Raw genomic sequence first — 130178 nt, forward strand, 5'->3', positions numbered from 1 at the left:
GGCCGGGCCGCGCCTCGGGCTTTCCTGCCCCGCCCCGAGCCCCGCCCGCGCCGCCGGCCGGCCCCGCCTCCCACGGCCCGGCGCCGAGCGGACGCACGCCTTTATAGAGCCCGGCGCCGGAGCCCGCCTCCCCGGGAGGGGGTGCGCGCCCCCGGGCCAATCGGAGGCCCAGCCCCGCCGCCCTCATTTGCCTATCCCCATGGCAACCCGGAGCCCAGCTGTCAATCTCCTGCGGGAAACAGCTGTGGGAAGAGGTGCGGAAGGGCCGCTGGCGAGCAAAGTTGTCGGGGCCCCCTGGTGGCAGCCGCGGGGGACTGCACCGAGCCCCGCCGCCGCCAGGCCGGCCTCCGGGCGCGGGGTCCGGAGCAGAGCCCGCCCGGTGGCCGCGCGCCTCCGTCTCCGGAGTCCCGAGCCCGCGGCGGGGCCAGGGCGGGACGCGGGCCTCGGGGCGCGTTATTTTTAGCCGGCGGCGGGGCGGGGCGGGGATTCCGTCCACGAAGTTGCCGGCACCTCGGGCCAGCGCGGGGCCAGCGCGGGGCCAGCGCGGCGCCCTCCGAGCCCGCCTCCGCCGGGGCCGGCCTGACCCGTGCGCCGGGCCGGGGAGGGGAGCACGGGCTGACGCTGCGTGACTGCGATGGGTTTAACTTTGGGCCTGGGCGAGGTCGGCTCCAGCTGTGATCCCCGCTACCTGGGAGACGGAGGTGGGGCAGGGAGGGCGGGCTGGAGCCAGCCGGGGAAGGAAGGTTCCAGAGACGTCTCAGAGGCTGGGCAGTGTAGCAGCCACCTGCCGCCCCGCCGTCCGTGGCACCGAGAGGCACGAGGCGGAGGCCGGCAGCCCAGCCTCCCTCCCGCAAAATAACCAAACCAAGCGCTGGCGGCGCGCCTGTAATTCCAGCTACTCTGGAGGCTGAGATCTGAGGACCTCCATTTGAAGCCAGCCCAGGCAGACAAATCCAAGAGAGTCTCATCTCCAACTAAACAACAACAAAAACAGAAGTGGAGATTTGGCTCAAATGGTACAGTGCCAGCCTTGAGTGAAAAAGCTAAGGGACAGTGCCCAGGCCTTGACTTCCAGCCTCAGTACTTGTGACACACACACACACACACACACACACACACACACACACACAAGATAAAGTGAGCCGGAGCCAGGCACCAGTGGCTCACACCTATCATCCTAGCTCCTCAGGAGGCTGAGGTCTGAGGATCACAGTTCAAAGCCAGCCCAGGTAGGAAAGTCTGTGAGATTCTTATCTCCAATAAACCACTAGAAAACCAGAAGTGGCAGAGTTGCTCAAGTGGTAGAGCGCTCATCTTGAGCTGAAGAGTGCAGGGACAGCACCCAGGCCCAGAGTTCAAGCCCCACAACCGACAAAAAATGAGCTGGAGTTGTGGCTCAAGTGGCAGAGCACCTGCCTGCAAGCCCAAGCATTCAGGTATCTGCCATTAGTCAGGCAGCCACCTCCCGAGTGTCTTACCCCTTTACCCTCCCACAACTCTGGGCTTCCTGAGGCTCTGGAAGGCCAGACTTTCTGGGCTTGGAATTTATCTGGCATCGGGCTTTGAGGCCCTGCCTTCACTGTGGAACACATGGCTCAGGACTCTGGGTACAAGGATGTGGCTGGTAGGGGCTGGGAAGTGGCTCAGTGGTAGAGCGCTTGCCTAACATGCATGAAGCCCTGGGTTCCATTCCTCAGCGCCACATACACAGAAAAGGCCAGAGTGGCACTGTGGCTCATGTGGTAGAGCGCTAGCCTTGAGCAAAAGCAGCTCAGGGACAGGCCCGGAGGACCCCGCATGACCCCCAGTCCTGTTCCCATGGGGCCTGGGCACACTGGGAAGGACACCAGGTGTGGTGTGACCTATCTTCTAGGCCGCTGCTGGGGGCGGCTGGAAGAGCTTCCGGCTGCTCTCAACCAGTGAGTACATTCCTGGGGGGCCAAGCTTCTGGCCCCAGGCCAAGGGACAGTCCCAGATTATGCCCAGGCTTGGTGGCTCTCGGGGGCTCAGTGCCTCTTCTTGGCAGGAGATGTCCCAGCATGTGCTGTGAGGCTGGGCAGCCTCTAGTGGCCCCCCAGCCCACCAGGACCCGCTTCCAGGCTTCCAAGGGCTGTAAAATGGGATGTTTGAGCACACTGGGCCCAGCCCCGTCAGACGCCGCCACCCTTCACGCATCCGCGGCAGTACATGGGTGTGGGTGTGCATGTGCGCACACACGCGTGCGTGCTGGCACAAGAGCCCCCAGGCAGAGGGAGCAGCTGGTGCAGGCCTGCCTGGCACATGGAGAGAGTCAGGGAAGGAGGGGAGAGCACCGCGGCCATGCGGACAGTGAGGACCGACCGGGGTGTCCAGCGCAGGGGGGAGCAGGGGAGCAGGGGGAGGAGCACTGGGGCTCTGGCTCCTCGCCACAGCAGTGTGGGATGAGCCTGGGACCGGGGGCCCCCGGTGAAGCAGCTCAGTGTTTGGATCTGTTTCCCCTTGGCTCTGAACTTGGCTTCGAAAAGCCAATGGATTCGGCTGGCTTTCTAGAAATTCTGTGAGCGAACAGGCTCAGCGTCAGCTCTCGCTTCAGACCTCTCTAGGGCTCTTGGCCTGAGCAGGTCACTCTCCTCCCGTGCAGTCCTCACCAGCCCGCGGGAAGGAGGGGTGCTCTGCTGGGGGGGGGCTGGGCTGTGGGGAGGACGGTGCTCTCCCTCCTCCTCACTGCCCTGGGCCGCTGCTCGCTGGGGCCTGAGCTCAGCATCTCCAGCCACTGGATGGCACTCAGGGACGCCGCCCCAGCACAGGGCCCAGGCCACAGGCGGACTGACCTGCCACAGTTCTGTCGTGTGTGCAAGGGTCCTGGACCTTGAACTCAGTATTGGTGTGCATTTAGGTAGCCGATGAAGGGAACACCACGCGGTATTCTGGCAGGAAAAGTTTATTTCCGAACTGCTGCCTGCACAGTGGAGACCCACGTGGGAGGCAGAGCCGCTCAGCCCCAACTTACCTAGTCTCAGACTTTCCTGTCGGAGGCTGGCTTCGAACCCCTATCCTCAGATCTCAGCCTCCTGGGTAGCTAGGATGAGAGGCGTATTACAAGTTATGGTCTGCTTGAAGTCTGGCAGAAGAAACATCACCCTGCACACTGCATCAGGCAGAGCTCCGCGCCGGGACCCCGGGGGTCACTTCTGCCGCTTGATTTCAGAGACACGCTGGCTGTGGCTGTCCAGTCACACTAACCCAGGGCTTAGCAAGGGGAAGGGATTGGGGGAGCCTGCCTTGAGGGGGGCTGCCCAGCCCCAGCGCCCCGCCCCTCGTAGGCAGACCCACCCTGGGCTTGTTTACACAAAAAAGGCAGCGGTGGCTGGGTGCCAGTGGCCTGTCAGACTAGCTCATCAGGAGACTCTTATCTGAGGATCACAGTAAAGCCAGAAAAGTCCCTGTGAGACTCTTGTCTCCAATGAACTGCTTGAACACCAAAGTGGCGCTGTGGCTCAAAGTGGCAGAGCGCTAGCCTTGAGCAAAAGAGCTCAGGGACGGCGTCCAGTCCCCTAGTGCAAGCCCCACAAGCAACAACAATAAAAAAGTGGTGGCCCCCTGGGCTCGGGCGTCCACAGCCATCCCCTCCCGCCCAGCACTTAGGAGCCATCTGGATGCCAGGCTCCCCAAAGGTCCCACGAGGCCAGTCTGGTGACCCAGTGAGGCTCCGGCCCCTGAGCCACCTCCGCCGGGGTCTGCATGACTGCACAGGGCGGCCAGAGACCGGCAGGCAGGGCCCTCCAGGATGCTGCCCCTCCCAGGCGAGCGCAGGTCCCAAGATCCAGCCCCCGCCCCAATCCTATTTCCTGGGCCCTCCCTGTCCTGCCCCAGCCCCAGGTAGCCATCTCTCTGGGAGGCAGTAGTCCCCGCTTCCAGCGAGCGCCGAGCCCCTGCTTGCTTCTGCCTGGGGTCTCAGGACCCCCGTGGGCAATCAGCTGGGGGAGCATGCCCGGTCGGTCGGTCGGTCGGTCGGTCCGTCCTGGGCAGGGAGCCTGGCCACCTGCTGGCCCCTCCTGGGAGGCGCAGCCCTCGGCCCACCCATCGTGGCTCTGGTGATCTGCGGCAGCCCACGTCTGTCCTGGAGGTGAGAGGCAGTCCCCACCTCAGGTCTCCACGGGCCCAGGTTGCCTGTCACGTCCTCAGGATCCCTGCAGGGCTAGAGATGGACGACTCCCGGGGCCCGGAGCAGTGCCCGCTGCCCCCTGCCACGCGAACCCCGAGTGGGTGCCGGGAGAACCCAGCGCCGGGCAGAGCCGGGCTGCATCAGGCACCCGGCAAGTTCCGGGCAATGGTGAACCAGGAGTCCTCTGCAGCTTCTTAGACGGCAGTGCAGTCCTTCCTGGGCCTGCCTGCTAGCTGCTTTGGCCAGGGGTCCCCAGCCTGTGCGTGTCCCCGCCCCTCGTGGTGCGCGGTGCGCGGTGCGGTGCGCGGAGGCTGCCGGGGGCTGTGGGCTGCTTGGTGAAGAGGCTGCACCGGGAGCAGGCAGTCGGCTGCGCCCTCTGCAGCCGCCACCGCCCGAGCACCCACGCCAAGCACCCACGCCAAGCGTGATGGGCCCACGTGGGAAGCCTGAACCAAGGCCAACTGTGGAGGGGCAGCTACAGCTATCAGGAGCCGGGCAGGGGCAGGGGCCGCCAGGGCCTAGCATGTGGCCACCGGACCTGCGGCTAAGCTCTCTGCTTAGGGCACGGGAGTGGGGGGGGGCACAGAGGTCAGGGTCTGCTGTGGGGGAGGGGGCTCCTGACGGCCCCAGCCCTGAGGGTCCCATGCTCAGGAGCAAGTCAGGGTGTGGCTGAGCCCCCAGCTCCGCCAGCGGCAGCTCCCGTCGAGCGGCAGCAGGGCGCCCTCTCCCTGTGAGCACCTGGACGACGGTGGCCAAGGGGTGGCCGCGATTCTGTCTCCTTCCTGAGGACTCAGGCCGTGGCGGGCACAGAGAGCCCAAGGGCCATAGCGCGAGCGAGGCAAGGACTCGGCGGGGCTGGCACGGGAACAAGCCCACCTCCCCCCTCCGTGTGCCCCCAGGAAGCGGCGCACAGCCCTGGCCGCCCCTGCGGGCCAGTCCTGCTGCCACCCTGCCATGCCGGTGACAGGACCCCTCCCTGCCCGCCGCTCCCCTGCCCGGGCGGAGGGCCGGTGGTGACGGGGCAGCCGTGAGGGCGGCTCGGGTGGCGGTGAGCACCACTGCGGCCCTGTGCATCACGCGCTGTGGGGGACGCTGGCGGCTCCTGGCCTGCTCCACCGCGGGCCTCGGGCCAGTTACCCTCAGGAGGAGAGGGGCTGGGCGGACACGGCCCTCCAGCCCCGCCTCCTGGAGCCCCCTGTGGTGGTCATGATGGCGTCCAGCTCCCCCTCACGGCGAACGCCTCCACTGCTTCTGCCCTGGCCTGCCCCAATTCCTCCGCGAGCAGCCCCGACGGCCCCGACGGCGTGGGGATGGCGGGGGGAGCAGGCCCCTGCGCTGCCGAAGGCCGAAGGCCGTGTCTTCTGGCTGGCTGTGCTCCCACATAGGTCCAGGGCCCTGAGGCGTGGCGAGGGTCAGGAAGGGCCAATCAGACACGGGATAACATTTATTGCTCAATGTAAAATGCCCACCACAGGGGCCTGGCTGGCGGCCTCCTCTCCTGGCAGGAGTCCTGGGTGGGGAAGGCTGGGGATACCTGTCTTACAGCTGATGCCACAGTCATGGCAGAGAACAGGCTGGGGTGAGGCCTGCCTGGCACCCCAAGGGACAGGATAGGGAGCAAGTCCTGGATGTGAAGCCGCAGGCCCAGAGGGAGGGGAGGCTGGGAGGCTGGGAGCCTGGCTCAGGGCAGGGCAAGAGCCCTAGGTGCACACAGGTTAAAGAAGGTCGACAGCCAGGTGGGCAGTGCTGTGGCCTGGTGTGGGCACCCAGCCGGGGGTGGGCAGCCCCCGTGGGGGCAGAGCCTCCGTCCTGTCCAGCGTGAAGGTCTGAGGTAGGTGCAAGCTGGTCCCGAGGCCTCACAGCCGTGGTTTGATGTGCAGTGGTCTCCCTGTACGGAGAGGGCAGAGGTCAGATACAGGGACGCCAGGCTGGGCGGGGCCTTCCGTGGCCATTCCTGGCTGTGGGCCCGAGAGCGGCCTGTCTGTAGCGCCACCTCACCCAGGCCCTGGAAAAGGACAGGCGGCCTGGGGCCTGCCTGGGCGCAGCCCTGCATGGAGCACACGGGCACGCGGGGTGCTCACACCGGGAGCAAGGCTGGCATGGGGGAGGGGAGCAGCGTGGAGCACACGGGCACGCGGATGCTCACACCTGGAGCAAGGCTGCCAGACGCACGGGAGGGGGCACCGTGCCCTCCATCTGGGAGGCAGGTGGTGTGTGCAGGGGGCCGGCAGGGCGCGGCTGCACAGAGGCAGGCAGGGTGGCGGGGAGGATCCTGGAGCAGGACCCTGGCGAGCAGGGCCCCAGGGGGACACCCCCTCCTCCCCCCGACCCCTTCCCGCCACCGCCACCCTCCCAGGAGCCACAGCATCCTGCTGGCACGGCTACGTCAGAGGGGCTGCCACAGCACGGTGCCACTCCGTCTCCCCCGTAAGACCCTCCTCCAAGGGGGAAGGGGCTGCTCTGCCCGGACAGGCCAGGCCCAGGCTGGCCGGTTCCTGCCCACGCCTTCCTCTGTGCCAGGAACTACCTACAAAGACACAGCCCGGCTTCCTGCCCTCGTCTCCTCTGGCCAGGCCGGCGCCGGTTCTAGTGGCCTCACCAGCTGCCGGGCACCCACACGGGACGGCACGCTCTGTGCACCTCTGCCCCGGGCCTAGCTGCTGGGTTTCTCATCTTCCACACACAGCAGCGCTTCAGGCCCTCAGCTGCTGTGATCCGCCTGGATGGGAGGAGCTGGCGCTCCGGCCAGTCCAGCCCGTCCAGTGCGGCCTGGCTGCAGCTCCGCACCCCGGAGGAGGCTGCCAGCAGGAGGCGGCCCCTCGGAACCGGCGCCTGATCGAGAGCGGCCGCTAGAGAACCCTGCAGCATCTTCCATTAACGTTACGACCGTGAAATATGACAATAAAATGATAGCCGTATGGTCGCAAATTTGCAGCCCGCCGAGCTGCGTGGGGTTTATCGTCACTCAAACACGCGGAGAGCTGTAAAATGTTTACAGAAAGGGTCGTTTACAGCCATAAAATCCTCTTTTCTCTCCTAAACAAGGCTGAGTGGAGCCATTTACCAAGCCCCAAACGCTCATCGGGGAGAGGGAACATCTGTTCTCTCCAGGAGTGCGCGGTGCTCTTCCAGAACAAATTAACAGAAATGGGTGCTTTCTAATTAAATCAGCCCTCACTGGGGTGGTCTGCACGGCAGCCACTGCTCCACGTGCCCCTCGCTGGCCCGCCCCCCCTCACAGGTGTGCACACGTGTGCCCTGAGTCACCAGGCCACCTGCAGGCCCTACTTGGAAGGTCTGAGGTGGGCATTTAAAGACTCCTGCGTCTGGGCTCAGTGGCCAGGCCTATAATCCTAGTTGCCTGTAAGGGGAAATCAGGGGATCATGGCTTGAGGCCAGCCTGGGCATAAAAGTATGCAAGACTTTATTTCAGCAATGGCTGGGATCAGAGTCCAGGCCAGCCCAGGTATGAAGTGAGACCTTGTTTTGAGATAGCCGCTGCAAGCCGGCGCTGGTGGCGCACGCTCGTCATCCTAGCGACGCGGGAGGCTAGGTCTGAGGGGCACAGCCCAGCGCCAGGCTGGGCAGCAGAGTCAGTGAGACTTATCTCTAACTAATCACCAGAAGAGCTAAAGTGGAGCTGTGGTCAAGTGGTAGAGCTCTAGGCTTGAGCAAAAGAGTTCAGGGACAGTGCCCAGGCCCTGAGTTCAATCCCCAGGACTGGCACCAAATTAAAAAAAAAAAAAAGAAAAGAAGCAATGCAGAAAGTGACTAGTTGAGGACTCAAACAGCAGAGCCTGCTTAGCAAATCCAAGGTTCCAAGTTCAGACTCTGCTACTGCTCAAAGAGAAAACATGAAGTAAAGCCGTGTGTGGTGCTGGTGGGCCTCGCCGGAGACCAGCTCTCACCTGAGTCCTTGGCGGCGGGGCTCCTGGGGGTCTGAGGCCTGGTGTGAGCGCCTGGGCTGGGGGAGGACTGCAGGGAGATGAAGGAAGGCAGTCTGCAGAGGCTGCCCACGGCAGAGGCCTCCTCCTGGAGGAGGCTCGGCTCCTCCGGCCCCAACGACAGGGAGGGGGAGCCGGAGGAGGGAGAGGAGGAGGCGGCGGCCTTTGATGACAGGGAGGCGGAGGCGAGGGCCCTAGAAGCCGGGGTCAGTGCCCGGGGGGCCGGGGAGCTGGGCGTCTGCCTGGCAGGGCGCTGAGTAGCGGAGGACTTCCTGCAGGAAAGCAGAGAGGACAGAAGTGAGGGCGCTGACCTTCGGGAAGGCTGTGGGACAAGGAGCTGGGGACATCTGTCCCACACGGCGTCCCTGGCCCCCACCTGCCCCCAGGCACCGCTGCCCAAGGCCAAGCCCAGCTCTGGGCCCGAGCTTCGGCTGAGGGGCTGAACTGGGGCGGCCAGGACCGGGAGCCTCTTTAAGTCCTCCCAGGCTTCCTTCTCTGTTGGGAAGGGACCGTGGAAAGCTCCCGCCTCCCTCCATGGGTTGCTGATGCCTTGGCTCTGCTAGTCTTGGACTGTGGGTGCTCCTCACCTGGCTCCAGGCATGCAAGTGGGCAGGGATGGGCATCTCCCCCTCTGACTTTCTTTTTATTTTTGCCAGTCCTGGAGCTTGAACTCAGAACCTGGACATTGTCCCTGAGCTTTTGTGCTCAAGGCAAGCACTCTACTATTTTGAGCCACAGCACCACTTCCCATTTTCTGGTGGTTTATTGGAGAAAAGACTTTCACGGACTTTCCTGCCCTGCCCAGCTGGCTTTGAACCGCGATCCTCAGATCTCAGCCTCCTGAGTATGACAGTGTGAGCCACTGGTGCCAGGCTTGTACAATTAACCCTTCCTTTCAGTTTTTTTTTTTTTTTGGTGCTGAGGACCAAACTCAGGGCCTCGTCTATGCTAGGCCAGTGCTCCTCCGCGAGCTAAATCCTTCACCTCTGTGGATCCTTTTAGCCGTGAAGCCCGGCGTGCTGGGGGATGGCCAGCCCGAGCTCACCCATGCACACCCACTGCCCCACCACCTGGATCCGTGGCCGGACGAGGCCCTGCTCCTTGGGACGCCGTCGCTGTGGGCAGGGGTAGGGGGTGCGGTGGCCCGGCGGCCAGGGCGCTTCTGGTTCCGGTGGAGCAACTGGCACTGGGCGCCGTGGGGACACACGCCGCTGCGAGCGAAGTCTGGGCACAGCAGTGTGTGCTTCTTCTTGCACTGGAGGAGGAAGAGACACAGTTGGGGACAGGGCGGGCGCTGGGGCTGCTGTGGGCACGCACGAGGCAGGGGTGGGCCGGCCTGGGGGCTCCTGGGACCTGTGGCCAGAGAAGCGCTGATGGCCCATCCATCCTGGTAAGTGTTTCAGGAGTTTGGAGGAAGTTAATTAGGGCCTGAGGCCTCAGGGGACCTTGTAGATTGGGGTTCGGGCCCAGAGGCGGGACTGGTGGGTGCAGCGGGTCAGCTGAGGCCGGGCCAGGCACTCGATCCATGGCACCTGTCATGAGGCTAATTATACCCACTGAGGGGGAGGAGGCGCGGCCCGTGTCCGACGGCAGGTGTCCCAGGCAGCGCTTGGCCCCACCTCTGCCTGCCAGGCCACGGGATTCCAGAAGCCTCTTCCTGGTGCCGTCAGAGTGCCCCGTCCTGTACGGCCGTCCCACAGGAGGCCTTCCAGGGGAGCTGCGCCTCCTGCCCGCAGCTGGGCTCGGCCCCCAGCTGCTGTCCCATCAGGCTGGGTGACAGGAGCCCCAGCTCCCCAAACTCCAAGCCAGCCAGTGCCAAAGCCGCTCTTGTGCCCATCGTGGGGAAGACTCGCTCAAACTAGGGATCATTCACCATCTCCACGCCACCTCCTCGCAGGCCATAGGCCCACCCGGCTGGAACCCCTGCCCGTTCCCAGCCCCAGGGGCCTCGTGTTCAGGGCCATTACCCCTCTGTTCCTGGGACGTGGCTGACCCCAAGTGCCCCTGGGAGGCAGACTCAGGCCAGAGGACCCCCTGTCCCCACGTAGTTTGAGCCCAGCTGGTGACAGAGGACCTGAAGTCCCAGTTGGCACCAGTGGTCCCTGCCTCAGGCACAGTGGCGCCACCTAGTGCCAGGACAGGGGTGTGGGTGTGAACAGATGAATGGAAGGTGCTGCCAGGTGCTGCGGGAACATGGCGGTGGTGGCCGCTGAGTGCCTGAGATCAGCAGCACTGCGAGCTCTCCACTGATGGTGTGTGGACATGCTGATGTGCTAAGCTGCTTAAGTAAAATACATTTCTGCTGGTTCCTCGGTGCTGGGGTGGAGGCCAGCGAGGAACTCTCCTGCATGCCAGACAAGCAGTCTGCCACTGAGCTCCATCCTGGACTTTTGTTTTAGGTTTTTACAATGGCTTCTAGAACCACTGGCGTCGAACCCATAGCTCACCATGCTCCTACCACAAAGTGCTGCTCTGACCATTTTGAAAACAATCAAGAATCTAGGATGGAATGGGAAGTCTTTTCTTTAATCATCCACGAGATATGAAGAAAAAGCAACACTAAAGAAAACGGAAACACAGAGACAGGAATTCTATTCCAACTAGGACCCTGCTCCTACTCTGCATCAGGCCCAGGGTTCGATTCCTCAGCACCTCATAAACAGAAAAAGCCAGAAGTGGCACTGTGACTCAAGTGGCAGAGCGCTAGCCTTAAGCAAAAGAAGTTCAGGGACAGTGCCCAGTCCCTGAGTTCAAGCCTCAGGACTGGCAAAAAAAAAAAAAAAAAGTCAAGGGATCAAGGCTCTAAATTCAAGTCCCAGTCCTGGCATTCATACGCGCACGTGCATGTGCGTGCACAGACACACAGACACACACAGAGACACACATACACTACTAAATTTGTCCAGTTAAAACGAGTAGGAAGTGAAGAGAGAATAAACAGGCAAGCAGCATGGGGCGAGGAGCGTGGCTCCATGGCGGGTGGAGGAGCCGCTCCAGGGGACGCTGCCTGGTGTGTGTGGGGGGCCTGGGGGTGAGTCCCTACGCTGCCTGGTATGTATGGGGAGCCTGGGGGTGAGTCCCTACGCTGCCTGGTGTGTGTGGGGGGCCTGGGGGTGAGTCCCTACGCTGCCTGGTGTGTGTGGGGGGCCTGGGGGTGAGTCCCTACGCTGCCTGGTGTGTGTGGGGGGCCTGGGGGTGAGTCCCTACGCTGCCTGGTGTGTGTGGGGGGCCTGGGGGTGAGTCCCTGCAGCACAAGAAAGGAGACAACAGCCTCGGTGAACATGAAACGGGCGCGAGATGCACAAAGGCGGAGAAAATGGGGAAAACCTACATTTTCTTTTTCTTTTTTTTTGTTGGTGGTGGGGCTTGAACTCTGGGCCTGGGCGCTGTCCCTCAGCTCTTCAGCTCAAGGTTAATGCTCTACCGCTTGAGCCACAGCACCACTTCTTGTTTTCTGGTGGTTAACAGTAGATAAAAGTCTCATTGGGCTGGGAAGGTGGCTCAGTAGTAGAGTGCTTGCCTAGCATGCATGAAGCCCTGGGTTTGATTCCTCAGTACCACATACACAGAAAAAGCCACACGTGGCGCTGTGACTCAAGTGGTAGCGTGTTAGCCTTGAGCAAAAGAAGCTCGGGGACAGTGCCCAGGCCCTGAGTTCAAGCCCCAGGACTGGCAAAAAAAAAAAAAAAAAGTCTCATGAGCTTTCCTGCCTGGGCTGTCTTGGAACCGCGATCCTCAGGTCTCAGCCTCCTGAGTGGCTAGGATGACAGTTGTGAGCCACTGGCGCCCGGCTGATCCCAATCTTTTACCAACTAGCCCAGCCTGGGAGTGAAAGACAGCAGGCAGGCAGGGTTCAGAGTTCCTGGGACAGGTGGCTGTGGAGTGGAGGCAGGCGCTTCTTGGGGAAGCCTGGCAGGAGGAAACGGTGAGGGAAACGACAGAGGGTGGTGAGGCGAGAAATCCCCAACAATAGTGTCGGCCATGGCAAAAACTGGCTCCTGACAAGGCCGAGAAGACTGGCGGTGAGGCCATGGGAAGGAGCCAGACTAAACAGAGGGGGGCAGAGCCCAGGGCAGAGCCACCCACACTCAGCACTGAAAACCTACCAGGCATGGGCCAGTCTCTCTGGAAAAGGAAGCCAAGACTGGCATAAAAATAAACAGAAGGGACTTCCCGTGCCATGAAGAAGGAGCAGATGCACTGTCCCTGTCCCCTGCAGGGCCCACTGCAGCAAATGCCAGCAGACACCAGAGACCCTGGAGCACTTGTGAGGGCTCCCTGGGCTCCGCTGCTCCTGCGTCCCAGGCTTGGAAACATGCCACCGCATCGAGCTTCCCAGTGTGCAAACACTAGCAGACAGAATCCCTCGGCCTGTGTGTGACCACTCCGCTCTGGCCACACACCTAGAAAACCACCCAGGCAGCAGAGGATGAGAGGGCAGCCTGGACTTGACCCTGGGCCAGGGGTCAGGCCGGGCCATACCTCCCCCAGAAGGCTGAGAGGCCAGGACGTTCACCCTGATGCCAATGGCCTGGACTCCTGCTTGGTGGAGTGGGAGGTGCCGGGGAGGCCTAGTGGGAGATGAGGACTCCACGCCCACAGGAATCTCCAGGAAGCCCTCTACCGTGCCAGCGAGGGCAAGTGGGGGTGGCAGGTCCCCCTTGAGAACACCCCATACGTCTGGCTTAATACAAAAAAAGCTAGAAGTGGAGATATGGCTCAAGTGGTAGAGGTCTAGCTAAAAAAAAAAAGCTCAGGGACAGCAACCAAGCTCTGAATTAAAATCCCAGGACTGGCACAATACATACAAAATGATTCATCATCTCAAACACAATGAAGAGACAATCAACACATACCAACACCAAGATTGCAGGTGCTGGTGTCACCTGACATGGCTTTAAAGCAGGATCATAAATGTGTTTTGGTTTTTTGTCGGTCATGGGGCTTGAACTGGGGGCCTGGGCGCTGTCCCTCAGCTCTTCAGCTCAAGGCGAGTGCTCTACCACTTGAGCCACAGTGCCACTTCTGGCTTTCTGGTTAATTGGAGCTAAGAGTCTCACAGACTTTTCCTGCCAGGCTGGCTTCAAACCATGAGCCTCAAATTTTAGTTTCCTGAGTAGCTACGATTACAGGAGTGGGCCATTGGTGCCCAGCTTTATTTTCATTTTTATTATGTGTGTGCGTATATGTGTGTGTGCTCATGCATGTACACTAGAACAAGAGCTTGAACTCAAGGCCTTGCACTCTTGCTCAGCTTTTTTGTTCATCATTGGCACTCTATCACTTGAGTCAAGCCTTTAGTCGAGCATTATTTTTTGTTGGGCATGGAGCTTGAACTCCAGGCCTGGACGCTGTCCCTCAGCTCTTCTGCTCAAGGCAAGTGCTCTACCACCTGAGCCACAGTGCCACTTCTGGTTTTCTGGTGGTTTACTGGAGATACAAGTCTCATGGACTTTTCCTGCCTGTTCTGGCTTTGAACTGCAATCCTCAGATCTCAGCCTCCTGAGTAGCTGGGATGACAGGTGTGAGCCATCTGCAAAGGACTATTTTTATTTCTTTGTTAGCACACATTAGTAGTGGACAAAGTGCTTCACTTGAATGTTTCTACCCAATGTTCCCAGTAAGCCTCCCCTGTCACTACTCCCCCTTCTAAAAACCACTCCACAGGTTTCACTGGTCTGTTTTCAGACATGCAAATAAACTACTTTGTCTCTTCTTGTTTCCTAAAATTATGTTTGATGGTTTAAGTGAACATAAAGGAAGGCAAATGCCTATACTTCAATCAAATTGGTAAAATGCTAATATCAATTTTAAAAAGTATGAATACATAATGTAGTATCCAGGGCAACCATTAAGAAAGCTATAGAGCAGGTGCTGGTGGTCCATGTCTGTAATTCCAGCTACTCAGAAGGCTGAGATCCGAGGAGTGCAGTTCATAGCTAGCACAGGCAGGAAAGTCTGTGGGACTCTTTACCTTTAATAAACTACCAAAAAGCTTTAGGCTCACTTAAGCTGTGGCTCAAGGGGCAGAGCACTAAACTTGAGCAGGGAAAGAAAAAAAAAAAGCTCAGAGACAGCACCCAGGCCCTGAGATTAAAGCTCCAGGACCAGCTGAAAAAGAAAAAGAAAAAGAAAAAGAAAAACCAATGCAAAAGAACTGTTTTGAAAACATCAGTAAAACTGACAAATTAATGAAACAGACAGGAGCTGGGCACCGGTGGCTCATGCCTGTCATCCTAGCTACTCAGGAGGCTGAGATCTGAGGTTCAAAGCCAGCCTGGGCAGGAAAGTCCGTGAGACTCTTATCTCCAATAAACCACCAGAAAACCGGAAGCAGCACTGTGGCTCAAGTGGTAGAGCACTTGCCTTGAGCTGAAGAGCTGAAGGATAGCGTCCAGGCCCAGAGTTCAAGCCCCACAACCGACAAAAACAAAACAAAACAAAAAAAAAAACTTTAACACATGAACATCACATATGAAAACCTCAAAGCTAAGATGCTCAATGACAAAAACAAGAGCTTCTTCTGCCACCTCTACTCAGCACAGCACTAGCTACTCAAAAGGCTGGGATCTGAACATTGTGGTAAAGCCAGCCTAGGCAGAAAAGTCTGTGAGATTCTTAGCTCCAGTTAACCAGTAAACCGCTATGGCTTTCTGAGCTGTGGCTCAAGTGGTAGAGCGCTAGCAAGCACCCAGGCCCTGAGTTTTAGCTACAAGACCAGCACACAATCGACTATAATGGCATATTTTGTTATGTTTATCCATATATGTATGTGCAGGTGTGTGTATATATATCTCACACACACACACATATATATATATATATACAGCTATATATGTATATACTTTATATGTATAGATAAAGAGCTAAAGGACTACTTAAAAGGAAAAAGAGAAGGGGAAAGGGAAGATGGAGGTAAATAATTTTGAGACCACTTAAAACAGCATCAGGAACTTCAATAAAGGCAACTGGTCAGCAGAGGAAGGTGAGGAAGGCTGTGCTGGGCAGCGCTGGCAAAGGGAGCTAGGCCCACAGGTGAAAGAGAATGAGTATGGTTGGAAGAACGGTAAAGCCTGTTGAAATGATGCCAAGAGGGGCTGGGAAGGTGGCTTCGTGGTAGAGCGCTCGCCTTGCATGCATGAGGCCCTGGGTTCCATTCCTCAGCACCACATACACAGAAAAGGCCAGAAGTGGTGCTGTGGCTCAAGTGGTAGAGCGCTAGCCTTGAGCATAGGGAGGCTCAGGGACAGCGCCCAGGCCCTGAATTCCAGCCCTAGGACGGGCAAAAAAAAAAAAAAAAAAAAAAAAAAAAGGAAGGGAGAGGGGTGAGGGAGAGCGATGGGGGTTGAAGGTCAAGGGACATGTGGGAATGTCATGAAATCAAAGGAATATATGCTAATAAAAATGATTAAAATGCAGTTTTTGTTAAGTAAGTAACAAAAGTGTTCTACCACTATGTCCTCAGCCTGACCCACAGTAAAAATAAAAATAGTAACTTAGGATAAAATGCTTTCTAATGTGTGAAGACCGAGGCCCAGTCTCTAGCACTGAGGCCAAAACCCACCGAAGCCCCGAGACAGGAGGGCGATGTTACAGGTCGGGGCAAAGCCCTGAGTCGGGCGGGTGACGGCACAGGCCACAGGTCGGAGCACTTCTGGGGAATGGGCTGACTACAGGAAGAAGTGCGAATCCCCGGGCCCTGCGCTCAGCGTTGGCCTGGGGAGGACGGGCAGTCTGGCTCTGCCTCCGTCTCAAGCCGAGACCAGTGCTGGCACGGCCTGTGCAGGTGGCCGGCACCTCGGCACCCCGGCCACAGCCGGTGAAGCCAGTAGCAGCCGACACGGTGCTCTCTGTGGACAGGAAGCCCCGCAACAGACCACAGTACTCCAACCACGGGAGCAATGGAAGGACTGTGCACCCCACAAAAACGAGGACATCGGCTGAAGGAAGGGCCCTGGCAGAGGCCGTGCGTGCGAGGAGGGTGCAGGAAGGGGCGGAGCCGCACAGGAGCTGGGCGGAGGCCCCAGCTCTTGGGAAAGGGTAGGGAGGGGCCTGAGCAACAGGAAGGGGAAGAGGAGGGGCTGAGCATCAGGTTTCAACACAGCAGAACACACTCGGGCACCAATGGAGTGGTGTCGCCAGGGAGGGGGAAGAGTGGAAGGGCGTGGCCGGCACCATTCAACCCACAGGGCGCAGGGATCCATGGAAGGCCAATATCGGTGCACACTCAGTGCCACCCGAGACCCCTAGGGAGAGCACTATCCCCAGGAAACACCTGGCCAGCCTGGCATCGGCCTCAGGCCCAGTCAGGCCCAGGAGGGGTAGGGTGGCCGCCCGGCCCGGCCTGCCCCGCGCTGACCTCTGAGTTGCCACCGTGGGGAAGAGGTAAGACCGGGGAGGAGTGGAGATTTACTCCCAACCTAAATTATTCAACAGAAAAGGGAATGCGCCTCTTTAACAAGCCATGGCTTTATGAAGCAAGGTTAACAATTTCACTTGATTCAGTGGAATATTATAAACTCTCTGGGGCCCATTTGAGGACTTCCACTTCAGGCGCAAGCTGACGACTCAGCACTTTTTATATTATTTAGAGAATAAAATTAACCCTCGCAGGCCCAGGCTGCTGCCTCCCTCGTGCTGATCTGGCCTGCTCAGCGCTTTCCCATATATAATTACAAGCCGCCATCCATCATGCGCCAGCGACGCCGCTGACACCGCGCGCGCGCCGAAAGGGACGCAGTAAGCACTTCCTCTCTAATAGAAGCACGACTTAAACATCGCCTTGATATTTTCATTGAAGTTGGAACATTTTACACTAATCGTTGGTCAGCTCAGTGGGGTCCTGCTCCGCACCTGACTGCCCCCGCCAGGCTTCACCAACCCGTTGGTGCCTGCCTGCCAGGCTCCAGTGCCCCTCCAAGTGCCCGGCCGGCCGGTCGGACCTCACTGCCAGCCTCCGCGCAGCCGCGCTGCTGGGCCAGCCCCATTCCCGGGTGGCAGAGCTGGAAGGGGAGGCCAGGACACCCCGCAGGCTCAACCCACTGCCGAGGGCTGCGCCGCGGGGGGGGGGGTGTCCGGGAGGGACGGTGGGGCGGGCAGGACACAGCAGCAGCAGCTGTCCCCCAGCGGAGCCAGAGGGCTGTGTGGGGAGCGCTGGCTGTGCTCACCTCCCCGGTGTCTGCAGTCTGTCACCTCGGAGGCAAAGCCACTGTGGGCTGGACGCAGGCTGAGTGGCCACAGCTTTCTCAGGGTGCCGAGGGGCCCAGCTCAGGCTCGGCCCCACTCTACCGGGCCACAGAACCCCCTGGTGGGCCCCACAGTGGGAGGGTCAGGGTGCAGGGGGGTGAGGGGGAGGGACCTTGCTAAGTCAGGGCAGTTTCACCCCCGCCCGGCAGGGGGCCTTCCTTAGCTGCCAGTCGGGCACCTCACCTGCCTGGAGCAGGGCACAGGGTGGGTACCCAGCAATAACCATCTCAGACCCCCCCTCCCCCGTACTGGGCCCGCGGTTGGCAGCTGGACCCGAGTCTCCAGTGAGGTGGACGCCATCCCGCAAAGGGCCACAGGAGCAGACACCAGAGGGGCTAAGGGCACCTGAGGGGAGTCACAGGCCACCTGAGGCGCTCACCTTGGTGCCCAGCGGGCAGTAGCCTTTGAGGAAGTCCTTGCAGACCTCGGCCTTGCGGGACACGTACACGTGGCTGTAGGGGCAGTTGCTGTTGTTGCAGATTCCCTTCAGGAAGTAGGAGCACACAGGCATCTGTGGGGAGCAGGGCGGGGGTGGGGTGAGCCGGGCCGGCACCAGCAGCAGCTGCTCTACAGGTGGAAGCGCCGGCTGGCCAGGCTGGGTGCAGGCCTGTGGTCTCAGCGGCTGGAGGCTGAGACTCTGCTGCCCGGTTCTAGGCATAGGGCAGAATCCAGGCACAGCACCTGGGGCCCCCAGAAGAGGGTGTGTCTCTACACTTCCAGGGAGCCTCTCCCCTACTCCTCCCGGGAGCCAGCCACCAGCTGTGCCACCGCTGCCCGCGGGGACCCTGCGGGCCTCCTCTAGCGGCCCTTCCCACTGGCCCCGAGTCAGGACTCCAGGTGGTCACGTCTTTCTTTCTCCCTGCAATCCCTGAGCGCCGCTCACACTCAAAAACACACCAGGGCCCAAGGGCCCCCGGGTCCAGCCCCCATCCCAGAGAGGTATGGAGAAGTCCGGGTTCTGGGGTTGGGTGGGGAGGGCAAGGCCGAACCTAGCTGAGGCAAGAAGAGCAGGGCAGTAGCCCTGGCGTGGAGTGGGAAGGAGGGAGAAATCAAAGAAACAAAGGGTGATTTACTGAGCAAGAGTTTATGTTTAATTGTCTTTTAACTGCAGCCGCAGAGGGAAGGAGGGCTGGGGCCCGATTGGGGCTGGCGGTGGTACGGCTGTAGACAATTCCCTTAATGTGGTTTTTGATATAGAGCCCAAATTAGCTCTAATAAAAAGGGATAATAAAGCCAACTCTTGCACCAAACGGCACTCCTCCTGGCTGTCAGCGCGGGGCCGTTACCAAGAGGAAACTGCGTTCTCATTTCAATTAACCTTGTTTGCACCCCACCACGTCCACACAAATAACAATAACATTAACTCAGGGCGCTGGTGCGGCCCACATTAGACAGCTTGGAGCGCGTGCCCGCTTTGGAGCTGGAGCTTAATGAACCCGAAACTCGACGTGAATTTCCAAATTGCTCACGACAGAGTTTCGAAGCTCGATTAGGGAGAAAAATGCTGATTCTCTCCAAGCTCCTCAAGGGGAAAAGCTGTCAGAACAGCAGCAGGCCTCCCCCGTGCCCCCTCACGCCGACCCTGCCCTTCCCAGCACCCCAGGAGGCTCCTCGGGGCCATGGGTGGGCCTGGGCCACGGGGCCGGGCTACCCGCTCTCTGGTGCAGGCTCCAGGTGGCCTTGGCCTATGGGGTGCTCTCTCAGCCCGTGGGGACAGTGCCACCTCACCACAGCTCTCCTCTCTGACCCCCTCTGCCCACGGAGGCCTCTGGCCTTCTTCAGGACTCTCAGGATGCCCGTGCCTAGAGAGGCAGGGGAGGCTTACCCCTACCCCACTGGCACCACGGGGCCACCTCTGGTGTGTGTAGTGGACGTGGAGAGGGTCTGGCCTGTCTGCAGGGCCTGGGGAAGGGAGCTGTCTCACGTGTGCCCCAGCTAGGGGCTGTCTCGGAGCCAGGGAAGACACAGCTAGGGCACAGCCCCCACATGGGGGAGGAGTGGGCACAGGGTCACAGCTCCCCGTAGGACCTGGGGTGGGGCCCAGGGAGGGCCACCTCACCTTCTCCTTGGACACGTGGTGGGAGAAAGGGCAGGTCCCATCCGTCTTCTTGCACGTGCCACGGAGAAACCTGCAGCACAGGGCACAGGGTTTGAGGCGGGCAGGGAAGGGAGAGGGCCTACAAAGCCCCCCAAGTTGCTGGGGGATGAAGCCGGGGCGGTACCTGGTGCACACAGCCACCTTCTCCGGGTCGTGGATGTAGGGGCAGTGCTCTCCGCGGTTGCACCTGCCGAAGCGGTTGTAATACATGCAGTACTCTCTCTTCTTCTTCTTCTGCTTCGCCTGGCGGATGATGGCCAGGCTGCGCTGGACAGCCCGGCTGCACACGGGGAGAGGTTCGTGGGCCTGAGGGCAAGCCAGGAGCCTCTACCCGCCCACCTCCGGGGACTCACCTGGCAAGGGAACGGCTGCAGCTGCTAGCAGTGTCCACGCGGCCTGTGGCAAGAGACAGGCATCAGGCCACAGCCCCTCTCCAAGGCCCTGGAGATCCCCAGCACTCAGCTCAGGCCTCCCCCAGGGCCCTCCCTCAAGAGCCACGCCCTCTGGATGGCCAGACTCAGGGTGTCTTCAGAGCCAGCACACCAGGGGATGGACTGCTTGGACCAAGGGCTGAAGTGGCCTGCTGGTCCCCAAGACCACACTTGGTGCTGACTGATCCTGTCCACCCTGGCAGCCAGGTGGCTCAGGGAACAGGCCCTCAGCCTGGGGACACAGCTCCAGGCTCTGTTCTCTGCCTGGCCATCCAGGAAGTCACCAGGCGACTGGTGGCCCTCTCCCTGTCAGAGCGCAAGGGAGGCCCAACAGGGAGAGCGTGGCCACATGTGGTCTGGCGGTGTGGGAGGAATGGTTTCACGGTTTTGAACGGTTGTGCATCAGCTGAGTATAGCAGCTCTGCCTAATCCCAGCTACTCAAGAGGGCAGAGGTGCGAGTTCAAAAAAGAAAAAAAGACCAAGACAACAACATCTTACCAACGACAGCCCAGATGAGATGTGGGAGCGAGCGCGGCGCTGGCCATGACTGTGGCCCTGGGTGCAGGAGCGCAGCCCGGGACACAGGCCAGGGCTCCCTGGGATTCAGACCTGAGGGGGAGGGCAGGCGGGATGGGCTCCCAGCAGGCTTGCCTTTTTGTTTTCCTCCTCGTCCTTTGGTTTGAGCTCAGGGCCTCACGCTCTTGATGGGCTTCCTTGCTCACAGCTGGCATGCTACCACTTGGGCTATGCTTCCAGTCCAGCTTTTTGCAGGTTAACTGGAGATGGAGCCTCCAGGACTTTTCTGAGTAGGCTGGTGGCTTCACATTTTGATTCTCTACATTTCAGCCTCTTGAACTGCTAGGCTAGGATTGTAAGTGTGAGCTACCTGCTTCCGGTTCACTGTGTGTGTGTGCGTGCGCGTGTGTGCATGTGTGTGGGTGTGCGCATGCTGGGTCTTGAACTCGGGGGCTGGGCACTGTCCCTGAGGTTTTTTTTTTTGCCCAAGGCTAGCACTCTACCACTTGAGACACAGCTTTACTTCAGGCTTTTTGCTGGTTAGTTGGAGATAAGAGGCTCACAGGCTTTCCTGCCTCAGCTGGCTTAGAGCTACAATCCTCAGGCCTTGGTCTCCTGAGCAGCTAGGATTACAGGTGCGCCTTTTAAAGGCAGGCTAGCCCCAGGGCCACAGGCGCCTTCTCAGGACGGCTTTCCTGGGCTCCTCAAATACACATATGACCCTTCCCACACCAGATCCAGTTTCCTGCGGAGCAGCTGCTGAAATAGATAGGGCACTAGGAGGCAGGGATGACATCACTCAGAAATTCCAAGGAGCCGAGGTCATGATGAAGCCATCCAGCTTTAGAAAAGGGATGTTCTAAAGTGCAGCCAGCCCGGCTCCTGTGCCTGCGCTCTGATGTAGGCTGGAGGATTACTACAGCAACACTCCAAGCTCACACTAAGGCCTCCACGGCTCGTCCCCCTTCAGCCTGTGTGGCCTTTCCTCTGCAGGCCACGCCTGTCCAAACGCAGACCTCTGAGCCCACAGGCCGGGGCCAGGCCCTCCCGCTCCCACCCTCTCCCCATGCCCTCTGGGCAGGGGAAGGGGCCAGGGGTGCACTATACTTATACTCTTAGCACCTTATAAACATGGGGCCCGGCACAGGGTCAGGCCCATCAGGAAGAGCCGGCCTGCTGTGTGGACTCCGTGGGTTCTCCAACCTGAGCAGGGTGGGTGGCTGGCACTGCCCTTCTGCAGCCCCTGGCTGAAACCCCGTGTCAAGTTTGAAAGGAGCTCCAGCGCTGAGTGGCCGGACACCTAGCAGGAAGGGGGGCCTCTGTGGCAAGGCCCTGGGAGCACGAGGGGGCTGGGAACGGGGCCTCTCGGTGGGGAGGACAGAGGGAAGTGTGAGGCAGGGAGGGGCACAGGGCCTGCGGGGGGCATCTAGGAAGGAGGTCCGAGTGGTCTCTGCTCCCAGCTGAGAACACCTGTCCGGAGGGCTGCGCGAGGCCCTGTCCAGGTGGCAGGTGCCCCTGCACCTGCCAGCCTTGCAGTGCGGACACGCAACGCGATAGCCTGTCAATGAGCCCTGGCTCCCCGGCTGTCGCCCGGCTGCGGGTGACACTGGCACCATCTGCTCCCGGCTGGGGCACGCGGGCATCACGTGCTGCCTGTCAGCCCTGGTAGGCGGGGGCAGTCTTCTCTTTCCACTTTCTGCTTTAAAAAAAAAAAAAACCTGACAGCACGGGGCACGCGGCGGGAGTTCTGACAGGAGGGGAGGGCGCCTTTCCCAATGCTCTGCAGTGTTAAAAATGCACATAAAGTAGCTGGCTTGGAAAGAGGAACTGGAGGTGCAAAGAGTTCAACTCAACAGCCCCCCCTCCCCCCACCACAGAGCACTTCCACACCCCAGAGTAGACGCTGGCTCCCCAGCCCGGCCCAGGGGCGTCCCGGCTCCCAGAGCCAGACACCCCACACCCCCCCAAGCCAGAGCCAGTGGGTGGCAGTGCCTGGCTTGGTCTGGGGTGCAGCCCTGCCCTGCCGAGCTGACCTGGGTGGCCCATTCCCAGGTCAGAGGAGCTGTTCCAAGCCCTGGACTGCTCAGCACAGGAGTGGCAGAGAGCTCAGGGAGGGGCAGCAGGGACGAAGCGCTGCTGGAGCAGCGGACAAGGACCCCCCACGCCTCCCACAGGGCAGGACATGGGCTGGCACCTCTGCTGATGTTCTCCCCAGTGAAGGGGGGAGGGGGGAGAGATGTAACTGTCCTTGTGGGCTCAGAGGCATTGGGGAGAGGTGGAGACCCATGCGAGGGGGGGGGGGAGAGGGGGGAGGGGGGGAGGGGAGGGCTTTCTTGCTGACACCAGGGGTGGAAGTTTTTTTGTTTTTTGGTCGGTCATGGGGCTTGAACTCTGGGCCTGGGCGCTGTCCCTCAGCTCTTCAGCTCAAGGCAAGCGCTCTACCACTTGAGCTACAGCGCCACTTCTGGTTTTCTGGTGGTTTATTGGAAATAGGAGTCTCTCGGTCCCTCCTGCCCGGGCTGGCTTTGAACCGCGATCCTCAGATCTCAGCCTCCTGAGTAGCTAGGATTACAGGCGTGAGCCACCAGCGCCCAGCTAGGGGTGGACGTTTTTTAATTATGATTCCTCTAAGTGGGCCCTTGCAGCAGTCCACAACTGGGATGTAGCCGCTCCCGCCCAGTGGGTGGGCCGTGGGGGCGGGGGGAGCACCACCAGTCGGGGTGTCCAGGGAGCAGAGCTCCCAGCTACCTACTGCTTCTCCTGCCCTTGGTAGGCAAGCTGTGGCCGTGCCAGCTCCACCCCTGCTCAGGTGTCCCACACCTCCACCTACAGAAGGGATGGCCAAGACCCAGGACGGACCCACAGTCACCAAAGCTGGTCAGCAGGACACAGGCAGGTGTCGCTCTATTTGGTGGCAGAGAAGGCTGTAGCAAGGGCCTTGGGATTCCCGCCCTGCTCTCCTGGATGTGAGGGAGGGAGGGGCAGGCACGGGGTCACCAGGCCCAGGCCAGTGCCTGTGGGCATCAGGACCCAGGCACAGAAGGACGGAACAGGAGCCCTGGTGACCAATCACGTCCGCCCAGTGTTGGCTGAAGTTGCACCAGCCTGAGCCACACAGTCACATGATGGTGGCGGTCACTTCCTGTGGGTGTGGCTCTGGTCGGAAGTGACCAGAGAGAGCCTGCGTCCCAACCCAAGGCACTGGCCACTGAGCCCTGGGAGTGTGGGGCACACGGAGACCACGGTGGAGTGGACAGGGAATCGGGTCCAGGGCCTTGGGTTCTCAAGTGGTGCACCAGACTCTGCCAGCGGCGACTCAGAAACCAGTGTCGGTGCATCCTACCTAGAAAACACTAGCTGGGAACTCCTAGTCCTGAGCAGCCCCGGGAGCACAGCCAGGCAGGGGTGTGGAGGGGCCGGCTCCCAGGGAGGGGTGTCCTCCAGACCCTGCCCCGACCTGGGCACCCCCCCCGTGACCCCTATGATCCCACAATAACCAGCAATCTCACGTGTCGCTGTGTTGTTTGATGGACAATGAAAAGGATAAAATGGAACTGAAACCAAAATCCTTTTCTAGTTAATTTGTACAATAGGCACATCTGACGCGTTTCCTTCCCCTCGCCTGACTCCGCTCAGGAGGCGGCGGCCACCTCGGAGGTGGTCGGTGAGGCGTTGCCAACGCGATTAGGAGCAGCGCGGTCCCAGGTGTCTGCTTGCCCGGGCATGTTTACCATACCTGGCTCATCCTTTGTCCAGGAGCAGAACACAGACACGCACGCACAGCCCCCCCACCCCCCACCCCGGAAAATCAGGGTCTGCTCAGCCATGTGAGCGGCCGCGCTGCCGTTCCTCCCCAGGGGACTGCGGGCCGCAGGCCCAGCACCCTCGCTGCTCTGGCGCCCCAGAGGTCTCACTACAGACAGCTGCCCACGCTGCGCATATGCGGATGGACATGGAAGCTGTGAGACGCTGCCATGCCCGCAGAGCGGGCCCCTCGCCCTCCAGGGCCCGGGCCTCACCTGTGCGGAGGAGACCCCTGCCGCTGTCCCCCGGCCGGCCGGAGGTCTTGGAGAGCTTGTTGGCCGACACCTTGTAGAGAACCCCTCCGATGCAGCGGTAGCCTCTGCTCCGCCACCGAGGGGAGCCGGAGGGGGGCTTCCCACCCCCGCTGTGGGCCGGGCGCAGGCGATTCAGCACCAAGGATCTGCAAACACAGCAGAACAACCGTCAGATGCGGACAGGGATGGGCGAAGCCTGGCTACGCAGAGCCCAGCTGGAGCACTTGCTAGGAGACCTCGGTCCCCTGCTCCCTGGCGGGGACACTTCTGTGACAAGGAGTCCCAGGAGTAGCTAGGAACTCACGAGCCCTCAAATGGTCCTGGGGAGGGGCTGGTTCCCTCCTCCGGGGTGGCTGCCCCGATGCCTGCCTCTGGCAGCAGGGCAGGGCTTGGGCCTCTCTCCCAGTGCTGCCCTGCGCCATTGCCAGGGGCGACCATCATCCTGGCCTCCCTCTGTGCACCTTAACTCAGGCCGGGCTCCACTCAGCTGTCTGGAAATGCTGGGGCTGGCTCAAGTCTGAGGGCCAGGAGGACTGAGGTGGCTGCGGGTTAGCGGCCAGGGGAGCAGTGAGCCTGGAGCCCAGCGGCTCCCTTGCTGCTGTCTTCCTTCTCTCTTCTTGGGCACCATCCTGCCACATACCCCACACTCCCTGTGGAAGCCCAACTGCACCGTAAGCTAGGGACAGGCCCCTTTGCAGCCACCACGCAACAGAAAAGCCCTCTGCCATGCATCCCCCCCAGCAGCCCTTGCCCCTCTGTGACCCCAGCAGGCGTTCCTTGGGGAGGGAGCTCAGCACCCAGCAAGCAACTGAACCCAGAAGGCTCGGCGTAGCGCCAGCCCTTCAGATGCATTTCAGTAGTAAATTACTTGTGCAAACTGAGCTTAATTCCACATTAACTCAGCCTTTGCTGGCCATCGGCCTCATATACTACTCCCACTGTCAGGAAGGTTGGCCAAACTGCTCAAGCGGGAGGAGAGGGCAACGGATGCAGCCTGGTACAGGGCTATACCCTCTCCCTCTGGGGCCTCCATTCTGTCCTCTCCGGCCCTGATGGCTCGGCTCCCAAGGGAAGCAAGGCTAGGGAAATAGTATCCTCCCAGAAGCCCACAGCTGCAGGGGAGCCGCTGCTAGCCAGCACGGCCAAGGACGGGCCCCCAGCCCTAGGCTGCCGGCAACTACAGGCAAGGAGCTGCTTGCCTGTCTGCACAGGGAGTGTCATGGGTGCCTGGCCGTGGCACCAGCGGTGCTGCCCACCACAGCCAACCCTGCTGCCAAGGGCTGCAGAAGCAGGGTGCTGGGAGAGGAGCCTGCTCCGCACACTGTTCCCAGCAGCAGCACAATAGCCCCTGTGGGTCTCGGTCTCCCCGTTTGCAAGGTGGGGTAACTTGCCAGCCAGCGGCCTTGGAGGCGCATTAGTGAGATAATGTGAACGAAGCAAGCCAGCACTCGGGGGACCAAAGCTGCGGCGTGAGTACTAGCTCGGCAGGGAGGCCGCAAAAGGCACTTAACCCAGTTTCTCTTAATTAAAATTCAAGTTCACAAACACCAATCTTGAAGGCAAAGAGTCCTGCCAGGGGTCTGGGCTGTGATCAGCCTGCTTCTCCCTGCTCCTGTACCACACAGGGTACCACCTCGGTAGGAGAGGGGCATCCTGACACCTTGTGCCAGGAAAGCCAACCCGGCTTGGACCTCCAAGCTCGTGGCAGAGCGTGGGACCCCAGGGTTTCCGCAGCCTCACGAGACCCTGCCTTGGCTCTTTGGTGGCAGCTGGGCAGAGCGGATGTGATGGAAGGCAGACCCTACCCACCTGCGATACTCAGAGATGGCCCTGGCCCTTAAGGGGCACTCAGCCTGACCCCAAGTCTCCAGTCAGGGCTGAGCCCAGACCCCTTGCCGCCTCCAGCACAACTATGTCCCCCAGCCTGGGGACAGTACTGGGAGTGTGAGGTGCTGATGGCTGGAAAGCACCGCCCTGCATCCCTGGCTACCCCAACTGAGACTGGAGGCCCGTCCTGGCCCTCACCGTCCCGGGCTGACCCAGTCTTGTGAGCCCTGCCTGGGGTCCATGCTGACGTTGCTCTCACAACACCTCTCCCAGCTTCTGCTCATCCAGAAGCCCGAAGGACAGTGTGCACGGTGGCCGTGCTGGCCATCCGCCTGGCCCGGCCCTGCAAGGACTCAGCGATGAGAGACTGCCTCGCCGAGGCTCCTCCGACCCTCCTGCAGCGTCCTGGGGAGCTGATGTGAGATGCCTACCTCACCGCTCCTGGAAGAGAGCCAAGTTAAAGTGACCCACGGCAGGCACAGAGCTGGCCAGCCGGTCGCCAGCGCTGCTCATCTCCGATTCTGAGGCCCCACCTGGAAGGCATGTAGGCTGTCAGGGCTCAAGTCCCCCTGCATGCACACGGTACTCCAGGGGAGACACCAGGTGCGGGTGCTTGGTTTTGGGATGTGTGTGTGTGGTACTAGGGCTTGAACTTGGGGCTTTGTATTTGTTAGGCAGGCATTCTATCTCCAGTTCTTTTTGCACTGGTTATTTTTGCTTCCTGCCCAAGAATGTGCCTGCGCTGCAGTCATCCTATCCGAGGCCTCCTGTGGCAGCTAGGGCTACAGGCACATGCCACTCACTGCTCTGAGGCGAGGTCTCCAAGACTTCTGCCCACATCAGCCTTACACTATGATCCTACCAACCTCGGCCTTCCAAGTAGTTAAGAGTACAATGTGAGACACCAGTGGCACCCAGTAGAAGTCTTTTTTTCTTTTTTGGATGGGGGGGGCGGGGGTGCCAGTCCTGCGGCTTGAACTCAGGGCCTGGGCACTATTTCTGAGCTTTTGTGTTCAAGGCTTGTACTCTGCCAGTGGAGCCAAGCCACAGCTCCACTTCTTGCTTTTTGGTAACAGTTAATTGAAGATGAGAGTCTCAGACTTTCCTACCCAAGCTGGCTTTGAACCATGGTCCTCAGATCTCAGCCTCCTGAGTAGCTAGGATGACAGTCGTGAGCCACCAGCACTGGGTGAAACCATCTCATTAAGGCCTGCATTTCAGATATGACAACAGAGCTGGGAGGCGTGGCTTGTGTTTCAGTTCTTTCCCAGACAGAGCAATGTGTCACCTCCTCTTACCCCTAAAGACCACCCACTGGATTTGGGTGGCGGCTATGGGACATCAGTAGGTACACTTGTACAGGATGGAGGTGCAGCAGCCAGCTGTCAGGCCACATGTACACGTACATGCACACATGCATGCACACACACGCACATGCCTGCAGAGTTCAAGGCCTTCAGCCAACAAGGAGAATCTGCATCTTGGGGTGCTGATGTAGGTGGTGAGTGAGAATCTGGGGAGGCCCCGTCAGGCCCTCTGCACCACGGCTCAAGGCAAGGCCTGCCAGCTGCCAGCTTGAAGACCTTCCGCAGGAGGCTGGGCAGGCCTTGTAGCTTTTCCCTGCCACGGGTGTCACAGCACTCCAGTCAATTGTTACCCTAATGGAGAGGACAGCCTTTGGAAACGAACTGTACAGAGAAGAGGGGATAAAATTAATGAGATAATAGCGGGGCCAAGGCCCCTGCGAGGGCCTGCCCTCACGGTACGGCTCTGTAATTCCTTTTCTGCAATGGGAGCCGCAGATCTAAAGGCTTCTCCCATCCGTCCGGCAGGCCCATGCCGCCAGGAAATTTCATTAACGCTGGAAAATAGGAAAGGTATTAAGCGTGGATAATGAAGGCCAGGGAGGGAACAGTGCCTTAAGATAGTCTTCTTTCTCGCCTTTGTAATGGGAGGCATGAACTTTCCCTTCAAATCCATTTCTAATCCATTTGAAATACTACAGCAAATTATCTTTCCTTCAGCCCGAAAGCGGCCAGCCAATTTACTCCGAATAGAAGTGACAATGCCCCAGGATTTATCGCCATAACCTTGACTACACCAGGGCGAGGCTGGGCCTCCCCTCTCCCCTGGGGGGGCACCGAGGACGGGCAGGGGTGGGGAAGATAACATTTTACATGAAAAGCAGTAGTGATGAGAGAAAGACACACACACCACAAAATAGGTAGACAGATATGTAGCTATGAGTCTACTACCATGAGAGCAACAGAAACTTCCAGGCCAGAGGCTGTCCAGGTCAGTGGAGGAGCAGTGTGGGTTACTCAGGTGGCTGAGTCTCAGATCACTACTTTGGAGGGGTCTGAGCATGACAGAAGACCTCAGCACTGTTCCCAGTGGCAGCAACAGTCCACATGCTGGTGGACAGTTCTCTGTGAGCCCTGCCCTCCCGCGAGATATCCACAGCCCTCCGCGAGCCCAGCCCTCCCAAGAAACCCGCTGCCCTCCGCAAGCCCAGCCAGCCCTCCCCCAAGATAGCTGCTGCCCTCCCACGAGATATCCACAGCCCTCCCGCGAGATATCCACAGCCCTCCGCGAGCCCAGCCCTCCCCCAAGATAGCCGCTGCCCTCCCACGAGATATCCACAGCCCTCCCGCAAGATATCCACAGCCCTCCGCGAGCCCAGCCCTCCCCCAAGATAGCTGCTGCCCTCCCGCGAGATATCCACAGCCCTCCGCGAGCCCAGCCCTCCCCCAAGATAGCTGCTGCCCTCCCGCAAGATATCCACAGCCCTCCCACAAGAAACCCGCTGCCCTCCCCCGATACCCACTGCCCTCCCCCAAGACACGCACTGCCCTCCCTCCGCGAGCCCCATCTTCCCGGCAGCCGTTCTCTCCCGGCCCAGATTCTAGGCACCTTGGCCCCTCGATGTCTCTGTATATGGGGCCCAGCAGGAACTGACCTGACCCAAGAGACGGATGCCCTTGTCCTCTAGGACCAGTCTCCAGACCCAAAGAGGGCGGCAAAGACAACCCGGGCACAGATGGCGAGGGCCAGGAACCTCGAAGGACACCATCAGGTGTGACCCAGAGGCCCGGGGCACGACTACACAATTGTGTCCCACTCTTTCCAGGTTCAATAACATCTCTGAACAACACCAGAGGCAAGCTCAGAAGACAGGGGCTCAGCCAGGGGAAGGGGTGCGGGCGTTACAGAGGAGCAAGGGCTTAGATCTGAAGTTCATTTCTTTTCTGCACACAGGCCGCACAGGGTGCAGTGAAGAGATGAAACTGAATCCTAGAAGGTAAACCGAGGAGGCCCCCTGCAGCCCCCTGGCCTGCTCTAGGTCTTCCGGCAGCTTGTCCACCGTCCCCTCACTGTCGCACTGACCACCACCCCTGGACGCACCCTCTCCCCACAGGCTCAGCCCTCAGCCTCGACCTGACTGAAGCAGGCCTCAGCTGCTAACCTCTGCAGACTCCCCAGACCCAGCTGGCACGGGTGAAACTGCACGTCTGATCCAGTCTCCTACCGCCTAAAATGGGTCCTCTCTCCCTCAGGACTGTGTTCCAAGGGGCCCACAAGGCTAGGCCCTCAGTGCCGCCAGGAGCCCTGACCATGTCTGCAAAAGCCAAGGCATCGGGCTGGGAAGGTGGCTCAGTGGTAGAGTGCTTGCCTGGCATGCATGAAGCCCTGGGTTCAATTCTTCAGTACCATATCCACAGAAAAAGCTGGAAGTGGTGCTGTGGCTCAAGTGTTAGAGTGCTAGCCTTGAGCAAAAAAAAACACAGGGACAGTGCCTAGGCCCTGAGTTCAAGTCCCAGGGTTGGCAAAACAAAACAAAAGCTGAGGTATGTCTTCAGGGAAGTCCTCCCCAATTCCTGATGAGTGGGACCCCTGGCCTGGGGACTGTGGTGCATGGCTTCCTCCCAGCCACCAGCCAGGGGCCGAGGGCTCGGGGTGGATGGGGCTGTCTGGTAGGTGTGCTGCTGTGCCTAGCAGGCGGGCAGCCCTGCGAATTCATGCGGAGGGAACGTGTGCTGGGCGTGCAGCAGGGGAGAGAGCACTGAGATGATCCTCTGGGGCACACACAAGTCCCGTCAGATGGACAGAGACCAGAGGAGGATTAGGAGGCTCGGGGTGGGGGGTGGGGTGGAGGTAACGGTAGGGGCAGAAGAACGGGTGGGCTTGGACTTGTAGGGAACAAGTTCAGGCAAAGGGGCTCAGGGCGGGGTGACAGGGCCAAGACAAGGGGGCTGGTGGGAGGACAGGGGTCAGAGGGCACGCAGGGAGGGGGCTGTGAACTTAAGACCCTCAAGGGCCTGGTAGTGACCCCAATGTGACGGGCTATCTAGGGAGGGTTGTATGTGGGGTCAGGGGTAACAGTGCAGGAGGTGGGCAGGCTGGCTGGGGAGCAGAGAAAAGGGCCAGGGAAGCATTTTTCAGGAAATGGAGCATGGCTTTGAAGCCGGGAGCAGAGCGCGGAGTGCGCAGTCAGCAGAAGAGACGGCTTGCACGGCGAGTCCCCAAGTAGGTCAGGCAGAGCCGCCGTGACAGGCACGAAACTGCTTAGCGGGGCTTTCCACCGGAAACGCCAGCCTGCCCTGCCACTCGGCTCCGGGGGGCGCGTGCACAGGAGCCTGCGTGTGTATGCAAGAGACCAGCGGACGCCTGACCAGCACTCGTCTAGCCCCAAGCCTTCCGCACCCGTCTGCGGCCACGAAGCCTGAGTGGCACCCGCACCCCGCCGTCTGAGGCCCCTAGGGTGGAGGCGGTCCTTCGGGGGGCTGTAACCCCAGGAACCCAAGTCGGCCTCTGAATTGCCCAGGCTGAAACCTGATACCCAGTGGCCAGATTCTCTGGCCGCAGGTCTGGAAGGACCCTTCGCCACCCATATAATTTGACTTCTCAGCAACCACGCTCACCTTGCCCCAAGCCTCCACGTCCAGACTGCGGGACACAGCAAGCAAGGTCCGAGCAGGCCCCGGCTTCTGCCTTGGCCTTGGTACCATGGCCAGTGAGCTGCCCTTTCCCCAGCTGCGCTCCCTCAGCATGCCCCACAGGGTGTGTGCAGAGACAGGCCACCATCTTGGCTTAATGGAAACACTTCTAGCAGGCAGCCAGGAAGGTGACAGGCTGAGACCCCCACTGGAAATTTGGGGGTATCCTGAGAAGAATCCTGGGCTCGAGCCCCAAGCTTTATCTGTACGGGGGACCACCTGCCTGGTGTGCTGTAGTGAGGCTGGGCCGCACGGGGAGAGGTCGCCGAGGGCCGGTGCGGCCTGTCTATGCCCTGGCCTGCAGCAGGCACGGCAGGCACGGCAGGCCAGCTGGAGGGTGCAGGCGGGTGCTGCGCGTGAGGGAGGTGGAGGTGGAGGGGAGCCAGCTCGCCAGAGCCTCGAGCTCAGCCGTGGGGCAGGGCCGCCTGGCGCCGCTCCAGCCAGGCTCTGCTGCCTCGCTCGCGCACCCTTCGGGGGCTACAGCTTCCCAAGGGACCACACCCAGCCCTGCCCAGCCCCAGAAATGAGTAGCCATGATTCAGGGTGCTCCTTGCCAACCAGCTGGAGGTGCTGGGCGATACTGATCGCACCGCCTCCATTACAAATGCTGCCGCTCCATTATGAGGGGCCAGGACTATTTTATGTATTTTATGTGCTCACATCTATTCAATTGGTATTTCGATCAATGGATGCATTACAAGCTTTCCCTTTAAGAGCCTAATAAACAACAAGATGGAAAGTAAAATTCTCCATAAAATGACACTTTTAAAAATCCATTTCAGCTGAAGCTATCGGTGTTTTGTACGTTAGCTGCAAAAAAACAAGTATTGTGGGGCCCTGGCGGCCTCCGTCTGGAGTGCAGAGCTCAGCTCTGCAGCAGAGGCCAGGTCTGGCGGCCATGCTGCCGCCCTTGCTGGGCCTTGCTGCTCCACGCCCGGGCAGTGCCCTGTGAACTCTGCCCCGCGCGGTCGGGGTTTCCCAGGCTTCGGCCAGGGCCCGCTCAGGTGGCTGTGTGCTCCACCCTCTCCTGTCCCACACAGGCTGTCTAGCCAAGCCAGTGGCTCCCTGGCTAGAGTGGTTGACCTCACAATCTAAACACAGCCAGAACAGGGTGAGTCCATCACATCAGGGAACAGGCAAGGCTCAACAGAGCACACTAGAATGAGAGGAACAGGTAGCTAATTATGAAATAAATACACACGAAAATCAATAACCTTCTAAGACATCAGCAAAAACAAGGTGGAACACACAAGGCAGTAAAGCAATGAAAACTCTGACGAACCTCAGCCAGCAAGTCCCGCCTTCGGGGGGGGGGGGGACGCCGTCCCCACCGTGCAGGGACGCGGGGCCACCCAGCCCTGCGCAAAGCGATAGCGTGCAATGGCTCTGACTTAGAGGACGGACTGGAAGAAAGGCTGGCGAAGGTCATCCAGAAGGACAAATGTGAGGAGCAACTAAGGTAGAGAGACGGGCCCCTAAGCTGCCATCGAGGACAGGGGGGTTAGAAACAGTCCCAGGATCTGCGGCCTAGGCAGCAGCTGATGGCCTTACACTTGAGCTATGCAAGGGGCTTCTTCCAATAACCTTACTTCCCTGGGAAACAACTGGCCACAAATAAAAATCAACTCAAGTCTGGAGCCAGTGGCTCACACCTGTAATACTATCCACTCATGAAGCTAAGATCTGAGGAGCGAGGAGCAAAGCAAGCCTGGACAGGAAAGTCCCTGAGTTTCTTATCTCCAGCTAACCACCAAAAAGCCCAAAGTAGAGCTGTAACTCAAGCAGAAGAACACTACCCTACCACTAGCTCAGAGATAGCACCCAGGTCCTGAGTTCAAGCCCTGGAACCAACACAGAAAACAACAACAAAAAGTTAACTCAAGAAGAATTATAAGTTTAAATGTGGCTATTCCAAGTTACTGGAAGAAGCCATGGACTTGAGGTTGCAACTTTCTCTTTCTTCCTTCCTTGTTTTTGTGCCAGCCCCAGGGCTTGGGCCCTGTCCCTGAGCCTCTATGTGCTCAAGACTAGTGCTCTACCAGTTGAGCCACAGTGCCATTTCTGGCTTTTTCTGAGTAGTTTATTGGAGATAAAAGTCTCTGGGACTTTCTTGCCTGGGCTGGCTTTGGACTGAGATCCTTGGATCTCAGCCTCCTGAATAGCTAGGATTACAAGTATGAGCCATTGGAGCCTGGCTAAATATTTCTTAAAAGGAATACAAAAAACACTACTCACAAAAGAAAAGACTGATCATCAGACATCATTAAAAAGCCAGCCCCAGGCTTGGAATGTAGCTCACTGGTAGAACACTCATGCACAAGGCCCTGGGTTCATTCCCTGCATGGCTAATTAAGAAAAGGAAAAGAAGGAGGGAGGGAGGGAGGGAGGGAGGGGGGGAGGAAGGGAAGAAGGAAGGAAGGAAGGAGCCTGCAAGCAGGAGAATGCAAGACATTGAAAGAGCATAGGCATGAAGCAGATGTCAAATGTGGGAAAAAATGTTTGCTAGGGCATGCAAATGAAGACCTCAGTGAGATGCATCACATCATGGCTCCAAGGAGAAAGGTGCTCAGGAGAAGTGGCCAAGGCCACTTCCCAACAGGGAAACCATTCACTAATACTCAGCATCCACGTCCACCCCTCCCCACCCAAGCAACTTCAGAGATGAGGGTCCTCTATTCTATCCCCAGAGACAGGCCAACAAAGGTGGGAGCAGCTGTTGGCAGCTGCCAGAAGTGGTGCAAATTCCAGTTAACAGCAAAACGGACATGCTGAGCACGGCCCAGCCTTTGCCGCACAGTGCACAGGCAAGCCAAGGACCAGTGGCACAGGGGCCAGCTCAGGCTGCTCGTGAAACTGCCACAGCGGAGCGGAGTGCCTGAGCCGCACAACTGTGCTTCCTCACCAGGCTAATCAAGGTGCTGCCGGCTGGTCTCATGGCAGGCTTGTCTTCCTGGCCTGCATATGGTGTCTTCTCACTGTGCTCACACCTGGCTTTTCCTCCAGGTGTGAACATCTGTGTCTCTCTTCCTATATGGCATCTGTCAGAATGGGTTAGGGCTGAACACATACAACCCCATTAGCCTAAATCACTCCTAGAGACACGTTCTCTAACTACAGTCACATAGGCCTGGGACCTTAAGCTTATGAATGTTGGTGGGACACAATCCAACCCATAACAAGTAGTAAAAAAAAAGAAGACTTAAATGTGCCGGCCAGATTCTTCAGCTCTTATGTAGCCCTGGTAGGGTCCGCGGGACTTGGGGTGGCAGTCGGGCCTTGGGCACACCACTGGGGAGGGAAGGCTGCTCAAAACCAGCTGATGGATGCACAAGTCTTAGGGAGGAGACAGACTGCAGCACAGAGAAGAACTTTGCCAGTTAATCCTCAAAGTGAAAGGCAAAACTGAAACAGAGGAAAAGGACGAGGGTAACACCCCAAACAGTGAAAGGATCTACAAATCTGGGAGAAGCAGATGAGCCAGAACCAACGCAAATTGCAAACACGAGCAGTGGTGGACCTGGCAGATGATGAACCAGCTGAAGCGAAGCCTGGACGGCACCGTACTCAGGTGTCTCTATTTCTGGCAGCAGGCTGGTCAGGAAAGAGTGATCCACCAGCCTCCCTAAGCCAGTGACAGCCTTGTTCGAGGCCTATGCAGTGACGGTAGAGGCGCACCTGCCTTGGCATGAGTGAGAAGTGAGTTGCAGGTCAGTCCCGCTGGTGCCCAGCATGCCTGCCCAACCAGCATCCAGATGGCACTTCCCCAGAAAAGGCTCAGAGAAGGGCAGTGCTGGGCCTGGAATCTGGCCTCTGGTAGAGCCCTGTCCTGGTGCCCAGGTTGATGACACACAGGACTATTCTAGCACCTGCAGACACCAGTGGCTAGAGCCCAACCAGCTGGGCTCAGCCATGCCCAGCACAAGGGAGCTCAGGGAGGAGAGCTGGCACACAGCAGCCTCCCTCGGCCCCCACACCTGAGGGCCTGTGGGTGGAGCGGGGCCAGCGAGCCAGGCCGGGCCCGGCCCACTCAGCTTACCGGAGGAAGACCTGGGCCCACCCTCCTCAACTTAAGTATGGAGGGAGGAGCGAGTCATAATTTATGCTCCCCGCCTATGCTTTATGGCTTTCTTAATTCGGCTCCTGCTACTATTAATGTAGTTAATGCTAAGATTATATCTATTTTCTGGCGTCAGGCAGAGATTTATTCAAGCCATTTTTCCGGTGGAGGCTCCCACGCTGTTAAATCAAGTGCCTTGCCAATTAAGTGCTGACTTGGGAAGTGGACGCAATCTTAACAGACATCCCACTGCAAATTACATGGGGTGCCTCTTTGGGGAGGGGGCGGACAGCCCCGGCACCCTGCTGACTAGGGAAAGCAGCAATGCGATGTCTGGGTCTGCCGACACAGGCAGCGGTTCAGTGGGAGGTGGACACCAGCGGCCGCCCAGGGCCAGGACCTGCTCTGCCACACAGAGATCTCTCAAGCTGCAGCCCGGGCCGCACACCAGGCCAACACTTCCAATAAAATACCCCTCGCCCCCCCCCATGATTAATGGTGCCCTGGGGGACACCTGAAGTGCTAAGACCTCCAATAGCCTTAGCGTGAGGTAGAAAGAAGGGGGGAGGAGGAAAGCCACAGGAGGCAGGGCACGACTCCCTCCCTCCCAGGCCGGTGCAAGGAGAGAGGAGCCACGCGAGGCCTGTCCGCTGTGGGCTGCAGGTGCAAACGAGCTGCCGCCCAGGCCCTAGGGGGACAATTTGGAGGGAAGGTAGACAGGCAGGTGGTAGGAAGGGACCCGTGCCCCTGGCTGCTCCTGCCCCCTAAGGCCTCCTCTCCCTCTGCCGACGACCCGAGCTGCTAGGGTCATGCACCCCGCTCCCCAGCATGGCATGGCGGGGCTCTGAGTGAGCCACTGTCAGGGAGCCAGGACTGTGGTCCTGCACACCAGCACACACTCTGGGGACACAGCCGCTGCCAGGAGAGGTGTCCCCAGCAGCACCATGGTCCCCAGGTTCCGGTGCCAGCCACCCCACCACCACCACCAGGGCACACCCCGAGAGACAAAGCATGTTTTAGGGTAAAAGCTAGCAGGTGATATATGGTAGGAGTTAGGTATGATATCGATCATCTGAATGGTACTTTACTACTACCTCTAAAACCAGAGTACAAGTGGGATTTACACCTGTACCCAATGGTGTAAGACACATAGGTGGCCTGAGTGACAAGGGAGCACTGTGTCTCCCTGTCAGGGTTACGTCGGGCACTATCGCAGCCGCACACAGGGCCCTGAAAGCCCCCTCAGGCTGTGACCCTCCTAGAGCCACCCCGTCTGAGAGCCCCACTCTCAACCCCAGGCACAGAACAGTCTTCTAGAGTCCACAGAGATGTCTCAAAGGACCGTCACTGTCCTCAGGCGAGTTGAGGGTCACCAGTCCTCCACAGGCCCACCTGTGGGCTGTTCACCCACCAACAGAAGAGGCCACGCTGTAGGCTGTGGTTTCGTTCTTTTTTTTTTTTTTTGGTCGGTTGTGGGGCTTGAACTCTGGGCCTGGGCACTGTCCCTCAGCTCTTCAGCTCAAGGCGAGCGCTCTACCGTTTGAGCCACAGCGCCACTTCCATAGGCTGTGGTTTTGTTTGGCAGTATGCTACCAGAGCCCAGGGGGGCCCTGCACCTCAGGCTCACCTACAACCGGAACAGGGATGATGTCTACACAACAGATCCGGAGGGGTCGTCCCTGCCGTGTCCTTCACGACTATCCTCCCCTCAGGCCTATCTGAAGGCCATGGGGCAAAAGGCCACAAAGAAGTCACCTTCACGTGAAACAAATCAGACTCTGCTGCGCAGGGGGCTCAGGAGCAGGTGTGAGGCCAGCTCCTCAGAGGCTGGCCCTGATCTGGGCCACAAGCACCTCAGTGGATACAGAAAGTCCTCTTACTCCCAATGCCCTGGCCCTCTGCCACCACCCTAGCCCAACAGGCCCATCCATCTACATGCAGCAAGGATGCAGTGGACGGTCAGGGCAGGAGGCAGAGCGGACACCGGGCAGAGGTCAGGGCAGGAGGCAGGGCAGGCACTGGGCAGCAGAGCTTTGGCCAGAGGGCAGGCATGGGCGGATGCGGGCAGAGCAACAGCGGAGGGTGGGGCAGTCCTGGGCTCCCTGGTTCAGGCCTGCACGTGACAAGCAGTCTGTAGCTGTGGACACCCCCCTGGGCATGAGGGCGAGGGAGAACACAGAGGGACACTCTCGAGGCTCCCCAGGCAAGGAGAGGGGCATGCCACCGGGAAGAGAGACAGAGAAGATACAGAAGCACACGGATCGGGGTAGAGGTGGAGCACACAGGATGGAGACTGGGCCCAGGACTCGTAGACATGACAAGCCAGCAGATGACAGAACCCCTGGGGAAGGACCTGGAGCAGAGCCCCCGGCGGGGGGGGGGGGGCGGGGGGCACTCACTGCCACGGCACCTCCTGCTGAACTGTCTACCTTAGGTTCTAAAGTGGGGGACCCAAAGACCATGGGTGGGGCAATGGGGTTCGGGAGTAGGTCCCAGGCCGCAATGAAGGACGTGGGAATCTATGCCTGCTCTGCTCTACCTCCCGGGGCCTCTTCAAGCCTGAGACCCCCATCCTATCTGTTCAGGCTCCTGGCCCCTTTGCCTGGCCTGTTCCCTCTCTCTGCTACCCCTTAGATGGCAATGAGCCACAGAGCTCCCGGCTTCATGCTAGTGGCTCCCCGAGTCCACTGAGGGAGGCGCAGCCAGGCAAGGGGGGAGCCAGCTGATGTGGGTGTTCCTGTGGGAGGGGGGCCTCTGCTCTGAACCAGATGCCACCTTAGGAGCAGCAGGGGGGCAGTCCGGGCTTTTTCCTGCCCAGGAGCACACTTGCTCAGGCGCCTCCCTGCCCAGGAGCACTCCTGCTGGAGCTCGCCCCTGCCTGGAAGGGCAAGGCCCAGGAGCCTCCTGAGAGACAGTGCAGGGCATGCTGGCCAGCCACAAGGCCAGTCTGGGGTTCCCCACAAGAAGCTGACCACTCAGGTGCAGTTGCAGTGAGCAAAAGAACAGGCCTAGGCCCAGAAGCCCCAGCTGATTTACTCTCCTGAGGCCGAAAAAGGGCTTCTGTGGCAGTGTCACTTCCCGTCAGCACAGCACGGGATGGGACGGCTGCAGTCACCTCAGCCACTGGCACCAACTGGGCCCTGGCACCAGTAGCCTCCTCCTCGGGGCCTGGCCCCTGCTGCGTCCCACCCTCCGCCAACCAGAGTGGAGGTCCAACACCGGCTTTTTTTGAGTCATTAACTGGAGATAGGAGTCTCATGGACCTTCCTGCCTGGGCTGGCTTGGAACTTTGATCCTCAGATCTCAGCCTCTTTTTTTATTTTTTTTGCTGGTCCCAGAGCTTGAACTCAGGGTCTGAGCACTGTCCTTGAGCCTCTCTGTGCTCAAGGCAAGCACTCTACCACTTGAGTCTCCTCCTCCAGCATGATGGCTCTCCTCCAGCCGAGGGAGGGCTCGGCCTCAGCTTGCCCAACTCCAACCGTGGAGGTGGTGTCTGAATGAAGAGGCTGCGGGCTCCGTCCTGTGCCCAGCACCACCGAGGCCTCAGCTGCCTGCCTCACACACGGAGATGAGTAAATAAATAAATAAATAAGACGCACTTTGAAACGACTTCCAAATTAAGAGTTGCATCCGTACTGTCAAGCCCCTGCCAGCAGCTTCTGTGGCACCTTCCGTGTAAAAACCTATCTCAGCCCATTTATTAGAATGATGAAGGCAAAGGGATCTAAAAATTGCACTCCTTCCTTAATGAGCAGCCGAAGGGATCGGTAAGCATAATTTCAGAGGCCAGTAATATTTTATATAATCGCCGAGCGGTTTAAATTGAAAACCCCCAACTGAATCAATATTTACTGCATTGAAACGAAATGAATAGTAATAAGTCACTAAGCTCCCTGTCCTGTTTCATAAAATAAAAAATTATAAAAATGAGCGCAGGCGCGGGGGGGCCATCACGTCGGCTTTTACGGCACTTGGGGAGCTGTAACCGCCTGTTCTCATGAAATAAAAGTCTAAAAACCTGCCGGAGGAGACCTGCTCCGATACCACGTGGGGGAGCACGGGGGCCAGGTCGGGAGGCAAGGAGGGGCTCGGGGTCACTCCGCAGGCCCACAGTGAGACCTGGGCCACTGCCTGGAGGCCAACTGCACTGGAGGCTGCCCTGCTCCTCTACACACAGGGGGCTAGCCCCGCGCTGCCCTGCCCCACCAGGCCAAGCAGCCCACTTTGTTTTCTAGACCTGTTTTCTCCAATCCTAGAGCACCAATGGAACCTAAGCGAGCAGGTCTGGCAGTAGACATCAGGCCTGGCACTGGACACCGACGGTGGCCCCAGACAGACACACCCAGCCTGGCATCTCTGACCAAGAAAGGAACAGGAACCCCATAAAAATCACCTGGGACACAAGCCTGGGCCTGTCCCCCCACCCCAGCAGGGGCATGAAGCCATGCAGCACACCCTCGGCAGGACTGGAGAGTCCGGGCTTGGGGCACAGCAGCCAAGGGGGCCGAGAAGAGTGTACATGCAGGCGAACGGTGGACATAGCGCCGAGGCTGAGGTTGAGGTGGGTGGGCCGGGCCACAGACGCTCCCCAAGTGACAGGGGCCACGGGGCTGCCACAGGTGAGAGGCGAGGCTGCGCTCTCCCGCGCACTCCACCAGACTCCTCACTGGGAAGAAGCCCGTCCACTCATGAGGCTGGCACAGCAGGGGAAGGGAAGGGCACGGTGCCTTAAGATTAAGTGTACCCCCCTCCCCCGGTCAGAAATGAAGAAAAAAATCACCACTTAAAAGCAAGTATAAGGGCTGGGAAGATGGCTCAGTGGTAGAGCGCTTGCCTTGCATGCATGAGGCCCTGGGTTCGATTCCTCAGCACCACATAAGCAAAAAGAAAAAAGCCCAAAGTGGCGCTGTGGCTCAAGTGGTAGAGCACTAGCCTTGAGCTGAAAAGCTGAGGGACAGCGCCCAGGCTCGGAGTTCACGCCCCACAACTGGACTCAAGAAAAAAAAAAAAAAACTTAAAAATATAGGGTTTGGGGTTGGGAAAGTGGCTCAGTGGTAGAGCGCTTGCCTTGCATGCATGAGGCCCTGGGTTCAATTCCTCAGCACCACATAAGCAGAAAAAGCCAGAAGTGGCACTGTGGCTCAAGTGGTAGAGTGCTCACCTTGAGCTGAAATGCTGAGGGACAGCGCCCAGGCCCAGAGTTCAGGCCCCACAACCGGACCCAAAAAAAAAAAAAAAAGCGTGTATAAAATATCTGAATGGATCTTTCACAAAGGAAGAGAAAAATGCCCCAGAAGGAGGGACTCAGCGAATGAGTGTTCTGCATCACTGGCCCCCAGAGAACACAGTGAGATGCTGTCATGTGAAGGAAACTGTTGACCGAAGAGTCAGCCACACATGGTAGCTCATGCCTGTACACCTAGCTACTCCAGAAGGCTGATACAGGAAGGATCACAGTTTGAGGCCAGACCAAGCATAAAATTCAAGTGACTCACTGCATCAAAAAAGGCTGGAGAGCTGGGTGCTGGTGCCTCACACCTGTAATCAAAACTACTCAAGAGGCTGCGATCTAGGCTGGGAAGGTGGCTCAGTGGTAGACTGCTTGCCTAGCATGCATGGAGCCCTGGGTTCAATTCCTTAGCATCACATAAACAGAAAAAGCCAGTAGTGGCACCATGGCTCAAATGGTTGAGCACTAGCCTTGATCTGAAGAGCTGAGGGACAGCGCCCAGGCCCAGAGTTTAGGCCCCAGGACCCACAAAAAAAAAAAAAAAGTAGGTGATTTAAGGGCCAGGAAAGGTGGGTCCAGGGTGGGCTGAAGCACAGCACCCATAGGAAGTATGAAATGCCAAAGGAACTGTGTTGTTGTGTTGAAAGAACCTCGGCCAGCCAGGAAGACGGGAGCAACTCAGGACCAAAATTAATGACAGCAACTGACTACAGGCCAGTCAGACAGAACAAGAAACCTGGGTCACAGTGTTATAAATACATGCAAGCACACAGGCCAGGATGGGAACCCACCATGCCATCCAGAAGGAAGGAGAGGCTAGAAAAGACGGAGTGGCCGCTCAGTGGGGTCCCAGATGCTACAAGTCCTCATATGGCTCCACCGCAGCTGAGAGTACGGAGCACTGCAGATGTCGGCCAGCAGCTTCTTCAACACTGGGCAGCGCCTGCAAAGCTCTCCTGCCAAGATGGTGAATGTGAGCCTCATTCCAAGGAGTCATCCGCAGTGGGACGTCCAGCCCACCGGCCTTCACATCTCAAGCCGAGCAAGGCCACATTCGCCCTTGGGCCTGCAGGTGGGTGCGTGACACGGAGAGAGGCCCTCAGGACCACTATGTGTGCAGGGCAGCCCTGCCAGCCACACGGGAGACACAAAGTAATGCGGCAAACGGGGAAACAAATGGCACAGAACATATGGAGCTCGACGTGCTATTGTAACTTTTCTGTAAATACAAAAGTGTATCCAAACCAAAGAGACTGCACTGGTGGCTCACTGCCCGTGATCCTCGCTACTCGGGGGATGAAATCCAAGGATCATGGTTCGAAGCCTGCCCAGGTAGAAAGTCTACAAGACAATTAACTCCAATTAACCAGCAAAAAGCTCTAACTAAAGGAGTAGCTCAACGGGTAAGTGCCAGCCTTGAGTGAAAAAGCCCAGAGTTCAAGTCCTACTATGGCACACATATACACATACGTGTGCACAAACACAGTTGCTAAAGAAAATTAGATGCAAAGAACTAGTTAGGAAAGCGAGTTGGGTGAGCCAGGAACCCCACAACTGCCCCCTGTGCCGGTGCGGCTGACACGGAGCGAGGCGACGGGCAGCCCGAGTCCGCGCGGCCAGAGCCAGGGAGCAGGGGACTCTCAGGCAGCCTGCAGCCCTGAGCCAGCCCGGACCTTGCAGCTGCAGCCCTTTGGGGCCCAATGGTCTGTCTGCAGGCATCAGACAGACAGGGCACAGATGTTGTACCCTGGCCAACAGAGCCCTGGGCCGCCAGTGGCCAGGTCACACGTTATGCCCACCAGCTGGCCACAACAGGACCTGGGCCAGGGCAGCTGAGTTGCCACGTCCAGGCCTATTCAGCCACTCTAGAGCCTCACGCCCCTGCTCTGAGGCCTCCCTCCTCAGCAGAGTCTCTGCCCCGGTCCCTGCCTGGCCGCCTGAGGACTTCCCACAATGGGAGACCTGAGACAAGTCTCACTGGGGCCTCTCCACCCAGGAACTGAGGCCTCTCAGGTCTAGTCTCTACAGGCCAGCTTCCTGGAAGGCGGGAGCCGGAGGCGCTGAGAGAGTGTACCTCTGAGTACACACACGGGATCAAAGGCGAGAGCTGGGTGGGTGAGTGTACAGATGAGCACACACAAGGACACAAGGGAGCAACCGCCTGGACTGTATGCCAGGCCTGCAGGCCACTTCTGACATGGTCACCGGCATCACTACCCGTGCCCAGCCGAGGACACCCTCCTGGGGACGCCTGGAGAACAGTCAGGAGCTAACGACTGGTCTACTCTCAGGCTCTGACCTAGAGCCTGACACGTGAACATGGGAGGGGCCCCACAGGACCACCCCTCTACCATGACCCTCAGAGCCTGCGGTGCTGGCCACCCTGCCCGCCTGTCTTGAGCAAGCCAGAAGCCTGGTGTAGTCAGATGACCCACACCCAGATTCTCCCAGCCTCCGCACATGCCCATTCACAGAGGGACCTTGCCTCACGGCTCCAATGCCAACAACAGGGTGAGGAAAGGGGCCAGGGAGGCTGTGGCACTCCCAGGCCATGGGGAACCTCAAGATGGGTGGCAATGCTCCACCTCTGCTCCCGGTGATGGCCCTGGGAGGACACAGCACCACCCTCCTGGGGCTGCAGGCCCCGTGTCCTGCTGTCACATCAGGCCTAAGGACCTCGCGTGCTGTTGGGACCAGGCAGGGAACTGAGTTGCAAGACTGGCAGGCGGAGACCGCAAGGGAGATGGAGAAAGGGGTTCCTGGTCTGGAGACAGCTGCGGTCCAATTCCAGCCGCTGAGACCTCCTCAGGGGATCCCTGGCCCCATCCCTCCGAGCCAAGGCCGCCCTGTTGGAACTGTCACCAGGCATGGCTATCACCAAGTGGAAAATACCAGGGACTCATCAGAGCAGGCCAAGGGGAAGCCAGGACAGTCCTGAGTTCTGAGGCAGGGACAGACAGCATTACTGGCAGTAGCACCATGGGGCATCAGCCCCAAGGCCGGAGTGGGGCCTGAGCCGGGAGAGCAGCTGTCAAGGCCCAGCTCAGCCTTGGGTGGAGGTGAGTGCTCACCTCGGCCACAACTAGGATCTGCTCACCTGCAGAGCCTGTGAGGTGACCCCAAGGCCCGCTTTTTACTGAAGTAAAGGGGGCAATGGGACTGGGGGCAGAAGCCCTGTGCCAGCCCCACACCTCTGCTGCAGGGCACCGAGTCCTGCCCTGCTCCATTTCTGGGAAGTGCCCAACACTCAGGAGGAGGTCCTGCCTCTGCCTCGTGAGGGCTTCCTGTGTCTGGCTGCACTCTTGTGGCCTGATTGGTCAAGGCACAGATTTCACAGAGCAGAGAATCGCTGGCCGCAGCCTCCCCAGGGGCCCTGAAAGCAGGCCAGGGCAGCAGTGCCCACACTCACACACACCGCCTGGGAGGTCACATGTGGCGCCCAGAAGTCAAACAGAGGCAGCGCGTGACCCATCAGGGCCACCACCACGCCCACGCGGAAAGCCTTCCCAGCAGAGGAGCAGCTCTGGGCCAGCCCTCCCCTGTGCTGTGACACAAGTGCACAGTACCCCACACACAGCCACAGCCCCACAGACCGGTCCTGCAGCAGATATCCTGCCCAACACTGGTGCCAGTGCTCGGGGGAAGCTGCAAAGAGGGCACCCCAGGCAGGGACTTCTGAACAGGATCCGTGCGAAACGCTGGATCGCAATCCCACTATTCCTAAGCATGTCCCCAGCTCTCCTGGCAGCCGGAGCTACTCACTCGGAGCTCACCACGGAGCTCCCTTCCTCCAAGCCTTGGGGGCCAGACAGAGCCAGGTAAGACACAGCAGAACGCAGGCAGCTGCAGCCCTGTCCCCACTGAGGAAAGGGCTGCCCTGAACCATGGCTCAGAGCTGCAGCGTCACAGCCCCTGCCGCAGCGCTGCCCCCGGCAGGCTGCTCGTCCTGCGGAGGGCTCAGCCCATCCTGACTCTCTCCTGATGGGCTAGAGCAGGCCCACGGGTCCCACCTGTGCACCAAGCCCTGGCCTCTCTCCTCTCAGCTGATGTTCTGCACCCTCCTCTAGGCCATAGAAAGGCCCCACTCGTGACCCGTGCTGCCCTTCCACCCATGAGGGCTCTGATGCCAGACTGCCACCCCACCACCCCTCCACCCTGGGCAGAAGTCGGGGCCTCAGTGCTCCAGCAGTAGCCACCTGTGAAAACACCTGCCTCGATGGTCCACCTGCTTCCCAAGCCCCTCCCTGCTGGAAGACCTAGTGCCCAGGTGGCCAGGTCCCCACAGATTCCTAGCCCAACATACTCATCCCCCTTGGTGTCTGGGACCCCACCCTGCTGGCCTGCAGCAGGGCCCCAGGCTGGGCTGGGCTGAGAACTGAGCAGGCTGCCGGGGGCAGGGCTGGCGGCACAGTCAGGCCTTTCAGGACTTCCCAGAGGGAGCACAAGCCCTGGCGTGGATCAGACACAAGCAACATAGAGAGAAGGGAGCGTCGCCCCAAACACCCTTTACTACCAGACTCTCTGGGGACATCAGGAAAGAGAATCCTGGCTGCCCTGCCATGGACTGGATGCTTGTGCCCTCAAAATCTCTACACTGAGCCAGGCGCCAGTGACTCACACCTGTAACCCTAGCTACTCAGGAGGCTGAGATCTGAGGATCATGGTTCAAAGCCAGAAGTGGCGCTGTACCTCAAAGTGGTAGAGCTAATTAGCCTTGAGAGAAAGAGCTCAGGGACAGCGCCCAGGCCCTGAGTTCAACCCTACGAACAACAACAACAAAAAAAGCATCTCCACAGTGAAGCCCCTGGCTCCAGCAAGACATTACCGAGGTGAGCCCTTTGGGAGACTATTAGAGGTTAGATAAGGTCCTGCGGATAGGCCCCTCGGGACGGGAACGGAGCCCTCACCAGGAAGCTCTGGAGAATATGGGAGGGTGTGACTCTCTCTCAGCACCCCCCCCCCGTCTGCCAGTGAAGACTCAGTGAGAAGATACTCCCCAGTAACCAGGAACAAGCTCTCGCCAAACACCCAACCGTTTACACCCTGATCTCAGACTGCTGGCTGAAGAGCAAGAGGTGAGTGCCTGCTGTTGCACCACACACTCGGTGACACTCTATGGCGGCAGCTCTGGCAGCCTGCTGGCTAAGTAAGGCAGTCTCCATGCCAGACAGCGGGAGGAGGCAGAGCAGGGCGGTGGCTGGCAGGCACACCTGCTCATTAAGGAGATGCTCGGAGGGAGAGCGCTGGCGCAGGGGCCGAGCGCATGCCGCCTCCCATCCCCAGCTGAATCCTCTTTAATGAGATGTCACTTTGCAGAAGTGTTTCGGAGCCTTTCAAAATCTTGGTCTAAACCTCGTCAAACTGCACAGAGATTACTTAAGATTTACCGCATGGGCACAAAATAAAATAAAATAAAAAGGCAGCCCAGCAAGCAGCAGCTCTGTGACAGGGCCATTTGTAGTGGGGATGGAAAAGCCTCCAGATTCATCTGCTTAAGCACAGCGGCTTCTGTTTATTTCGCACTTTCATGTCAAATGAATTTGGAGAGAGAAAAAAAGTGACAGGCAGTTTAGGGATATAAGTCACATTTCAGCTTCAGTTCAGATTAATGAACTTGCTGGAAGCCAGAAGGGCGCAGGCAAATCCACAAATCTTAGAACACAAAACAAAAAAAAGAATTCCTGCCTGATAGCAACTCAGTCCTGGGCTCCGCGGGGAGCGTCCTCTGACCTTCTGCTCTGCACGGGGACCCTCTGGGTCCCTGGGTGGGTTCTGGGCCTGGCTCTCCAGGGAGGAGGCCCCACCCAATGCAGCAGTGTGTGCAGTCCCGGGGGATGTGCAGGGTAGCTTGCAGAAAGGGGGATAGAGTTCCTGCAGGTGAGCGGTGCAGACTGTTTGCTCTCCAGGGCACAAGATGGGTGCCACGGAGCAGCCTGACCCATGCCAGCACTTCCACCAGCCAGCTGCCGCCTGCACCCACGGAGGCCAGGACTGCCACGGCACTGTGGACACCACCCCCGAAGGCACTGCCCTGTCCTGCCTCCGTCCCTGGCCAACACGACCTCATCTACCAACACCCAAAGACCCCTCTGCTCAGGGGCACCCTAGACAGGCACAAGAAGCGACTACAAAAGAGAACCCAAGGCCAGCAGGGACCACCCGCACCCTCCCTCGGCGTCCAGCCTGCAGATCACTAGTGGCAGGAGAGAAATGCCTGCCCGCTCCCATACGGCCTATGATGCCCATCGGCTGCCCACCAGGCTGAGAGTACAACCCACTCAGAGGAACACAGCGCCCGGGACAGGCAGCCACCCTGCCTGCTCTTCCAAGAACAGAGGCAGCACCAACAGCCTGGGCGCCAGGGGCTCCCACTCCCCAGAGAACAGTGAAGGGCTTCCAGGGCCCTCACTGGGTTGGGAAGGCTCTGCCACACAGGAGAGGACTGACACAAAGGGAGGGACAGGGGAAGGGCAGGGGCAGGGACTTCCGTAAGCAGCACAGAGCGCCTCGGGAGGAGCCAGCTCACCCACACGCACCACCCCTCCTTGTCCCCTCTCCGGTCTCCAAAAGTCCAGCCCTCAGGACACCACCCCCGGCCTGAGTCTCCAGCCAGACTCAACCAGGTGGCCCGCCCCAAGGAGGACAGGGATGTGACAGAGCCAAACAGACGTCAGGTGCGCCTGGCTGATGACAGGATATGGCCAGCAGGCTCCTCTCCAGGCAGCGCTCCTGGGTCTTTGAACCCCAGCCTTCATGCTTCTTGTCTGCCCATGGTCTCTGCACGCACCACCTTCTGTCCTCTCTGCCATCTCAGCATGAAGAAGTTTTGGCACAAGGACAGGACAGGAAACTGAGGCTCCATAGGAAGAGCAGGCTCGGGGTCCCTCAGCCTTCTAAGGCTTCCACAGCCCATGGTCCAGCGTCTCCCACAGCAGGCCGGCCTGCCAACCTCAGGCGCAGGCGCCAGCCCAGCCCCTGGCTCCAGAGACAGGCTCTTTCTGCTGCCTCAACAAGCCAGGCCCAGGCGTGTACAGCTGACAGCAGGCTGGGCAGCTGGCTGGCAGCCACTCTGCTGAGCAGGCAGCCAAACCAAAGCACAGGTGACCTTGGGCAAGGGAGGCCCAGGCCTCCCTCCCTCCTCCACCTACTCCCACCCTAAGGCCAGTGGACATGGCCCTACGAGGCCCAGGTACCCAGCAAGGATGTGGCCAGGACCAGGCTGAGGTGGTAAGGGAAGAGCAGAAGAGCCATCCCTACCTCCCCTCAAGTGACCACGCCGTTCCGGGTCAGCTCTGTGGCTGAATTAGGATGCCTATGGCTACAGGCCTTGAGCCACCTACAGGCTAGGCCTTCCCTACCTCCTGTCCACCCACGCTCACCGCAGACCCGCATCAGCACCACCTCTGCAGGTCACAGCTTTAAAGAGTGAGTCAGCTGGCCTGGCCACTCTCCGCCTCCTGGATGCCACAGGAGGCCACCTTGACCTCCTGGCTATTTGGGGGCCGTCCTAAGGGGCCCAGAGAGGCTCAAAACTGGGGCCTCTTTGGTTCTCAGAGGCTAGAGGGCAAGGCCAGGTGAGTCCCCAAGGAAAATCACTTCAAACCCCTCACCACGTCCCTGGGAGAGGCGCGCCTCAGGCAAATGCGGAACGCAGGAGCGAGAGGCTCTCGGAGCCGAGAATCAATAAATCTGAACCTCATTCACAATGATCTGGGGCTCTTATTAAGTAAATTAATTTAAGTTAATTTAGCTCGATCATGGCTCCTGATCACAGTGATTTAGTAAGGGGGAAATTGCATTAGGAAAGGCCATGCTCACCAGATAGAGGAACGGAAGAAAATTAGATCCACTTAGCAATGAGAATTAATATGGAAATAGCAGGTGTAAATTTAACCTTATCGAGAGAGTAAAAATTATCTTCATAAATTTGTAGAAATAGCCCCCAAGATGCTTATAAATCTATTTAAAACAAAAATATTACAAAAAGTGCAGTAAAATTAATTTAAAATATACTTCCAGCTAGTGCCTCCAGAAAGTCGGCAGCAGCCATAGGAGAAAGGCCGAGGTCGGAGGCAGACTGAGCCCCGTATGTCCACACAGCCCAAGCACACAGGTTGACCTAAGTCTGGGATACTGTGGGTCGCAGCAGGAAAACAGCCGGGTAGTGTCCGGTGGCAGGCCCCTGGATACTGCACCCAGCTCCGTGGGCCTGCCGAGAGTGGCAGGCCACCTCAGCTCCCCGGGGCCAGGCTCTGCCCCTACCCCTCCCCACGCCTGGACGTGGGGCACTTCCACTTCAGCAAGGGAAGGAGCTGTTCCTTGGACCAGGGGGCGACAGAGCCCACCAGAGGCCCCAGAAGGCAGGAGCAAGCTCCTCTGATACCTACCTGTCCCTGCCCCACTGCTCTAGGGCATGGCTACAGCAGGTCAGAGCACGAGGCCCGAGGTGGCCTAGGTGGGGCAGAAGCCCACGTCACCACCCGACAACACGCCGGCGGCCTCCAGACCAGGCCTCTCGCCAGCAGCTTCTCTCTGAGAAGCTCAGGGTCTTGGTGATGGCCACTTCTGTCATGTACGAGGCCCCAGGAGCAGCAGGCTTACAACAGCACTGGAGAGCACGTGCCCTTGTGTGCGTCTTTGTACATATGTGTTACAGTAGACTGTCTACAAAGCGTGTACACAAACTGCTCAGCAAACACAAAAACTAGGCTGTCAGCCATCATGCTGTGCACCGCACAGCTCTCTGAAGCAAGCTTGGTGTACACGTCCTTTAGGCCCCAACCTGCAGCCCTTGATACCCAGGCCTGAGAAGCCCAGACAAGCCCTCCTACCTGGACAGTGAGGTACGCCGGGCCCGCCAAGAGGGCAGAGTCAGGGGGAAGGGCGGGATGCTGAGAGGAGAAGCTGAGGCCTTCTTGATGATTCTGTAGCGGGTCTTGATCACCTTGCCGGTGGGTGGGGTCCGCAAGTGCATGCTGGACGCTGCAGAGAAAACCCAAGGCACAGGTGTGGGTCAGTGGAGGCCCCAGGCCCTGAGGCTGTCCTCTGAGTAGAGGCCTTTCCATCCCCACTAGCTCCAGCCGTACCCCACGAGGCACACATGTGCTCCCCCCCACACACACACAGAGGGCCTGGCAGCCAGGGCCTTAGGAGCCGGCCTCCAGGCAGGAGCAACCGCATCCTCACAGCTGTTCTGTCCGCAGGGAGGGTGGGTGCCGAGTGCCTGCCCTGCACAAAGCAAACCCAGCAAGTCAGGCCGCTCCAGGAAGTCCCCAGAGTCCAACCCCAGGGGGGCTCGGAGGCTGAGGGGGGCAGTGCTCGGGTGCTGGTCCTGTGGCTCCACACGCAGGAGGGCCCTGGAGGCTCCCCAACTCTCCAGCACTCCCCTCTCCGCTGCGCCCAGACAGATTTATGTACTTAATCACTGTTTTCATAACATTCTGCAGGGTGATATCCACACGGCTTTTTCTTGCTGAATGTTTCTTGCAATTAGCAGGGATCTGTTTTGCCCGAGTTCCCTTCCACTTGATAGCCGGCAATTTCTCCATAGCTTCGAGGAACGAGCCTAATTGCCCGGCTTTCATAATGTACAGCTCTAACTGCCCAGATAATTAAAGCTAACACGGCAGCCACTCATGGTTGCTCCCCTCTGGCCCTGGGCACAGGGCCCCAGGCAGAACCTCAGCCCAACCTTTCCAGGTGGCCTGGCTTCCCCCTGGCCCAGGACAGCTTCCCTGCCCACAGGTCCCAACTCCCACACGGGACCTGCACAGGTAGGAAGGCTAGAGCCTGGAGCAGACCTGGGCAGCATGGCCCTGGCCACACAGCCAGGAGTGCTGCTGCCCACCAGAGGTCAGGGAAGGCCCTTCCTTTGGGCGCCCTCTCCTGCCTGTCTGAGCCACAGCCTCTTCCAGGGGTGCAGAGTCAAAGCTACCCAACAGCCCCCGAGCCCTCCACAGGGGGTGTGGGCTGCGTGCAGGCTATCCGTGCCCACCTTGGCCCAGGGCCAGAGGCCCTGAGTAGCAGGAATGAGGGCGCCTCCACAACGTGTGCCACCAAGGGGAAGCCACAGCCACATGTGGATGAGGGTCCTGCCGCAGACAGCACACGCCAGCCACAGGGCCTCCCGCCTCCCCGCCCGGGGGTCACGCCCAGGGCTCGCCCTCGACGCACGACCGCCCCACCTGCCTCCCTGTCCCCTGTATTTTCAGACGGGCTCTTGTGTTTTTGTACCAGGCTAGCACTATAGCATGTCCCTCTTACCTATGCCTTCTGTGTAAATGAGGCCACAGACACATACCACGCTTGGCTTGTCTGCTGAAATGGGGACTTGGTTAACTTTTTGCCCGGGCTGGCCTCACCCAGCGATCCTCCTGAGAAGCTGGGGTTCCGGACCTGAGCTATCATAACCCACCCGTCTCTGTCTCTCATCACTGCTCTGCAGCTGGGAGAGGCAAAAAGAAGGCAGGATCTCAGGAAGCAAGCGTGAGCCCTTAGCTCTGAGCACTCCCCGGCCCTGCCAAACTTGAGACACAGAGGGGGCCTGGCGTATAGTAGGCAGGCATCAGTAAGTATTTCCTGATTGAATTTTCAGGGTCTTACAAGCAAGGAAAGATCAACAAAAATCAATAGTACCTTGTTCAAACTAAGAGCTCCAGAATAGAAGATTCAATAAGTTATCAATAACGTGAGATTCGTTAAGTTATCAACAACCTAAGACTCAGTACGTTATCAATAACCCTGACATGGCCTCACCATCCGGAAGCCGCATGCTGGCTTCCTGCTCCAGCCTGTCCCCTCCCCCTCCCCCACCTCACCCCACCCGGCCCACAGGTGCCAGGGCTGCCTGTGGAGAGCAAGAGGGCTCCGCTGGCAGCCAGAGTTCCCAGATGTGCACAGGCCGCAGGCCCCGCACTCACTGCCCCGCAGCCGCTTGTGAGCTGGCCGCTGGCCTGCCAGGCAGCATGTGGCGGTCACAGGACACAGACCGCAGAGCCACGCACTCTGCCACACAGTTCAGCTCGGCTCAGCTCCATGGCCAGGCAGGCCTGGAGACTGCCGCAGCAGGGCACGGCAGGGGCTGGGACTGGGCCACGCAGCCTGGCCCAGGGAGCCCCACACCTGGAGGGGCTTTCTTTACTCCTGTTTCCAGATGCAAAACGTCCCTTTGGCTAACGTTACCATCACCAGAGCTTGGAGTGAATGCTTTCCCTCCTTTCCTCTTTTCCTGGTCCTGTAGATGTCACCTCTCCAAGAAACGCCCAATCTTGCCCACAGGACTGGACTTTCAGGTGTAGAAAGCGCCTCCCTGCAGGTCACTCAGCAGGCTACACTTGGGTGGCAGCCATCAGGATTCAGCCTCTTGCGGCCCTCACTCCTGCCTGCTATGGAGCTGAGTAGGGACGCATTCCTACGCCCACCACAGGACAACTCCACCACCGCACGTCCTTCCACAACACATGAGTGACACAGCAGACTTCCTTTTGGCCTGGGGGAGGAGGGCAGGTGCCTTCTGCACACCTTCACCCTCCTCAGCCTCCAGGATCAGCTTCTCATCAGAGAGGGGTACGACAAGGGGCTCACTGGGGGGAGCTCACCCGATGCCACCCCCACGGTGGGGCTGTAGCCCTCAGCCTGGCCCAGACTATTTGCAGTCCCTATCATCCTCAGCAATGAACCTCAGATGCACCTGACAATGGTCCAGGGGGCACGGGACACACTAGGACCAACGAGCCAGGACCCAGGGGCTGGCAGCGCTGTGTGCGGACACAGGGACCCGAAAAGTCAGGTTAGAGAGAGGCCGGGGTCCCGCTCAGCGGGGCTGAGGCCAGCCAGCTCAGTCAGGAATAGCTGGCCTCCTCGGCGGGGGCGTCCACCCTCCTTGCTGGCTGAGGAGTTTTGTGTAGATAATCATGTTATTTAGATAGGATGTTGGTTTAATTCCCTTCATTACAGACTCCCAGGGTTGTAATTTTTTTTCTCCGCATGATGTATCCCCCGTGGCACGCTTCACTCAAATCAAGCCCCTTGCACTTTTATTGCCAACGCTGCCCGCGCCGCGTTATCAGGCCCACACACGCAGCCCTCTCCGCCCGCCGTCCAGAGGTCACTTCTAATGACTAATCGATCTCATTAGCTTTCCTAATTAAAAACTTTACTACTGCAATGGAAGACAAACTACAAAAAAACTGCTGGCATCATATTTGAATGGGATATGAGCCCCATCTATCAGCAGGGCCTGGGCTCCTGCCGGAGGTTCAGCGCCCTCCGTGTGGGGCCTTGGGCTTTGGCTGGGAGCCGGCCAGGGGCAACCCAAGGGCACCCCAAGAATGTGGCTGCACCCCAAGCATCACCCTAACAACGTGCTGTCAGGCGGCAGGCCAGCGCCAGCCATGGGCCCGAGCAGTGGCCGGTGGCAAGCTAGGCAGCCGGGGCACCCCTGCCCTGCCTCCGCCTCCGGCCTGGCTGGCGGGCCCCCCGCCTCCCACCTCACCACAGATGGCAAGCTGTACGCTGAGACCATGCTCCCATTCTGTTTTAGTGCAGGCGGGAGTTGAGAGGCAGTTCAGATTTTTATGGAACTTCAAAGAGAAATAACTATGAAGAAAATGAGTTGCTAATTTCACAACTGGCTAATGAATAAGATGAGACTGAAACTACTCCTTGAGCAAAGAACTGCCTGAAGCTACCAATGGGGGCGGGAAAGGCCACAGGCCAGCCCGCAGAACAGCCTGGGCTCCGTCGGGAGCCGACAGAGGACACTGAAGCAGGGCTTCTGGACAGAAGACCCAGGCTGGCGCCCGTGGGCTGGGGGAGGAACACCAGGACCCTACCGAAAGGCAGGCGAGGACAGGAGGTAGCTCAATGACAGAGTATTCACCTCACAAAGGAGATCCTGAGTTCAAACCCCAGTACTAACAACAACAAAATGGGCCAGGCACTAGTGGCTCACACCTGTAACCCTAGCTACTCAGAAGGCGGAGATCTGAGGCTCTTGGTTCAAAGCCAGCCCAGACAGGAATGTCCATGAGACTCTTATCTCCAATTGACCACCAAACAGCCATAAGTAGAGCTGTGGCTCAAGTGGTAGAAAGCCAGTCTTAAGCAATAAGATCAGGAACAGGCTGGGCATCAGTGGCTCACGCCTGTAATCCTAGCTACTCAGGAGGCTGAGATCTGAGGATCACAGTTCAAAGCCAGCCCAGGCAGGAACTCCGTGAGACTCTTATCTCCAATAAACCACTCAGAAAACCAGAAATGGCACTGTGGCTCAAGTGGTAGAGAGTTAACCTTGAACTGAAGAGCTGAGGGACAGTGCCCAGGCCCAGAGTTCAAGCTCCATGACTGACCAAAAAAAAAAAAAAAATCAGGAACAGTGCCCAGCCTTGACTTTAAACCCCAGGACATGTACATGTGTACACACACACACACACACACACACACACACACACACACACACACACACAGATAAAAGGCTGCATGTGGTGGCATGTACACACACACACACACACACACACACACAGATAAAAGGCTGCATGTGGTGGCATGTACACACACACACACAGATAAAAGGCTGCATGTGGTGGCATGTACACACACACACACACACACACACCACACACACACACACACACAGATAAAAGGCTGCATGTGGTGGCATAGGCCTGTCCTCCCAAAGAGGTGGGGCAGGCCTCAGTATGGCTGCTAGGACAAAGACAGAAGGAGCTGCCCACTATCCTGCTCTAGCCCAAAAAAATACCCTTCGTGCCAGCTGGAGTGAAGGCCAGAGACGGCACCTGCATACACATGTGCCAGGTCAGCCACACAGAGCAGCCATCCCAGTGGGACAGGAGAGGCTGGCCCGTGCCCTGCCTGCCTGGGCCCTAGACATGAAAGAAAGGCCCAGGGGAGCGGGCTGGGCAGGGCCAGGTCCACAGGAAGGCCACCAGGGACGCATTCCTGTGCCACCACCAGGACAACTTCACCACTGCATGTCCTACAGACACACAAAGTAACACATCTGACCTCCTTCTGGCTTGGGGGAGGAGGGCAGGTTCCTCCTGCACACCTTCTCCCCCCCACACCCCCCGGCCTCTCGGAGAGGCCACCCAGAGGGGGGTGCTACAAGGGGCTCCCTGTGGGGAGGGCTCAACTATGCCACCCCCTACAAAGGCAAGGGGCAGTCTGGTGCTGACTCCTTGGAGCTACTGCAGGCCAAGGACGAAGGACCAGGCTGCAGAGATGGCATTCTGCCCAGCCAGGCTCTCTGTCCCTCATTTGGTATGATTCAACTTTCCTCATGTATTGCCTGATCTGCTCTTTATCAACAGCTGCCCTGACACTTCTTCAATATCTCCAAACTGTCCATACCCTTCACTGGCCGAAGACGGCTCGAAGAAGGCTCAGCCCTTTCAGAGGCACATTGATTTCCGCTCTCCTGCTCCATAAACCACGCTCACTTCCCGGGCAGCTCAGGCCCCAGCTGGCCCATCTGCTGTCAATAGCACCCTCTCCATGGCCTGCTGTGCCCCAACCTGGCGGGGACCCCTGGGACCTCTCTATCTCAGGATCTGGCGCAGGGAGTCCCAGCTCACAGCACCGCCAGTCAAGGGCAGCGTTCCCATGACAGAGGTCTAGAGGCCCTTTACCCCCCAGCACTACTGTTTCTCAGCAGATGCCAGCACTGCCCCAGGTGGCCTGGGAGAGGCACCCTGCGCAGGAGGCAAGGAAGATGGACCGCAGGTTCCAGCCTGGCCCTCCCCTGGCCCAGGATGGCGGTGGAGGCTGCCTGATACTCTGTAGGCAGGAGGCACAGAGTGTAGAGGAAGGCAGAGACCCTGGGGGAGCCAGGTGACCTCTACCTCAGGTGCTCTCCCTACTGGCCCAGAAGGGTGCCAAAGCACAGGCATTCTCCCAGAAGAATAAGCTTCTTATAAGTAATCGCCTGGCATCAGGTGCTGGTGGATCATACCTAATCCTAGATACTGGGGAGGCTGAGATTTGAGGTTCTTGGTTCAAAGCCAGCCCAGGAAGGCATATCCATGAGATTCTTATTTCTAATTAATCACCAAAAAGTCAAAGTGGAGCTGTGGCTCAAGAGTACCAGCCTTGAGTAAAAAAGCCAAACAAGAGCACAAGGCCCTGAGTTCAAGCCCCAGTACCAGCAAAAAAAGAAAACAAGTAATTGCCTAATGAGCCATGGTTACAACAGACACTAGTTGTGGTTACAATACTCAGTGCTAGATGGTGCCACATGCCCACCGCAAGCAGGACCCAGAGCGTCCTCCCAGAGCAACGCTGAGCCTGGCTTGGGAAGAGCAGGAGGGACCAGGGCTCCAGGGAGCAGAGAAGTGCCTGGTCTGTCTCTCCTGCTGTTGCTTTCTGGCAGGAGGGGAGGAAGCGTGGTACAGTGAGGTCAACACCCTGCAGGCCTCGTCGGCCCGTGCCTGCCAGCCTCTCAGCAAGCACCAAACCCAGGCCCTCGCTTCCCATGCTTCAACTCAAGCTCCAACACTCCTCCCAAGGGGCAAGGCCCTGACTCTCCTGACAAGGGCTAGGAGAGTGCTAAAGGGCCTGGGTCGGACAGTGGATGGGGGCGGGGACCCTTGGCTCGGCTGGTCTCAGCTGGACAAGCCAGGACTCTCAGCAGCCCAGAGACGACACAGTCAACGCTGTCCCACTCCACCCAGCTACCACTCCCTCAAAGCCCTGTCCCCTGCCCTGTCGAGTGGGTGCCCTGGGAGACGCAGGCCCTCCGGGTGGGCTGCATACGGCCCACGGGGCAGGCACAGGAGGCCCTCCCCAGGGTCAGCCTCTGCAGACTCAGTGCCGTCCATCAGGCCAACTTGGGCCCAGCCAGGCGGCCTCCTCCCCCAACAACTGCTGAATTGCACTTTTGAGAAAATGGTCACAAAATTCTACACAGAACGTGTAGCACACATTTCTAAATGGCCTCTGCCCACATTTAGAACCGTGACATACATCTAAGCTGCTTGCAAAGCCTGCAGGCCTGGTGGGAGCACAGGCCCGCTGCACGGAGCACAGGCGGTGTCAGCACAATTTGGCCTCACTAAGGGCAGCGTGGGCCAAGTGCCGCTATGGGATGGGAGGCTGTCCAGCCAGGGCAGCAACACTGCCCCACAAGGCCTGGAGTCAGGGCTGGGCAGCAGCCCTGTGTGGGTGCACGGGCCGGCCGGGGCCTGGGGCCACGGCCTGGGGCCCCGCTGTGGTGTCAGCCACCCCTGACCAGAGGGACTCACCCCAAGCCCACAGTTAGGGTCACTCCCCTGGGGCATCGGATGCACCACATCTGCAGGAGGCAGTTAGGAGGAAGGCCTGACAGCGTGAGCTCTGGTGTGCATGTGTCATGACGGAGGGCCACAGGAGACCAAACTCCCCCTGGCACACCTACACTACCCGACCTGAGGCTGCCACTGCAGAGCCATTCCTCCCCCATGCCTGCCGGACTCCAACAGAGCGATGCCGCAGCCTGGAGCCCTTGCCCTGCCCAGGCCTCCCCCAAAGGTCTGGCCACCCTCAACATCGGGCCCACTGTGCAGCAGACACACTGGTCATTTCCTGCTCCTGCGGCTCAGCTGCCAGCTTTCCAGGCACACTGACTGGCATCTCCCGTACACAGGGATGGGGAGCATCGAACCACACACAGCAGGCAAAAATCACAGGTACATGACAGAACAGATCCACATCCCCACAAGGTGCGTCTCCTCTACTGCCCACCTCAGCGGCCTGTACTGACTGCTGTGTAGGGTCCACACGTGACGTTCTAAGTATCCAAGTGGCCCTCTGTATAAAAAAGGGTCCCATCCCTGCTAGAGACAGGACCAAAGCCTCCTACGCCCCACCCTGAGCTTCTGCTCCCACAGCCGCCCCGGCCCTGTGCCAGGACAGGCTGCCTGTGTCTCCATGCTAGCTAGGGCTGGGGCATCATGCTCTGGGCCAGCCAGAGGGAAGATCCAGCCCTCAAGCCCGAGCTCAGCACCTGACCTGCAGTGAGTGCAGCTCAGCACCTGGCCTGTGAGTGCAGCAGCCTCGCTCCTGATGCCAGCACGTGGAGGTTTGCCACGCCACGGAGGCCACGTGCCTCACACACGCTCCTTGCCACCGCACTGGCCCAGCTGGTCTTCCTGACAACCACCTCTCCATCCCTCGGAGCACTTCCGCCACTTCTGTGTGTGGCCCGTCTGCAGCCAAGCTAGCAGCGGCAGCGTGTGGCCGCTGCTCCTACCAGCCCCATGATGCTCCATCCAGAAGCACTCCTGGCCCCGGACCCGGCTCAGGAACCGCCCGCGCCTCTCTACTGCTCTCGCTTTTAGTTCCTGCCCCTGCACACTCAGGCAACCCTAGCCACTCCCCCACCTGGACCCAAGCCTGCCACGGAGCCCCTGCCCTACCGGACCCGCCTTCTGCTCGCTGACACACAACAGGAGGTTCCGGCTGCTCCTCTCTCCCAGACACGCAGATTGAAGAATGGAGTACACACTGCCTCCAGCCCTCCATCCCGGTGAGGGCCCTCAGGCCCAGCAAAGGGAAGTGATTAGTGCTGTGAGCATCGCAGCCCACCCAGGCTGCTCATGCATGACGCCTGCTTCCCGGCTGGCGGCCCTGCAGGCTGCGGGGACACACAGCTGCAGCTCTGAGGGGAAACAGAATCCAAGCAGGAATGATGGGAGCCCTGCCGCAGGCCACATTCCCTAGGCCTGACAGGGAGCCACTCCAGGCCTCCCTCGGTAATGCCCAGAGCCTCGGGACACTGGGGCAGGAGAGCAGTCGGCCTCCACCACCCAGCACGCAGGCTCAAGCTGCACCAGGCAGGCATGAGGCCCAGAGGTCACTGCAGGCACCTCACAAAGATATCCAGGGCTTGGTTTCCACAGTCACCAGCCAGAGAACAGCTGTGGAGACACCTGCAGGACACGTGCCCCGGCCTGCCCAGCCCCCTCCCCCGAGCCCACGGAGGGCTCCCTGTGTGGGCTGGTGGAGACCTGCACTCACACTCTGGCGCCATGCCTACCCGCGCCAGGACAGGGAGCACCCGTACTCAGGTTCCTGTCCCTGGCTGCTGCCGGAACTTGGTGGTGACTCGGTTTAGCCCACTTGCTCTGGCCTATGAGGACTCAGCCATGTTGTTTTGACAACGCCCCTCCTGCGGCCCGGGCCCCCACCCCCATCCCATCTTTGAGAACTGACATTCACGAGCTTCCAGGCCGTCTATTTCTCTAAATGAGACAGGATGGCAGCTAAGGCGGGGGTGGGGAGAGGGCCCGCCCCCACACTGCCGCGGTGGGAGCTGCCAGGGACCATGCTCTAACAAGCTTCAGTGGTGGGATGACTGGAATCACAAAGTATGAATTTTTATGAGTCTAATAAATCACTCCACTTTCCCTGGGCTTGATGGTTCCCAGCACTTCAAACATAGAAGGCGGCCCACTGCACACAGGGAGCCGGGCGCGGAGGGGGGCGCCCTGGCCCGGGCACCGGGATGAGTGCACACCAGCGTCAGTCACACACACTCACCCTCGCGACGGACCGCGGAGACCCAGACCCAGCCAGGGGCGCTCAGGCCTCCCCAGGGGAGGTGGGAAGCCGCTTGGGGGCAGCCTGCCTGGATCACCTGGGGGATCCACCTTTGACAAACATTTACAGATTATCAAATCACAACAGCAGCTCCAGACAGGCCCATAAGTCACCCTCAGCGGCCATCGCACGGCAGCGTGAGGGGTTTGGTAGCTCGGTGATGACAAATGCCCGCTGTCAGCCGCCCTGTCCCCGCGCAGGACCCATGCTCTCTGCTGTTCCACACTACCTGCTGTTTAATGACAACACTGTCAGACCAAGACTCAGCGCCACCAGAGCGGCCGCCAACACCGCCGCAGACTGTCAGAGCCCTATTAGAGGGAAGATTGAGACCCCACTCTTCCCAAAGTCACTCAAGCAACACAAGCCGCTAGTTCCTGTAATTATTGTACGCAAGCCATCGATCGCACACTGACACCTGACCCGCCGATATGAAATGGGAGTAGTTGGCTTCCTGACAGTCGCTATACATTACAGAGGGTGGTCCTTCCCTCCCCTCTTAACCGGCGGCACCCAGACCTCTAAGGCGAAGGCGGGAAGGGTGCAGCAGCACCACAAAGTTACTGCCCTCTAGCCCCAGGAGAGCCGCTTGGGCTGGCCTCTCTGGTCTCCCGCAGGCCGGAAGGGGACAGGGCAGCAGACAGCTAAGGAGACTCCTGCAGAAGGTGGGAGGCCTGGGCCAGGAGCCACACAAGCCCCGCTGCCTGGAGTGCACCAGCCAGGTGTGCCCTAACCTCACCTTCTAGAATCCTCTTCAGAAAACGTGATGGGGGGGGGGGGGGGCGGGGAGTCTTGAACTCCATTTTCTGCATGGGGAACAGGAAATGTTCCTATTTCTCCCAACTATTACCCTGTTTTACTAAAACAAATCCTTGCTAAAACTTTCACCTTCGAGACACCCCAAATCCACTTCCTGTGTGCATAGTACATCTCAAGGATTTGTATGGAAACTGGGAGGCAGAGGGAACCCTTCATCCACTCTCTGGGGGCAGAAATTGGCAAACCTATGAAGCTCACAAGCCAGTTACCCACAGCATCAAAGGCGATGTAATCCTTTTCCCTGCAATAGTTATAAAAATAACGCGATGTCTTCTGACCCCAGTCACTCTCTTGTCCTGATCACAGCGCCTATCAGTGACCCTTCCACGCCACCTCCTCATCCGATGTCCCTTCCCCCAAGAGCCAACAGGCCCCCTCAGCAGGAAGATGGACCACTGCCCTACTGTACCCCTCATAAGATTAAAAGGTGCCAAAGTTACGCAGGAGGGAGATGAGGCAGGTTAAAGAGATGAGGAGTCAGGGAACTTAAATGATTTTGAATAAATGGCAGAAGGGTCAGATTCACAAGTTAGCACTAAGAAGTAAACCGAAACAGCAGATGAGCCCTCAACAAACCACCTTTCCAATTCAGTGGTACAATAGGAGATATGAAGGAGCTACATAAATCTATTAATTTTTTTTCAGTCCTAGGGTGTGAATTCAGGGCCTAGGCTCTGTCTCTGAGCCTCTCTGTGCTCAAGACTAGTGCTTGACAGCACAGAGCTACTTCTGGCTTTTTCTGTGGAAGTGGTGCTGAGGAATCGAACCCAGGGCTTCATGCATGTTGGGAAAGCACTCTAGCACTAAGCCACCTTCCCAGCGGATTAAAAATGGACTGTTTCTAGCCAGGTGCCAGTGGCTCACGCCTGTAATCCTACTCAGGAGGCTGAGAGCTGAGGGTCCCAGTTCAAAGCCAGCCCAGGCAGGGAAGTCCGTGAAACTATTATCTCCAATGAACCACTAGAAAACCAAAAGTGGCGCTGTGGCTCAAGCGGTAGAGCGCTCGCCTTGAGCTGAAGAGCTGAGGGACAGCGCCCAGGCCCAGAGTTCAAGCCCCGAGACCACCAAAAAAAAAAAAAGACTGTTTCTGAGTACAGCATGAGCCCAGTCACAGGCCCTCAAGCACACAAAATGCAGCTTAGTCCAGGGTCAAAACTGGCTACACAGGTGCTGCTACCGGGCCGAGGCAGGGCCCTTCGGAGAGGGGCTGGTGAGAAGAAATGTCCTCTCGGCCAAGAGCCCTGCCCGGAGGTGGCCCAACGGGAGCTCCAATCACGTAAGTGTGGCAAGGGACTGCAGCTGCTCCTCTCCTCAACCCAGGCTCCGCCAGCAGAACCCGTACCAGTCTACCTTGCTGCACACAGCTTCGCACGTTTGCTGGTTGCTCACAGCTGTGGAAAAGCCAGACACCCACATGAGAGAGGCCCAGCTCTGCCCTGTGGAGCTCCCCGCTACGCCCTCCCCGTGCCCCATGTGGGTGGGGCCCCCACTATGTGCTCCATGTGGGTGGGGCCCCGCTGGGCCCTCCCAGAGCGCCATGTGGGTGGGGTCTCCTCTCTACACCCTCCCAGTGCCCCTGGAAGGCAACTCCAGAGGAAAGTAGGCCTTCCAAACACTTCCCAGCAGAAGACAGGGTGGGAAAGGAGACTACTGTCTCCTGCCATCTTCCAGACTTCAAGCTACCAAGGGACACAGCCTGCAGAGCAGCCTGTGGGACGTGCATGAGGCCTGGCCCCTCTGAAGGCCTCCTCCTCACGCTGGCCGGCGGGCGTGGCTGCAGCCAGGGCGCACCCGTGTGCAGGCAGCCCCGACCCATGCAGCGGCAGGAGCTGCACAGACTCCCATGTGTGCTACGCCGCCACGGACTCGCGCCACAGCGGATGCGGTGGGCAATTAGGAGGAAAGCTGCCAAAGCCCATCACAGATCCATGCCTGGAGCGTACCAGGAGGAGGGAACTCAACTGCTCCACAGTTAATTCAGACAAGCAGAGCCCACAGAAGGATGCGTGCGATGAGCTAGGAACCCCATGGAGTCCGCAGCAGCTTGGCTCGGAGGAGCTTTGCCGAGGCAGAGAGAGCACAGCCCCAGATGGGAGCCCTCAAATATGCCCTGCGGGCTGCAGCCTGACCCTACGAAGGCTGTTCACACACAGCAGGAGGGTTACTCTGGACAAGAGATCGAGTTGTCGCTCCTTTTTTTGTCGCAGACTTTTTTCTTTTTTAAATATACTAGGACTTGAATTTGAGGCCTCCCTATCGGAAGGCAGGTGCTCTGTTATCTGAGCCACACCCCCAGCCATTTCTGTCCCTATTTTTTGGACGGTGTTTTGAGTTTTTGCCTCAGGCCATGATCCTCCTTCCTAAGGCTTACTGCTGGTATTTCAGATGCAGACCACCGTGTTCGGCTTAGTAACTGAGATAAAGGTCTCACTACCTTTTTGCATGAGCTAGCCTCACACGCAGAACTCTGGGTAGCTGGATTACAGGCACGAGACACCACACCTGGAAGCTTACATCAACACTTTCAGTGAACCAGAAGTAGGTACAGCAGGAAGTGAGACCCCCGGACACAGTGCCTCTCTCTGTGAATACCCTGCAGCATGGGCCTGCATGGAGCTGGCCCAGGTCAGCGCTGAGTGCTCTCCCTCAGCGCTCACCAGGAGCCAGCGAGATCCTACCGCCTGACAGCTTGTACCCCCCAGCGGGCTCCCCAGGCCCGCTGGGGCTGTCATGGACATGCAGGGAGCCTCCTGGAGCTTGTCCTGGGCCAACCCCTGACCCCAGCACCCTCCTGAGGTGCTCTGAGGGCACTGGCTGGAGCACCGCGGGCCTGTGCCCATCTACACTAGGCAAGGGCGCAGACGTCACAGCCTGGCTTGAGAATGGCTCCAGAGTCAGCTTGGGGAGGGCTTAGGGCTCTCGGGAACCCGCCTCCCAAGTGTCCATCAGGCTATCCAGGCCCCACAGGGCTACAGGCCACAGCCTGCCCAGTACAGAGACCCTCTCTGGGAAGGACGCCATATGCCAGCCACACAGGGTCACTGGTGGGTGCACGGTCCCCACACAGACTTGACTCCGCAGGTCCCGTTACCAGTCCCAGACTCCAAAACTTTACATACAACTCCACAAAACAACCAAACGAGTAAACCAGATTTGATTCAAAATTAAGAGGAAAAACAACAATGGACAGATCTTAATAACTGAGTGTCCTTTAAAAATAGTATTGGTTGCTCATGTAACTGTAACCCTCTGTATAGTATCTTTACAATAAAAAATTTAAAAAAATAAAATAAAAGTAGTATTGGGCTCTTATGGAGAAGCTAAACCTAACAGACATACATAGCTCACGCCTGTTATCCTCAGAAAACAGGAGGCTGAGATCTGAGGAGCATGGTTCAGCCATGCTCAGGCAGGAAAGTCCGTGAGACTCTTATCTGCAATAAACTACTCAGAAAAGGCTGGAAGTGGTGGTGCTGTGGCTCAAGTGGTAGCCTTGAGCAAAAGAAGCTGAGGGATAGGCCAAGAGTTCAAGCCCAAGCTTGAACAAACAACAAAAAGGACTGGGGTTAAGGCTGTAGCTCAGTGGCAGAGAGGACTGCCTTATACTGTGAGAACCTGGATCAATCCACACCACCACAAACCAACAAAATATATAACAGGGCTAACAGGTTACTCTCCAGACGCGAGCTTTAAGAGGTGGTTATATGAGGCCTGGTGTGGTGGCATGGGCCTTTGACCCCAGCTCTCAGAAGGCCAAGGAGGACCGTGAAGTTCAGACCAGCACAGTGAGAGCCTTTCTCTCTCTCTCTCTTTCTCTCTCTATCCTCTCTCTCACACACACACACTACCTACACACACACACATATATACACACACACTAAGGATTACGTTCAAAGGCTTAAAAATCAAAATTGAAAACTCTGGCAGACTTAGAAACTATACAAAAAGACAAACAGAAATTTTAGAATTTAAAAACTAGCTGAAGTCAAGGGATGAACTTAGTGGCAAGTTATATTGAGCAGAATAGCAGACAAGTAAGCTAGACAGAATAAATTAAAAGCACACCTAAGCATGTGATAGCACAACTGCTGAAAACCAAAGAGGGAGAAAAATCTTCGCAACCACAGAGAGAAAAGAAAGATGTGTGACTTTCAAGTCCTGACAGCTGATTTCTCAATAGCAGCGGCCAACTCAGAAGGCAATGGAATGAGATCACGGAAGGACAGAAAGAAAATAACCACTCTAAAACTGGTTTGTTTTATTTTTTGCAGTGCTGGGGATCAGCCCAGGGCCTCACAGATACCAGGAAAACACTCTGCCACTAAAACGTGTTACCCACCAAAAATACCCTTCAGAAACTAAGGTAAAAATAAAGATATTATACAACACTGGAGGCAGTGGTCCACAGAACTGCATTATTTAAAAAATCTTTTTAACTGGCTGGGGAGGCGGCTCAGTGGTAGAGTGCTTGCCTTGCTTGCATGAGGCCCTGGGTTCCATTCCTCAGCACCACATGAGCAAAAAGAAAAAAGCCGGAAGTGGCGCTCTGGCTCAAATGGTAGAGCGCTAGCCTTGAGCTGAAGAGCTGAGGGACAGCGCCCAGGCCCAGAGTTCAGGCCCCATGACCATACCCCCCCCCCAAAAAAAAAAAAAAGATTTCTTTCTTTTTTTTTTTTCTTTTTTTGAGGGACAGCGCCCAGGCCCAGAGTTCAGGCCCCACGACCGGACTAAAAAAAAACAGCGCCCAGGCCCAGAGTTCAGGCGAACTCTGGGCCTGGGCGCTGTCCCTCAGCTCTTCAGCTCAAGGCTAGTGCTCTTCCACTTGAGCCACAGTGCCACTTCTGGCTTTTTTTTTTTGCTTATGAGGTGCTGAGGAATCGAACCCAGGGCCTCAAGCATGCAAGGCAAGCGCTCCACCACTGAGCCACCTCCCCAGCCCCAGAAAGAAATCTTTTTAAGAAGTATTTTTTGACCACATCCTCTCACTCCTAGCCACTGGGCAGGTGACAGAGGATGGGATCCAGACCTCATCGGTCCCCCGCATCGGTCCCCCGCAGAGCCACACACTGCAGCCAGCCCACCGCCTCTGACCCCCCAGCTCAGCCATGGAGCACCAGCACCAAGACAGCACGCCCCAGGGCCTGCGGAAGCCTCAAAGGAGGCCGCCACGGAGGGGCACGTGCAGGCTGAGAACACCGCACTTATGAGGAACTTTCAGAAGGGCCAGGGGACCCCAGAAGGCTTTAAGCTGGTGTACCCCTGTACCACACCTACGCGGCTTTGGAGGGAGGGGGGGGTCTAGCATGACAAGGCAAGCCTGTCTTCCCCCCGTCTACTTCCAGAAGAGCTGCGCTGCAAGGCCGCCCTGGAGCAGGACATGGCCTTCTGGTACAGGCCCTGCTGGCAGGAGACCAACACGCCGGCCACACAGCATATGTGAAGTGACCCCACAAGGTGGGGGTCACCCAGCTTGAGCTGCTGGTGGCCATGCCTGCACCTGCTACCGGGGTGACCTGTCTGGGGGCCAGGTCCTCAAGGAAATCCACAGAAGGCCCCGGACCTGCCTAGCTCTGAAGGCCTGGCCTTCTTCAACTCCCCCAACATGGAGAGTGCCACCAAGTTCAAGCAGCTCTCCCATGCCCACATGAACACGCTGGAGATGACCCCAAGACCGGGCAGAGGGATCAGAGAGGCCAAGACCGCATTCCCACTCAATATCCAGCTGTTTGAGGCGTTGCTGGGACTGCTGACCCAGGATTCAAAGGACCAGCTCCTGGGCTCACCAGCAAGCCAGCAGCAGGGGCAAGACGCCACGGCTGCCGTCTCCCAGACACCACCCCTCCGACGGGGGCACTGATGGGTCCTGGCCTGCAGCTTCCTGGTGGCAACAGTGGCTGTGGGACTTTATGCATATGAACATGTGTGCCCGTCCCCGGGGGCCGTGACTGCCCAGGGAGGGACCACTCCCTGGAGGGGCACAGCGTGTTTGCCTCGTTTCTCACCTTGCGACACGGGAAGCTTTCAGGGCTCCGAACCCATCATATCCCTCGGAAATGAAGGGAGGTGCTTGTGACATTGCCCCCCCCACCTCCGCCATGAAAAGCACATCCAGCTAGTGGCCTGGACCACCAAACCCAGCAGCCCTGGCTCCTGCAGCAGAGCATGAAGACGTGGCCTGGCCGAAAGCAGCAGCTATCCTGAGCCTTCCTTGTCCTTGGTCCCTGTACCTACGTTGGCCACAATCATGACGGCTTTCTCAAGGGTCATGGAAGGCAGCAGAGCTGTTGTGTCTTGTGTCTTTTTTTGTTGTTGTTGTTGATCGTGGGGCTTGAACTCTGGGCCTGAGCACTGTCCCTCAAGCTCTTCAACTCAAGGCAAGCGCTATACCACTTGAGCCAGAGCACCACTTCCAGTTTTCTAGTGGCTTGGAGACAAGAGTCTCACAGACTTTCCTGCCTGGGCTGCCTTTGAACCGTGATCCTCAGATCTCAGCCTCCTGAGTAGCTAGGATTACAGGCGTGAGCCACCAGCACCTGGCTTGTGTCTGTCTTATTTTGTGGAATCCACTCTTTGTTTTTATTTCCGCTTGAACAGTATGGTGGTGTCTTATGTTCTGTTGTTTTGATAAGTTTGGGCTATCTTCCTGGAGGAGGAAAAGGGGGGAGGGAGGGAGGTGTTCAACAAGAGTGTAGTTTTGGCCTCCATGTTGGTGTGAAATAATAAACAGCACTATCTGATAACTTAAAAAAAAAGTATTTTTTCCTCTAGGTATAAGCAGAGAAAGGAATCAAGAGAAATAAAAGGCTGGGCAATGGGGGCTCATGCCTGTCATCCTAGCTACTCAGATGGCTGAGATCTGAAGACTGTAGTTCAAACCCAACCTAGGTAGAAAAGTCCATGAGACACCTATCTCCAATTAATCAGCAAAATGCCAGACTGAAGGCATGGCTAAAGTGGTAGGGCCAGGAATGAAAAAGCCAAGTAAGAACACAAGGCCCTTAGTTTAAGCTCTGATACCAGCACAACAAAGAGAAACAGAAGAATAAATATGCAAGTCTAAGTAAATGTCTAGTGTATAATTATCTTTCGATCATGTATAACTGTCTTATGATATCTAAATTATAGAGACAGACAGCCCCAGTGGCTCACACCTATAATCCTAGCTACTCAGCAGGCTGAGATCTGAGGATTATTGTTCAAAGACAGCCCAGGAAAGAAAGTCAGTGAAACTCTTATCTCCAATTAACCACCCAGAAAGTGAGAAGTAGTGCTGTGACTCAAGTAGTAGAGAGCTAGCCTTAAGCAAAAAGCTAAGACAGCACCCAGACCCTGAGTTCAAGCCCCAATATCAGTACCAAGAAAATAAAATACACACATACATATACATACATACATAGTTTAAATCATGACAGCTCTAACATGTGACACAAAAGAAGCCCTCTACACTTCTTCTATTATCCACAGCATGCTCACATGCTAGCTTATATCCACAGTTGTATCTACAGTGATGGGTACACCATATAGCCTGGAGGGAAACCACTAAAAGCATAAACGAATGGCTGGGTGCCTGTAACCCTACCTACTTGCCAGGTTGAGATCTGAGGCGCAGGTTGGGCAGGAACGTTTCTGACACTTTTATCCCCAATTAACCAAACAAAAAGCCTGAGGTGGAGCTGTGGCTCAAAATCAGTAGGGTTCCAGTCTTGTGCAAAAAGTGAAGGGACAGTGCCCAGCCCTGAGTTCAAACTCCAGTACCAGCACAAAATAAAAATCAAGTAATTTTTTAAATAGCAAATCTAAGCCCAAGTATATTAATACACTGAAGAGCCAGGTGCTGGTAGCTCATGCCTGTAATCCTAGCTACTCAGGAAACTGAGAGCTGAGGATCAGGGTTTGAAGCCAGCCCAGACAGATAAATCCAATAAATTGTTTTCTTTTTCTTTTCTAAAGTCCAAGACTGGAACTCAAACTTAGTGTCTTCCAGCACTTTCACTCACTGGCTAGCATGCCACCAACTGAGTCACACCTCCAACCCCCAAGAAGTAATTTTTTTTTTTAGTCTGTCGTGGGGCTTGAACTCTGGGCCTGGGCGCTGTCCCTGCGCTCTTCAGCTCAAGGCGAGTGCTCTACCACTTGAGCCACAGTGCCACTTCTGGTTTTCTGAGTGGTTTATTGGAAATAAGAGTCTCACAGACGTTCCTGCCCAGGCTAGCTTTGAATTGTGATCCTCAGATCTCAGCCTCCTCAGTAGCTAGGATTACAAGCCTGAGCCACCGGCGCCAGGCTTTACTTCTAACTTTTCTTGGTGGCTAATTGGAGACAAAGAGTCTCACAGACTTTTCCTGCCTGGGCTGGCTTCAAACCATAATCCTCAGGTCTCAGCCTCCTGAGTAGCTTACAAATGTGAGCCACCAGCACCCATCCCCAAGAAACATTATCTCCTCTTAAACAGAAACAAAGAAAGAAAAAAACAAACAAACAAACCTGAATAAAAGGACTAAATATGCTAAGATCTTTTTTTTTTTTTTTTTGAGTCCAGTCGTGGGCCTGAACTCTGGGCCTGGGCGCTGTCCCTCAGCTCTTCAGCTCAAGGCTAGCACTCTGCCATTTGAGCCACAGCGCCACTTCCGGCTTTTTTCTTTGTGCTCATGTGGTGCTGAGGAATCGAACCCAGGGCCTCATGCATGCAAGGCAAGCGCTCTACCACTGAGCCACCTTCCCAGCCCTGCTAAGATCTTGTTAGGCTACATTTAAAAACCAAGTATTTGGGCCAGGTGCAGGGGTGCGCGTGTAGTCCCAGGTACACAGGCGGTCGGTCGCAATGGGGAGAATCGTAGCTCTAGGCTGTCCTGGACATCTCCATTAGTAAGCCAGGTACAGTGGCGTGCACCGATGACTCCCAAGGCTATGGTAGGAATGTGTTCTGAGGTAAGCCCAGGAGAAAACCCAAGACCCTAGCTGAAAATTAATAAAAGCAAAAAGGACTGGGGACATGGTTCAAGTCACAGAGCACTTCCCTAGCAAGCACAAGGCCCTGAGTTCAAACCACAGTACTGCCAAAAACAAAAGCAATAAAATGCTACAAATCAAAGGAACATAGGAGAAAAGCTGAAAGTAAATGTGTCATATACACATCCATATATATAAATCTTTATGTTTTCTATTTATCCTCAAAGGCCCACATACTACAAATGTCAACCAAGAAACTTAAATGTGACAACAGGGTACAAGAAGCATTACTAAAGACAGAGAGGACATTTCTGCTCCAGAGAGATACAATTTCAAATTGGTTTGCACCAGCAAAACGACCTCGATATTAAATGGCAGACTGACACGCGGGAGCGTCTAACACACGCCAGCAGCGCTGCAGAAGGCCACTTGTCTCCTCCCTCAGGAGCTGTACGACATACGAAATCTGTCTGCAGCACAATTAACACCACTTACTTTACACCTCCACACCCCGAGCTGGAAATCACGTCCTTTCCAAACGCACACACAATGGACTGAAAAACCATCACAAGTTGACCACAGGTAATATCAAAGGTTTGGAATCAGGCTTGCACATACAGAATTAATCAGTTAAAATAATCTCAAAATCTCCTCCTTACATAACTTGTGAGTCAGAGAAGAAACTTCATGGAAATTTGAAAATCTTTTAGAAGAAAGCAGAAACAATTAACTTGCAGAACACAGCTAAAGCTACACTTAGAGGAAAGTGTATAACCTTAAACTACGTATTTCAGACAGATCATCAGAGCATCTGTCCAGCTCCATGCTTGCTCTAGCTCCATGGCATCTGGGGTTCACAGGAGCCTCTCCCACCCCCACCCCTGCTTGAGGTCCCTCAGGTACATCACGCACAATCCATCCTCACTCCCCCGACAGCCAAGGCTACTCAGGCCTGGCCAGCAGCCCTGATGCCCAGAGCGTGTGTCCGTCTGTCCCACGCCCAGAGAACAGCACCATGTCAGGGAGACAGTAGGACGGGCATGGGATAGCAACCTCAGGCAGAACCAGAAAACCAGCCCCAACCAGACCTGGACCCGCTTCCCTTTTAAAGGAAAGGAGAAAGGAGACCCAGGCCCAAAGGGGAAGGACCCGAGGGCATGCCCAGAGTTGCTTTTCAAGCGTGCCCACCCCAATGGCTGCAAGGACAGCCCTCTACCCCATCCTACCCCATCCTGAGTTGAGGGCACAGGGCAGGGGGAGGGACAGTCCAGACAGCTGGGCACTCAGGCCAGGCTGAGGCTCAAAAGTGTGGCGCAGCCCGCCTCAGCACAGGCTCCAGCAGGGGCTGCACACACCCGAAGCAGTGACAGCAAGGCAGACTCCAGGCCGGCGCAGCTGTGCCTGCCCCTCCCCAGAGAGCAGATTGAGACTTGGAGGCGACGCCTCCCGGGCGCCCCACCCCACACGTCAGTCAGCCTGGTCCTCGCCCTGCAGCATGGGGAGATCCTGGGACCCCAAACCCTTTCCCTCCGTGCCCTGCGCCACAGGGGGCCGGGCCAGGTCCCACCACCTGGGACAAATCTCCGAAGGAGGGCAGCTTGGCAAAGGAGCAGGAAACCTGCTCCTCTTTGACACTGTGCCCCTGTGCCAGCCCGCTGGCCTTCCCATCCCCAGCACTCCTCCACAGGAAGGACTCCCCGCCAGAAGCACAGCCCTGGCTCTGGGGGGCGGCCCTGGGAGGCGCCCCAGCACGCTGAGGGGCGCAGAGGGCTGCGGCTTGCAGGCAGACTGGACAGGAGAGCTTCCCCAGCACGGCACTGCCCCAGCCACCCACACCGAGCACCTGTGGGACGGCTGGCTCCTCCCTCAGCCGCCGCCCAGAGATGCAGAGGCCCTGGGAGCAGAGGCACAGCAACTGTGAAATCCCCCGGGGAGAGATGCCTGCCCCCCCATGACACCCCCGTGACACCCGCCCTTCCCACGATACTACCCCCTCCACGACACCCGCCCCCTTGACACCGCCCCCTCCTACAACACCCCCGGTGACACCCCCCAACACCTGCCCCCCGCCCTCCACCTGGGCAGCAGAGGGACCAGGAGCGCAGCGCAGCACTGCGGGAGCCTTCCCAGCATTCAGTGAGGACAGCCTGAGGACGACTGCCTTGCACTGGATGGCAGACCCTCCCTCCCTCCCTCCCTCCACCCCCCGCGAGTGGCCGGGACCGCGCTCCCACTCACCCACCCCTCCACCCCACCCCTGCACAGCGACAGCGCCCCTCACTCAGGACGGCCAGCGTGACCTGCTGCTGCCAACACCCTTGCACCGTCTGGCCCTCAGGACGCCCAGCCAAGGGCCACCTCCCACACGGAGAGACCACCAGATGGTCCCCGGGCCATGACATGGTCATCAGTGCCGGGCCGGCAGCGAGAGAGAGGAGCGGGAAGATGAGCAGCCCTGCGCACGGGAACCACGCGGACCGAGTCCCCCGGCTGACACCACATCCGCATGGGGCCTGCCCACAGTGGGCCTGGCATGGTGGGACCACAGCTCCGCGAGGGGTCCTCAGCAAGGGTTCCAGAGGGAGAAAGAGAGGGGAAGCTACAGCCCCGCAGGAAAGAGGGGCCCAGGCCTGAGGCAGACCAATTCCCAGGACCACAAAGGCACCTGGAGCCGCACTGGCACCAGCCTTCGCACCACACGGCCCCCACCAAGCCCGCACAGCCTCACACACTTCCCAGATAAGAACATCCTGCTGGTGAAGGGCAGTGCTGGGAAGCGAGCGGAGGGACAGTGCGTACACATGTCCATGCGCGGCCACAGGGCGGTCCTGGGGTGGCAGAGCAAAAGGAACACGGGCCGTGGGCCGTGGCCTCTGCAACAGCCCTGGGCACCCCGAGCCCCGGCACAAGCCCCGGCACATGCCCCGCGATGGCTGCACACAGCCTGCACCTAGGGCCCAGCTCCTGCGTCAGGCCTGGACTCCCAACAGTCTCAGCCAGCCCAACCCAGGCTGCCGAGGCGCGTGGGACACGCGTCATTCCTCGGGAACACCAGGGACCAGAGGACCATCTCAGGTCCTCTGACGATGGAGGAGGCCAACTGCCCTGGGCCGGGGGACCCAGGGCGCCTAGAGGAGCAGACTCAGGCCACCTCTCAAGCCAGGAATCGTGCAGGCCCGGCAAGGCTGGGTCCTGGCCATGAACGGCACACGCGTGCACTCCCACGCCAGTTCTTGCGGAATAATTCATTAGCACAGCCATGACAAACGTAAAATCGGAGGCCTCCAGCGTGCCCGCTAATTTATGCAAGACCGAGGATCGCTGCGGCTGCCTTTCCCAGAGCCTAACTCAGCACTTTGCTTTTCCCTTATGAAAGCAGGACTCCTGATTTAACTGCTCTCACACCCCGAACGAACGGTGCTCACCGGAGTGAAATCGAACAGCCAGCCACGGGCGGGGAGCGGTGATGGATGGAAGCCCCGGGGCTCTGGGCAGGGTTCCCATGCGGCAACACCAGCAGCACGCAGGGTGTGGGCGTGCCACGCTGGCCGCCATACCTGAAGACCCCCCTCCTCCCCACCCCCCCTACCCCCACCACTACCACCCCATCCCCGCTCCACCTGCGCACCAAGTCCAGACCCAACCCTGACAGGTAAGAAGTGAACACAGGGCGTAGTTCCCGGTGCCGAGCCTGGAGGGCAGGGCTGCTGCGTGCCCACCCTCCAGCCAGGCTCAGGCCCCACACCAGGCGCCCAACCGGAAAGGGTGGCATCCAGCCCGAGCCTCTCCTGTCAGCACACTGCCCACGGCGCCTCAGGACCAGGCGCGGCCACCTCCCATCCCGCAGGACTGCACGCGCCCCTGCCGAGAGCCCATGCCTGCCCCAGGCAGGGACGGTGAGTCTCGCCAGGCGGCACTCCTGAGCCTCTGCACCACCGGCCTGGGCGGTGAGCACGTGCGGCGCCGCACCGGCAGCGAGCTCCCAGGAAGCTGTCCAGCACAGGACCTGCCAGAGGACTGGCCCCAAGGCTGAGCTCAGGCGCACCTGGCTGGCGCCCCTCAGCAACCAGCCATCCCAAGGCCCCTGGTGACTGACACGGGGTGAGACACAGTGGCCTGTCACCTACAGCCCAGGGCGGGAAGGGGGCGTTCTGCCCACTGTGCCCACCTGGCAAGGAGCAGGAGCAACATCCCAGCTGGAAGGCCAGCTCTCAGCCTCTTCTCTTCCTAGGCCACTTGCTGACACGCTAACCATCCTGGACCGTGTGCGGCCTCAAGCCTCCTGGGTGAGCGGTGCCCCCCCCATGCACCGCCCACGCACGGGCCACCACAGAAGTCAGACAGGGCCAGGCTCCTGGCACAGTGCAGCTTGCACCATCAGGAGCTCTGTGGTGAAGCCCGGGACTGGCTCTCACCACTCGTGGAGACAGAACTGCAGCACACTCTGTGCGTGCCCTGCCCCGCGGGCCCTCCTCCAGTGGGCAGTGGGACGCTGCTGTCTGGCACTGAGAGGCTCACATGGGTGTGCCAGGATCAGACAGATACCAGGGGTGGGACAGAGCCCTCACCACCATACCTTCCTAATACAAGAGTACACGTGCGCGAGACACAGCAAAAATAAGGCAGGGGCTAGAGGCATGGCTCAAGTGGTACAGTGCCTGCATAGCAAATGGTGGCCCTGAGTTCAAACCCCAGTACTATCAGATGGAAGAAAAGAAGGAAGGGAGGGAGGAAGAGCGGGGAGCAGGCAGGCAGGCACCAGTGGCTCAGTGGCAGTTTGAAGCCTGTGAGACTCCATCTCAAAAAAACAGCAAGGGCTGGGAAGGTGGCTCAGTGGGAGAACGCTTGCCTTGCACAAATGAAGCCCTGAGTTCAATTTCTCAGCACCACATAAGCAGAAAAAGCCAGAAGTGGTGCTGTGGCTCAAGTGGTAGAGCCCTGCCCTTGAGCTGAAGAGCTGAGGGACAGCGCCCAGACCCAGAGTTCAGGCCCCATGACTGACAGAAAGAAAAAAACAAAAAGCAAACAGTGGGGGATAAGGGTTAAGAATCAAGTGGTAGAGCTCCAGACAAGCAAGCTAGCCAGGCAAGTACAAGGCCGAGTTCAAACCCTTTTTAAGAAGAGGGGGAAGAGGAGATGAGGCAGTACGTAGGACTGTCCAAGGTGTGAGGGGCAGCCTGAAGGTAACCCGAGAAGAGAGAAGCAGGGAGGCTGACCACAGACACCCAACAGACCTGAACAGGGCAACAAGCCAACACCTGACAGAAGAGTGGCCGCGCAGAGGAACAGCACTAACAAGTGGACAAGCACACAGCTCTGCCACAAGTGGGGCCCAGGAAGGCAGGGCCTAATCAGGGAGAGGAGGGGCCTGGCAGAGAGGGGCGAGCCTAATCAAGGAGAGGAGGGGCCTGGCAGAGAGGGGCAGGGTCTAATCAAGGAGAGGAGGGGCCTGGCAGAGAGGGGCGGGGCCTAATCAAGGGTCTTCGGAGCCTGGCAGAGAGGGGCGGGGCCTTTAGAGGGTGGGCCAGGGTAACCTGGCCAGAGAGGTGAGGCCCTCAGAGAGAAGCAGGACTTTAAGGGCCAGGCCTGGCCAGAGAGACGGTGGGCCTAGGAAGTCACAGGCTTCCACAAGATGGGAGGGGCTGTTGGAGGACAGAGAGGCACAAGGGCCGGCGCGTGCCAGGTGCCCAGCACACCTGTGAGCACTCAGGGCGAAGCTTGGCTGGAGGAGGAGCACCAGCTAGACCCCCATGCCTGAGGCCGCCTCCTGCGCTGCCCCCCCCCCTAGGAGGCCGAGGAGGCACCCCCACCCCCAGGGCTGGCCGGGCCCTCTGCAGGAGAAGGGGGAGGGCTGCCAAAAAACAGGGCAACGTCCCCACAACCTCTGAATGGCTAAAAGGAGGACCCTAGCCAGGCCCCAATGGCTCACACCTGTCATCCTAGCCGCTTAGGAGGCTGAGATCTGAGGATCTCAGAAGAGCCAGCCTCGGCACAAAGTCTGTGAGACTCTTATCTCCAGTTAACCAGCAAAAAGCGGGAAAACAGGTATGGCTCCAGTGGTAGAGCAGCAGAGTGCCAGCTCTGAGTGAGAAGGGCCAAGTAAGAACAAGAGGCCGAGTACAAGTCCCAGTACCAACACACACACAAAATAACAACTGTGTGTGTGTGCGTGTGTGTGTGTCTGCCATTCTGGCACTTGAACTCAGGGCCTGGACACTGTTCTTGAGCTTCCTTTTGCTCAAAGCAAGCGCTCTACCACTAGAGCCACAGCACCACTCCCGCTTTTCTGTGTATGTGGGGCTGAGGAACTGAACCCCAGGCTTCGTGCATGCAGGGCCAGCGCTCTACCCCTGAGCCACCTTCCCGGCCCCATGACCACGTTTCTCAGAAGGCCACTTCCCAAGCAGGACCCGGTTTACCACGGGGATGGGCAACAGCCACACATCCCTTAGCCTGCGCAGGTGAAGCGCGGGGCCTCCCGTCCCGAGGCTGTCTGGGAGCTGACCTGCCAGCACTGGGCAGCAGACACTCCCAAGGAGACTGCTGACTAGGAAACGGGGCTTTGGGGCGAGCGCAGCGGCACAGAGTGGGCCTGATGGGCGCGGCACAGCACTGGCACGCAGCTGGGCAGAGCTGGCCCGTCACCTCAGCACTGGGCCGGGGACACAGCGCGGTGACTGGGGGGTGGGCATCCCACTGGACCTGGGACGAGGCCGGAGCTGAATGCCACAGGCAGCTGTCACGCTGTGACTACTGACCATTGGCATTACATGGACAGAAAGTGGGACCCCATTTTTGAGAGCCTTACAGGCTCCATCTCTGCTGCTCACAAGCCTGCTCCAGCCTCATTCCACGGGGGACAGACTCCGGGGGTGCACAGCCTCCCGCCCTCCCTCCTCCATCAATCCTCCATCCCAAGGGGGAGAAGACACACCAGCACAACAGGGAGAGGACCCACAAGGGTCCCCCAGCCCGCTCCTCGGCCGAAGTCTGACTCCAGGTGGAAGACTCTCCCCAGAGCACTCTCTGGCGGGCCGGGCCTTAGACAGGAGGAAAGGCAGCTTCGGGCGGGAACTTTCCCGCACTCTGAGTTCCCAGGCGGGAGCAGCCCACGGCTGCTGAACAATGCAGTTTTGAATTCAATTAAAGCGATTATCTGTTGTGCCAAATAAATTGTGTACAGCATATATCCTGCGGCACTTTACACCTCCAGGCTCATTATTCCCTAACTGTTTCCTCCTGTTTATGTGCTCTCAAATTAAATTGCTGATAATATGCGCCAAAATAAAAAATGAGCGCACCTTGTCCCAAGAAAATTGATTCTCCTTCCCCTGAACTGGCAATGGCCAGGTTTTATATACTCTGTTCCTGGCGATCATTAGTAATTCAATTTTCTTTTTATTAGCCCCCTTATCTGCTGAGCAATATAGTGGCAGGGCTGACCTCTTTCGCACGGGTAAATGTTTAAAATCTTTTCCCTGATTAATTTTGCCAGTTAAGAAAAAGAGGAGAAATGGCCCGGCTCTTAGCCATCACAATGAATAAAGCTTAATGTTGATTGTGATGGAATTTCTAATGCCAGGGAAATTGATTGAACGCGGCAATTACGCTGCAAGAGTAACTCGGAGGAGATGGGATCGCTTTCTCCTGGCCGTAGCCTTTTGGTTATTTAAAACAATCCAATTTGCAAGGATAATTATGTATTAGTGTTTTATCTGCCACTTGAAATGAACAGGGGAGTTTCGATACTGGCCCAGCATTAGCAGGTTATTGCTGCAAATTACTAGATATCTGCTTTCTTTCACATAAAGAGGAAATTAGGCAATCAATTACCAGAAAAAGGTGGATGCAGGAATAAGAGGAACAAGGGTGCCCTCTGCTGGAAGCGGGGCCAAACAGCAGGACTGAGGCTGTCCCACAGGGGCCAAGGCTACCTTCCCTTTCCCGCCCTCCCCAGCCTGGAGCTCACTTGGCAGCCAGGTTCCTCCCTGGATACCTAGGAACGGATGACCCTTCCAAAAGGAGAGTTAGACCTGAAGATAAGTATGTTCTGCAAAACCACGGGGTAAGAGAAGGCTCCCTGCAGCCAGATAGATGAAGGGGCAGCCTTACCACCTAGTGGCCACCCGTGTTCGGAGGCCACTCCCTCCTGGAGGCAGAACTTTGGTACCCTGGCACATCCCAGCCCCAAACCCACAGCAGCCCAACTAGGACCCAGGACTCACAGGCCTCAGCTCTTGGGCAAGCAGGGAGGATGGAGCCTTGTACAGGGAATTTCTTGTCCCCAGCCAGGCTGCCCCGGCCCCTGCCTGCCCGGAGCTCTGCCTGAGGACTTTACAGGCACAGCCTCACACACCTCCCACAGGCACCCACCTGCTGCAGGGTAAGGGCCACGCCTTGCCATAGCAGCACCACCTCGTGCACAGGCCCTCCCGATTCGCTGCCTGCTCCGGCCTGCTGGGCACTCACGGTCCAACACTGCCACCTGACACTTCCGAACAGTGACAGGCCCAGCCCCTCCGAGAGCCACAGCCAACCCCTCTTCCTTACATGTCTCCTTACACCCTAGTGCCCACCACTGGCCCCTCCACTTCGCCGGCCTTGGACAACATATGGCTATGAGGCCTTCCTTCCACCCCGGTTGGCAGCCAACCCAAGGCCATGCAGTGCCCGCAGGCAGATGTGGTGTCAGGACCCCTTGCTGCCTGCCTGGCTGCTCTCTGTGGGCTCAGGGCTACCGTGGGAGCCAGCCGGCACCCCACCCTGCCCTGGGCCGACAGAGGACACAGGCCAGCCTCGGGAGAATCCAGCAGCGGCCTCCACAGCTCTCTGTTCACCCTGCCAGCCTCACCAGCAGGCCCTCACCTCTGCCATTCGCAGCCAGAGACCTCCTCCACCTGTCCTTGGCCACAGGGCACAGGTCCACTGTTCAGCTCAGCCTTCTGTCTGCATTCCCTCACCACAGACCCCAGGCCCCTGCTCCGCATCCCATACTCCGTCTCATAGGAAGACTACACTGGCCCCTGCACACAGCCAGACCCGTGGCCTGGCAGCCAGTACCTCCAGCCTCACTTCCTCACACCTTCTTGGCCACAAGCACAGCTGCAGAGCCCCTCCAGCTCTCTGCCCAGGCTCCACACCCCTCTCCTGTGGCCAAACCCATACAGGCTCTTGGCTCTGCTCAGAGCTGCTCCTCTCTAAGTCTTCTCCAGATAGTCTTGTCCCCAGCAACAGTCCCCACACGCCACCCCCCAGCACACAGTCGCCAATGTCGACGCCCACTTAGGACTGTCCAAATCCAGGCCTGCTAGTCCCTCTCCACCTGCCCACATGTGCCCAGGCATGCCAAGGGAGAGCAAGGAGACCCACAGGACTGGACGCACCAGACAAACCACTCTCCGCAGCGACACCAGACGAGGGCCATCCCCCAGCACACCATCCTGGGCAGGCTCCGGCGCCGGCTCCTGCCGGCGGGGCACAGGCCACCAGGGACCATGCACACCCGTATCTGCAGGCTCTCGGGCATCACGTAGGTGTCCGGCCACTCAGGTGAGTGCCACTGAATTCCCACAGACCGGCCTAGGACAGGAAGAGGAGTCCTGCGGCCCCAGGCCGGCTCAGGATAGGAGCCCTCGAGGGGCTAGAAGCACTGGGTGCCACCATCCTCAACACCCCCCAAAGGTGGGATACATACAGTGATACATACTGAGGAGTGGCCACAGAAGAGGCCACCAGTCACCTTCCTAGCCACCCAGCTTCCACCAACGTATGGGACAATATATATGGCCTCTGCCTGCACCCATCAGTCCAGCCACCTGCTGCCCAACAGAGCCCTCTGACCAGAGAAGACAGTAAACACAGTTCTGAGCCGGTCAAGCCGGCCATTTCCAGACTGTGGGAGCCGTCCTGGCATACCTTCCTTGGTGGAGAGGTGGTCCCGGCTCTGCGGCAAGCGGCACAGCCGGTGCTTGGTGACCTGCAACAGGCCCTTGTTGGGGGTCTTCTTCAGAACAGGGCTGGTCTTCCCCCGGAGGACCTGTCTCCGTCGCAGATTGAAATGGCTCCTGGTGGTGGTGGCAAGCGAGGGGGTGTTCTTCTTGTCCCCAGGAAGGCTATGGAGACAAAACACATGCCGCTACCAAGAGGCCCGAGGGTCAGGGCGTGGGAATGCAACCAGAGGCCAGCCGGGGCCCTGCAGGGCCCAACCCCATCCTGCCGGCAATGTCAGCTGGCTGCAGCTCCTTTCTCTCCACAGCTGGGCTGGGGTGCAATCCCAGCGGCACTGCAGCCAGTGCAAGCCACTGCTGTCCCCAGGGACAGCCAAGGAGAGGGGTCCCTCCCAGTGGGTCTACACTCTTATTTCCCCAATCCCTGTGAGCCTCTGCACCGGGCTAGAGGAGGAGATGGTGTGGCCCCCGAGAGGGGGCTGGCACCACACCTGCAGGCCTGTTTCCCCAGCTCCCCACCACTATCAGAGCAAAGTGGCCTCTCGCAGCCGGGGAATGGGCCAGCTCAGGACAGCAGGAGAAGCTGGGCTTCAGCCGGCAAGGGCAGCTGCCGCCCTACCTTCAGCAATGACCAAACCTGGGGCTACGATGCTACCCACAACCTTGGCGTGGAGAGCGAGGAAAGTGGCATGCCCTCCTACGGCAGCGAGGGACTGAGCACCTGGCCACCACACAGGTTGGGATATACCACTCTGCTTGCTCTGAGGGTGACCCCCAGCCACCCCAGCATTCTTCCAAGGTAGCTACAGAGCCCGAAATCTGGAAAGCCCTGGAGACCGCAGCGCACCAGCCCCAACCACAACTGGCCACCACAGCACAACTAGAGCAAACTTCCACCCGAGCAGGGTGGGATGCCCAAGGCCGGGTCTCCTAGAGCCAAGCGCAGTGCAGGAAAGCCCAGGCAGCCCTGGGCAGTCCCGCCCCCTCCTGATGCACGCTGGGAAGACCCACCAGGCTGCTCCTCCATGTCTGGACCAGCACGCCTGTCCTTAACTCCACAGGCCAAGAAGGAAAACTGCCCGAGACCTGGCCTCTCCACAGCAAGAGGAAGGGCGGCCCTGCAGCAAGGCCCTGCCCGGGTCCTCAGCTTGCCCGGCCAGAATCCCGAGCAGGCCTCTAAGCCACCATGAGCTCCAGTTTAACCACCTTTAAAAAAACAACAGTACCTCTAACCTCGCTCCTGCTACAAATGTGAACCATAACGGAAGTTTCTAGCTCAACCCGCCAGCGGCGCTGGGGAGGGTCACTGTGCTCCTTCCTGTCCTCCCAGGCGGGCAGCAGACGGAGGCACACAGACAGAGGCGGGAGCATTCGCCAGGGCAGTGACCTTAGCAGCTCCTGCCCACCCCACGCCCACAGGGCATCACAGCCATGGAGATGCACACCTGGCACTGCCCCGCCTCCGGATGATCTTAGTGCGGCTCTTCACTTTGTATGCCGAGCCATCTCCAAAGAGAGGCTTCAGGCTCCCAGCTCCCCCTGCTGATCTGTCTTCTGATGGAGATCTCGATGGGACTGGGGAAAGCTGGGTGGTGTGGTCCTTGCTGCCACCCTCTGGCTGCCAGCAGAAGGAGGAGGAGGCGGTGGCAGAGGGGCTGGAGGCCTTCCACTTGTACTTGCTATGGGAGGCCCCGGGCTTGGAGGACACAGCCAGCTTCCGGGACCTGGCCTCTGGGTCAGCTTTGGCTTGCAGCTTTTCGGCTTTTCCAGCCATACCAGAGGGAGCCCTGCTCGTACTGTCCGCCGTTGTCCTGGGACTGAGAGACCGCCGAGTGGCCCTGGGGCTCTTCGCTGAGGCAGCCACCCATTTGTAGTTGTTTTTCCGGAACTTGTTGCTTCTACCAGATCCAAGCAGAGAGGCCTCCCGGGCCTGCCTGGCCCCTGAAACTGGTCTTGTCAGGCTCCCCACTGAGCCTGAGGGGGCTGGCTCGTCTGGGAGGCTGGAATTCTCTCCCCGCTCATCAAGAGAGCGCATGGCGCAGCTGCCGGCGGCAGTGGCAGGAGCTGCCCTGTGGGCCAGCGTGGAGGATGGGAAATGGCCTTTGACAGAAAGTTCACTCTCGCTGACTGTCCGCCGGGGCTCCGGGGGACTGCCACTCCTGCTGCCCACAGACCTCACTATCCGGTTCTTGCCAGGCTCCTTCTGGCAGACCAGAAGAGGTTCCTCTGCACTGTAGCTTCCCCTGGCTTTTCCTGGCCTTGAGGTCGGCAGCTGCCCACCAGGGGGCTCACCTTCACCTTCTTGGGGTCTTTGGTCACTCCAGGACAGGTCACAATACTCTTCCAAAGAGCCCCGCTGGGCTCCTGGAGCACCCATGGAGCTGGACTTCGATGGTGGCTTGATTTTGATGATCATGTTCTGATCTGGATTGAGCTGGACCTGTCTCTCAAAGACATACTGCTGGGGGTCAGGGCCTTGGTTTCCTCCAGCTCCAAGCAGGGTGGACACAGGATGGTCACCAGCTGTGTCAGATGTTCTAGGGGGCCGGTTCACAAGAGAGTATTTCTTGCGCCATGAAGGCCCATTGTGGGAGGAGAAGGCCCTCCGACCTGAACGATAGCGGGCGCCAAAGGCTCTGCCACTGTGATAAGTGGGTGGTTGCCACCGGGAGGCCGCTGAGGTGCCCGGGGCAGGGACATTGCCATGGAGGTTTTTGTAGTCATCGATTAGACCTGAAAAGACATAATCGCAGGTGCCATTAACCAGAAGGTATAAATCAAAATAACAATAATCAGTCAGGCACCACTACCTCACACTTGTAATCCTACCTGATATTCAGGAGGCTAAAAATCGGAGGATTTCTATTTGAAGCCAGCCTGGGCAAGAAATTGAGACTCTTATCTCCAATTAACCACCAAAAACCCATCTGTGTGTAGAGTGTAGCTTGAGCAAAAAAACTCAGGGGCAGCATCCCGGCCCTAACTTCAAGACTGAGGAACAACTGATAGAGCGCTGGCTTAGCAAACTCAAAACCCTGAGTTTAAGCAACAGTATGCGCTCACGTGCGTGCGCGCGCGCACACAGCAACTGCTATTGAAGGAACCCTCTGGAAGAGCATCAGCTGGCAAGACACCCCCACCCAGACCCTAGCATCTACACGAGCCCTGCTTGCTTCAGAGAGCAGCCTCCAGTCCTAGGAACCACTGACAGGTCAGCCCAAACCCTTGGCCTGTCGATTCCAGATACCTTTTCCCCATCCTTCCTACTCCAATCCTATTTCTGCTTTTCCTGAAGATGCAGCCCTGCGGTATGACAGTTTCTACCTGGGGATGTACTGGGCCCACAATGCTTCGAGGGCAAGTATCACACCATAGGCACAGACCAGTGAGGTCTGAGCAAGAGGAACAAGTGGGCCACAGAGCCTTTCTACCTTGCCCACTGCTGGGAGGGACACAGAACTGAACCTCAGTACTCGCCACCGAGTGTAACGAACTGACGCCCATGGCACTTGGCACGTGGCGAAGAAGAAAGAATTTACACACAGGCTGGCGAAACGCCAGGCATGACACCACCTCCTACAGAAGAGAAGAGGAGGGGCCTGACATCCCCACAGGGGCGCCTCGGGCGCCGGCCTCCACGCCGGTAAGCAGGCAGGACCCCGCGGGGCCGGGGGCCCGGGGCTCTCCGCGCGCGCGTCCCAGGTCCCCGAGTCTTCTCTCGGTGGAAATAACTTCCCAAGGATTTCTGCCTCGTCCTTAGCGCCCAAAACTACTAGCGGGAAGCGGAGCCCGGAGTCGGCCGGGGGTCGGAGGAGACTGCCCGCCGGGGCCGGCGGGGTCGCACCGGCCGGGCCCCGCCGTCGCCGAGCGAGGACCGGCGCCCGCGGACGCACCGCCCGCCCGCCGGCCCCTCCCGAAAGCCGACGGGGTCGCCACCGGAGCCCGGGTCCGGCCGGGCCCCAGACGCCGCGGGCCCCACTCCACCCGGCCGCCCCGACGCCCGCCGGAGCCCACGGCCGGGCGGCCGCGAGCGAGAGCGGCACGGACGCGGCCGGGAGAGCCGGCGGCGGAGGGAGGGCGGGGGACGGGCGGCGTCCCCGCGCCCGGGCCGCGGCCGCCTCACCCTGCAGCAGGCGGATCTGCCGCCGCAGCTGCTCCTTCTCCTCCATCTCCGGAGTCCGCAGCGCCGGGCCGGGCTCCCGCGACGTCATTACTGCGCGACGGCCCCCAGCAGGCGGGGCTGCAACAGCCGAGAGCCGGGGCGGCGCCCGAACCGCTTCCCACAGACGCGGGCTGCGGGGCCGCGCGTCGCCCCGGCAACGCGGTGGCGCGCGTGCGCAGAACGAGCGGCGGCGGTGACGTCAGAAGACGTCGCCCGGAAGTGGTGGCCCCCGGAAGTGGTGGCCCCGCAGTAGCGGCTCTCTCCGGGCGACGCGCGCCGGCGGCTGCGCAGCCCCCGCTGCGGAGACCGGGTTCGCCTGCGGCGTCCCGGACCCGGAAAACCCCGTGGACGCGCCTGCCTCCGAAGAGACAGTCGGAGACGTTCAGGGACCTGTGAAGTCTAGGAAGACGGGCTTGCGCTGGAGACTGGAGTCAGAACTAACGTCAGTGCCGGGCGCCGTGGCTCAGCCGGTCATCCCAGCTCCTCAGGAGGCCGAGACCTGAGGATCGCGGTTCAGAGCCAGCCCGGGCAGGAAAGCCGTGAGACTTATCGCCAGTTAACCACTAGAAAACCGGAAGTGGCGCTGTGAAGAGCGCGGGGACAGCGCCCAGGCCCCGAGTTCAAGCCCACGACCGACAAAAAAGAACTAACCAAAGTGGGATGGAGGCGTGGCGTAAGCGTAGAGCGCCGGCGGGGGAGGCTCCGCCCCGGAGGATTCCCAGGCAGTTCGGCAATGACGGTACCACCCTGCAGTCGGCGAGCAGGTGTACGCCCCAACAAAGGGAAAGCCCGGTTCACACTCGTAAACAGCAGCGAATGGGAGCAACCCAAATGTTCACGCACGTTTAAACAAGATGGCTCAGCACCCCATGCTGTACTACACAGCCCCTGTGTGCGTGTGTGGCAGCGGTGAAGCCCTCTGGGGATCATCCCAGGGCCTTGAAGGCTCTGCAGCTACATCCCCAGGAACACAGTAAAGGTTTTACACCATTCAGTTTGGGCTTGATTTGTGACTGATCCATAGATCTAGCACTAAAGCTCACTCGATGAAGCAAGCCTTCATTTCTGAGCTCCATGACTGAGGTGGCAGGAGAGCCCAAGACACTTGCTGAAAGGGCAAGGTTTGTGGGTTTGGCCATGGTTGTGTAATACTGATGTGAGTGAATGTGATTTTTAATACACTTTTTTATTGTAAAAATACTATACAGAGGAGTTAGAGTTACATGAGTAAGGTAATGAGTACATTTCCTATCAAGCATTGTTACCTTCTCCTTTGTTTTTCCCCTACAATCCCTTCCTTCCCTATCCCCCACAACTACAGGTGTGAACAAATAACCTAATTTGGGGGCTGGAAAGGTGGCTCAGTGGTAGAGCATTTGCCTTGCATGCATAAGGCCTTGGGTTCGATTCCTCAGCACCACATAAGCAGAAAAGGCCAGCAGTGGTGCTGTGGCTCAAGTAGTAGAACACTAGCCTTGAGCTGAAGAGCTGAGGCCCCACGACCGACAACACAAAAAGTATCTTAATTTTCCTGGTTTTGGACAACAACATAAAAATATCACAGCAGAGCCGGGCGCTGGTGGCTCACGCCTGTAATCCTAGCTACTCAGGAGGCTGAGATCTGAGGATCGCGGTTCAAAGCCAGCCTGGGCAGGAGAGACCGTGAGACTCCTATCTCCAATAAACCACTAGAAAACCAGAAGTGGCGCTGTAGCTCAAGTGGTAGAGCGGTCACCTTGAGCTGAAGAGCTGAGGGACAGCGCCCAGGCCCAGAGTTCAAGCCCCACAGCCGACCAAAAAAAAAAAAAATCACAGCAGGTGCTGGCCCTGAAGTTCCACCAGGGACCACCCAAACAGGTGGGATCGTGGTGTCTCCATCTGCACAGTGGACAGCCCACCCAAGCTGGGCTAAATGTCATGCTTTTTTTTGAGGACTCAGCATTTTTATTTTTACTTTTCTTGTATTTTCTTAAATTATTCTAACTGATATACAGAGACTTTACAGCTGTGTAAGTCAGGTCATGAGTACATTTCTTTACAGCTGTGTAAGTCAGGTCATGAGTACATTTCTTTTTGAACAGCCTGGCTCCTTCTCCTCAGTCCCACCCATAAGTTGTATAGTTCATTTGTAGTTAACTCGCAGGTGCCGATCTTGGCAGTTACACTTGAAATTCTGGACACCTGAGCTGGGCACTGGCAGCTGTTGCCTGTAATCGTAGCTATACAGGATCCTTTAAATCTCAGTTAACCTAGGTAGAAAAATGTGATACTGTTTCCAAAATAACCAGCAAAAAGCTGGGCTAGATGTACAAGACACTATGTTGAAAACAAACCTTACAACTTAGGGGGGGAGGGGGGGAGGAAATGAGGAGGTGGGGAGGGAAGGGATGGTAGGGGAAAAACAAAGAAGGAGGTAACAATGCTCGATAGGAAATGTACTCGTTACCTTACTCATGTAACTGTAACCCCTCTGTACAGTATTTTCACAATAAAAAACAAAAAACTAAAATAAAATTTTAAAAAGCTGGGCTAGAGAAATGGCTCAAGTAGTAAGGGGCCATCCTGGGCTGGGAAGGTGGCTCAGTGGTAGAGCGCTTGCCTTGCGTGCCTGAGGCCCTGGGTTCGATTCCTCAGCACCACATAAGCAAAAAGAAAAAAGCCAGAAGTAGGGAACCATCCTTGAACCAGGAATCAAGTGATTGCAAAACTCAGTTTAAGCCCCAGTAAAACAACTCTGACATCCGTCAAACTGGCAGCCCACCTTCAGAAACAAGGCAGGGAAGAATCTTACTAGAACTTTCAGATTGTGAATATGTACCATTTGTTTTTGGAATTGGAACTCAGGGCCTTGTGCTACTAGGCAGCATGAGGCAACTAGAGCCACCCTTCCAGCCCCGCGAATATTTTTTGAGCATTTCATGTTTAGGAATTTCCACTGAGAAAAGAAATAAAGCATATGTAAGAACTTCTGCACAAAAACATCAAGGACCTTATTGTTTGTGAATACCAAAAAAGGGTCATCTTTTAGTCCTTCGCAGTGTGTTAACATGCTTCTGTTTGTTTTATTTTTACACCACTGGGCATGGAATCCAGAATTTTGCTCATACTAGGCAAGCACTTTACCACTAAACCACACGCCCAGCCATTACATTTAATTGTCACAGCTGTCAGGTGTCCTGCCTGCTTTGGAGAGGAGGGATCTGACAGAGTAGCAGGCATTTGGGCCAGTTCAATTAGAATGCAGGCTGGTTCTAGCACCCTGGCCACAGGCTGCCAGCCCGTGCGCCCCAGATGCCCTCCCCCCCTTTTTCTCCATCCTGGATGGAGAACAACAGAAGTGAGTGGGATAGAACTGCCCAGACATCTGCATCCCTCCCGGCCCCCTGCACGGCCTCTGAGACCACCACCCTCCCGGCCCCCTGCATGGCCTGAGACCACCACCCTCCCTGCCTCTGAGACCACCACCCTCCCGACCCCCTGCATGGCCTGAGACCACCACCCTCCCGGCCCTCTGCACGGCCTCTGAGACCACCACCCTCCCGGCCCCCTGCACGGCCTCTGAGACCACCACCCTCCCGGCCCCCTGCATGGCCTGAGACCACCACCCTCCCTGCCTCTGAGACCACCACCCTCCCGGCCTACTGCACGGCCTGAGACACCAGGCCATGGCCTCTGGGCAGCAGGTTGATGTTGCTGATCCACAGATGAAATCCTTTTTGGCAAAGTCAGAACCAGCTAAGAGCTTATGCCTTCCTAAGACAAACCTATTCCTCAGGGACTCCCCAAGAGCCACAGGAGAGATTCCTTGTCTACACAGACTCCATGCCTTGTACACCTGACACACACAATTCCCTTGCAGATCTCATCTTTCGCATTGTAGACCAGATACTCGGGCAGACAGCGAAGGCGCCTCCACCGCCTCCACCCACAGTGGCCACCGGCTCCGGCCTCAGGGCTCTGAGGCAAGGGACTTGCATCCAAGCAGCCCACCGAGGGCCGTCTCCCCCTTTGCCCCTGAGAGCTTCCCCGACAGTGCCGTCGTTCTCTGGAGACCCTCCTTCTCAGATAACCTTGGTCTCATTTCCTCCAGGATGGAGTGTTTGCAGCAGACTTGGGGCTGGAGTGGGTGCATGGGAAGAATCTCATCTTCCAGCCAGGCGCCGGTGGCTCACGCCTGTCATCCTAGCTACTCAGGAGGCTGAGATCTGAGGATTGTGATTCAAAGCCAGCCCGGGCAGGAAAGTTCCTGAGACTCTTATCTCCAATAAACCACCAGAAAACCAGAAGTGGCGCTGTAGCTCAAGTGGTAGAGCGCTCACCCTGAGCTGAGGAGCTGAGGGGCAGGGTTCAGGCCCAGAGTTCAAGCCCCATGACCAACAACAACAAAAAAATCTTACTCCATGAGCCAGCACTAAGTCCTGGGTGACCTCAACTGCCCCACCCCCAAAGTCATGTCTGGATTCTGGCAGTCACGGATTTTTCTAGCAAAGCCATCAAGGACCAAGAGGGGAGAATCCAGCCTAGCTGGGGTAAGGTAGCATTGCGTACCCTCCACCCACTCAGTGGGACAAGGATCCCAAAAATCAGACTTGAGGGCAGCACGCCTGGACGTGGGGCGGGGCAGGGGCACACACCCTCTCGGCCTCCGGGGTGACAGGCTCTGTTTCCATCAGCTCCAGCCCCTCCAGCACCCTGGAGCCCCACACCCATGCTTGCTGGGCACCAGTGCCCTGGGCACCAGGGCTGCCTCTAGAGAAGGACTGAGCATCCTAGGGGCAGAGAGGGCAGAGACTGCACGAGTGAAGGGGGAGGGGTAGAGCCACGCCGCCGCCCCAGGGCAGACAGGGTGGCAGAGGCCAGAGGGGCCCTCCACAGTGGAGGGCCACGCCCACACAGGACCACACCCTTCCTCGCCAGTGTCCTTGAGCCAGGCCAGGGTGACCAGGCCCCAGACTGCATTGTCCAGCCCTGACCTGTGTTCCTGAGACGCCCATCCGGCCCTTGTCCGGCTGGCGCCTCACTGCGGCTGCCTGCAGGCCGGGCGCTGAGCCAGCGCCCAGCCCCACTGCGCAAGGCTTCCTCAGCCCACCCCACCCTTCCTGTTGTGCTGCACCCGGTTCCACGAGGCCCATCCCCACAGCGTGCTGTGAGAAACGCCAGGGCCCCAGCCGGGCCTCAGACAGCCCATGCCCCCTCCAGCCTGACAACAGTGCAGGACCCGCCTTCCTCCCGCCCTGCCCTCCTCCTCTCTCTCAACCTGCCCCCTCCTGCCCTCTCCTCCTCCTGCCCTCCCTCACCCCACCCTCTCCTCCTGCCCTCCCCTTTCTTCTGCCCTCTCTCACTCCACCCTCCCCTCCTGCCCTTCTGCCCTCCCTCACCCTGTCCTCCCCTCCTGCTCTCTCTCCTCCTTCACTTTGCCCTCAGGCTGACTGCCTTCAGTGTGGAATCAAGAGCACCCAGCCACTTGTGGTTTTGGTTCCTACTAAAGAACTAAAAATAAGAACCAAGAGTTGTGTCTGGAATACTCCATCTAGCCAGGTGCTGGTGGCTCACACCTGTAATCCCAGCTACTCAGGAGGCTGAGATCTGAGGATCAAGGTTCGAAGCCAGCCCAGGAAGGAAAAGTCTATGAGACTCTTATCTCCAATAAACTACTCAGAAAAAGCCAGAAGTTGAGAAGTGGCTCTGTGGCTCAAGTGGTAGAGCGCCAGCCTTGAGCTGAAGAGTTCATGGACAGTGCCCAGGCCCAGAGTTCAAGTCCCATGGCTGGCAAAAAAAAATAAAATAAAATCCCTTACCTTGTTTGGGCTGGGAAGGTAGCTTAGTGGTAGAGGGCTTGCCTCACATACAGAGAGGCTCGCATCCAGGCCAAGTTCAAGGCCCAGGTGGACATGGTGGCCATCCCAGACAGATCCCCCTGATCTCCTGACCTGCCTGGACAGCCCCACTGCTCTTCTTCCCATGGGGCCTGTGTGTGGCACACCTGCCACACCAGCCGCTCCTCCCCCCCCACACACACACACCCCATGGGCAGTCTGCCTCTTAGAAACGTATCCAGGACTCCTGCATGCTGTCGGAAGCCACGGGAGGGCAGCTCAGCCTGCACTCCAGGCAGGGCACCCGGCGCCCCTGCGTCAGTGCTCTCCCAGGACCAGTGTGTCCAGCTCGCCCGGCCTTGGCCCTGCAGACCACTCTTGTCTCCAGCATGTCGTGTGCACCCCCTCACAGGCAGCCCCTTGCTTTCTGGGGCCCAGGAGAGAGGATAATGCTGCCCAGCAACATGTCTTGAAGTCTCCCGTACCATGACTGCAGTGGCTGGTATTGGAGAGGAGGGCCCTTGCAAAGCCATGCACCCGGCCTCAGGTCAGGATGGCCCAGTCCACACCCCGAGCAGGCCTGTGGGGAAGCCTGGGGGGTATGCCAAGGCACCGAATATCCACACACAGCACACACACCAGGGCGCCAGGAGCCTGGGACCAGCCAAGAGTTTCTGCTGGGCTTCAGATCTTTGTGTGCCAGTCCTGGGGCTTGAACTCTGCCTGGGCACTGTCCCTGAGCTTCTTTTCCTCAAGGCTGGCACTCTACCACTTGAGCCACAGCTCCGCTTCCAATTTTTTGGTGGTTAATTGGAGATAAGAGTCTCGTCTTTCCTACCAAGGCTGGCCTTGGTAGGAGGTAGCCTCCTGAATAGCTAGGCTCACAGGTATGAGCCACCTGTGCCAGGCCAGATTTTTTTAATAATTCTTTTATTGAGATTAAGTGATTACATAAATTTCACAGTATTGTGAGATAGTGATACTTAAAGTCACAAACACATTTTAACCTTCACAAGGCAAATTGTCATCATCATGGTCTATAATGTCTGTGACAATACAACTATTTCTTCCACATCACATAATATGTACATGTCTCCTTTTGTGTAGTGTCAGCTGTTCCCTCTTTCCCTCTCATTCCCTCCCTCCCCTCACTGCCTTTGAGTGGCTTAGTTCATTTTCATCAATGTTCAGTGCAGCTGAACATTGTTATATATTTTCTGTTGGATCTTTTCCCATTTTCCTCTGATTCTGTGCCCTCCTTCTAGCTTCCCTCAGGTGTGCACACACACACACACACACACACACACACACACACACACACACACACCCCATATATGTGCTCTAGAACATAAAGACATTTAGTAATGATATGACAAAATGAATGGAGGTCCTTTGTTTCTCGAGTCCTGTTTACTTTTTCATATCTCCTTGCATTTTGGATTTAACATTCACATATCAGGGAAGGGCCAGGCGGTTTGGGGGTTTGTTTTTTTTTTTTTTCATTGTTGTTTTTTTGTCGGTGGTGGAGCCTGAAGTCTGGGCCTGGGCACTGTTCCTCAGCTCTTCTGCTCAAGGCAAGCGCTCTACTGCTTGAGCCACAGCACTACTTCCAGTTTTCTAGTGGTTTATTGGAGATAAGAGTCTCACGAACGTTCTTGCCCAGGCTGGTTTTGAACCGTGATCCTCAGATCTCAGCCTCAAGAGTAGCTAGGATTATAGGCGTGAGCCACTGGCGCCCGGCTAGGGCCAGGTATATTTTTTATATTACCTTACATTAGCTATGAAGGGAGTAATTGTTACATTTCCACACATTTTCAATATATTCCAATCAATTTCACCCCCTCTAGCCCTTTCCCTTCCCAAAACAATTTCAACAGGTTTCATTGATGTGTATTTGTCCTTGCAAATGATCTACTTCAACTAGATTCACCCTCTTTAGTCCTTTCACCAGTACCCAATCCTGACAGTGGGCTCCAGATTTTTAAAAATAAGTGATGCCAGATGCTGGTGGCTCACGCCTAAAATCCTAGTGAGATCTAGGATCACAGTTCAAAGCCAGCCCAGACAGAAAAGTCTGTGAGACTATCTCCAGTTAACCACCAGAAAACCAGAAGTAGAGTCTGTGACTCAAAGAGGTAGAGCACTAATCTTGAACAAAATAGGGCTCAGGAACGGTGCCCAGGCCCCAAGTTCAAGCCCCATGACTGACAACAACAAAAGTGAGTTTATTGAGATGTAATTCACATACCATATAATCTGTCCAGCATAGGGGCATAATGCCATGGGTTTTGCAATTCTGACATGTGCATCCATTGCTACAATCAATTTTAGAACATTTTCATCAAAATCGGGACATTTTAGGGCTGGAAAGGTTGCTCAGTGGTAGGGTGCTTGCCTTGCATGCATGAGGCTCTGGGTTCGATTCCTCAGCACCACATAAGCAGAAAAAGCTGGAAGTGGTGCTGTGGCTCAAGTGGTAGAATGTTCACCTTAAGCTGAAGAGCTGAGGGACAGCGCCCAGGCCCAGAGTTCAGGCCCCACAACTGGCAAAAAAAAAAGGGGGGGGACTTTTTTATCAAATGAAACCCCTATCCACTAGCAGCTCCTGTATATTTTCTCTTCTCCTAGAAAACTGGAAGCCACTCAAGTAATTGCTTATTCTGGATATGTCCTATGAATTTTGTTTTTGTTTTTTGTCTGTCCTCAGGCTCAAACTCTGGGCCAGGGCACTGTCCCTGGGCCTTTTTTTGCACCAAGCTATTGCTCTACCACTTGAATCACAGCTTCATTCCAGCTTTTCTTAGTGCTTAACTGAAGATAGAGTCTCACAGATTTTCCTGCCTAAGGCTGGCTTCAAAAGATGATCCTCAGATCTCAGCCTCCTGAGTAGCTAGGGTCACAGGTGTGAGTCACAGTTGTGAGCCACCGGTGCCCGGCCAAATTGTTGTATTCACCATCCGCATCTTGCGGTGTTCTGAGGGCTTGGTTCTCTTAGTTGGCCAATAACACTCCGTTGGCAGTGGAAATGTAGCTCAGGACGGAGGGAGTTCTTTCCTAAGCCCACCCGAGACCCCAGTTTTTGTGGTCAGAACTGAATGGTACAGATTTGACATGTTTCCTCTTCCCCTTTGACCACGACAAACATTGTGACAAACACTGGCGCACCGTGTGACCTCGCTTTCCGTTCTCTGGCTGGCTCCTGCCTGGACGGCCCGTGGCCAGGGCGGGGGCCGGGGCCGGGCCGGGCCTGTGAGCAGCCCCCGCGCCGAGGAGCCACAGTGAGGCCCTGGCCGGGCCCAGATCTGTCTAAGACACAAACCAGATTTCCGTGCAGTTTTAAGGACCAGGCCAGCAAGCGGCAGAGACTCAGACTGTGCCGTCCGGGCGGGAGGGGGCGCAGGGCTGGGAGGGCGCGGGGTCCGAGCGCGGGGCTGGGGAGAGCACTGCGCGCAGGGTCCGGGTTAGGAGCCTGGGGAGGGCGCGGGGTCCGGGCGCGGGGTCCAGGCGCGGGCGCGGGGAGCGGCCAGGGAGGGCGCGGGCGCGGGGAGGGCGCGGGGTCCGGGCGCGGGCGCGGGGCGCGGGCCCGGGGAGGGCGGCGTGGGCGGGCTGCGGTGCTGCGTCAGATCCCGGTTTCACTTTTGGGTCCCCGGCCGCCCTCGGCCTCACCGGACGCGCGCGCCGCACAGGCTGGGCGGACGCCGCACCTGCTCCCTTCCGCCCAGGCGTCGGGGCACCGGCGGTCACGGGGTCACGGTGAGCCCCCTCCTCGTCCCCTGCGTCCCCCCCTCCGAGCGCACGCCCGCGCCTCCGGCCTGGCCCGCGGCCTCGGCCAGCGAGGACCGGGCTCTTCCTGGAAGGCCCGGACGGCTGCGGCTGCTGCGGAGAGGCCCCGCGCCCATCCGAGGTGGGCTCTCCAGGAACCAGGGCGCACAAAGGCCCCAAGTACCTTCCCGGCCCATCCGCCTTCCCTCGGGCCGGGCCGGGCCGGGCCGGGCCCCTACGCCTCGTTTAGCCTCAGCCCTGGGCCGGTGGCTCAGAGCCGCAGACCAGGCCCGGAGGTGGAGCCTGGTGGCCCCCCGCGGTGGGTGGTGTGGCCCAGGACCCCAACACTTGCCAACACTGGCCAGAGGCCACAGCCCCCATGATGGGCCCTGCTGGCCACCTCAGTTTGGAGTGGGAGTTCGTGGCCCCAGGGCATTGAGTTCCCTTGGGTGCTGGGAAGTGGGCAGGGCAAGAACTCTGCCGGCCAAAGGGTTTCTGGCCACTTTGGGGGGGGGGAGGCTGCCTGGTATCCGAGGTGTGAGTGCCAAGGCAGCCATCTGCCCCCCTCAGGAGCATGCCGTCCACCTTCGAGCGGGTCGTCCGGGGTGTGGTCCGGGAGCTGGACCACAGCAGGGAGCTCATCCCCGTGGACAGCCTCCACAGCTCCACCAGCTTCCGGCCCTATTGCCTGGTGAGCCAGAAGCCCTCCAGGTCCTGGTTCTGGAAGCCCCGGTACACAAGTGTCAACCTGTCCATCAAGGACATCCTGGAGCCTGATGCGCCTGAGCCAGGTACCCTACCTGGTGCAGAGGCCCCTGGGGAGGATGGGGTGGGGGCAGCGGGGAGCAGTCCCAGCTGTGGCTTACCAGGCCTGTCTCCAGAGGAAGAGCCGTGTGCGTGTGTGTGTGTGTGTGTGTGCGCGCGCGCGCGCGCGTGTGTGTGTGTGTGTGTGCGTGTGTGTGTGTGTGTGTGTGTGTGTGTACGTGTGTACCAGTGTTGGGGTTTGAACTCAGGGCTTGGGAACTGTCGCTTAGCTTCTTTGCTCAAGGCTGGTGCTCTCCTTCCAGCTCCACTTCCATCTTTTTTTTGAAAGAGATAAGAGTCTCACTGACTTTCCTATCCTGTCTGGCTTTGAACTGCAGTCTTCGGATCTCAGCTTCCTCTGTAGTTCGGATGACAGGTGTGAGCCACCAGCACTGGACTGGGAAGGCCCTTTCCAGAGGCCCACGGCCACAGAGGTGGGCGGGGCATGTAGCTGTTGGACCAGACCTCATGTCTCTGCTTCAGACTTAGAGCGCAGTGGCCCCTTCCACTTCTCCGATGACGTGGACGGAGAGCTGAAGGGCAGTGTGGAACTGGCAGCTCCGGGACAAGGGAAGATCTCAGGCGGGGCCGCGGTGTCCGGCAGCTCTAGCACCTCAATAAATGTGTGCACACTTCGTGTGGACCCAAACATCTGGGAAGCCATGCACCAGGAGAGGTGAGCCCCAAAGGGGAGGTGCACACAGGGCCCTGGTGCCCACTGAGTCCTGAGAACCTGGTGAGCTCCAGGGCTCTGCCCCTCTCACCGGCAGCAGGTTGTAATGAGGCTTGGTTTGCAGGATTGTGCCCTGGGGCCTAAGGGGCACAGGCAGGGTCCAAGTGCTTAGGAACGGGGCACAGCTGCAGGGAGTAGAGAGGAGGCGATGAGGTCTCCCCGGGTAACCCTGCCCACCGCTTCCTGGTGAACCTCATCCCTCTTCTCCATACCTACCCAGACACTCTTGGGTGGGCTCGGGGAGGGTGCCCATGCCTGGTACCTACAGATTCATGGAGGTGCCATCCACTCAGCCCGTGGGCTAGCAGGGCAGAGGGGAGGGCAGCAGGGCTGTGGCGTGCACGGCCCAGTCATCTTCCTTCAGGCGCCTGCGGCAGCCGGAACACAAAATCTTGAAGCAACTGAGGAGCCGCAGGGACAACTTGTACGTGGTGACGGAGGTGCTGCAGACGCAGGAGGAGGTGCAGGTCACCCGCACTCACAAGAAGGAGGGATCAGGCCAGTTTATACTGAGTGCAGCCATGTGCCTTCAGGTTGGTGGCCAGGCTGGGGTCCAGGCAGTGACTGGCAGGGCTGGGCTCTGCCATGACCCCCCCCCCGGGAGTAGCCCACGGATCACTTGGCCAGTGGGCTGGCTCCCACTGAGGGCAAACTTGTCACCAGTACCCAGCCCACCTTCACACCCTGCATGCGTCTCTGTACCCCAAGTCCTGCCCTGAGCCCACATCCACCTCTCAGGGTGAGGGCCAGGGCCACCTGAGCCAGAAGAACACTGTGTCCATCCCTGCAAAAAGCATCCTTGCCTTCCGAGTGGCCCAGCTGGTCATTACCCATGACTGGGGTGAGCAGGAGGGCAAGACGGGGGTGGGCACTGGTCAGTAGCTCTGGGGTGAGCAGGACAGGATGGGGGGCACCAGGGATGTCTCTGGGGCCCAGACTTTGTGGCCTGAGGAGGCCTTGTGACTGGCCAGGCTCTGCTGTGGCCGGGGGGGGGGGGGGAGGGCTGTACAACCTCTGGGGATGGGTGGGTGGTAGAATGTTCCAGACTCTGGCATATAGGTGATTGGGGAAGGCCCTCACCTGGTTTGGGGATGACCTGCCTCTCCCCGTCTGCTCCTACTTGCTGTCAGACATCCTCCTCCTCCCGGATGAGAGGAAGACGACCTTCCCACCACCCTCCACAGGTGAGGATGAGGCCCAGCCTGGCCCTCAGGCGGGAGGAGGAGCATGCTCTTTTGGCCAGGCCTTCTCCTGGGCTCAGCGCACAGGTGGCCAGGGAGCGTCCTGAGGCGTGGGCACCATGTACGCGCACAGAGAGGCGATGGTCAGGTGGCACACAGCCTGCCGGGCTTCCTGCCACCTCAGCCCTCTTCCTGCCCTCCCTCCCTTCCCCCCTCCTCACCGCTGCCCAGGCCAAGCTGGGGCCCGCCGCCTGTCCACCATGCTAATGTCCTTCTGCAACCCCTTCAGACTCATGACAGGTCAGTGCCCTCGTAACACCCACGGGCTTTTCTCATCTTTCCAGACCCTTCCTGGCTGGGGCCTGTGGGCTCCAGGCAGTGCCAGTCCTCTGTCCCCACAGATGGGTGCCCTGAAGACTGGGTGGTCACTGAGGACTTGCAGGGTCTCCAGGCGGAGGTGGAGGCTGTCTCGGAGGAGCTGCAGCACATGGAGGCCGAGCTGAAGCAGCAGCTGCTGGGGCCGCTGGGTGCGGTCCTGCGGGACGAGCCAGCGCTGCAGGCCTTGGAGGCCTCGGTGAGTGCTGAGTGCTGAGTGCTGCACAGGCCTTGGAGGCCTCGGTGGGTGCTGGGTGCTGAGTGCTGCACAGGCCTTGGAGGCCTCGGTGGGTGCTGAGTGCTGAGTCTGCACAGGCCTTGAAGGCCTCGGTGGGTGCTGGATGCTGAGTGGTGCACAGGCCTTGGAGGCCTCAGTGGGTGCTGGGTGCTGAGTGGTGCACAGGCCTTGGAGGCCTCGGTGGGTGCTGGGTGCTGAGTGCTGCACAGGCCTTGGAGGCCTCGGTGGGTGCTGAGTGCTGAGTCTGCACAGGCCTTGAAGGCCTCGGTGGGTGCTGGGTGCTGAGTGGTGCACAGGCCTTGGAGGCCTCGGTGGGTGCTGGGTGCTGAGTGCTGCACAGGCCTTGGAGGCCTTGGTGGGTGCTGGGTGCTGAGTGCTGCACAGGCCTTGCAGGCCTCGGTGGGTGCTGGGTGCTGAGTGCTGCACAAGCCTTGGAGGCCTCGGTGGGTGCTGAGTGCTGCACAGCGGTGCACCGTGCCCACCGGGCAGCCTGGGCTCACCCCTTGTCCTCACCCCAGCTGGACCAGGGCCTGTGCTGCGGCGGGCAGGTGGAGCCTCTGGAAGGCCCTGCAGGTGCTATCCTGGAGTACCTGGTACTCCCTTCCCGAGTGCTGGCACAAGAACTCGCCACCCCCATATTCTACCTGCTCGGGGCTCTGACGGGTGAGAACCCGGGGACCAGTGTGGGACTGGTGGGGTGCAGCGCTTCCCCCGCAGGGCTTTCCAGAACCCTGTCCCTCCACAGTGCTGAGTGAGAGCCAGCACCAGCTGCTGGCCGAGGTGCTAGAGACGGACACCCTTCCGGAGCAGCTTCGGCTGGTGAGGGGGAGCAGCGGGGCCTGGACGGGCCGGGCGCCTCTGGGGAGGGCGGGCTGTATGACCCACACCCTGTCCCCGCAGGTGGAGCAGGTCCTGGAGCAGAGTGCCCCGTGGCACATGCCGGGCGTGGTCAGCCTGCCCCCGGACCTCCTCGGGAGGGGCTGGGGGGAGGAGGCACCCGCCTGGGCCTTGCTGGAGGACTGCGGCCTGGCGCTGCAGGTCCCCGCGCCTCAGGTGCGCTGGGAGCCGCAGGCCCAGGGCCCTGCCTGCGCCCTCTACGCCTCCCTGGCACTGCTGTGGAGACTGAGCCCGAAGCCGAGCTAGCTGCATGCCCGGCACTCTGCCCGTCCAGGAAGGCCGGGGTCTGGCCGACCACAGGGCCAGCTCACCATGAGGCCAGGAGCTGAAGACACATAATAAATGTGAAATGTAAAGGAAAGAATGGCGGCTGAGGTGTTGAGGGGTCCTCTGCCTCTGGGGTAGGGTGGAGGGGGACTGTGCCCCCAGGAACAGGAAAGACATGGGACCAAGAGCCGGCATCTGTCCCTGCTGCTCACTCTCGGGTCCTGAGGCCTAGGGGAGCCTGGTGCGAGCTGGGGCATGGCCTGCACCCCTGTCTGAGAAAGACAGAGCAGCATAGGGGATGAGTCCAAACCAGGCTCAGGAGCGCACTGAGGGAGCAGGCCACTCTTGCCCACAGCGTGTGCTGAAATGTAGCTGGCAGGCTCGGAGCACGCGGGCCCCATGGCGGCCCTTGAGAGGCAAGCTGGGCCTCCCTGCGCCTGCAGGCCTCTGGGCCTGTTCCCAAACACCGAGAAGGGGCCCCGCCCCCCACTGGCCGGTCCTGGGAACCAACAGGTGTCAGAGCACAGGTGAGTCCAGCCACCCAGGAACCCGTGTCCAGAGCGAGGTGTGCGTCGTGATGGGCCAGCATGCTCTGGATGCCCGAACCGTGCGGAGAAGACGCAACAGGAGAAGCATGTCTTTATTTTGTGGTGACCTAGTACACCTGCACGGAGCAGCTCAGCCTCACGCAGCTTGGCGGGAGGTGGCGGGAGCAGTAGCGCCCCCTGCTGTCTGGGCACAACCCGGATATGCAGCTTGCCAGACACGCTAGGAAAAGGGATGGCAGAAGCAAAGGCCCTGCCCGAGCGCGGGTGCCTCGCGTCTGTCACCCTCGCTGCCCAGGAGCCCGAGATCTGAGGATCACAATTCAAAGCTAGTCCAGGCAGGAGGGTCTATGAAATTCTGATTTCCAATAAATAACAGCAGCAACAACAACAAAGCTGGAAGTGGAGCTGTGGCTCAAGTGGTAGAAAACAGGTTTTGATCAAAAACTCTCAAGGACAGCACCCAGGCCCTGAGTTCAAGCCCCAGGACCAACATGAAGAGGAGGAGGAGCACCTTTCTAGACCTTCACTTCTTCACATAGTGAAGACCCACAGTTCTCTGTAAGCACTTCCTGTGAGCAAAACCTGGGTGAGTGGGATGGAAGGGAACAGCCCAGGTCCCAGAAAGCACTGTGTGAGCAGGCACTGCTGCTCAGGGTCTGGGGCCGAGACCCTCAGCACGAGGCTACAGACAGGTCCTGCTGGAAGGTCTACCTGCTGGTCCTCAGATCTGAGGTCCCTGGGGGACAGAGCCCATGTTAGATTATTGGAAGCCGGAGGAAGGGCAGCTGGCTCCCTGGCAGAACCTACGTGGAGAAGGGAACGTGTGTGGGGTGCAGGCCCTTCACCAGCAGGGTGTGACCACAGCACCTCCTACAAGGAAGGCCTGGAGGCCGCAGCCCCGGCTCTCCTGTGAGGGGCCCGGCCTCAGCACCACCTGCCACTCGTCTGGAATTCGGTGCAGAATACCTCACACCCTGGCTGGCAGCCAGGGGCGTGGCCAAGGCCAGTGCAGACAGGGCAGACTGCTATCTGTGGCGGCAGGTCCATAGGGCAACACGCATCCCGGCTCTGCACAGCTGCAGAAGACAGAGTGTGCTGCTCCCAAGCAGTGCGGAGGCGGGGTGGCAGGGGCGCCTCCTTCCCACACGAGCACCCGTCAGGAGTAGTAGGCCCTGTAGCAACCCCGGGCGCCCCCACTGGACAATTCAGCTGCTCTGGGGTGCAGTGGAGCCGTGCTTGGTGGGAGAGGAGGCTTCCCTTGCTCACCCCTGGACTGAGAGGAGGAGACAAGCTTGCTTCTCTCTTGGGAAAATGCTACTGGGGGAGGCGCTGGACCGTGTCCTGTGTGTGGGTGCCTTGGACCGGTGGGCAGTTGGAGAACTGAAGGGCAGCGCGCATGTCCACGGTGCCTCCTTTACCTCCCACCCTGTCTCACTACAGCGTGGGGGCCGCCTGGCCTCGCCCGCATTTCCTCAATACATTTCTTCTATGCTGATCCCATTTTGGCACCTGCTCCAGAGGCTCTAAACTACGGTCCCATCCCTGTCTGCCTCTAGGAAGCCTTGGCCTGAGCCTAACCTTCCCCGAGAGCCAGCGACAGAAAGCCCCTGCCGGTCCTGATGGCCTGACTCAGCCCCTCAGCTGCTCCTCTGACCCAGGGTGAAGCTGGCCAGGCCTTGGCCACAGCCTCCAGCCTGGGCTGCCTGGCCTTCAGTGCGGCCTCCACACCGCCCACTGCCCTGCTACGCACTGCCGTACCCGCTCGTTAGCCCAGCCCAGCCGGCCTAAGCGTGGTCAGGTGCCTGGCCCAGGCACCCCATTCCTGTGCCCACAGAGCCCCAGTGTGGCCCACAGCCCCCACGCTTCGGTGTGCGTGGGAGGCTGGGAGGAGGGCGGGCGGGAGGGTGTGTCCGGGCAGTCATTCTCGGCGGTGACCCGCAGGGCTGAGCCGAGGGCTTTGGCAGCCCACGGGGGCCTCTTCCTGCCCATCTGTCCCGACTCTGCCCTGCACGGTGCACTGGGTGGTGGTGGGGTGGACTGTTTGCGCTGTGCCTCAGCTCAGTGGCCCTGGCCAGGCTGTGGGGCAGGCAGCCTTCAGAGAAGGCCGCGGTCCGTGCGTGACCAGCAGGGGAGGATGGGGTTAGTGGGGATGGAAGGCAAGGGCAGGAAAGAGCCTTGCACACACAGAGGTCCAGTGCAGGACAGCTGTCGGAGGGGGAGCGGGTGACAGTGTGGTCAGAAAGGAGGTCATGGGAGGGCCGGGCCAGGCAGGAGGCTGAGGCCCAGAGAGGGTCAGGCAGCCCAGAGCAGCGCCGACTTCCCCAGGGCCACACCACAGCTGTTTGGAAGATGGACGCTGTCCAAGCAGGTCTGGCCCGAGCCGGGGTACGGGACACGCCTGGCAGGGGACAAGAGGACGAACTCGAGGGGAAATGGAGCTGGCTGCCCCTCTGCCACGCCCTGTGGGGGCCTGTGGAGGGGGTCAAGCAGGGAGCGCCGGCGTCCAGCAGCAGGCACCGACTGCCCTCGGGCGTCCCCCTCTTCCGCAGGTTCAGTATGCGTGGGGGCCGACAGCCCCAGCCATGACTCGAGTTTGGTCACGGCACCAGGTTCAGCGGGGCTGGGGGCAGCTCCAGCGGCTGGCCAGACTCCGTCGCTGGAAGGGACTGTCGGCGTAGAGCGGCATGGGGCGGGCTGGGCCCGGACTCCGCTTCAGGAGGCGGAGGAGGCAGGGCCTGTGTGCGCGTCCCTGCGCCCGGGTCAGCAGCGCCACCTGCTGGGCGGACACCTGAGCCGCGGTGGCCACTGCAGGCTCCGGGTCCCTTTGCAGCTGCCCTAGGTCTTCAGGGAGAGGCGGCTCAGACCGGGTGGGAGGGTGCCCTGGACAGCCTGCTCCGTCCACCCGCCCTGGACACCCCTTGTCCACCCACCCACTCTTCCCCAGGACCCCAAGCTCCAGCAGGTCTGGTCCTTACCCTGAAACAGAGAGTCCAGCAGATCCCCATGGACTCCACGGGGGCTGGCATAATAGACGAGGAAGCCTGGCCAAGGCAAACGGGGTGGGGTGTGTGTGTGGGGGGGGAGTTCTGCTGAGCTTGGGTCCAGGCCCCCACTGGGAGGGACCAGGCCAGTTCCCACCAGGAGGGTAACTCCAGGCCCGCCTCACCTATGAGCATGGCAGCCGCCCGGCGCAGGGGGCCCTGCGGACTTCGCAGGTAGCCCTGGGTCTGGCTCAGAAAGCGGGGCACGTGGCTGGGGTATCGCTGGACCTGGAGACAGGAGGGCCAATGCTAGGTGGAAAGGTGGACTGGGGGGGGGGGAGAGGCGGGCTGCAGGGGGGGACCTGCCTGCAGGGAATGTGACAGGTTCGGCGACCGGGAGCTCGGTGTGGGGGAGGGGAGTCCACTGCCGCCCCTCACCCCCCCACCCCGCTCCGCTCACCAGGCGGTGGCAGACGCGGCCCAGAGCCTCGGGGCTGTCGTAGTGGGCCACAGTGACCACCTCCTCCAGCAGGCCCCACCCGAGCGCCTGGTCACAGCGGGCCAGGGTCCACTCTGAGCTCTGGCACGGAGAAGGGAGGACAGTGAGGGGGACAGGAAGTGGCAAGTGGTGAGGGGGCAGGGGGCTGGGGTCGGGAAGACCGGACAGCCAGGCAGGGCTGTGTACAGCAGCCCAAGGGAGCATCGGGGACCTGGGAGCCCACGTGGTCCCTGGGCGGGGCCGTGTGGGGCGGGGCCGCGTGGGGTAGGCCGGAGGGGCGGGGCCGTGTGGGGCGGGGCCGGAGGGGCGGGGCCGTGTGGGGTAGGACAGAAGGGCGGGGCCATGTGGGGTAGGACGGAGGGGCGGGGCCGCGTGGGGTAGGACAGAAGGGCGGGGCCATGTGGGGTAGGACGGAGGGGCGGGGCCGCATGGGGTAGAATGGAGGGGCGGGGCCGTGTGGGGTAGGCTGGAGGGGCGGGGCCGTGTGGGGCGGGGCTGGAGGGGCGGGGCCATGTGGGGTAGGACGGAGGGGCGGGGCCGTGTGGGGCGGGGCCGGAGGGGCGGGGCCGCGTGGGGTAGGACAGAAGGGCGGGGCCATGTGGGGTAGGACGGAGGGGCGGGGCCGCGTGGGGTAGGACAGAAGGGCGGGGCCATTTGGGGTAGGACGGAGGGGCGGGGCCGCGTGGGGTAGAATGGAGGGGCGGGGCCGTGTGGGGTAGGCCGGAGGGGCGGGGCCGTGTGGGGTAGGCCGGAGGGGCGGGGCCCTGTGGGGTAGGCCGGAGGGGCGGGGCCGGAGGGACGGGCCCTGTGGGGTAGGCCGGAGGGGCGGGGCCGGAGGGGCGGGGCCCTGTGGGGTAGGCCGGAGGGGCGGGGCCGGAGGGACGGGGCCGCGTGGGGTAGAATGGAGGGGCGGGGCCGGAGGGGCGGGGCCGTGTGGGGTAGGCCGGAGGGGCGGGGCCGGAGGGGCGGGGCCGGAGGGACGGGGCCTCGTGGGGTAGGACGGAGGGGTCCCAGGGCGCTGACCTCGGCAGTGTCGCGGCTCGGGTCGTGGAGGCGCAGCAGCAGCGGCACCAGACTCTGCAGCACCAGTTTCCGCAGGGGACCCCGGAGGCCCAGCCGGAGCCCGCTCCGGCCCCGCCGCACCAGGGTGCCCAGGAGCCCGGCCGCCGAGGCGCGGACCGCGTCCCTGGCCTGCGGGAAGGAGGGCACGACCAGGCGGTGTGGCGGAGTGGGAGGTGCACACCTGTGCAGGACGGCCGGGGAGGGGGCAAGACCGCGGGGTGCCACGGTCAGGGATGCCACCGAGGATAGAGCCCGGACCCCACCAGGCGGAGAAGCCTGGGGAGAGCTCTGAGGGGGACAGGGCGCCTGAAAACCAGCTCCCCAGAGGCAGAAGGGGCAGGAGGAAGGGGCAGGAGGATGGAGCAGGAGGAGGGGGCAGGAGGAGGGGGCAGGAGGAGGGGGCAGGAGGGCGGGGGCAGGAGGATGGGGCAGGAGGAAGGGGCAGGAGGGCGGGGGCAGGAGGAGGGGGCAGGAGGATGGGGGCAGGAGGGCGGGGGCAGGAGGACGGGGGCAGGAGGATGGGGCAGGAGGGCGGGGGCAGGAGGAGGGGGCAGGAAGAAGGGGCAGGAGGGCGGGGGCAGGAGGAGGGGGCAGGAGAACGGGGGCAGGAGAACGGGGGCAGGAGGAGGGGGCAGGAGGAGGGGGCAGGAGGAGGGGGCAGGAGAACGGGGGCAGGAGGAGGGGGCAGGAGGAGGGGGCAGGAGGGCGGGGGAGGGGAAGGAGCATGGGGGGAGGGGCACGGGGGTTAGGGCAGCTGCTCACGTCATCCAGCAGCGGCGGGAGCCGCGGCCTCAGCTCGGTGCTCAGCAGCCGCACCGGCGCCCGCGGCTGCAGCAGGACCCTCCGCAGGGCCCCCAGCGCGGCGCCCACCAGCCGCGCGTCGCCCTCGCCCAGGGCGCCCAGCAGCGCTGGCAGCAGGGCGCTCAGGTGCCGCGCCTGTGGGGAAAGAGACTTGCAGCCTCTCCTGGCTGACCCCGCCCCGCTGTCTCCGCCCCGCTGTCTCCGCCCCGCTGTCTCCGCCCCGTCCCGCCCCTCTCCGCCCTGTCCCCGCCCTCTCCGCCCCGCCCCTCTCCGCCCCGCCCTCTCCGCCCCGCCCCGCCCCTCTCCGCCCTGTCCCCGCCCTCTCCGCCCCGCCCCGCCCCTCTCCGCCCCGCCCCCGCCCTCTCCGCCCCGCCCCGCCCCTCTCCGCCCTGTCCCCGCCCTCTCCGCCCCGCCCCCGCCCCGCCCCGCCCCGTCCACACCTTCCCGCGGTTGAGGGCGAAGTGGCCCAGGCCCAGCAGGCCCAGCCAGCGCACGGTGGGCTCCGGGTCCCCCTGCCACGCGCGAAGCCGCTCCAGGACGAGGTCGGCCCGCAGGAGCCGCGCCGTAGGCCAGCTCTGCAGCAGCTGGCGGGGACACCGAGTCAGCGCACGCCGATCCCCGCAGGCCGGCCCCGCGCAGCGTCCCGGACACGGACACCCCTCGCTCGGCTCCCGGGAGAGGGCCTCACCCCGGTGAAGAAGGCCATGGCTGTGAGCCGCTGGGCGCCGTCGGGGCTTCGCAGCCGGGGCAGCAGGTCCGCGAAGAGGCCGCGAAGGTGGTGGTCCGCGTGGGCGACCATGGCGCTGGGTGGGCGAGGGAGAGGTCGCGCTCCGCCCAGGGCTGCTCCCGGCCCCCGCCGCCCCGGCCTTCCCGGCTCGCGGCCCTCACCTGGCCAGCAGCAGGACGCCCTCCAGGTGGGTGTGTGCTCCCGCCAGTCTCCGCCAGCCCCCGGCCTGCTCCATGCAGGTGATCACCATGCGGGCCCCGTCCCCCGCGAGCAGGGCCTTCAGGGCCTCCACCGTGCAGCTGGAGGGGCGGCGCCGGGTCAGAGCCCTGCGGCCGGGCCGGGCAGCCCTGCCGGCCCGGGGTGCCTCTCACCTGGCGTGGCTGTGGGGCGGTCCCCGGCGGCCGGGGCTGTCCGGGGAGCGGGCGCCGCGGGCCAGCTCGTGCAGCTGCGTGACCAGCGCCAGCAGCAGGTGTGGGTAGAAGCCTCGCGTGGCTCCCACGCAGCCAGACACCGCCAGCATCTCCCCGAGGGCACGCGTGGCCTGGGGGCAGGTGTTAAAAAGCTGTGCCTGGTGCCGCCTCAGGCACCGCAACGGCGGGCCGCCAACGAAGGGATGGAGTCCGCGTGTGCACGACTAATGCGCATGCCCGCCATCTCCAACCTGAGGCCTAACTCACCGGCACCCTGGCGGCCCCGCCCCGCACAGGCCCCGCCCCGGCCCCGCCCCGCCCATGCCACGCCCCGCCCATGCCACGCCCCGCCCAGGCCCCGCCCACGCCCCGCCACTCACTGCCAGTGCCTCAGGCTCCGCCCCTGCCACGCCCTTCAGCGCCCACAGAAGTTGCACCAGCACCGGCCCGTTCACGCGCTGATTGCGGCTTAGGCTGCGCCACAGCTCAGCAGCCGCCCTGGGGGCAGAGAGGGGACGCACAGGCCGCGTGAGGCCCCGTAAGAGGCACAGCACTTGCAGGGCCCGGGAGAAGCCAAGACCGCCCCTACACACTAACAAGAGGAAGAAGGACAGGTAAACCACACTGTGAGCTTCCCTCGCCCAAGTCACACAGAAAACCAGAGGCAGCGGTGGCAGATACAGAGCAGGGGCCGCGTGGAACGCACTCTGCACCCAGTGCGGTCAGAGAACTGGCATTAAAAACATCAGCGAAGCCCGGCGCTGGTGGCTCACGCCTGTAATCCTAGCTACTCAGGAGGCTGAGATCTGAGGATCACGGTTCAAAACCAGCCCGGGCAGGAGAGACCGTGAGACTCCTATCTCCAATAAACCACCAGAAAACCGGAAGTGGCGCTGTAGCTCAAGTGGTAGAGCGCTCGCCTTGAGCTGAAGAGCTGAGGGACAGCACCCAGGCCCAGAGTTCAAGCCCCACGACCGACAAAAAAAAAAAAAAATCAGCGGGGAGCCCGTGGCTCACACCTGTGAGATCTGAGGCTCCAGTTCAAAGCCAGACAGGACAGGAAAGTCTGTGGAACTCTTATCTCCAATTAGCCACCAGGAAACCAAAACCAAAACACCAGAACTGGTGCTGCGGCTCAAGCCGTAGGGCACTAGTCTTGAGCAAAAAAGCTCACGGCCAACTAGCAAGCCCTGGGATCAAGTCCCAGGATGGGGGGGTGGGAAATCACCATAGAGAATTAAAGCGAAGATAGCTTCTAGGACATTTAACCAGAGCCCAAAGCATCCAACACCAAAGCTGCCCTGCCCTGCCCAGGCTGGTCTCTATGGCAACCCCAAGGTGAGGTGGGAGGCGGGGAGGAGTGGGGCTGGCCTAGGGGAGGGGATCGGGCTCCGTGGCTCCTAGCCTGAGGTCTGACAGCCAAGCGGGAAGGGGGAAGGAAGCGGCTGGATGGCATGCGTGCTTGCGGGTTACCAGTCCAGGGGCAGCGAGCGCGGCAGCAGCGCGCACACCACATCCCGCGCGTGCTCCAGGGCCAGTGCACTCAGCACCCGCAGGGCTGCGCGCCGGGGCCTCCCCTCTGCCAGGCTGGGCACTTGTGCCAGCAGCCCGCGCACCAGGACATGCACCTGGGGGAGGGGGAGACATCAGTGACCAGGCCCATGCCCTGCAAGGGGCCCTCGGCCAGAAACCCGCCTTCCCCCCGGCCGGGACCCTCAGGGTTGGGGCAGCGGCTGACCTGGTCTTCCAGTCGCTGCCCATGAGCCTCGAGGACTGAGGTCAGGCTGAGCGCCATTGCCTGGGTCCCGGCAAAGCCAGCCTCTTCCAGACAGGCGGCCGTGTAGACTGCGAGGTCGGCCAGGGCTCCTTCCTCCCAGGGGCCCTGGGGGGCCTAGGACAGGATAGGGGGATGTATGAGGTTCCCCAAGCCTGCCTCCCCCAGCCCCTGCCTTCCCATCCCGTACAGCAAAACCCCAAGTCCCTGCTCTGCTCACAGCCCATTGACTCTCCCATCCCTCCTCCAGCCCTGGCACCCCACCAGCCCCCTCCAGCCCCTCCCCCAGCCCTGGCACCCCACCAGCCCCCTCCAGCCCCTCCCCCGGCCCTGGTACCCTCACCAGCCCCCTCCAGCCCCTCCCCCGGCCCTGGTACCCCCACAGCCCCCTTCAACCTCCCCCCAGCCCTGGTACCCCCACCAGCCCCTCCCCCCAGCCCTGGCCCTCTCCCCAGCCCCTCCTCCAGCCCTGGTACCCCCACCATCCCCCTCCAGCCCCTCCCCCTAGCCCTGACCCTCTCCCCAGCCCCCTCCAGCCCCTCCCCCCACCCTGGTACCCCCCCAGCCCCCTCCAGCCCCTCCCCTGTCCCTGGCACCCCTCCCCCGGCCCTGGCACCCCTCATTTTTCTAGTGTCCCTGTGAGCAGCCTGTCCCCACGGCACCTGGTCCCGGTGCTCACCTGGTAGGGGCCCTCGGGGGCTGGATCCTGGGCGCTGGGCGGGGAGCAAGGCGCACTGCCTGCTGTGGGGGTCGCCACAGCAGCATCTGCATCCGCATCTCCAGAGCCGGCAGGCGGCTGTGCCTGGAGCTCAGCCTGGGGTTCAAGCTCCCCAGGCTGGGGCTGAAGGCCCGTAGAAGTGGGTGGAGAGGCATGCCCGCGGCTAGCACAGATCCCTTCAGCCAGAGCCGTCAAGGTTAGAGCCCCCACAGGGGCTCCCCGGCTCCTGCCCCGGGCCCACACCCCCCCAGCCATGGTGCGGCCCCAGCGCCTGCCCTGCTCCTCCAGGAAGTAGTATCCAGGTCTGACCTAGAAGCCAGCCCTGGGCGAGCCTGTGGACCAGCGTGGTGGCGTGCGTGTGTGGGTGGGTGCTGGCGTGCATGAGTGTATGGGCTTGTGTCAGGAGTGCTGAGAAAACACAGAGGTGTCTTGGCTCGGGCTGGGGCCTCAGGCCCCGCTGCCAGAGCTGTGTGGCCAGCCCAAGTCCTGAGCCTACCAGAGCGGAGTAAAGCGAGAGGATGCCTTTTGCTTGGGGGTCCAGGGCCTCTGTGGACAGGGGCGGAGCTGGCTTCCTGCATTCCAGCACAGCAGGACGTCTGTGCGCGGGGCATGGCTGGGTGCCCCGGCACCCCCGGAGCTGAGGGCAGCGCTGCCTCTCCCACTGCAGAGGCGGGCCCTCCTGGGACTTGGTGTCACCCCCCCCAAATTGTCCCACAGGTGAGTGCATCTCTCCAGGCTCCTCCCCCAGGCTGGCCTGCCAGGCCTGTGCCCTAAATTCCCACCCCGCATCCTCACCCAGTCATCCAGCAGGCACTGCCCAGCCCTGGACCAGAGGAGCTGGACAGGCTGGTCTGGTGGGATATCTGAGCAGCGGAAGTGCTCTGGAAGGGAAACACCAGACAGGACACCCCCACGCTCGACTGTACACGTGCCCCACGCTCCCACTGCCGCCTGGCACACCTACCACCTCCCTCCTGAGCAGTCCCTCTGGAGTCCAAGGTCACTAGCTTGCTACACAGAGTTGGGAACAACCCTCGCAGAGCCCCAGCCTTCCTCCCCCTTAGATGGCCACTCAGCAGCTTAGCAGCCGAGGCCCAAGGCCAGGGCCCAGCTGGCCTGTGACAGATGCCGGGGTCACGCAGGCCTCGCAATGTCAATGGCAGGGGACATGTCGATTCTGCTGTTTGGGAAACTTACTATATCTCACTAGCTGCTGGCTCACGCCTGTCATCCCAGCTACTCAGGAAGCTGAGATCTGAGGATCACAGTTCAAAGCCAGCTGGGCAGGAAAAGCCATGAGACTCTTATCTCCATTTAACCACTAAAAACCTTAAGTGGAGCTGTGGCTCAAGTGGTAAAGTGCTAGCCTTGAGCCAAAAAGCTCAGGGACAGCGCCCAGGCCCTGAGTTCAAGCTGACCCGCTGGCATGCGCTCTCTCTCCCTCCCCTCCCCCCATTCCCTCAGCAGGTGTGGGAACCCATGTCTGCAGCTGCCGGTGCAAAGGTCTGAGAGATTCCAGGACCACCAGACAAAGGCTCTGGGCTCTGCAGAGGCGGAAGCAGCTCACGCCGCTGCAGGAGAGTAAAGGGCAAGGAGAGACTGCGCAGGACCCAGAGTTGGCACAGGCTGAGGGGAGAGGTGGGTGCAGCGTGAGTGGTCACCCCTGGGCCACGCCTGCTACTCCACCCACCCCGCTCTGGCGGGGAGGCCTCCCCCGCCAGCTTCTCCAGCTCAGGGCAGACCTGTGGTCAGAGCCTAGATCCCTCCAGAACCTGGCTACTTCGCTGTATTCCTGACTCCAGTCCAGGGACCCAGGCGAACAAATGACACATGACAAGTTGTGGGGACAGTGAGTGACTTGTTTCCAGCCAGTCCCCACCCTGCCAGTCACGGGGGCCCTCTGGCGCTCAGACGGTCCACCAGGGCCCGCAGCTGCTCAGACAGTGCAACCTGCAGAGAAGGAGGTTGGGGTTAGTGGGCACACTGGGCATGCCGGGCACATGGGCCAGGCCCACCTGCTGGTCTTCTGCCTACCCGGTACGGAGTAGGGCTCTGCAGCCGCTTGTGTGCAGGGCTGAGGCGGCTCAAGGACCACTGGGCAAAGGCTCGGGACTCTGCGAGAGACGGGGGCGGCTCACACAGCTGCGGGAGAAGGGGGGCAGAGGTGAGGAGGATGTTAGGGCCGAGGCTCAGCTGAGGCTGGAGGTGCGGGAGGTGCGGAGCGGCACCTGTCCCTTGTGCAGCCAGCGTCGCAGCAGCGGCTCCACCCGCGCTGGCTTCACAGTGCAGGGGTCTCGGGCCCCTAAAGGCCAAACCTTTAGCTCCTTCTCAGCCTGGGGCGGGGGCTCTTCTGCCAACTGCAGCACGTCCAGCAGCAGAAAGCCTGCAGAGGTGGAGGGCCAGGTCACCGTGGGGAGCCCCGGAGCCTCGCGCAGGCTGAGGGCCAGGAGGGGGCTCACCCGCAGAGTCCAGGAGCCGGAAGGCAGCCTTGCTTCCAGGCAGTGTCTGCTTCTCAGGCTCTTCTGTCAGCTTCATTCGAGGCTGGCCTCCCACAGACACCAGCTGCAGGAGGAGGAGGAGGATGGGGACCCATGCCCCTCCTCAGACCCCAGACCCGCCCACCGGGGTCCAGATTCAGTCCTCACCTTGTAGACACAGCCCAGGGAAGGCTGCCGGGGACAGGTGACCAAGCTGGTGCCAATGCCAAAGGCGTTCACCTCACTGCCCTGCTGGGAAAGGAGGGCCACCAAGCTCAGGCAGGACCTTCAGGGCCCAGGGCTCTCCACCCCCCTCCCCCTCCCCTCTCCTCTTCCTACCCCCCTCTGCCCTCCCCTACAGCCTCCCCTCCCTCTGCCCTCCCCTACAGCCTCCCCTCCCTTTGATCTCCCCTCCATTCTCCCCTCCCTCTGCCCTCCCCTCCACACCACCTCCTGGGCCAGTCGGGCCAGCTCCTCCTCATCAATGTTGTTGCTGACAGTAATAGGGATGAACTCCAGCCAGGGCACCTGGAACCTGCACACAGGGGGCTCTGGATTCGCCTTGGTCCCCTCCTCCCCTCCCCACACCGAACCCTTTGCTTTGGAGCCCCTGGTGGCGCCTCAGCCCCCACTTCCTTCCAGGCTTGGCCTTTGGCCCCTAAAGCCCTGGCTGTGCTGAGGGCACTGTGGCTCACTGCCCCTGCCCACTACCGGCTTCAGCCTGTGCTTTCTAGCCTTGAACCCTAGGAGGAAGAGGGGGCTCACCGCGTGGCAGTGGTCCGAAACACTGCACGGATCTCTTGAGCTTGCTGAAGTAAGTCACCGCTGTCCAGCCTCACGCCCACTGCCCGGTAGCCCAGCTCCCCCAGGGCCAGGGCCACGCCCAGGAAGTTGGGAAGACCGCTCCTGCAGGTGCAGACACAGGTGAGAGACCCCGGCTGCCGCCAGGGCCCCTGGGAGAATGCCTGCGGTTACCTCTGCACACTGTAGGAGTCCAGCAGGCCCTGGAAGGCCCGGGGAAAGGCCAGAGCATAGGCCACGAACGCCGCCCGCTCCCCAGGGTGTGGCTCCTGCATGCCCAGCCCCAGGTGGGCACACACGCGCTCCAGCCACACCTTCACACTGGTGGTCAGGTCCACCTTCGGGCCTGTACCAATAGCTGGAGCCAACATCTGTGGAATGGGGCCAGGGAAAGATAGACTCAAGAGTGAGCCACGCGGGACCCAGGAATGGCCAATATACCCTGGCCCGAGGGCAAAGGCAGTGAGCGCTGTCCCATGCCAGCCTTCAGGCCCCGGCCACCTGATCGGAGCACCTGCCGCCGCTGCGCACACTCGGCCCAGCTCCCCTTGCCTGGGTCCCAGACTTCTCTAGTACAGACAGGGTGTTTGCAAACAGGCACTGACCGGGTCCGGGGGCACCTCACTGCCCAAAAATGACGTGATGAAAGAGTGGGCCAGGGTGCCCGCCACCGGCACACCCCGCAGCTGCCCAGCCAGCGTGTTGCTGCTGCTATCGAACCCTGCAGGGAAGGCAGGCCAGCTTGGGTGGGATCGGTGAGGGAGGGCCTCCCACCCTCTGTCCCCTCCCCACCCTGGACTGGCCCTCAGGCTCTCACCGCCCAGGTAACTGTAGGTAGACGCTGTGAGGCCGCCATCGGGGCCCTGAGCCCGGCGCAAGCCGAACTCCATCAGCCGCTTATTGGGCCCTGCAATCAGGCGAAGCCGAGCTGCGTTGGTGGCCACCAGGCTGTGGGAGTGAGAGTGAAGCCACTGGACACCGGGCCCTCCTCCAGGCCCTCGTGGTGCGTGGTCCTGTCTCCTGGAGGAGCCCCTTGCCCTCCCCCACACCCCATTCCCCTCTGGGAGCCCCGGTCCCGGCCCACCTGGCGTAGCTGACCAGGCAGAGCAGCGGGGTCTCCAGCAACTGCACCAGCAGGAGAGGCCCAGACACCTGCAGCAGGGGCACCTGGGAAAGGACAGTCAGAGGCCAGCACGGCCAGCGCGCCCCTCCCCGCCCCCACCTCTCGCCCTGAACTCACGCCCGGAAAGGCCAGGGAGCCCTCGGGCAGAGCCCGCAGAGTCACCCCCGAGCAGTCGAGGGTCCGAAGGTGTTCGAAGAACGCAGGGTCAGTATCTGGGGGCAGCACGGACGCCAGGAACTGCACATCTGGGGACAACAAGGCACCAGTGGGATTTGGACAGCGGGGCCCGTGGGGTCCGGGGTCCGGGTCGCCCTGGACTGGGAGCGTGTTGGGGACGGAGTGGATCGTCGTGGGGGCCGGAGTCTGTGGGAACGTCCCCAGGGTCACAAGGGTCTCACGGGAGTGAGTTCTGGGGATGTCAGGGATCTCCCCCGGGAGGGGGTCTCCCTGGGCTGGGCGTGGTCTGGGGGGGAATGGGGCGGGGTCTCCCGGAGCAGGCCGCACCGCACCCGCGTCCCGCAGGCAGAAGGTGCGCAGGAAGCGCAGACAGTCCCGCAGGCCGGCGGCCAGGGCGAAAGCGCCGCCGAACGGGCAGCGGCGGAAGAAGAGCTCGAACTCGGCGTGGTCGCGCGCCCGGCCCGCGCGCCAGTAGCCCAGCGCCATGGTGGCCTGGTAGAGGTCGGTGAGCAGCGGCCGCGCCGCCGCCCCGGCCTCCGCCGGGTCCGCCGCCACCAGGTCCTGCACCGCCGCCCCGTCCCGCGCCGCGGCCCGGTCCTCCGCCGCCACCCGGTCCCGCGCCGCGGCCCGGTCCTCCGCCGCCACCCGGTCCCGCGCCACGGCCCGGTCCTCCGCTGCCCCGTCCCGCGCCGCGGCCCGGGCCTCTGGCACGGGCTCCGCACCCCGCTCTGACGCCATCCTGGAGTTGCCCAGGCCGCGGGCACCCGGAGACTCGCACCGGGAGGCGGAGCGGCGCCCTCCCTTTCCCGGAACGCGGGCGGGGCTTCCCGCGGTCCCCAGACCTTTAACCCTTGCCTTCCCCCCCACCCCTCCTCAGGCTGACCTTTAACCCTTGTCTTTCCCACTCTCCTCAACCCTGACCTTGGGCTGCACAGCCCTCGGGTTCAGAACCCCGGCCAGTGGCCTGGCCTCACTGCGTCTTCAGCAATGGCACCCGTGTGCGGCTAGGGGCTGTCCGCTCCATCCAAAAAGCAGCTACTGCGGTTTTGGCGGTGCCCTGTACTGCAGGCCCACAGGAAGTTCTCCAAACCGGACGAAAGGCGCTGTCCCTCAAGGCTAGGGGCCCTGTGGATACCAGTTCTGACAGGAAGCGGCCACACTCAAACACCAATTCTGGCCAATTTCACTACACTGCAGTCTAGAACCACGAAGAACGCAGCAGACCCGACAGAATGTAATTACACTTGACCAGGTTGCAGGTCTCCAGCAGGCAAAGGGGCAGGAACCTTCAAACCCAAATAGGGAGGACTGGGTGGTGGCAATGAGGGCGGGAGGGTCCCGCACCAGTCTGGAGAGATGTGGCTTCCCCCCCTCAATGAGCCAGCAGATTCTGCTCTGACTGAACAGCTTGGATGTACCTGTCCCTTGCACTGGAATGTGAGGACCCACAGGGTGAGTGATCAGATCAAAGGAGCAGCACCTGTGTGTGCATGTGCAAAACCTCCCCCCACGTGACACAACAGGAGGCACAGTGCAGAGTCTCAAGTCTTTAATTTCAGCAGAGGCTCACACACACAAACCATGCATTCAGGCTTCAGATCTTGTTGAAAGCCGCAATATCCACACTCTGCACCTATGGAGACAGGTGGGGCGGGGCTTATGGTGGCTGTTTTCCCTAAGGCCCACCCTCCCTCCCCCCACCCTCCTGCTGGTGGCTGGCTCACATGTTCTTCAAACTTGGTGATCTCCTCTTCCAACAGGTCTGTGCCCACCTTGTCGTCCTCCACCACACACTGGATCTGTAGCTTACGGATGCCATAGCCCACAGGCACCAGCTTGGAGCCCCCCCAAACCAGCCCATCTAGCTGGATGGAGCGCACACAAGCCTCCAGCTGGGCCATGTCTGTCTCATCATCCCACTGTGGGAGTGGAAGAGAAAAGTGAGTCATCTGGGGAGATTCTGCCAGCTCTTTGGGTATCCCAATCTGCACCTGCTGGGCTTTTGCTCTTCTCCCTCCACTTCTACAGTTGACTTCTGCCCCTAGGGGACAAGGGAGGTCCCCACTCCTCCCACTCACAGGTTTGACATCCAGGAGGATGGATGACTTGGCCACTAGCGAAGGCTTCTTGGCTTTCTTCTCTGCATACTGCCGCAGCCTCTCCTCCCGCAAGCGGGCTGCCTCCTTGTCCTCATCCTCCTCATCGCTGCCGAACAGGTCAATGTCATTGTCCTCCTCGTCCTCGGCTGGTGTGGCCGCCTTCTTGGCTGGAGGCTCCACTTGGCGCATGGGAGACACGTGCTGCCACAGGCAGGCAGAGACTGAGCCTCGCCCCACCTCCCCTCTCCCCCCTGCACTAACTGAAGGCAAAGCAGCTGCAAGAGGTCAGCCTGGGATGGTTTTCCATGCACTCCAAGACCTAGGGAAGATGAGCTGCGGGGGGCGGGGGCTGCCACAGGCCAGTGAGGCCCAGGGTTGAGGAGGGCACTCACCTGTGTCTGTGGGGCGGTGGTGCGGTGGCTGGGTGAGCTCTTCTCCAGGGCATTCAGCCGCGCCTCCAGCCTGGAGATCGCCTGCTGGAGACCCTGCACCACTGCAGGCACAGGGATCCTCGTTTAACAACAGAAGCAGAGGGCTGTATCCGCCCAGCCCACCAGGCCCAGGGACTCACCTCCTCGCAGGTTCTGGTTCTCCAATTCCAGGCTGGCAATCCGTACTACGAGCTCACTGTGATCTCCACCAGGTCCACTGGAAACCCCAGGGCCTGAGCTCTGCAAGGAAGGAGCCTGGGACTCAGCACCCCAGCTTGTCCTAGGGTTCCCTCATTCACAGCCACTCAGAGAAAGAGTCCCGTCAGCCCCACTGGGTCCCTGCTATGCTCAGGACCATGAAGACGCCTTGGCCCGTCCATCCTCATGGGCCGCAGGAGGGAGGCTGCACAGAACACAGCGGCGTTCTCAGCGCACAGAGGGCACAGGACTATACAGAGGCAGCATGCAGTTCAGAACTGCCACTGTCCAGCAGGACTTACAGTCCCAGGGGCGAGCTGGCTCAGAGCCTCAGCGGGGCCGGGCAGCACTGCCTTGAGCTGGAAAGGGGAGGGGAAAGCAGTTAAAGGGCCAAAAGAAAGGACTGGAGGCTGTCAGCACAGCACATCGCCTACTAGGCCATGCAACCGCCTTATCCCAAGACAGCCTTCGAAGGCTCTGGCCTCTAGCCTCAGGGTCCACGTGCACAGGCAGGGGGCAAATCCGCTCTGGGCTCTAAGGACAGGGCACACCTGGCTGCATGCAAGTTCCAGCCAGACCCCATCTCAGGCTCATGCATGGTCTCGGCTCTCGGCCTGTGTGCAGCAGAACCTGCTCCTTAGAGCAGCGGGCAGCACCAGCCCCAGAGTGACACTGAGCAGATAAACCACTTGATGTATGTGACTCCCGCAGAGCAGCCCTGGGCAGAGCTGGTATGGAAGCCCAGGAGTCCCCGACAGCACAGCCATGTGGCAAAGACCAGGGGCGGCAGGTTATGTGTGGAGGGCGGGATGGAGCCGTGACCGGGCACTCTGATCAAGGAGTCAGGCTGGAGAGGCAGCAGATCCATCAGAGCCAGAGCTTGGGAGCAATCTGGCCAGGGCACTGGGGGCCTTGCTCATACCTCACAGAGGCAGTTTGGGGGCACAGGAAAAGTCCCCTCAGAACTTGGCAGGCTATACCGACTTGGGAGAAATACTCTTAAGCAAAAACTTCAACTTTTCCCCTCACCCTGCATGCAGTTCCCAGGAGACTTGGTCTAAATATCCTTTCTGGACCCTTGCAATGGGCTGAATATCCCTCTGTGCCAACATTGGCACTGATCTTGGGACTAGCCAGTGCTGTAAGATGTCTGGCTTTGTGATACAAGTCTTAGCAATCCAGTCTCTAAGACTAACAGTATGCTCTTCTCCTGTCCCCAGCTACTAGGACCTAGAGGTGAATCCCACACAGCATAGGTAGGAAGTGTTCCAGGAGCCCCAGGGCTGCTTAGGCCATGCTGCCAAGTAGTCACTGTGTTGTTCAGAAGTCCATGCTACCACCAGCCCTATACATGCGAGGCCCGAGCCCAGCTCATGCCCAGGCAAGCATGGGCCACAGGCTGGGCTCTGAGCTGTTGGGATGAGGTCAGTAGAAGCCAAGGCAGAACCCAAGAAGGGGCCAAGTAAGAAGCCCTGGCGGGACTTGTACACAGACAGAACAAGGTCATGGGTTGGTTACATCAAGTGGAAATGAACACAGGCACTGGAACAAACCTTAAAAATGGCCAGGGGGGGCTTGGAAGGTGGCTCAGTGGTGGAGCGCTTGCCTTGCATGCCTGAGGCCCTGGGTTCGATTCCTCAGCACCACATAAGCAAAAAGAAAAAAGCTGGAAGTGGCTCTATTGCTCAAGTGGTAGAGCACTAGCCTTGAGCTGAAGAGCTGAGGGACAGCGCCCAGGCCCAGAGTTCAGGCCCCACAACCGGACCCCCCCCCCAAAAAAAATGGCCAGGGGATACGGCTGGTTTAATTAAGGAGCAAGACAAAAATCCTAACTTACTCACTGATGCAGCCTGGGGCTCTGGACAGGGCAAGCAGCACAGCCATGAACATCAACCCGGAGGACACACATGGTGACAGCAGACCGCGGCTAACGACGGGTGCTCGTGCCGCTGCCCACACGGGCTTGGCGGAGGGAGTCGGGGGAGACAAGATTATCCCCGCCACTGGTGGAGGTGGACAGGCAGTTTAATTCAATTGTGCCAGGGGGACTTCTAGGCCAACTGTGAAAGAAGCACCTTACTTTCTTCTTGCTGCTTATGGGAGGAGAGATGGACGGAACTGCTAAGCAGAAAAGAACCAGGACTTTATGGTCTGAGAACTTTTTAGTCTCTTAGCCGGGCGCCAGTGGCACCTGCCTGTAATTGTAGCTACTCAGGAGGCTAAGATCTGAGCATTGTGGTTCAAAGGCAGCCCAAGCAGCAAAGCCTGTGGGACTCTTTATTGCCAATGAAACACCAAAAAGTCATAGGTGGAGCTGTGGCTCAAGTGGTAGGTAGAGCACTAGCCTTGTGTCTAGGCCCTAGTTCAAACTACAGGACCGGCACGAGAAAAAAAAAAAAAAAAACAAAACTAACCATTCTCCAGACTGCAGAAGATATGAACGCAAACTCGGCAAGGAAAAGTATGGAGAGCCAGTGGCAGCTGGACAGCCTGGTGAGTGCGGAGGACCTGAGACCAGGTGGCTACCTGCAGATCCCCTCCTTCACCAGCTGTCAAAGGTGGGGACAGCCTCTGGCTACCTAAGGTTCACAGAGCTCCTGAGCATTGTGTACAATTTAGCGTCAGTACTGCCAGGGCGAGGATGGACAAACAGTCTGCAAACAAGTGCTCTCCCTGCTGAGCCCCGCCTTCTAGCTCTGTCTTCAAACCTCGCGCACTTGCCTGGCTGGATTCTCAATTTATTTGGGACCAGTGAAGCCCCCTTTCTCTTTCGTCCCCCTTTTCAAGAGGGAGACCTGGCACAGCTGACCCATACCTATACTCAGGGGGTAACTTACGCCCTAGGTGTACTGGTCTACACCTGAAGAATTCTGCCTTGGCACAGACCACCCATGCTCCGGACTAAGACTCTGAGGGTGTTGGTGTAGGACGGATGGGCACAGTGTGTACCTGTGTGTGTGGGGGGGGGGGGCAGGCTGGCTTTGGGGATGTTGGCATAGGACAGATAGGACACGGACTGACCCTGCGTGGGTTCAACGGTGGTTCTGGGTGAACTTATAGGGTCATCCCCTCCACGATCTCGTCACCTTCCACAGTAAAAGGGAATTAGCAAATATATAATCAAACTTGCTATTTTGGATGGTAAGGAAACCCTAAATTATCTGGACAGGCCAGCTGCAATCAGAACCCCTGGGCTGGTGGGAGGCAGGGGACTCAGAGTCAGGACTGCAAAGATGGAAGCAGAGGCTGGAAGGTTGAGACTGCCTGCCACAGGCCACAAACCAAGGAACCCCAAAAAGGCAGGAAATGGATTTTCTCCTGAAACCTGATGGCACTTAGATTTAGGCTGGGAAGACCCGTCTTGGACTTCTGTCATCCAGGACTGTAAGATGAACTCACACTGTTGTAAGCTGGGAGCTAGTGGTCATCTGTTCCAGCAGCCAACTACCCCAGGAGAATGAGGCCCCCACCCTCTTAGTAAGGAAGGCAGCCCAGTAGGTCCACTTTGGTTAAGAGCCTGCCCAGCAGGCCACTCAGCCATGGACCCCCTCCACTCCTGATCTGTCTGGAGCCTAGAGGCCACAAGGCCAAGATGGTGCTGACTCTATGGCCAGAACTCAAGAAACCTAGTGAAACAGCACCCATCCCATGGAGGGTCCAGCAGTCACTCAGCAAGCAGGAAGAAAGAGGCCTCCGCACGTGCACAGTGCAGGAGGACACACGCAGCTCAGGCAACCACGCTGGCATGCAGGAGTAGCCGGAGTGACCGCCGGCCGACAAGAGGGTACACAGCAAGCTCTGGTCCAGGTCCAGTGTGGGTCTGGAGGCTGCAGCACCCCATGCCCTTCAAGAACACCTCACCACGCTCTGTAGCCTAATTTGGCCCAAAGGGTCAAGGCTGCTGGCAGCCCCAAGGGATCCCATCAGACATGCTATTGGCCACGCATGAGCTCGCAGGTACTCACTCCAGCCAGGGATTTCTGGATGTTCTCCCGGGCTCTTGCAATGTCACGGAGGATCACACTGGCACCATTATCCTGCAGACAATGCAGAAAGAACCAGTCGAGTTAAATTAGAAAAACCCTCAAACCCCTTAAAACCCTAAGAATCCTCACCCAGAGAGCAAAGCAGCATTGCACAGAATAAAAGCAGGCAGGGCAGAGAGAGCAGGTGATGCTGGAGGCCAGGGCCACTGTGCTGTAGGGCTGGTCTGCAGGCAGACCTCGGAAGCTCAGCCCTAGTTGCCTGGCAGTGTGTGTCCTATGCATTACAATCAGGAGCCAGTAATGCCCCTCTCCCCAAGCCTCCAGAGCCACTTGGCCCTAATATGCCTCTGCCCGCACGGCCAGCCAGCCCCCAGCCAGCCCTCACCTGGCGGGAGGCACCAGCTGCAGGCCCATTCATCTGCTCATAGAATTTCCTTTCAGCATCATCGTATTTGAACTTGTCAAACCAGATCTTCTCATGCACCAGAAAGTTAGTAGCCATTTTCCTGCTGGGAGGGGGAGAAGTTAGGTTAGCATGGCTAGAAGGTGGGGGTGCGGGGATATCTGAAGATACCCTTCCCGGTCTCAGATGCCAACTGTAAGCCTGAGCCTGCTGGCTCACGCAGCCCAAGGAGAACAGAGTGGGTCTCACTTGCATGATGAGCCGCTGGGCAGCCCCTCAGAGGCTACTCCACACCAGCCCTCAAGTTAGCCCAAGGACTTCTGGGAACCCACAAAGCAGACTTCCTTCCAACCACATGAACCACACAAAAACTGTTTGAGCACAGAAAGGAGAATCCAGCCATCAACCAAACCAGACACAAAGTTTGCAACAACGTCATATGACTATTAGGCTACTACTAGGCCCACTGCATTTTTTTTTTTTTTTGCCACCAGAAAGACATTTTTCACAAAAACATGCTATGGACACCAACAAACTAATTCTCCTTCAAAGCACTACTTTCTTTGGGGGGGGGGGATGGAGTGAGGCGGGGTGGTCGTGGGGCTGGGTACCATCCTTAAGCTTTTTCAGCTCAAATCCACTTGAGCCACACAGCTCTACTTCTAGGTTTGTTTGTTTGTTTTTTTTTGGGGGGGGAGGTGTTACTAAATGGAGATAAGTCTCATGGACTTTCCTGCCCAGGCTGGCTTTGACCCATGATCCTCAGATCTCAGCCTCCTGAGTAGCTGGGATGACAGGCGTGAGTGCTGGTGCCCAGGCTGGAAACATAGTTAGTGCTTAGTTCTCAGCTGCAATCTGGCAAACGTCAATAGATATTTTTTTTTTTTTGCCAGTCCTGCTTGAACTCAGGGCCAGGACACTGTCCCTGAGCTGCTTTTGCTCAAGGCTAGCACTCTACCACTTGAGACACAGCACCACCTCTGGCTTTTTCTGTGTATGTGGTACTGAGGAACCCAGGGTTCAGGCTTACTAGGCAGGCACTCTGCCACTGAGCCACCTTCCCAGCCCTATAAGTAAATTCTTGAGCAAACCAAGATGGAGATGTTTGAGAACTGCTGTTCTAGACCAGGTCCAGCAGATGGGATGTGGCCCGTGGGCCTCACCTCTCAGGGGTCAGGTTCCAACCCCAACCTGCACCGCTCACCACTCACAGCCTCACCTCCTGCTGCCCTGTGACATGTGACAGAGTCCAGCGAGACTCTGCTCCCACGCATGGCTGACTTGCTGGGGAGCCAGGCCACTGTGAGCACAGGGCAGGAAGGCAGGGAGAGCAAGCGGGACACCGGCATGTCCAGGCCCTTCCCTGCCCAATCACGCTGCCTATGTTTTCGAAGCCTAGCTGGCAGCAGGGGATGGGGCAGTGCCCCCTCCCCAGGGTCCTGGAGCATGGCCCCAAGGGGATTGTCTCTCGCCCCAGACCAAGTTCCAACAGAGGCCGTGCTAACCATGTGCTCCTGGGTCTGCCGCCCACCGCACCTCGAGGCAGGCACACATTACAAGGCTAGCTTGGGGTGCCCTGCACAGCTCCCCATCTCACCCGAGCACCCCAGGGACCAGCCGAAAGGCTTCTCATTTGCCCTGTCCTGCGCCCACCAATCCCAATAGTTCAGAGGACTCCCCGCAAGGGGTAACACTCCCCTTGCCAGGGCCCAGGTATGGGGAGCCCCTACACGGGACAGGACGGGACAGGACGGGGAAGAGGGGCCCCGCCTGGGGACAGCTGTCCCTGTGTTTGCAATCCTAGCCAGGCCAGGCACCCTCTGCCACTTCTCCTACTTGGGTCTCAGGCCGGACATGGATGGGCCAGACCGGGGCCCAGGGCGGTGAGCCAGGGAGGCAGCTTCCAGGCGCCAGGCCATGCGCAGGGCTTCAGCAGCATGATGGCGGCACTCAGCGCTGTCGTAGCTAGGCTTGCTGAGCCAGGGAGCCTCGGCGTCCTTGTGCAGGAAGTACCAGTAGGGCAAGGCGGAGGGGACCTCCCCGTCAGTGCGACGCGGCCCAGCCCGCTTGCTTCCTATGGCGTTGCGGCCCCGCCGGTCTCTGCGGCCCCTCCGGGCGCCCTCCGCCTGGCCGGCTCGCTCCTGCAGGCGCACTTTCCCAGGGGGGTGGCCGTCAAACAGGGCCTCATAGAAGACCCTCTCGGCCGCGTCGTACCGAGGCTTCTCCAGCCATACCTCCCCAACCAGGGCCTGCAGGTTCCCTAGAGGGGGCTGGCCATTGGCCGGCAGGGTAGGCTGGGAGGCTAGGGCCGGGTCAGTGGTGGCCACCTGCTGGCCTGTGTCGGGAGCCCCCTGCGTCTGGCTCTGCTCTGCAGCCAGCAGCAGAGCTTGAGACCACTCCACAAATGCGCACTCGGCCTGGTCAAAGCAGGATTTGTTGACCCAGATCCCCCATGTCACGTGGTGGCAGGCCACCTGGCTCCCGTGTGTGCAGGGGCCCTGCGGGGCCTGCTGGGCTGCTGCGTCGGCCAGCCTCTGGCGGTAGGAGCTTTCTGCCTGGTCAAAGAGTGGCTTGTCCAGCCACCCGTGGTCGGCTGAGAGGCCCACCAGGGCCAGGTCCTCCTGGCCAAGCCAGCTCTTGGGGGAGCGCTTCCTCTTCTTCTGTAGCGGCTTCTTGCTGTCATGGCTCTTCCCGGGATCGCTCCTGCTGGTGTTGGGGGCCTTGGCCTCCTCGGCGTCCTCGGTGTCCTCCTGTCCAGGCCCGTTCACAGCTGGCACCTTGGCCAGGAGCTGCTGAGCAGAGGTGGCAGCCTGCATGGCCCTGTGCTCATGGAAGCGCCGCTCAGCTTCCTCATACTTGTGCTTGTCCTCCCAGACGGTCTCCAGGGCACAAGAGGCCTTCCCGCTCCTCATCTTCGGACACAGCGTTAAAAAGCAAGCACAAGAAGGCAGTTGCAACATAGCAGAGGCACCTGCCTCCCACCACCTCCTCAGCCTCAGCCTGACCGGAGGGGCTAGCAGGGAGGCGGGGAGAGGGGGGCCGGGGAGGGGCTAGCAGGGGGCCGGGAAGGGTGGGCAATGAGATGACATGCAAGGGCCCAGAGTCAGTCACACGGGAACTTCTGTAACTGAAACGGAGGCACATGCCTTCACATGTTTATGTATTTTTACCGCAAAAGTTGATTGCAAAGGGACCTACTAGATACCACCTCTAAATGTGCCACAGAAGCCTCCTCGCATGGGGCTTCCAGAAAGCACAGCTTGTGCCCAGCTGGAACTGGCTAGTATAATCAGCAGTTTCCTGGGGTAAGTGTATCTAATGAAATACCCCAGATTTACTTCCACTAAGACACCACTCCTAGCTTATCTGAACAAATGTAGCCATGTACTGAGCGCCTGACACCTCCCAGGGAGCCAGCCAGCTGGTGCTTCTAGTCCACAGGAAGGGATCTGAGGCCACCTGAGAATGCCCACCCACCGCAAGCCCATCACCAGCACACGGCTGGCCCACTGAAGCGGCGCCCTTGGTCTGCCTCACTGTGGGCTTGGCCTTGCAGAGGGAGACCAGGAGCAGAGGCTGACTGCCCGCACCTGAAGGGTCAAGTCACTGGAGACCTAGGGAGGAGGCTGGAGGCCCGGCCCCTGCCGCGGCGACAGCACCAGAGCAGAGGCCCCAGGCTGAGCTCTCCTAGGACCTACGTTAGCACCTGTGTGCCCCCAAGGAAAAGCTGTTGGGACTCAACTAACCAGGCCCAGAGCTGACTGGGAGCGAGGGGTGCTGTGCCCCACGGTGCATATAGGGTGTTAGGGAGCAGCCTAAGGCAAAGCGGACAGGCCACCCGCTGCTTCCTACCTGAAGGGCAGTCTTTGGCTGAAGAAAAACCGTTACCTCTCTGTCTAGGGCTCCCTCCTAACACCGACCCCTAACAAAATCTAAGTCCCACCCACCAGGAGGATTTGGAAAGTGGTCCTGGCTTGAAGCCCACCCTAAGGACCTAGAGGGAAGTGCCAGGCCCCTTCTGCTGCCAGGACCTAGGGCCAGGGGCTGCTAAGGCCCAGGAAAGATGGGGGAGGGGGCACCCCTCACTTACCAAGGGCAGATTTCAGGGGCACTGGCAGGGACAGGGGCAAGAGACCTGGAGGCAAGGCACTGTGACATCACCCAGGGTTACCAAGGGGACAGGAGGCCTGGCCTGGCGCAGCTCCCAGCACAGCCGGCTTGACGGACCACCGAGCTCACGAGCAATGGTCTAGGACGCTCATCAACGGTCCGACTCTTTCAGAGCAGACCAGGTTTTGTATGACCCCGGGGACTAGTGCTTTACTGCCTAAGTGACCCCTGCCCAGGCTCCCGGAGCCAGGGCTCAAGGAGAGGAAGCCACCTCTAAGGTGCTGGCCAGTAAGGGACGGAACTGCCTTGGGCCACAAGGCAACAGGAAGGTGTACTTACTTTTGCTTTGGCCTCCTAGGACAGCATGAAGGGAAAGTACCAAGGTTAGACTGGTGGGAAAGGTCGGCCTCCCCAGACAGCAAGCAGCTCAGGCAGCCCGAGCAGGCTGGGCCTTTGGGGATCTACTGAAGGGATCGCTGAGGCAGGTGCGAGGCTGAGCCACACTACCAGACCTCAGGTGGCTGTCCGGACCCCACACCAGATTCACCCCTTGCAATGTAGCTCTCTGGGTTCCCATCAGGAGCCACCCTCTCCCAACTGTCCTGGGACAAGGTAAGTCGTGACAGGCCCCCGTCCAAGGCACCATAAAGCTTTCAAGCTGTCTGCACGGACTCCTGGAAGGCACTCCAGTACAAGCCCAGCGCCTCCCAAAACAGCCTGGGGACGCCGGCAGGGCAACCTGGCTACCGCAGCCCTGCACAGTGGGGTGAAGCTGGCCTCAGGCTTCTCCAGGCAGGGGCAGGAGCTTGAACAGAGAATGGAGTACAATGAAGAAAGCCAGTTGCCACAGAGCTTTCTGGAGGCCCCTTATCCCTCTGGGAGAAAATGAGCCGAGGGCGAGGGGGGGGGGGGGTGCTGACCAGGTCAGCCCGGAGACAGCACCAGTAGCACTCAGAGGAACCAGCTGAAGGGGCTTGTGGACTGGCTACAGCCTCCTAAATAAGGGCAGGACCTCTTGCGGTCTGTCAACCACAAGCTCTGCCAAGGACACGCTTGGCTGGAGGACTGAGTCCTGAGGAAGACTAAGATGTGATGGGCCCCAGAGGTGCCGGCCATGGTGGTTAGAACCCAGTTATCTCCATGCACCAGGACAGATGGTGAAGGCTTTCATGATCAGCTTCCTAGGCCCTACCTGTGACACCTGTCCTCTGGACATCCTCAAGCAGCCTGTGCCCACAGGAGTAGAATAGTGAGGGGGACAGGAGACTGGGTCAGTCTGCCAGCAAACTCAGCTTCCATGCACCCCCACCCAGCAGCCCCTTTCTGTGTTCGCCCGAGTCTGTGAACCAGTGCTACCCAATAGAACACTCTCTGTCTGGTGTCCAAAAGGGCAGATGTTGGCACTTGAAATGCCGAGGATGCCGGAGGAAGTGCTTTCTCAGGACGGCCACACTGTCCGGTGCTGCTGTGTGATGCTTTTGCCTTTCCTTGGCCGGCTAGGCTGGCACCTACCTCTGACGGTGCCCCCACCCTCCACCAGGGCACACGCCTGAGCCACGGCACCTACGTTTTATAGGTTTTTGGTTGTTCCACAGGGCACAGCTCCCCTTTCACAGAGACAGGTGCCTTCTGGACTTTTCTGCCTAGCATCTTGATCCTCCTAATCTTGGCTTCTGGTGTCAGTTGGGACAATAGGCATGCACAGTTTCGAGGGATTTCAGATGTTTCTGCACTGACTGGCTTCAAACCCATCCCCCTCCTCTTAGGATTACAGTCAGGAAGCAACCAGCACCCAATCCTTCACCCTTTTTGTTTTGTTGTGTCAGTCCTGGGCCTTGAACTCAGGGCCTGAGTGCAGTCTCTGAGATTGTTTGCTCAAGGTTAGCACTTGAGCCACAGCTCCACTTCTGGGTTTCTGATGGCTAACTGGAGATAAGTCTCACCTCGAGTAGCTAAGATTACAGGCACGAGCCACTGGTGCCTGGCTTTCACCCTTTTTAGGGGTTAAATTGCACAGCCTCAAGATCCCACTCAATGCTGCTCTGCCTGACTCCCGCACACCTCAGCCCTATGCAGAACTACGGACTTGTCTTAGGCAGAACAGGTCTACATGCCCTAGGCCTGAAGGGACACTGCGGCTAGCCAAACCACTCTGGCACAGGCCTAGCCAGCCCCAACAGCCTCCTCACCTCAAATGCTATCTCATCAATTCTATTTTTGTTATGGCCCGTGGTGGCCTGGCCTGCTTGACGACCTAAGCCCCTGCAGCCCTTCTCCTTACCTGTGCTGGACCTTGCAACTACTTGGGGACCGGAATAGAGCATTTCACACTCACAGGACTCCAAATGTCGGAGCCACCGAAAGCCACCAAGCCAGGAGGGCTGAAACCCACAGCCTGCTCTTCCTTCACACACTTAGGTAGTCCACATAAGTGTGTCACTGTAGGAGCTGTTGGTGGCTCAGGCCTGTCATCCTAGCTTTTTCCAGCCTGTGTAGAAAAATCTAATCTCCGATTAAACGGCAAAAAGCAGTGAGTGGTGGTGTGGCTCAAGTGGAGGGCCCCTGCTTCAACAGAGAAAATCAAGCTAGAGCGTCAGGCCAAGTTCAAGCCCCGGTACCTGCCAACACACACATACACAACCACCAAATAAGTAAGTAAATAAGTGGAAAAGCCCCATAAATAATACTAAACGTCTCACTGCCTCTTCCAACGTACACAGCTCACCTTAGGAGGCTAGCGCAGACCAATGAACAATGCCAGCACCCCCTGCCCGCAGCCCCTAAGAGGCTGACACTAGCACACACCAACCCAGAGCTACTCTGGATCCAAACGCTGTCAAGCACACTAGCCACCTTGTCCAGCCTTCAGCTCCCCCAAAGCCAACACTGGAGGGCCGGCCCTCCAAGGGACAGGAAGCCAGCCAGCCAGATGGGCTCTGCCTGAAATTTCCCAGCTCATTAGGAGACGCTGCTGGCCCCTGACTCGGAGGTAAAGAATCCAGAGGCCCGTGTGGAGTCGGCCACCACACAGCCCGGCAAGGGAGCTCCTTCCTTCCTCTGCCTTCCAGGTGGATTCTCGTCTCTGCTGGCCTGCCGCTTCGGGCCGGGAAGCCCTGCGTTAGCAGTGCTAGGAGCATGGCGGGACCTGAGTCTGTGCGCCGGGCATGTGATGAGCAAGTCTGTCCTCAAGGGACACGGGGGTGGGGGGTCACATCTGTCCTTTGCCACGTGCGGAAACATCTCTGCTTCACCACGCAAACGCCAGGCCGGGCTCGAGAGGGTGGAGGACGCCACCCGAGGAGCAGCAGCCTTGGCGGAAAGGGGGCCCAGGGGCTCCTGCCTGAAATCCCGGCTAGAAGCCGGGCTGGGCGGGGCCCGCGAGGCCCCCGGGCGCCGCTTCTCCCGGCGGGTCCCCCCGCTCCTCCCAAGCCCTGCGCCTCCGTGCCCAGCCCCAACAAACGCGTGCGGGACGAACGCGAGGACGCCGGGCCTCCCTCGGCCGCCACGGCCCCGAGGGGACGGGCGCTCGCTCGGGAAGCGGCCCGCGCCCCGGCCCACGTGGGAGCCGGCCCGCCCCCCGCGCGGCCCCGCCGTCCGCCCGAACCCGCGCCGCCCCGCCGGCGCCAGCCCTAACGACCGGGGTGCGGCCCGCGAGCCTCCCGGGCGCGTGCGCGCCCAGCGGCGGGGGCCGCGGTACTCACGCCAGCCGAGGGGGAGACGAGCGAGCGCGGCACTGCGAGCGCGGGCCTGCCGAGGACGGGCGTGCGCCGGGCCCGCACACCGGAAGTGGAGCGGGGCGTACCACGTCAGCCGCGGGGGGGGGAGGCGCGGCTCCGCGCAAGCGCCGTCTCCTCCTCGGACCCCGCGGCGCCTCGCGCGCCGTGAGCGCCCAGGTGGCGAGCTGGTCACAGAGACGTCGGAGGTCGCTCCACCTTGGAGCGGTCGACTCACCGAGCTTGGGACGGGGCCGTGGCCCACCCGCCGCCCCCTCGCCGGCCGCCGAGTGGAGCCGTCCGGATGAGTCGGGGCGGGGCTGACGGCGAAACCGACCAACTGCGACCCCTGCGCAGGCGCGGCGGACGGGCGGGCCCAGCGCGCATGCGCCGGCCCGGCTAGCGGGACAAAAGGGAGGGACCCCGGCGGTCCCGCCCCTGGCCCCGCCCCCGAAGGCCGGCGCGGGCCGGAGCAGGGCTCGCGCGCCCGGCGGTCCCCGTCGCCGCCGCCACCATGTACCCCGTGAGCTCCCCGGCTGGCTCTGCCCTGCACCGCGGCCGCCTTTCCCCGTCCGGACTTCCGATCGAGGCGCCGCGGTCCCCCGCCGCCGTGCCGGGCCCCGCCGCGGCGCGCCCGCCGACGCCCGCGCCGGGCCCGCGGGCCCGCGTGGCAGTGAAGATGGCCTTCCGCAAGGCCTACTCCATCAAGGACAAGCTGCAGGCCATCGAGCGCGTCAAGGGCGGGGAGCGGCAGGCCAGCGTGTGCCGGGACTTCGGCGTGCCCGGCGGCACGCTGCGCGGCTGGCTCAAGGACGAGCCCAAGCTGCGCTGGTTCCTGGAGCAGCTGGGCGGCGAGGTGGGCACGCAGCGCAAGAAGATGCGGCTGGCCAACGAGGAGGAGATCGACCGCGCCGTGTACGCGTGGTTCCTCGCGCTGCGCCGGCACGGCGTGCCGCTGTCGGGGCCCGCCATCCAGGCGCAGGCCGAGGCCTTCGCGCGCCAGATCCACGGGCCCGCCTGCACCTTCAAGGCCAGCCACGGCTGGTTCTGGCGCTGGCAGAAGCGCCACGGCATCTCCAGCCAGCGCCTCTACGGCGAGGCCGAGCCCCCGGCCGCGGGCCCCGCGCCCCGCCCGCCGGTCAAGGAGGAGCCCGCGCGGCCCCCGGGCGCCCCGCCGCCGCCCGCCCGGGCCCCGGCCGCGCCGCCCCCCTCCGAGGCCGGCTACGGCGACGAGCAGATCTACAACGCCAACGTCACCGGCCTCTACTGGAGGCTGCTCCCCGAGCAGGCCGCGCCCCCGCCGGGGGGCTGCGGCCGGCGCTGGCCTGGCGACCGGGTGACCGTGCTGCTGGCCGCCAACCTGACCGGGAGCCACAAGCTGAAGCCTCTGATCGTCGGGCACATGCCCGACCCACCCAGCCTGCGCCGCCACAGTCAGGACAGGCTCCCCGCCTCCTACCGCTACAGCCCCGGCGCCTGGCTGAGCCGCCCGCTGCTTCGCGGCTGGTTCTTCGAGGAGTTTGTTCCCGGCGTCAAACGTTACCTGCGTCGGAGCTGCCTGCAGCAGAAGGCCGTGCTGCTGGTCGCCCACCCGCCCTGTCCAAGGTGGGCCCCGGGGATGCCCACCTGGGAAGAGAGCACGGAAACTCCTAGGCCCTGCAGGCCCGAGCCCTTCGGGTCCCCGGAGGAGCTACAGACCCCCGACGGCACCGTCAGGGTACTCTTCCTGTCCAAGGGAAACAGCCGGCCGCACATCCCTGCACCCCTGGAGCAGGGGGTGGTAGCGGCCTTCAAGCATCTCTACAAAAGGGAGCTGCTGCGGCTGGCCGTGTCCTGTGCCGGTGGCTCCCCGCTGGACTTTATGCGTAGCTTCATGCTCAAGGACATGCTGTACCTGGCTGGGCTCTCCTGGGACCTGGTACAGGCCGGCAGCATAGAGCGCTGCTGGCTGTTGAGTCTCCGAGCAGCCTTTGAACCTGGGCAGCAGCCCGTCCACCAGGCTGAGGAGGCGGCTGAGCACAGCAGGGTGCTGGCTGACCTCACCCATCTGGCCGCCCTGGCTTACAAGCGTATGGCACCCGAAGAGGTGGTAGAGTGGTTGCACCTGGACGATGACGGGGGCCTCCCTGAGGGCTGTGTGGCTGAGGGGGGCCCCGTCTGGCCTCCTTCGCTGCCTCCCGCTGCCCCCCCATCCCCAGCCAGCCTGCCCTCTAGCATTGGGGGTGGAGAGGGGGAGGAAGAGGAGGAGGAGGAGGAGGAAGCTGCCAGTGAGCATGGAGGGGCGTTGGTGGTACCCACTGCTGGGGAAGCTGTCTGGGGGCTGGAAACAGCTCTGCGGTGGCTGGAGAGCCAGGACCCCAGGGAGGTGGGGCCTCTGAGGCTGGTGCAGCTGCGCTCGCTCATCACCATGGCCCGGAGGCTGGGGGGCGTCAGGCCCTCCCCCGCGGTTCCCAGCAACGGAGTGTGACCATCCCAGCCCAGTGCCCGTTTTCCCCGCTGCACTGGGAGGGAAAGGACACCTGCTCTGTCATCTCTCCCTCTGGGGTGGCCCACTCACCCAGGAGATTGCCATGGTCCAAGCCCAACCTGGGTGAGGGAGAGCTGTTGGAGGAAGGTGTCACTCTGCTTCTCAGCTCCTGGGATAGCCCCCCCCCCAGGTGCACACAGCGGGGTTCCCTTGCACAGCTGGTGGGGCACACGGGCACAGCTCCTGTCAGCAGTTCTGGCCCCTATGGGGCTCCCCCAATCCCTCCCTGGCCTGCCGTGTGCACTGGCGGTGGCTGCTCCCTTCTACACCCCGCCACCGGTGCCCACCGTCCTCCCAGTGGGAGACACACCACTTGGCTTTTGTTTTTTGTTTTTTAAGCACATTAAATCTGCTCTTAAAGACATTCCTCAGAAGATGCCGTGAGACCTGGGCAGAGTGCCGTGGCCTCTGAGCTGCTTCTGCCCTTGTTCTGGAAGCTTCTGGCTTGGTTCTAGGCCATCACCCTGGCCCAGGCTGATCTGTCACAGTGTGTGAGGATGAAGGCTGGTACTTCATGAAGTTCTGAAATACCTCTCCCTGCAGCAGCAGGTAGACTTTTGTCCTGAACAAAACTCCATTCTGGGATGGTATTCCATGGGTTGGCAAGTATTTGAGTTTGGCCCCTGGTGGTGTGACCAACGGCAGGACAAGCTCTCCTGATGCTCCATCAGCTACTGACCACCTTGTCAGGCCCATTCACTGCTGGCCTTAGTGGTCTTAGTGCCTTAGTGTCACCCCCATGTGGGTTCTTCCCAGCCTACTCCCCCACCCCAATTTTCCTACCTTTTGACACTGCCAAGGATGTGGTTTCAGAGCTGCCCTGGCGGCCCGATCTGAGAGGGGGCTGTCTAAATTTCACTCCACCCTGACGTTCCACCCAGGTTCCTGCCGCCACTCCGGGTACCGGAGATGCGGCCCCTTAGGCAGGGGTTGGGTCACCGCTTTTGGCGAGATGCTGCTGCCCCGGCCCTCCTAAGGGGCTGGGGCCCGGGTCTCTGCTCTTCCCTCAGATCACACGTCTGAAGTCAGAGCCCTGGGCACAAGAGCGGGTGGGAGGGTGCTCGGGACCTGCATGCAGGTGGTGTGCACACTGAAGGGACGGCCATGCACTGGCGTGACAGGGCAGCTGAAGGAAGCACTTCCCCAAAGTGGTTTCCATTCATAGCTCCCTGGAACTGCTTCCTATCCCTACAGAAACGTGTGTTTCCAGTCTCAGCTGAGAGGAGGTGTGGAGGATTTGGGAGCAAGAAGAGTAAGGCCTGCCTGGCCAGGTCAGTCTGCAGCCTCCATCTGTGTGTGCTGCGCCCCAGCCGGCCACCTCCGTGGATAGCCCCTCCACGCTTGCACACCTAGGTGGCTGAGAGCACAAAGCCCAAGCAGCTGGGGCTGGGCTTCAGCAAGTATAATGCATTTACACCATCAGCCTCCACTTGGGCCCAGGCACCCACTCTAGGAGCTGCCCCCCCAATTCTGGCAGGCATGTCTACAGGGATCCAAAGGACAGCCCCATCTCAAAGGCT

At 59.8% G+C, this 130178-nt stretch overlaps 6 protein-coding genes and 1 pseudogene across 15 annotated transcripts; 3 read left to right on the plus strand and 4 right to left on the minus strand.

Moving 5' to 3' along the window:
- Positions 1-5575: 5575 nt before the first annotated feature.
- On the minus strand, positions 5576-83061 carry LOC138829589 (zinc finger CCCH domain-containing protein 3-like). The gene is made up of 12 exons (XM_070025965.1): positions 82982-83061; positions 80304-81591; positions 78827-79023; positions 49381-49531; positions 24400-24584; positions 19786-19828; positions 19557-19712; positions 19394-19463; positions 17714-17845; positions 9159-9343; positions 8053-8360; positions 5576-6032 (listed from the first exon to the last, which is right to left on the minus strand). Exons 1-12 carry the CDS (start codon positions 83025-83027, stop codon positions 6001-6003), a joined length of 2793 nt encoding a protein of 930 aa, XP_069882066.1. The 5' UTR covers positions 83028-83061; the 3' UTR covers positions 5576-6000.
- Positions 65068-65819, plus strand: LOC138829531 (heme oxygenase 1 pseudogene; annotated as a pseudogene).
- Positions 83062-92444: 9383 nt separating the features above from the next.
- LOC138829590 (gasdermin-D-like) lies at positions 92445-97202 on the plus strand. Its single transcript, XM_070025966.1, has 11 exons — positions 92445-92589; positions 93169-93389; positions 93886-94078; positions 94500-94668; positions 94874-94976; positions 95266-95319; positions 95548-95616; positions 95718-95890; positions 96448-96592; positions 96675-96748; positions 96830-97202. The coding sequence occupies exons 2-11, from the start codon at positions 93173-93175 to the stop codon at positions 97070-97072; spliced, it is 1440 nt and encodes a 479-aa protein (XP_069882067.1). The 5' UTR covers positions 92445-92589; positions 93169-93172; the 3' UTR covers positions 97073-97202.
- Positions 97203-100073: 2871 nt separating this feature from the next.
- Positions 100074-106868, minus strand: LOC138829552 (maestro heat-like repeat-containing protein family member 6). The gene is made up of 14 exons (XM_070025903.1): positions 106575-106868; positions 105860-106012; positions 105595-105749; positions 104502-104619; positions 104083-104252; positions 103873-104010; positions 103673-103787; positions 103425-103568; positions 102946-103119; positions 102145-102312; positions 101083-101202; positions 100808-100910; positions 100617-100682; positions 100074-100482 (listed from the first exon to the last, which is right to left on the minus strand). Exons 1-14 carry the CDS (start codon positions 106866-106868, stop codon positions 100253-100255), a joined length of 2148 nt encoding a protein of 715 aa, XP_069882004.1. The 3' UTR covers positions 100074-100252.
- Positions 106869-108451: 1583 nt separating this feature from the next.
- Positions 108452-111965, minus strand: LOC138829591 (nicotinate phosphoribosyltransferase-like). 3 transcript variants are annotated; one of them, XM_070025970.1, is made up of 13 exons: positions 111524-111965; positions 111132-111259; positions 110976-111058; positions 110709-110839; positions 110497-110612; positions 110066-110262; positions 109856-109996; positions 109541-109625; positions 109259-109342; positions 109073-109175; positions 108929-108996; positions 108648-108755; positions 108452-108563 (listed from the first exon to the last, which is right to left on the minus strand). In XM_070025970.1, exons 1-13 carry the CDS (start codon positions 111927-111929, stop codon positions 108501-108503), a joined length of 1713 nt encoding a protein of 570 aa, XP_069882071.1. In that variant the 5' UTR covers positions 111930-111965; the 3' UTR covers positions 108452-108500. The 3 variants fall into 3 exon arrangements, with proteins under 3 accessions (XP_069882071.1, XP_069882069.1, XP_069882070.1); XM_070025968.1 differs by having other exon boundaries at positions 108842-108996; positions 111524-111963; XM_070025969.1 differs by having other exon boundaries at positions 108842-108996; positions 109259-109339; positions 111524-111961.
- A 760-nt stretch (positions 111966-112725) lies between these two features.
- On the minus strand, positions 112726-126672 carry LOC138829592 (elongation factor 1-delta). 8 transcript variants are annotated; one of them, XM_070025972.1, is made up of 10 exons: positions 122399-122453; positions 120145-121220; positions 118291-118411; positions 117885-117956; positions 114222-114278; positions 113862-113961; positions 113683-113783; positions 113270-113491; positions 112916-113110; positions 112726-112824 (listed from the first exon to the last, which is right to left on the minus strand). In XM_070025972.1, the coding sequence occupies exons 2-10, from the start codon at positions 121218-121220 to the stop codon at positions 112786-112788; spliced, it is 1983 nt and encodes a 660-aa protein (XP_069882073.1). In that variant the 5' UTR covers positions 122399-122453; the 3' UTR covers positions 112726-112785. The 8 variants fall into 8 exon arrangements, with proteins under 8 accessions (XP_069882073.1, XP_069882072.1, XP_069882079.1 ...); XM_070025971.1 differs by having other exon boundaries at positions 118291-118414; XM_070025978.1 differs by lacking the exons at positions 120145-121220; positions 122399-122453 and adding an exon at positions 126652-126672.
- On the plus strand, positions 126592-129022 carry LOC138829594 (tigger transposable element derived 5-like). The gene has a single exon (XM_070025979.1). It carries the CDS (start codon positions 126646-126648, stop codon positions 128596-128598), a length of 1953 nt encoding a protein of 650 aa, XP_069882080.1. The 5' UTR covers positions 126592-126645; the 3' UTR covers positions 128599-129022.
- Positions 129023-130178: the final 1156 nt, after the last annotated feature.

This window comes from Dipodomys merriami, unplaced genomic scaffold, assembly GCF_024711535.1.
Source record: "Dipodomys merriami isolate MVZ:Mamm:240054 unplaced genomic scaffold, mDipMer1.0.p SCAF_174, whole genome shotgun sequence".
Classification (NCBI taxonomy): Eukaryota; Metazoa; Chordata; class Mammalia; order Rodentia; family Heteromyidae; genus Dipodomys; species Dipodomys merriami.

What these genes read in the sequence shown, in the direction of transcription:
- LOC138829589 (XM_070025965.1), bottom strand. Translation starts at nt 83,027, where the DNA reads ATGGAGGAGAAGGAGCAGCTGCGGCGGCAGATCCGCCTGCTGCAGG. An exon ending in CGGCGTACCTCACTGTCCAG is followed by an intron (nt 24,585 to 49,380) that starts GTAGGAGGGCTT and finishes CTGTGTTTGCAG; the next exon opens with ATCCTTGGTGCTGAATCGCC. An exon ending in ACTGCCCGCTGGGCACCAAG is followed by an intron (nt 9,344 to 17,713) that starts GTGAGCGCCTCA and finishes TTCCTCCTCCAG; the next exon opens with TGCAAGAAGAAGCACACACT.
- LOC138829590 (XM_070025966.1), top strand. Translation starts at nt 93,173, where the DNA reads ATGCCGTCCACCTTCGAGCGGGTCGTCCGGGGTGTGGTCCGGGAGCTG. An exon ending in GTGCAGCCATGTGCCTTCAG is followed by an intron (nt 94,669 to 94,873) that starts GTTGGTGGCCAG and finishes TCCACCTCTCAG; the next exon opens with GGTGAGGGCCAGGGCCACCT. An exon ending in TTCCGGAGCAGCTTCGGCTG is followed by an intron (nt 96,749 to 96,829) that starts GTGAGGGGGAGC and finishes CTGTCCCCGCAG; the next exon opens with GTGGAGCAGGTCCTGGAGCA.
- LOC138829552 (XM_070025903.1), bottom strand. Translation starts at nt 106,868, where the DNA reads ATGGCTGGGGGGGTGTGGGCCCGGGGCAGGAGCCGGGGAGCCCCTGTG. An exon ending in CCCCCGAGGGCCCCTACCAG is followed by an intron (nt 106,013 to 106,574) that starts GTGAGCACCGGG and finishes ATCCTGTCCTAG; the next exon opens with GCCCCCCAGGGCCCCTGGGA. An exon ending in CCGCCCCACAGCCACGCCAG is followed by an intron (nt 104,011 to 104,082) that starts GTGAGAGGCACC and finishes CCGCCCCTCCAG; the next exon opens with CTGCACGGTGGAGGCCCTGA.
- LOC138829591 (XM_070025968.1), bottom strand. Translation starts at nt 111,929, where the DNA reads ATGGCGTCAGAGCGGGGTGCGGAGCCCGTGCCAGAGGCCCGGGCCGCG. An exon ending in CTTCTGCCTGCGGGACGCGG is followed by an intron (nt 111,260 to 111,523) that starts GTGCGGTGCGGC and finishes TGTTGTCCCCAG; the next exon opens with ATGTGCAGTTCCTGGCGTCC. An exon ending in TGCCTGGTCAGCTACGCCAG is followed by an intron (nt 110,840 to 110,975) that starts GTGGGCCGGGAC and finishes TCACTCCCACAG; the next exon opens with CCTGGTGGCCACCAACGCAG.
- LOC138829592 (XM_070025971.1), bottom strand. Translation starts at nt 121,220, where the DNA reads ATGAGGAGCGGGAAGGCCTCTTGTGCCCTGGAGACCGTCTGGGAGGAC. An exon ending in ATGTCCGGCCTGAGACCCAA is followed by an intron (nt 118,415 to 120,144) that starts GTAGGAGAAGTG and finishes TCCCCCTCCCAG; the next exon opens with CAGGAAAATGGCTACTAACT. An exon ending in TCACCAAGTTTGAAGAACAT is followed by an intron (nt 112,825 to 112,915) that starts GTGAGCCAGCCA and finishes CTGTCTCCATAG; the next exon opens with GTGCAGAGTGTGGATATTGC.
- LOC138829594 (XM_070025979.1), top strand. Translation starts at nt 126,646, where the DNA reads ATGTACCCCGTGAGCTCCCCGGCTGGCTCTGCCCTGCACCGCGGCCGC.